At 38.8% G+C, this 144,179-nt stretch overlaps 4 protein-coding genes across 4 annotated transcripts; 1 reads left to right on the top strand and 3 right to left on the bottom strand.

Annotated features, from left to right (window-relative positions):
• Positions 1-52,432: 52,432 nt before the first annotated feature.
• On the bottom strand, positions 52,433-54,860 carry lg16h3orf38 (linkage group 16 C3orf38 homolog). Its single transcript, XM_085374867.1, has 4 exons — positions 54,725-54,860; positions 54,322-54,497; positions 52,984-53,186; positions 52,433-52,796 (listed from the first exon to the last, which is right to left on the bottom strand). The coding sequence occupies exons 1-4, from the start codon at positions 54,849-54,851 to the stop codon at positions 52,433-52,435; spliced, it is 870 nt and encodes a 289-aa protein (XP_085230993.1). The 5' UTR covers positions 54,852-54,860.
• A 579-nt stretch (positions 54,861-55,439) lies between these two features.
• LOC146616379 (uncharacterized) lies at positions 55,440-64,079 on the top strand. The gene is made up of 11 exons (XM_085374656.1): positions 55,440-55,566; positions 56,987-57,234; positions 57,368-57,485; positions 58,880-59,032; positions 59,154-59,342; positions 60,112-60,185; positions 60,496-60,693; positions 60,786-60,923; positions 61,006-61,095; positions 61,310-61,453; positions 61,581-64,079. The coding sequence occupies exons 2-11, from the start codon at positions 56,995-56,997 to the stop codon at positions 61,707-61,709; spliced, it is 1,473 nt and encodes a 490-aa protein (XP_085230782.1). The 5' UTR covers positions 55,440-55,566; positions 56,987-56,994; the 3' UTR covers positions 61,710-64,079.
• Positions 64,080-65,393: 1,314 nt separating this feature from the next.
• On the bottom strand, positions 65,394-79,812 carry LOC146616378 (zinc finger protein 654-like). Its single transcript, XM_085374217.1, has 11 exons — positions 79,669-79,812; positions 77,513-77,658; positions 76,902-76,983; positions 76,555-76,690; positions 75,631-75,833; positions 74,306-74,442; positions 73,293-73,434; positions 72,747-73,031; positions 71,266-72,603; positions 66,647-67,422; positions 65,394-66,483 (listed from the first exon to the last, which is right to left on the bottom strand). Exons 1-11 carry the CDS (start codon positions 79,792-79,794, stop codon positions 65,394-65,396), a joined length of 4,461 nt encoding a protein of 1,486 aa, XP_085230343.1. The 5' UTR covers positions 79,795-79,812.
• Positions 79,813-83,513: 3,701 nt separating this feature from the next.
• htr1fa (5-hydroxytryptamine (serotonin) receptor 1Fa) lies at positions 83,514-84,713 on the bottom strand. The gene has a single exon (XM_085374174.1). The coding sequence runs from the start codon at positions 84,711-84,713 to the stop codon at positions 83,514-83,516; it is 1,200 nt and encodes a 399-aa protein (XP_085230300.1).
• Positions 84,714-144,179: the final 59,466 nt, after the last annotated feature.

The raw sequence follows: 144,179 nt of genomic DNA, 5'->3' as shown, positions 1-144,179 counted from the left end.
CAACCCGCATCTGTCTACCACTTATCAGCACAACACTTTAGTGTTTTCACAGTTGCTCCTCAATGCCCAATAGGTCTCTTTTTAAATGTCTCTCTCTGTGTTTGCCAACATAAAGCAGACAAAGAAAAAAAAAGCATGTGGTAGAGCTTCCCTTGTGAGGTAATTTACTTTCCTTATATATCTCCTCAATTCAGTGAATGGCACTCCTCATGTGAGACACAGTAATGAATAGGGCTGCCAGCACAGATGTCTTCATAACCCGCAGCTACAGTCAGTCAAGATATCAAAGGAATACACACGTAAAATACCAGGGCTTGAATAGACTGAAGCATTTTGCAGCTGCTTGATTGCTGAGAAAATTGATATACAAATAAACATACTGGTTGAAAAGAAGTAGAGATATATTTCTATTAAGTGAAATATTCCAGAAGCTTCATATTCAAGTCCACCTGCATGAGAGCACCTTGAAAACTGACAGGATGACACGACAGTGAACTGTGTCACATCCTCTCACTGCTCATAATTGCTCTCCACTTGCCTTTAATTAAAAGACATAATCCCATTAACAAGCAGAAATAGGATTAATACTGCCTCAGACTCCAGCTGCTGCTCTGTAATGAGTGTGACCGTGTATGTGTGTGAGTGGAAGTGTCTGGTCCCCTGACTCAGAGATATCACCAATACCACATGGGTGATGTGGGTGAGAGGAAACGAGCGAGAAAGGGATGCTAAAGGATGTTCCAAGAAAAAGAAATGGAGATTGAAGATGGAGGGTCACATATATACAAAGAAATACAAAAGATTATTAAATGAAAACAAATATATGTGCACTATACAGTAGGTGTGTATCTTCTGCTATAAAATTCTATAATATCAGTTAGTGTTTAAAATTCTCAGTGATATGAGAGGAGTTTGGAGAGAAAAAAAGGATTGGAAGAAAAAGAATGAGAGAGAATGATTCAATGACAGAGGTCAGAGTCTTTTCCACTGAGACATCCTCCCTCGTCGCTGAGCTAAGGTGAGAAACAATGACCGTGAAAGGATGACATGCCACCACAACACCACTATTGTAGAAATAACAAAGGCTGCTGCTGAGCCACAAGGATAAGAGGACACGGTAACAGGGGAGCGTTCAATGTTTCTGAGTCGATTATGTTGTTGTTACCACACAGCAATGCCTCCCTGCATCTATGTCTTCTAATGTACCTTACACAAGCCGACACCATCCTTATTCCCCTGTCTGTTCTGTAATTGTTGCACTTTTTTTCATCTCTCTACAGCGGTCCCATTGTTGCTGCCAGTTGGAAATATTATATGACTCTTGCTGTGTCGTATTTTGCATTTTTCCTTCTAAACCGGTAGTTTGAAGATCATGTCCAATTTCATAAGCCTCATGTGGCCACATAAAAGCATGAAAAGTGAAGAAATCACAAATTGTGTTGCAAGAACTGTTGCTTAACTGAAGAAAAAGTATTTACTTGAGTGGTGAGCGATTGAGAATGAGCCAAATGTTTTATTTCTCGCCAAAGTGATATAGAGTTATGATGGAAATTATATGACAGCATGCAGCAGTTGATCATTGTGACACCTATGTTAATCAAGATCTGAAAAGAAATAAAAATGTTCTGGTTGTAAAAGCTTTCAGTGTCAAAAATATTTCTGAAAATAACAAATAAGTAAGTGACCTTGTATATCATTTTTTTCATGGACATCTACTGGTCGGTATTCCAGCAGCCAGCTCTGTTAGTTAAGTGTGTGAGTGTGTGTATGTGTGCTTGATGTGTCAGGGTTTGAACCAGCGAGTGGTAGAGTTCAGAGGGCTTGTCTGTGCTCTCTGTGGGCTTCTCTCTGACAAGACAGTGACGTGACAGCACCGAAGCACAGACACATTACTGACAACTAAGGTTAGACTGATAAATGAGGTCAAAAGTGGCCTTGTGCTTTAAAATTGGAAATACCTGTCACTGCCATTCTCCAATTATAACACGTATTGAATGAAGTTTCATCAGCTGTGTTGTATTATAGACTCTGTGAATGATACACCAGTCTTTTGGAAATTTAAGGCTTTATTTGCATTATGTAGCAACCACCATAGATAGATAGATAGGGAGAGAGAGAGAGAGAGCTATCGCCAGTTTCAGGGCAGGATTTTTTTGTATGAAACCTCAGGATTCAGGACATCAGTGAGCAAGCTGAACCCTGGACATCACAGGGTGATCAAACCTTGGTTACGTCTATCCCCATAGAGTCTTTAAGAAGAGAGATCAGCGGTAGCTGCACAAACTACATCTAATACCACCAAATACTTTATCTGAAGGTGCAGGTATATCAGAGCTGCTTGATGGATAAGTTGTATAACCTCTGAAACCTCCTATTTACAGATTTTTCCTGTGTCAGGTTTTTGGTGGAACATATCTAACTTTTTTTCAAACTTTCTTCAATTTCGATTGACATTTGCACCTACAGTACATCATGCAGTGAATGACCAGGTGTTTAGAGCTTCAAGCTTCTCTTTCTTCTCTCGCCCTCTTTTTTTTCTTATTTTGATGCTTCATGTACAGGACCATTCATATAACAGACACCTTTGTCTTTGCCTTACTTTATTTTTAAATACAAATTTGGTTACTTTCTTGGATGACTGCAAATGCAAGGTATGATTTTGCTAACTTCACATTGCCTTCTTAAACCCACTAAGACTTTCAAAATTCCACTTAGCTTTAAGTAGTTTTTACAATATTTAGAGAGTTTTCCCAGATTCTGAATGGTAAACACCTGTGTCAGTTAAGTCTCAGTACAGGTTGGATTGCCCTTCTTTCATACACTTAAGCTTACCTCTTTGCTGTGAGTGACATGATGGAATATATCAATGTGAATGTCAGTGCAAAGCCTGAAATAAGAAATAGGAAAAATGCCTGTGCTGTCGGAATAGAAATGCAGGCCAACTGTAAGGACTTGACATAGAGATTGCATAACACCTCATACATAAAACATTAAGCTTTGCATATGCAATGCACACACAGCTAGGCAGGCATATGGTGTAACCCCCATTCCCTTTATTTTTGTCCAGCCAAGGAAGCACGAGTTAATTGTGAAACCGCTTGTATGTACTGTTTATGGATTCTTGCCCTTATGTGGACATGTACATGTCTGACTTCTTAGAGAGCTGCTGCTGCTTAATTGTAAAGTTTCTCTCTCTTTCTCATTCCTTTGCTAAGTCTTTTTCCCTCCTCACACTTTCTCTCCTCACCTCATCCTCTCGTCAGACCAAAAGAGAAAACCCGCAGAGTCAGTTCAGCACATGTTCATCAAGCAGAGGTTTGCAGAAGACTCATAGGGGAGGGGATTAGGATTTAGCAGGCTACAGTCCGAAGGCGATGGCAGGCAGCTGAAGACGCAATCAGGATTGTGTTTGATTTTAGCACAGCACATGTGAGCTGATTAATAACGTAGGAGGGAAAGTAGGACATTAAAGACAGCTGCAGTTTCCTTCAAGTGTTTTTTTTTTTATAAGTCACTTTGGTATCTTTTTCACAGATAATGATGGCAGACAAAAAGGCCATGAGAGGAGTTTAAAACTTCAGGCCATTTCAGATGAAGTTTATGTTGGGAGGAAGTTGAAAAAGCTTGACAATCGTTAAAAGTGGGGGGAAAAAAGATCAAAGTGAAACTTTTAAAAAACTGAGTTAGTTTAATGGATAATTACGAAACTTAGAGCGCAAATTTGTCCCTTTTTTCCACGCACCTAAAACCCAGAGTATTTCTCCTCCGCCTCCCTGTCCTCGAGTTCACCTCGCTGCCTTGTTTTTCTCAAGCTGTCCTCCTCGTTACCTGGCTAATCCCAGCCACTGTCGAGATTTAAATGTTGCTTTCAACGTGAGTTATATTTTCAGCATTCAGCATTCAGCATCATTTCCCTGAGCCTGACAGACAAGGAGAGAGGAGAGGGAGGGGGACTGGAAAAAAGATAAAGAGACACACTCCGTGGATTACACACGCAAATACACACATAAATATGCGTATACACATGCAGGAACACATTGTATGACTCTGTTTAATTAGCCTGGCGGTTTATCAGGGTGATCAGGAGTTCAACGCAGTAAAGTTTCCTGCAGATAAAACAGTGTTTGGGGAAGTCGGGTCTAATGAATGCTGAGCAGCACAAAGGAGGAGGAGGAGGAGGGGAAAGAGGAAGTGAAGAAGATGAGAAAAGGATGACAAGAGGGCGCTTCAGTTTAATTACTTACCTGATACTTTCACTTCCTCTTTATCATCCTTTTCTCATCTACTACAACAGCTTCGAAAATCGCCTCTAACAGATGGAGCTGACACTCTTTTATTTGTTAGAAAAGAGCTGAAAGTTTATGGTGACGGTTTAACTATTACTGAAACTGACAGGCTTTTAAGGACTTTGTTTACTGTGGCGCAATCAACCAATTGTTGTGAACGGAGTAGGACTGTTGAAATGTAATATTAAACGTAATATCTTTAACTTGACCTTATCAGCTAAAAAGTTCCTTTTCACAGTCCAACTGGAGAACTTCACAGTATTTTCTCAAGTACTTACTTTCTGACTACATATATTAGTTGGTTTTCTTAACTGACCACTCCACTGTTGCTTTGTTTGCATATGGTGGAGCATATGTGGCAAATGACAAACAAATATAGTCCCTCTATCGAATGTCATATTCAGGAAGATGCACTAGGTGAGAAGAAAAGATAAAATGCAACTAACAAAGAGGATAGCCTATATTACAATTTGAGAATGGTCAAATTTTATCTTCTTTTCAATGTGTGTGTTTCATTCTAGCTCAAGGAAAGACCAAGACTCTCTATTATTGTTAAAACATGGACGAATAAATTGTGATGTTTTATAACCTTGATTTACAAAACAGGAGACGTTAGTGTGAGGCTGCAATCTAAAAAATGCGCTATTCAAAGGGGAACATTATGCCAAAGATTTAGTGATAATGCACTAATTTATGAACAATGCCTTGGCCGGTTCATTTTAATAATGACCAATGCATTTTTGGCACGAACGGCGTAAAATTACAGCACTGAAACATGATGAGGAAGTGAGTATTGTACTAATGAACTAACCAAAACAATTTCATGCAAGCGTAGGATTATATGTGTTTCCCTTGAAAAAAAGCATGGTAATCCAGATCAATGAGAGGGAACTGAAGAGAGTCGATATGTTATTGATATGAGGTTGATGTCTTGAAGGTGTTATGTATTGCTGTAAGAGGGCTGTAGGAGGTCTTGAAGGTCTTCAAGGTTGAGACAGCCATTTTTGGATAAATATGACAGGAAAGGTGAATCTGAAGACTTTCCAAGAGCAAAGCTGTTAATTACAAACTATCTTATAAATCTTAAGTCTGTGTGTTACAGCTGCCCTGGATGATGTGCTGAAAAAGAACATTATCTAAAAAAAAGTAAAAAAAAAAAATTCACCCAGCTACATGTTATTGAGCTTAGTGTTACAGTGTCAAAAGTACATAATGCAACAGAGGTTAACCTAGCACACCATATGTTTGTTTTGGACAGATAGTTTTATATGGCATATAAGCCATCCTTATACAGTATCTGGCTTGTGTTGGGTTTCCCAATCCCTTTGACGTTCAACATTAAGTTCAGTTGTGTTTTGTTTCATCACAATACCACTGGGGACTAGAAATATGTGAGACTTGGCTCTAAACACTTTGTGTGAGCAGTCACTGAGGAGCTACAGGACTCCTAGCTTTGAGCAATCCAGCCTTGCCAATTATGCAATTGTTCTAATAACACCTTCCACTGGATTTCTAAATAAATCAAAACTCCAGGTAGTAACTATCACAGCCACATCAGGCACAAAATGTTAAGTTAGCTTAAATATAGCACAGATTACCTCTCTCAAACCTGAGTAAATCACGTTTGTGTGATTATTTCAAATACGCTTCTCCCAAAGTTTTGTGCTTTAGAAGTTAAACTTGCGATGCAGCAAGGCCGGCTGCAAAAATAGCTGTGTTCATGCCTTTCAGTCACAACATTGATAATGCACTAAACTTGCTCAGACTAAATAAATTCAGCTGTTGGTCTGGCATCTTGGCTGTCACAATCATCTTTTTTAGAAGCCAGAATGATCATACTTGGTGCTAAATGATAACTTAACACACATCTGTCACTTAAATAGGCTATCCCCTTAATAATGCAGCTTGAACCCTCAATTCCTCAAAAGATTTCTATTAGAAGGTTACTGAGAACTTCAAAAGACTCTCCCATCTATGGACAGCTGGCAATGAGTTGGTATAAGCTATAAACGAAGCTATAATCAGGTAATGTTGGGTTCAAGTGTCCTAAAAATCACACTTTCCCTCTGATATAAAGATTACCTGCTCACATTGTATGAGAGTTTATTTGCTAATTTCCAGAAAAATGAAAACTTTAGTCTCACTGGCTAACACCAGCAAAAACAACAGAAGCTAGCTACAATAAAGGTCAAGATATCCTCAAAAACTCACCTCAGACACCAGACTCCTTACACAAAGGATTACAACCTCCTCAAGAGTATTTACATGTAGGTGCTTCACACTGGGCCTTTTGACAGCTGAGATGAACAGCAGTTTGACAACAAACTGGGCAGAGCTTTTGAGGTGACTTGGGGAAATGTAAAATGGTAAACTACTTAATTAACATATATTTTTTTTTCTTTATACTTGATTTACTGTCAAGTGTTGATATTATTCAAATATGTTAAAATATACTCCATCCATTCTCTTCTCTTCCTATTCCAGCTACCATATCAGGAGAGGCAGGGTACTCCCTGGACAGGTCGCCAGTCTGTCAAAAATATAGTATGTACAAAAAATGTTTTTACGAACATCCAGTAGTAGAAACTTGCCAGCCCATCTATAGCTATTATGGGAAGATGCAAAGCAAGCCATGACCTTTATGGCTCATACACTGTTAACAGACATTAAACAGAAGAGAAAAAATTTCCTCCTGTACAGTTTACGTTTTTTGCAATGCAAAGCAATGGCTTTGCTTTTTGTAGCCAGCCTCAAATGGCCATTGGCATGAGTGCAATTTTTAGCACTTAGTGTTGGCTTCATTTTTCATCCTTAGAAGTCACAGTTTACTCATCACCATAAGCTAAAGTCTAAGGTGAAGGTAAGAACAATCAAAATCTGGAAACAACTAATGCAATATGTGTTATAGAAATAAGCTAGTCTTAAAAAAAAACCAATCAGGTCTGACAATATTAGGCTTGACAATAGCTTATAGCTTTATTAGCTTATTTTACCTCTTAATGACTTTGTTATGCAGTTTTTCAGGAATTACTAATGACAACAGTCATTTTTACATTAATCTCAGAATACATGTTTGTTGTTTGTTGTTTTCATTGTTCTGTACAGGCCCGTATGAAAATGTTTGGAAAATATTAGATGATTTAAAAAAAAAAAAGTTGCATCTTGGACATTTGTAATGGTATCAGTCTTTTTAGTGTTTGACATTTTTCAAAACATTTTCGACAGTCTCTATTGTTATGGAGCCTGACAGGACAACACGCTGCAGTAACTGGTATTATTTTCACCTTGTGGGTCTGCCTGTCATTGCGTGTTTGATCATAGCAGAATGTGGTCCTGGACACTTGTACGATTGTGGGAAATACCACAAAGGTCACTTTGAGTGATACAGCAGGTGTTTGTATGTTCAGATGTCTGTAAAGACATATTGTTAAAGCAGTAGTGTCACAACTGTGCAAGTAAACATCAGAATATATGACAGGTTCAAAGATGGTCATGGTCCAAGTATTCACTGAGTACTTATGGGTCAGAATCACAACACGATGACATCCATTGTAGTCGGTGTACATTTACAAATATGAAGAAACAGCAAGTCTGCCTATAGGCTCAGAGAGGCAAATACTGTGTACGGAGGGATGCTTCTTCCTTTAAAGTACAGCTACGCTTTTTTTTTTTTTGTTATATTCTGTTTGTGAGCAATGAATTATCCCACCCACTGTCACAGTTGTGTCCAAACAATGATGTGATGCTCTTTGATGATACATGGATTCTCTGCCAACTTTCAGTCAAAGAAAATTAATTCAATAAGAGGTAATTTGTGGTAGAACAAGCACCCAGATTCACCCCTGCCAGTGAGTGGAATCATTCCCTCCCAGTTATATTGTAATCACATCCAATTAGCGGAATGACAAAGCAGTCTTCATTGTTGTGTCATCTTACCTTCTGTATGTTTTCTGGGGATAAGCTAGCTCCATCATCCCTATCGTCTTGCCAGTGTTTTCCTTTTCACCCCACCCCCTTTCCAAAATTTCTCTTTCCAGTTTTCCTCTGGCTGTCTGGCCAAATCTTCAGAGAGCAAAGCATGGGAGGAAAAACTCAACCATATTGACTACCCTCTCCTGGCAGGGATTGTGATCCAATAAAGGGTATACACAGTCATATTTTGGGGGATGGGGTGGTAGTAGAGGGTCTGCGGTTACGTCTTAATTTTTTTTATAGATTATGAATGTTACACAGTCACCAATGCACTGTATAAAAATATAGCCAACATTTATGTTTACTGGAATTTTGTCTTCCTTTATGAAACTATTTCTGGATTTTATGAGCTATAGCTTTTATGTTACAATTTCTAACCATCTTTAATGGGTCATGAAGATGACACCAATTTTTACAAGAAGGTTTTTAGCGTAACTGAAAGGTAATGTGCAGATTTTAAAAACACTGGATGATGGGAGAGTATAAACATCAGGCTAAATTCTGTATAAACAATTTAAATCAATATTTCTTAGAAAAACAATGGACAAATTTACATATAACAAAACAAAATGAGGAGAGAGAACCACAGAACCTCAACAAACCAAGGTCTCATCTATGGTAAAAATGGCATATTGACTTCAAAACCAGCAGCATATCATTTTCAGGGTCTTTGATGAGCAGTTCACACACAAAAAAAAGCCTTGAAAGCTTGAGATTCCTTTCAGAAGAAGAACTGGCGCACGGAGAACGGAGCGAGAGCCAGCCAATATGCACACCTACAATAACCCGCATACATGTCAGGCACACAAACTGAAAGGAATGTGGATATTTCACAAGTCCTACAGTATTACTGAACAGCTGTATTGAAATATATCGACTAGAACGCATACACACACTGCATTGGCCTGCTGTATTATTGATGTAAGTCATTGTTCTCCTCTCAGCACCGTTACTCCATAGACAACCCTGGCCAATAGGGGTGCTGTTGGTGAGACTTTAGTGACCCCATCTGGCAGAGGATTGGTTCAAACGTTCAACCAAAGAGAACAGAGTATAAAAACAGATAGACCACCCACCAACGACAACAGTTACGATTGGATAATCCACCCCTATGTCCAATTGTTAGTTATCTTCCTCACTCAAACAAGTTTGCCTTTGTTGTTGAAGGGTTTCTTGGTAGTGTGTGGGCTCAAGTGTGGAGCAAAGAGGAAATTGGAAACTGCTGATCTCTGTCTGGCAAATAAAGAGCAGCAGTCTACATCGGGCTGTCAGCTTGGTTATGCCACCCACTCTGATAGCACTGCCTCTTCAGTTAAGAGCAGACTTTCACTGAGACTGAATTTGAGGCTTTCGGCTGGATCAAATGTAAGATTTCTGAATGGTTTTTGTGTATACACGTGGTTGTGGATATTTATGAAGAAGACTGAAGTGTACACCATGTGCTTGTTTACATTCATATGCATATGGAAATGTGTGCTTATGTAAATTCATCATCTTCAGTGGTTCTTTGTTTAGGGTAGTGTCTTGATGACTTGCAAAATAAATTCAAATCAGAGCAACTCCAAATTAAGTAGTTGCCTTCCTGGAAAAGTTGGTAAAACTAATTTAAAACAATTCATACAAATCCTGCACTCCTTAAAGCCTACATAGTAACGTCTGAATTAGGACTCATCAAAATGTGACAAGATAAATGTTAAGATGAATAAAATAACAGGAAGGAAATGGAAAAATCTTTTTACTGCATTTCATGGTTAAAAAATAATACTGTATTCTGTTATTAAGATACAAATGAAATAGAATATAATATAGGCAAATGACTTGTACCAAAACAGAATTTTTCCATGAATATTGTCAAAGTACTTTTTAGTTTAAATACATACATTGGGGGGGGGGAATAGACTAATCTCTGTGTTTGCATGGCTATGTGCTGTTCCATGCATTTTTCTTCTTGTGTATTTAGGAATTACAAGTACATTTAAAGAATACGCCTACTTTTATGAATGCACATATATCTGAGGGTAAATGCTATGGACAATCCTGCCAGTGCAGTTAGCTGGCACTGTGACTCTGCTGTGGATCAGGAAAGGTTGTCTGAAGGTAGAGGAAGGATTAGAGCACTTCAAAGCAATGCTCACTTCTAAGCTGGCTGATGCAAAATCCGCTTTGTGCAAATGGACAGCCGGCACTCCAAAAAGAAAAAAAAAAATCCAAGCCCGAAGGAGTTGAGGACAACTCGGCTATATTCTCAATATAGCGTAATGCTGACGTTACTTGAAACAGATACTATTTGAAAACTTATGTGTGAGTATAAATTATTATTATTTTTTTTTTAATCATGAACTCAATAAGTTTTTTGGTTGGATAAAATTTTGTACTACTATTAAAATGTTTCTGCAATTAAGGTTTAAAATGACCAAAATAATTTTGCAAGAATTTTAAATATCCTTAAAAATCAAAGTTTTTGTGTTTTTTATTTGGCAGCATTGGAGCACCACGTAAGAGTAACCAGACATTGTGCAATACAGTTTCAGCAGGTGATAGAAAGATCCTGGTCAGAATACAGTGACCAGCAAGGCCGCTTCGGTAAGTCTTAAATCACTGGGAAACAAGACCGCCGCTCTGATGGATGTGCACAGCACACCCCGAATCAAAAAACCTCTTATCTGTCTCTAAGAAGAGATGCTTAAAAACAGACATGTGGGCTGAGTCATGCATACAAGAAGTGCACGTTTGCATGCATGCAAATAAACATTTGCACAAAACTACACAAAGAGTCACACGTGTAGTAAAAAGAGGAACAAAGCATAAGCAAAACAGTCCAGCAGATTTATGTGACTAAAGGTGCTGTGGTCAGGTGAATAAATTGGTTAGCTGGCAAAGTGGGTGGGTTCAGTAGCTTCAGTGGCCAAGACAAACCTTCTAATCATTCCAATAGACTGGCAGATTTATGCTGATAAATTATATCTGGGAATAAAATGCATGTGCAATAAGAGTCCTGCACAACTAGGCGAGATCAACAGTAAGGGTCCAAAGAAAAGCAGGAGGACGATGGTTCCAATGAAAGAAGCAGTTTACTCTTCTCCCAATAGAAATGCAATTAAAGCAAAGGTCTCTCAGCAAACTTTACCACATTCAGCAATTCCTGTTTTTCCCCTCTCTGTGTCTTTGTGAGTGCTAACAGAAATATTAATGTTGGGGACATAAAGATGAGAACGGTGGTGTTTAAGTTTTATGTTTTTTTGTATATTCACTGAATTTTTGTGGCTGTATCAGAAAATGCTTGGATACAAAATTAGATAATTGGTAATGATGTACAGAGGCTATAAAGTCAAATGTTGATTTACTCGTACACTTCAGCTGTAACACCCTGTATTAACCAAACCTTCAGTTCTGGTCCCAGTCAAATCCTGTAGGTAAATGGTATGTCACTAAAAACAAAATCAGTGACCAATTTACTTACGAGTTTTCCTTTTTCCCCACTATCCCCAAATCTGAGCACCTGCAATAACAAATAAGCAATATGTTAAACTATCTAGTGTTGGAGTACCTCATTCACATAACAGAATTACACTGTAAATGACTGAAAGTGAACTGTATCACAATAACTGTATTAAGTTTAAAGCGAAAATGTCAAAAAAAGAAGAAAAGTAATAGAAAAGTGCTAAAGTTCCATTTTTAAAAAAAAGAAAGAAAATATCAAAAACAAAAGGACTTTAAAACAAGCCAGGCCTGGGTTTTGTTTTTTGGTGTTTTTTTTCCAGGTGAAGATTTTTTTTCCTGTGCTTTTTTCCAGTGTGAACAAGCTGGATCCTTGCCAGGCCTTTACAGTGCTGTGGTATTTTGGACGAAGTCAATATGGAGTAGCGCTTATGCATGTTGTGTTTATCCAAACAGATCTGATTTCTGCCAGATTTTCCCTGCCAGCTCCTCTCTTTTTATTCTGTACTTTGTTTTTTCAGTCAGAATAAGTTAAAGCTTCTTTGTGGAGCAAACTATCCCATGCAGACCCAGGAAGCGTCTTATAATGAGCATAGAGCCACAACAAAAACCTTTTATTTAAAACAAATATTTCAGTCTGTTAATAATTATAGTAAACCTTTTAGTGTTTCTCCATAGTCCCAATTAAGTGTGTTTTATGATTAAAACATTCATGACTTTTCTGAAGTTGGATATTTATTATACTTTCAAACCCTTCCATGATTTGTTATTGTGGTGAACCCTGTGTATATTCCCTGTGGAACCATAATGGCTCGGTAACCCATTGATTAATTGTTAAAAAGGAGTATCTATAACACAATTTATTTATGTTTTTGTACTCACGTAAATCAAGCAGGGCAGAACCCAATAATTGGGTGAAATAATGTTGACGCTGCTGAGTTAACCCAAAACTCAGAAATAGCATCACATCAATAGAAATGGGCACACTAACTTACACAAACAGTAGACGTAGATTAAAAATGGTTCATGCATCGTTGTGATCTGCATGTTATATGTAATGGCACAGTTTAAATGAAAATTGACATTTTAGATATATATGCAAAACTATAACAGTAAAATTCTTCTGTATTCCATTAAGGCATATTTATTGACAGATCAATCTACAATCAAAGATGTAATAGCAACGAGTAAACCATTAAAGAGACAAATTATTTTATGCTGAAATATTTCATATAGGTTTTCACTCAGGATTCATAGACTTTGCATTAAAATACAACTGATTTTAGGTTCTTTAGTTTTCTTGAGTTTTTCTACTGATCAGTACCGAAAGAGTCTTAGATTAATTACATGTTAATTTTCCTCTGAACTCATGTGTGTATAGGAATACGATTTTTTTTTTCTCTGATTTGCTTTTCTAAAAATGTGCGTTGTGTTACAAAGCCTGACCAGTTTGAACTGTCTGAGACAGCTGGCCGCACCAAAGCAATCTCAGCGATCACTGGACATGTCGTCATCATTCTCCTTATGTCAGGCCCCAGAACGAAGAATCCGTGGGATTAGCGTGGTTTGTATTTGTTGACAGACCAACGACAGGCCAGATCAAGAGGCAGGGTTTTATACTCTTCCACACCCAACACTGCACTATATTTGGTCTTTGAAGGGTGAGTGATTCCATATTGAATGAATATACTATATTTTCTTGCCAAAAGTGAGTGGAAATCCCCAAATATTCTCAGTTACTGTGAGCTATTCATGGCCAGATGGGAACTACAGGCTGTTATGAGGAGTCAGTTGTTCATCCAACAAAGAAAAAAAAAGTTTTTTTTCAACTGTCCATCAATAAATTTTTTCTTTTTCATCCATTTCTTTTCTAAAATTATTATTTTTTGGCATTTTGGCCTTGACAAGGGATCATACTTATAGTTTGTGTCTTGTATTTTTTAGGGCACATAAATAGTGCTGCGACATGTAACAAAACCAGCATCCAGTTTAACCCTTAAGACTACAGAATATGACACGGAAAAATAAGTGGCTACACAATAAGCAGGGCTGTAAATATACAGTAACTACAGCACGCACTGCATTGTATGCAATAAAGACATATAACACACTTTCCCCGTGATTTATTTTGTCACTTTCAAAATCTTTAATGGAATTGGAACCACTTAAAATTTTTCAAATGCCACATGTCATGTTCATGACAACACATCAAAGAGCAATTATAGTAAATGTGATTTTAAACAGTTGCAGATGTCACTTTGTATGACACTGATCTATAGTCCTGCTCTGTGCTACCAGCAGGTAGGCAGCACCAACCTTTAACTGAGTTACCGTGTGCATGGCTGCATTGATTAGGTGTGACTACTCCGGTCAGGGGCCAATTTGGGGTCACCAGAGGGTCAAGCGTGTTGTCCAATATAACAGCGGGATCTCTGGACTGGAATGGGCCAGTATCCTGGCAACAGGCACCTCCTCCCCACCCCGAACCACGAGAGTACCCATCCCGTGGTGATTGAGAATGCAGGGCTCCATTCTCTTTTCATCAGCTTCAGTTCATCTGTTCCTATAACTTGGCCCAGATGAATTAACCTGAACAATGGAGGCAGAGGGTCAGTAAAGTGTTCGACATTGTCAAAGAGCGCAATTAAAGTGAATGTTCAGTTTGTACCGTTTTTGTGTGAAAACACGTTTAATGCTTTCCCTTTGTAGTTGTACTGTGCAGAACAATGAAACAAAATCAAACTGACATTCATTTTTTTAATCAATGACTGTCTCCAAAAAAATCCGTTGTACAGATGCCTTGTGCCTAAACTCTATACAAAATGTACAGAATACTTTGATGCCATGTTTTCTTATTCCACAAAGAAATATAAACCTGACCTAGAATAAATCGTTCCACCATACATGTGTGTTTTGTTTGTGTCTGCTTTGTAAATTGTAACTCAAATCTCAGCGAACCAAACAGCCACATTGCATCACAGGCCTGTGCACTTATAGACAATCGCTAAGTAAACTCAATGCAGTGCCATCAAAATGTCCCACTGATTTGTTTTCAAGCTACTCGAATAAGTCATTATATTAGAATAACATATGTCTTGCTATCTAATAATGTCAAGTGAATTACAAAGTGATTTGAAATGAAGAGGAGTCAGCAATTCCAGGATTACATGCTCAGTTGAATTCAATAAGCCAGTGTGTACTGTAATAGGAAACCACAGAAAAATCCATACTTACCACATCATCTGATAAAAATGTCTGCTTGCTGCTCTGCAGGCTTCTGTTAAAGCCATTAAATACCTTGGTTTTCCTGCTAATTCCAAAATAATATTCTGAATACAAAAGAGCATTAACAGACAACAGACGTAAATGATCTTGCAATAATCAAATATTTATTAAAAATGCAATTAACTACAGATCATTAACACTGTCTGCCTGGCTGGACAACAATATGAGAAACAGAAGGATAAAATGCATTCGTTTCAGTGATCTTTCCACGCAAAAGGCTGTAAAAGTCAGAGGGAGAGAAATATGGGACTTCAAGGAAAACTCTATATAACCAGTATAACACCTATGACTATTTTTAGCTTATTACTGTTAAACTAACAAAACTAAACCTTTTCCAAAGACGTGCATTCTCTAAATTTGTTCTGTGAGGCACAACTTTTAATTTGAAAGTCTCCAATTCCAAAGTGCATTGTTTGGCTAGTAGTTAGCAAGTATTTGCAGACAAATCCAATGGGCAATTACTTCCATCCACTTCCATCCAAACGATGGACAATTATGGCACCCAGAATTAACAACAAAAGGACTCACAAGGAGGTTTTTGGCACAGCACTTTGTTTGCGACCAATTTCAACTGGTCACTAGCAGCAACCTCCAGAACCTGCTTAGCAACATTTCAAAGAATACATGTTTTCTTTCCTAGAGAGGATGATAAGACATCCTTGTGATAGAGTAGAAACTCCCACAACACGTACATGGACCCCTAGTGAGGGACTACACCAAGCACAAAGCCTGACCTCTTGGAACACTTGACCAGGAACAACCAGTCCCTAGTTCATGATACTAATAAAGCTAATGTCTGTCAGCTGGTTTACACAACCATAAGTGCAACCTATCTAGGCAACCCCTTGTTTCCAAACGTCTTTACAGCTGTACGGCTCTTTCTTTGGCATCCCCTTGAAGTCTGTGTATGAGTGTGTGTGTGCGTGCGCAGATAGACGAGTTGCTACATCTGTATAAAGACTGTGATTTGCACTTCTTTATTCCAAATATTTGCTCTCCCTGTATCTGATAATAATGACTATTTTCTCCCAGTTCCCTCAGATTGAAATCGGGTGTGTTTGACCGAGTGTGTAACTTGAATATGTGCGAGTGTGTGTCCAAGTTAGTCTCAGTAATTGGGCCGGCTCTGCTCTCCCGGGGAGCTCCCGAAGGTAGAAAAACTCAACGTTCCATTACATCCTCCTGTTCGCTCCTTTCATTCAATTCGTCACACACCTCCTCTTCACCCTGCAAGTGTTTGCACCTGCGTGTATGTAGTGTTTGTGTACGTGTGCCTGGTTATTGAGTGTGTGTATGGTTATGAGTTTGCTGAGAGTGGTATGTCCTTGTTTGTGCGTGTTTTTTGGGGGTTGGGGTGTCTCATAATGAAGCCATATGGCCTGTCTGTTAGCATGCGAGCTGCCAGCACTCAGAGCTGAGATGCTGGCAAAAAGCACTAAGATCAGACGTGAGTGGCATACTCCTGTCTTCTTCTCTTTCCCATCCCTGCTCTTCTTCTTTACCCTCCCCTCCCTTCTTCTTCTCCTCTCTGTGCTCCTCCTCTTTCCTTCTGTTGTTTGCTACCCATCTTTCTGTCCCTATCTCGTCTCGTGCCTACTCCCATCATTCTTCTCATCATCTCATATGTACTTTATTCATTTGTGCATATCCCCAGTTTTTTCCCCCCTCTATTTCCATTTACTCGCATCTTCCCTTATCTTTTTTGTGCTAACACCCACTACTTAGTTCTCCTCTTCCCTCCTTTGTTCTTCACATTAGACCCTGTTGTTTTCGCGTCTCCCTCTCTTTCTCTTCCAATCAGATTAACTGGTGTGAAACGATCCATTTCCACATTTTCCTCTGAAGCCTGGAGAGGAGACTGTGGTCTGACCTAAATTTACATGTAAGGGAGGGAATCTAGATGACAGCACATGAAGGAGGGAGAGAGAGAAAGACCAAGAGATGAGGAGTGGGTGTCTCTGTCCGTCAGGGACTTTCTCTGGACAGTAAGAAAAGTTTTATACTTCTGTTGAATACCTTCAATCAAAATGTCAAAATAATGAGTCAAAATAATGAGTCCAACACCTGCCAGTTGTTCTATTTTAATATGAGCTCGTTAACTGAGCCTAATGAATGTATCACATTTTAATTGTAGTAGGAGAAGAAATATGATTAGAAATTATTTTAAAAATAGGGTAGTATTATTTTAACTTTTTATGTCTAACTATGTCTAACTAAATGAAAGCATTAATATACTGTAACCTAAGTTAGAATCATTTTTTATTATTATTAAAATATGTATTTAGTACGTTTGGGATCAAAGGTGAGAAACAGCTTACATTTATTTACCTTTTGTAAATAAGAATCAGAAAATAATAATCCATAAAAACCCTCAATAATATTTATCATTACTTATTGTTACTTGTTGTAGGGTTTTACCTTACAAGATAAATCCCGTAAAACGACCGATGTTCTGATTTGACACTAAAAAAAATTGAAATTAATTAAATTGAATTGAACGGAATAATTTTCAGCCTGCATTTTCACATAAGTGGTCGTATTTATTTGCACAGAGTAGTTGTTTTAACTTAAATTAGAACTTTCATTTGAATATTTTTTTTCTTTTGATTTGACACGTTTAAATTGTGGCATGGAGGTGAAAAAAGAGAGAAGCAATTAAAAGAAATGTTACATCAAACAAGAATGAGGACCCTTAAGTTTAATTTTGAAGGAGGGCAACCTCTTTACAACCAAAATTGTTTGTGCATAAAGAATTTAAAAGAACAGAAGATATCGATTTAGGTTTTATACTTTAATAATCTTTTACCTGTAAATATTTTACTTTTTCTTCTGGGGGATGTAGTTTAGATTAATTATTATTAATTATTATTATATTAAGTGGTATAACTGTTATCAGTGTACATTGTGACCAACACATAACATTAAAAAGTTTGCAGTTTATTACTATTAAGATATAACTTTATTGTTATAAAATTTATTTTGACTGTACGGGTTAAGCTTCACTTTTGAATCCAAATTGCAGAAGAGCAACTGAACAGTTTTAGAAATGTATACGATATTTTTTGGTGGAGAGAAAATTTAACTCGTATAGTTAATTTAATTGTTTGCTTGTTTTTTCTAAGTCTGTGCCAAACCTGTTGCAGTTGAACACTGCCTATAATTATGTTTAATATTAGTCAGGTAAATATCAGTTGATTGAATCACATAAATGTGAGTTGATCTGTTGAAAATATCTTTGAGTAAAGCTTTTAGTAAAAGAAAATACATATTTATGTATTTATTGGTGTAAGCTAGAATAACAGGATTTAATTCAATTCTTACTGACAGAAAAAATGTGAAAGTTAACCTAAACATCCATCCCATAAGACTGGAAAATATGTCCTGTCAATCCACAATGTATTTACAATAAAACACTTAAAATGTATGAGGTGTGATAAATGTATATGTTATGTACAGTGCAAGTTTTTTTGTGTTTGTGTGTTAGTGTGTGTTTTTAAGTGATGTACCTTGTGTGAAGTACTGTTGTACAAAGCAAGAGAGTTATTCAGAAGAAGAACTTTATCCAGGAACTATCTCTGTGTTTTCTTAATCTGTTCATCTCGGGCTCTCCCTCTTTCTCTATTTTTGTCTGCCATGTGTTCTCCACAGGGAGCAGGGGAGGTAGACTGCTTTCGCATGCATGGGTGTGAGAGGAAGATTCAACACCCCTTCACTTGCTGAGACACACATGGATGACTTAGTTTGTGTGAAAAACCCTCACGCAATGGAACGAGACAGTCTGTCCCAGAGTCAGAGGAGAGAGTGGGCCTTCCTCTCTGTACGTATGTTGACTATTTGTTAGCATAAGGCTGCTACTGTATGTATGCATGTATGCGCCTGTGTGTTTCCTTTTCAGCTTCCTGGCACGAGCAAGGCGTGCCAGTGTTCCTGTATGTGGGATGACTGCAGCTTGCGTGATCAGAACAAAGCAAGAGAGCATGACAGAAAATCCCTCAATACCCGGCCTTTAAAAAATGCAGGAGGCCAACGCACGCAGAAGCAAGTAAGGTAAATGTATAAATTATGGACCAAAAAAGTCTGCTTCAAAAAGAGGGAGAGATCCCCCACATGAGGCAACAAACTTTATTGCATGTGAAGACAGAGCACCGACAGCTGCGGAGTGCTTGCTAGAGTTCCTTCACTCCGTCTTGCTAAATAATGAGCCAGCACCTTTCTAATAAATGGACCGTGTAGAGCTCCTCTTGCATATTGTTGGCATTTAGCCAGTACAGTTCACATACACACTGGCCTGCGAGAAAAAGTTGAAATTTTGAATGTAGTTTCACTTTTGGCTATTTATCTGCAAACTTATAAAAATATGTTGTTTATAGTATTAATAAATATAACTTTACATACAGAAATGAATCTAAACGGAATATTTTTTAAAGCTTTGAACTAAAAGAAAAGTACATTAAAAATATATATAAACCGATTAGAAAAATCAAAGCAAACGTTATAAATATATATGTGGGGCTCGGATGTTTTTTAAGCAAAAAATAAAAAGGTTCCTATTTTAGTCTTTTAATATTGGAGTTTTTAACAATAGTATATAACATTATATTGTGGTGTGTCAAAGAAAAGTGCTTTTGAGTATTTTGCTGGTAATTTGCTGCCTTACCAGTTTTTTTAGGTAAGTATTTAAGTATTTTATTTTTTTAAATTCTGTTTTTTTAATCTTAAAAAAAAGAAATATAAAAAAAAACACTGTTAGACCTGAAGAGAAGGATTACTAAAAATCTACCGATAAGAAAATTGTTGTTAATGTTAATTTTCTTTTTAAGACATTATAAGAAAATAACATCTATTTCTGTATTTTAGAGTAGTTGTTAGTAGTTGTTTGACTTTTTAACTGTTTCTCGCAGTGATGGTCGACTTCTACATTGCAGAGTTTCATATTAGAAGAGAAGAGACTGGCTTGTTGAAATCAAATTAAAATTCATTTTGTTATAAAATATATTTCTAACTAAAATATCGTTTTCTGATGGTAAAAAGGTCCTTTGCTGTTACTGATCAATGTTCCTGTCTTTCCTTTAACAACTAATTATCCAAGAAATTATGATTGCTGTAAACCTTTTTTACTACATGCGCTGGACAATTTATTTTAGTAATTTTACCTTAGATGAAGAATTCTTAAATGTACATAAAACTGAAATGTGATCTTTAAAAAACGAACAATTTTGAAAAGCATTTTAGGGGAAGCCCTTAACTACATCACACACTATGTTGTAGCTTACACAGGGACTTACATTTACCCATTTCATTTGTACAGAAATGAATAAGGGGACTGCAGTATAATAAATGTATAACTATTATTATATTCGCTTTTATTAGCTTTTATTAAGAGCCCATAATTTTTCTTTTCTTTTGGGAGAAATTGTTTTTTGGGGCATTTCTTTTAAAAATTGTAAAATGACTATGTTTATGAATCAGTACACAAAAAACTGTTCTGAAATCACCTCATGAAAGCACATAACCAATGCTTCATGTCAGACTAGCAAATGATGCAGCCACTTTCCCTTTATGCTCTCAGAGTCTGTGTGTTATTTTGTGCAAACGTGCAGAAAATGTGGGTTTGTCCGTGTATGCGTAACGTGCACATGCGCATTGGACAGGCTTCCTGGAGTCCTCTTTAAACTGTGCATCAAAGCATGACTAACAAGTCAGCACACAAGTCGGTCCTTGCCTGCCATGACATTGTGGCGTCATCGCTGGGATTTAGATGTCACCTATCATCGTTCAGGCAGGGTCGGAAAATCTTCACCATACATTTGCATGGCAACATACTGTAGCAACTCACTTTACCATTATTACTTGTGGTAAAGAGATTCATCTCAAATAACATTCATCAACACAGTAAGTCAACCCAAATCTAACTGTATTTGTCTCATCCTCCATCACAACCTAACAAATAAAGAGCACCTGAAACAAGAGAAGAAGAAAAAACCTATATGTATTGTAGGGATATAACTGAATTAAATAGACATTATTAACATAAATGATTGTAATGTGTATGCAAACCATTTATTAGGATATTTAGGAAATTTAACAGTAAAAACAGGGTATTTACAGTAAAGTGTTGCTTGGAGCTGGACACAGGGGTAAGGTTATAAACAATAACAATAACGATTTCACTCCTATGGTACTTAACATTGTGCAGAAGTTCTCTACTCACCTTTCTGAAGGTGCAAGTTGCAAAAATATTTGTTTGATACGTAGGGCTGTGAATTATTCAGGAATTATTTAATAATGCAGAGAAGTGAGGAGGAGACTCAAAACCATGGCAGTAAAAACTGCTCAGGCTGGCTGCCTGTAAGCTCTTGCCACAGATACAAAATGTATTGCCCTATCTCTTTCTAATTGGCAGCAATACCTACTCTTTGCAGACATGCAATTTTCACTCACACTTCATTTTGCACTTAAATAGTCTCTTACACATGCTCCATTACTAAGCAAAGTAGAAAAAATGCAAATTTGCTCATTTGCTTTTCCCATAAACTGGATGTCCCCTGAATGCACCAGGAATAACACATAACTCAGTAGCACTAAGTGCACAAATTGCATTTAAGTGTGTGTGTGCACTTGTGCGTGCGCGCGTGTGGGCATCTGCATTAATCTGGGGATCCTGCAGATACCGCTTTGCCGACAAGCGCTATCATTATACAACAGCTGTACTTGTCACCAAACAGAAAAGGCCCAAGAAAAGTAAAGCTAAGATGATAAAACATCCCCTCCCACATATACACACACGCATCACACATATATACACACGTACACACACACACACACACACACAACTGGGTTGATCTGTTTAGGTGAGTCACCACTTCTTAAAGCAGCAGTAGGTGGTTATGGCAGCAGCTTTAAATAGACAGCATAAAGCCCTGAGTCAATTGGTAAAGTAACAGAGAGTGACAGAGAGAGGGAGAGGGAAAGAGAGAGAGAGAGAATTAGACAGTGAACACAGGAAAATGAGAGATTGGGAGTGTATTTGAGTTGTGCTGAGTGTGTCGTGCTGAGCTCGAGGGCTAGTAATCATCTCACATCCGTCATGGAGGCTGGTTGTAGGGTCAAACTCAGTACTGTGGCGAATGGCCCTGTTATCACACAGCTTTACATTCGCTGCGCTGCCTTTTCTCAAAGGCAGCAAAACAGGGCTGGAAGAAAACCAAAAATAGAGACGCCCAATTAGAACTGTTCCCAAAGCTTTGATGGAATTAGCAGTGAAAGGAGGCTTGCATAACCCACCCTCTCAAAATGTGCAGACAGCATATGCAACACTTGTCCTATTTACTGGAAATGAGTCCTGGGTCAATTTTATGGTTCTGTGAAAAAAAATTACATAAACAAAATGTGCAGCAGGTAATGCCACGTTGTTGTCGTTTAGTTTTGTGAGACATATTTTGTCTATTGTAGCATTACCTTTGGCCTCATAAAATGCTGACCAGAAACTGGTGTAGCTTACAAATATAAAGATGTGAATCCTGGTGTAGATCCTGCTCATCAGCAGCAGCTTGCCTGGTTGCCTCAGGCAATATAGCCTCAGACTGCTGAAGAAAGAGGCTCACAGATATTTCATCAGATTCATTTATATATATAGCACTTTTAGCCAAGGACTAACACAAGTCTAGGCCCAGGCAGCAACACTTTATTCTACAGGGAAAAGCAGGAATCAGATTTATTAATATAAAAATGAATACTGAAATAGCATATTTGAAATCTGTGCATAACACCTTATAAATAAGCTTTCGCACACCGAAAAAATCTTTCAATTGAATGAAAATTTGCAGAATTAAATTTGTGATTATAAGGCATTTTTGAATGCAACATAAGTTGATGAATATTGAATGGCTGTTTACATTTTACAAGGTTCAACAAAAGATGTTCATCCACAAAGTGACACATTGTGCACAAGCACACAGACACCAATGCAAAGACCTTAGGGATTTGATCATAACTCAGAGGGCAGCAGATTGTATGATATATATATATTCCAGTGGGAGTTGTAAAAGAAATACTTTTTCAATCTATAATAAATAAAACTGATGATAATGATCAGCTGGAAGATGAAGGTTTTTCCCATGATGTATCGTTTTTATAGATTTTCAGTGGCTTGTATAGTTAAAAAACATGTAAATGTACATTTTTCTTTTTTTACAAGTGTAAGAAGTAACATGTATGTATCATGAAATGTATTAGTAATCAATGGGTGACCGCTGACAGGAAAATAAACACGACCATTTACAGTTGTGGTCAACAGTTTATCAATATCTGTTGACCTTTGGGAGTTTTAATTATTTCTTTGAACTCTTATTTTTCTGTGGTGGAATGATTGTACAACATGTTTATCTTTTAAAAACAGAGAATTGGATGTGCAGGTTTGAATTTATTCAGGATTTTTATAAGCTCAGAGTTCAGGTAATGTAATCTTTTTTTTTTCTTTATTAAATGTTTCAGTTACTTGTATTTATTTTTTTATTTGAGACCATCCCCAACTTTCATGACAAGCTGGTAATAAAGGTAACGTGAAAGGGGCCAACTTGCTGGTGTAAAGATTGGACTTGATTAGCCCAGCAGAGGCCAAATATGGAGACATATAAAAATGGAAGGGTGAGGAAAAAATAGGGAAATATTACAGCAAATAACGGGTTAAGTTTGAAGGGGCAACTCCCCTCCTCTTCCCTACCCAAGCAGACAAAAAGAGCGTGAGGGAGCAAGAAAATGAAGATTTTTGGGGGGCATCCTCCTCCTTTTTCCAAGCAAGGAGTTGGATGTGGGTGGTGGAGGTGGAGCAAGTCAGGGGGTGGCGAAGAGCGCCGCCGAGCATGCCTAATCGGACAGGACAGTTCCTGCTTATTATAGAACCAAGCACAGATAATAAAATCTGAATCAAAGTGCTAGCTGAGAGCCGCGAGAGAACCGCCTCCTCTTCAATTTTTAAAGTTATGGCAGCGCTTGACACTGGGGTGGATCGTATAACACCAGTTTGCGTGCAAATACTTACTTAGCGAGCCAACACGGCCCAAATCTGCAAGGCCGACATGCAGGTGAGCGGCACTACAGCTCTCTAATTACACCACAGCCCCAACAGCTCTCTTCTTCGTAGTTTGTCCCATCACTCCCCTGCCTCACCAACTCACCAACAGTCACGATTTGAGTGTTGACAGTTTATTACCTTCTATTACTTTTAGTGAGAGTAGTGAATCTGAGGATGAATTCATGTTTCGGTTGCTGGGAACTGGTAGCACTCGAATAAACACTGAAGTGCCCAAATATACAAGCAGACAGGGCAGAGGAGAGCAAGTAAGAACAGAGGCACAAACAGTCAAGGGGAAGCTGGCAGCTCTGTGTGAGTTGCAAGCCAACCTTTATCTTTTTTAAATTATGCTCATATGCAGCTGATTTAAATTAGCAAAACACATTTTCCGAAAAAATGTAAAGACGCCCGGATGAAGTTGTTCATCTGCATATCAAACCCAGCTAAATCTGCACTGCCAAAGCTTTTGAATAGTTTTTTTTTGTATAAATTGGTTGTGGCAACTCTAGTACGTTAAAGATTAGTTTATACTGTAGGAAACCAGACACAAATTTGGATTGCTATGTAATGCAGACAAACAATTTGTACAGTCATCTACAGGCGCAATTTACACCCATCTCTTTTACTCCTTACTGCTTACGGGACAGTTAACATGCATATGCTCTGACTGTTATATATTGAAGAGTAAAAAAGCAACTGAATACATGAAGGGACGTTATAATTGGACTGTCCTGCAGAACTGATTTACTTCAGGGAATTTTATACATGACGAGTTAGGCATCATAACATCTTTAAGCTTAATAGTTCTGAAGTAATGTCTTATGTACATGAGTATGGGTTATGTAAATCCCTATAAATAGTAGTCTTTGCTAACCTGGACTAGATCCACTTTTTCCTTTGCTGTAGTGCTAAGTGTTATTACAGGTCTAATTTATGACATAACTCATCAGTGAAGCTCAGTGTATAGTTTAGAGGTATAGTAATTGTTTCCAGTTTGTGAATAGAATTTGCATAAAAATCAGACCTTTTATTTCAGTCTGTCCTTTATTCAAGGCAGTTAAGCCCAAACCTATGGAATATATTTTGTTTTTCTGTAAATGCACGTCTCATCAAAATCCTCATGCTGCAGCTCTCTTTGGTCTTCAGCTGGTGACTCATTCAAACTTCTCTTGCTTGTAGTGAATTAAATTTAAAAAGTAGATACCTTGTATTATTGTTCTGAGTGATGTTTAAGTGTTAACTTGAAATACAATAGAATGAAATAGAAAACGTGTCTATGAATTTATTATGAATCTTCTTTTTTTTTCATTCCCATTACAGCTGCTATCATCCATTGTATTCAACAACGGCCAACTTTTTGCTCTCCTGGTGGTGGGTGGGTGTACCAACTGTGGATCTGCCATCAGCTGCAGTGCTTAGCCAGTCCCAAACTATACATTTTGTTTTTCATCATCTCTCTTCTGCATATCCGACTGTGTGTCTGTTGGTATATTGTACATTTAATGCCAGTAATAACTGCCAGAATCCACAGAAACTTTTGTTTTTGGTGCCAGATCTGAAGATGTGCCCCCATGCAGGGCTGTATGCATCTGGTGGTATAATAAAAGTTAGCTACAGTGAGGGTCGGAAGAACATTCAGTGACTCTTAGTGTGGCATCATAAAGGATACTTTGGATGTTTATAATTAAAATAATGACAAACTCCCGCTCATTTTCTTGTGCCATAGAAAAATCAATATCTGGTACGCGCTTCAAAGCACTCAAGGGTGGGGATTTGCAAGGGGTGAAAACTGGCAAACAAACACGGCATTTAAACTGGGTTGTGAAGATTAATCATGTGTTCAGTATGTATTGCACTGAAGACAAAAACTCTATTCATGAGTTACTGAAGAGACGGAAATTTCGGAGAGTACTTATTTCATAGTGGCCCAACTGGAAGTGTTATTGCTGTAAATTAGGACAATGTAGTCGAATACATATGCAAATAAAAGCTGTTTATTTGTTTGTTTGTTTTTCTTTGCAAACATAATAAAAAAAATGATGTATACACGATAAAGACACAGCTGAAAAATTCTATGCTAATACGTTACATCGATAATTTGTTGGACAAACTTTTGCAGTTTTGTAGATTTCCTTCTGTACATCACCACAGCAGATTGCTGTCCCCCACAAAATTAATTGTATAATTGAGTGAAGGCCTGTTGCCTCAATATATTACTACTATATTACAGATATAACTTCTGGAGTTGATATCTGATGTCTTGAATTTGTATTTTATAGTTTTTTCCACTGTAATTTTTAAAAAGACACCCAAAGAGATGGCAGTGCAAGTGATTAGGCTAAAACAAAATAAACCTTACAGAGAGAGAGAGAAAACAATAATGAAAAACTGAATGCAGAAACACCCACAAATAAGCAGCCACTGAAGGTGGCTACAGTAAAGGTCTGGCAGTGCATTTGATGATAAATATCAATGGCTGCCTAACTAGGAATCATTGATTGCAATGATTCTCATCCAGGTATTAGAAACAATCCTTATATATACAATTATGTTAGTTTGAGTCTGAAAATATAAAAATTAAAGGTGAAAGCCTGCACTTCAGTTACACATTGATTGTCAGGTCTTAAAATCCATTGTGGTGGTATACAGAGGCAAAACTATAAACATCTGTCTTTGAGCAACAAATGGGCCCAACTTTCTGCAGACTTTGGAATTAATCAGCATTTACATAATACAGCTATTAGATTTAACAGAGCTTGAGATGAAATGCTACATATTCAAATTTAATTGAATCTGCTCTCAGCAGATTGCTACACAATGCACTACCATAACAATCCATGTAAGTCCCATGCATGCCAGTGCAATAATACACAAAAGCACCAAGGTATGTTATTTTACTTGCTCTATGATGAGATCAAATGGTCAAAATGTCAGGATAATGACAAGTATGAGCTGTACAAAACCCAGAGATGGATAAAAAAAAAGGAACTAAGATATAAGGAAATGAAAGAAATACACACTCCTTTTAGTGTCTTTTTCCATGTGCAAAGTGGCCAGGTTTTTGATTGCTATGATAAAAAAGTTACAATGACTTTTACAACAACATTGCATTGGGAACACTACTCTCACACTCTGGAAGACCTATAACACAAAATTCAGTTCACACAGATAAAAATGAGCATCCTCCGAGCTCGCAATTTTGAATTTCAAACTAAGTTTACATTTGCAAAATAAACATTTTTTAAAATGGTACTCTGAGCTGTTCTTTTTCACTGAAACTTACTCATCCGTGCAGATCCCAATCACTGCCACTTCCCAAACTAAATGAAGCACTTCACACTAATATAGCATTGCTGACAGATTACTTTGAAATGCCAAGAAAAGCCAGTGAGAGCAGAGGTGGCAAAAGCACAGTCATTTTTCACTTACATTAAGTAGAAGTACAGATCCTTGTTTTAGAAAAGCTCAAGTACTTATTTGACTTCTTTACATAAATAAAAGTCAAAGAGTACTACACTACACAAAACTTAAATTCTAATTCTGTTGAATGTACTCAACTTAAACATCTGTTATGTAGAACAAAAGCAAAGAAAAATAAAGTAAATTTTAAAAAATGCTCTATTTCTTGTTGCCTGCATTGTAACTGTTTAGGTGTCAGGGTTTACAGTTGGATTCAGCAGGTGTGGGAACCCTACATTTGGCTATAGTGGTGCAGCCTCTGGGTCACATTAATTTCTACTATGATCAGGTAAGCTGTGGATTTAGTCAGCTGGTTTAACAGATATTACAAGAGCATTACATGAGCTATCATGGCTGCTTTCTCTCCCCTAGACCATATAAATCTAATATAAATGTGAATGAATCTAATCAGAATCATTACCTTAAATTTAATTTGATGTCTGCTACCCTTCACGAACACCATATCTGATCGGCACCAGTCCAACATACCACATTATTGTAAACTTTACAACAGTACTGTAAACTAACCAGCATAACCTACATTGAACTTCCTGGTTTCATCCAGTCCTTGAATAGCACAGAGTTAATATACTTAAGTTTGTTTTGCAAGACACAAAAGAAAACATAGTTCAATAACACATCATGTATAGTTCCAGTACCTGTTCAAAATAACTCTAAAGTAATTGAGGGGATTATATGTAGGCTTTATCTAACTTCCAGTATTAAATGTCACCGAGCAGTCCTAAACTTTAACAATAATCTCTCTTCTTCTTCTCCTGTACTGACTTTCTTACATTTTTCTGTATCACTGAGTGAAGTTATCTCTTGCTTATTTCTCCCTGGGAAATTCAGCAGCAGTACCTTTAGCTTGCAGACTCACTCTGTGACAAAGTGCACAAAAAACCCCTGCTTGCTGATATTTTTTGAGTTGTTTGAAAGGCTGCGTTTGAAATTATCTGACACTTAAAGTACGTTATTCCCTTTATGCTTGCTCCCTTTTTGTACCACTAGCTATACCCAAGTACTGTGACCACAACTTATGGACATATGTAGGAAAAAAGCCATTCTGGAAATTCTTGTGTTTAGTGCAACGTGATGCATGAATCATATATTTTTGCCTATTTCATCTTGTTGTTTGTGATAAGCTCTGGTGTTGGATACATCAATAGGATTGTCTTTTATGTTATTGTCCTTCTATTTAGGTTCAAATATTTCAAGGTACACAGTGACAGGATAAAAGTCATATCAGATGTCTTAAATATAACACAACAAGCCTATTCTGAAAAAAAGGAGTAGCAAGTGTAGGTGTTTGTGTAAAGAGATTTTTTTTTTTAAAAAGTTGTCAGAAAAATAAGTGAGTATAAAAATCGTGATTCTCAGATTTCAGATAATCAAATCTCAATTCAGGTCATTAGTCCTGAAATGAATCAATAAGACAAAATAAATGTAAAACACAGGTTTATATAATAAGCACAAAGGAGTAGAAATTAAATGGGGATAATTAAAATGAGAAAGGAAATTTACTTGGCTTGGTTGGATAACGTGCCTAGAGTGTCTTACTATTTGCAAAATAAAACTAAATGAGGCAAAATGAGATGGGACAAAATTAAACACGGAGGCTGCAGCCCTGTTAAATTTTTTTTTTTTTTTAAAGCTCACCGACAACTTGTAATCACATATACAAAATTGAGGAGTCAAAAAAAGGAATGAAGTCAGAATTAGACTAGATGAGAGGCGACAAATCAAGAAGAGTCAGAACAAGATGAAATGAGATCAGATGAAAGAGCAAAAGAGGATGTAATCTCCTGCAGGCTCACTGATCCCTTAATAAGCGAGATGACAATAAATAAAACAAGATTAACCAAGGTGACATGAAAAGAGAGAGACACCAAAATGAGGACATGGCTCTGAGTGCCTTTGCAGTTACCTAATGACAGAAAACAGTCTCCAAGAAGCCAGCAGATCCTTATCAGTAAACTGCGTCCTGTCCCCCTAATCACCGCAGATGTGATAACTGAATTATCCGTCTCCTCTGATCTTTCCATCTGATAGAAAAACTACACTTCCTTCTCTCCGGGGCACAATTCAATTCAAGTGAACTGCCACCATTTCCCAGCCTCACATCTGCACCCCATCTCTGATCATATCTTCAGAGTTCAGCAGGAGGAAAAGAGAGATCACATAGAGTCAATTGCCTGTCATGATACATTGGTTAAGAGCCAGCTGTGAAGACCAATGGTTTAATGTATGTCATGGCTCATAAGCAGCACACATCTGAATCAGAGCGTCACAGTGGTAAGTGGTCAGAGGAGATCAAAGTAGTGAGCACGAAAGGCATAAATATGCCTCCAAGAAGAAACAGAAACAGATTTTACAAACGAGCTGAGGTTATCAGGTTAGCCAATAAGCACATTATTATCAAAAAATTCATCAGTGAGTAAATATATAATACATAGAATTAGAGGGCAGCACCTCTTCATTTTCTTAGGTTTTTATTGTACATAGACATCAGAGCAACTAGTGTTCATGTCTACTATTTTGACACCATGAGTGGTGTCAAACTTAATATCTGACCTCCATGATTGTCTGCTGGAGAAGCTACACAATCTTAGTGCATACAAGACTTCCAGGCCTCCAGATGTTGGAATCAGCTAATGCTGGAGGTCAGCAAATAGGACATCAGAATTGATGTTTAAGGGAATATAAATGCAATGAGCAGGTCAAGTTGGATTTACTGGATTTACTATTTCACTCACTGACTGTTTAAACTGTTTTTTTAAAGTAACAATTATGGATGCTTTCCCTTTAAAGCTCATTGAGCTGAGATTAAAACCAGATATAATCTATATAGCATTCTCTGTTGTCTAGTAGTGCTTTGCCTTTTAATCCAATTCACAGTCACAAGGTAACGCTGTCTGACACCCCCTAGTTGTCTAGGGCTTTTTGTGATTGAGAGTAAGCTATGCTCTGCGATGGATACATATTTGCCTAAATAAGCTCTAAGCCCTCATTTTTTGATCATCTTCACTTTTAAAACTAACAAAGGCTTCTTGAAAACACTATTAATAAGGCATTGATATTTGTTTGGCTTACTGTCAAAAAAATTTATTTTCTATCCCAGAAAACATCCAAGATTGTTGACAATAGGGCTGCCACAATTAGTCAACTAGTCACGATTACGTCGACTATCAAAATTATCGATGACTAATAGTCAACGCGTCATTTGAAGCTTTAAAAGAACCCAAAAGACGCAGGAATAAGTAGCAGGATTTAAGAGTGTAATAACGGACTGAAACAGAAGATGGCAGCACTGCATGTACAAGGATGCCAACTGCCATTAAACCCCGAAGAAGAAGAAGCAGTGTCGTAGCTGTGTCCAAATTCAGGAATCACATCCTCCTGTGCCCGCATCTGTAGCCCGATTACGTTACAGCAACACGACAAAGACTAACCAAATTCGAAGACTCCGATTTGAAGGATGGGTTGGGTGTATACTTCGGGGCCCAAACTATCCCAGAATTCATAGCGCAGCCCTGCTCAGTCGCCAACAATGGCGGCAGCTAGTTAGTTTTAATATTACTCTTATTATTCTTTCTGGGTCACAAAATAAACGTTTAACATATTTTCAGCTGTGTAAATTTCAAATATCTGCTCAGTTTATCAAAACACCACATATTTTCAAAAGTGCTCCGATGTTTTCAGAGACGTCTGTTACCCACCAGCTCGATAGCTAGCCGGGGTTCAAGGCTCAATAGAGCCAGTGAGAACACCGGACTCCCGGCACATCGTTTTCAAACCCACCGCCGTCTTTCGATACTCAGGTTAAATATGATATATAAGTCACTTAGATAACTTGAAAATGTTATTTTTGGCTTTTTTCAGTATTTTATTTGTTCCTGAGTAAATCGGTTTGGCTGAGATTAAAGTTATAGTTTTTACACCGCTGAAAAAACGTCGAGCAGACAACTGATTATCAGAAGTGTGAGATGCTCGAGAATATACTCCGGTGTCCTGTTATATTTTAGATAGCAAGGAGCAGACGGCTGAGTTTATTAAACTCCACTGAAACAATCTGCAAATTTCATTATCATCTTGTCTTTCTTTTTAGTTAGCACATACCGTAAACACTTCAAGCTGTTAGCTAATGATAGTTATATAAGAGCAGATACATGCTGGTACAATAAGCTGTACGTTTTATGTCCAATGGATGCATGATCTGATTAGTCGACTAATCGCAAAAATAATCGGTGACTAGTCGACTATCAAAATAATCGTTTGTGGCAGCCCTAGTTGACAATAAAGCACGATGAGGAATAGGGATGGTAAATGATAAGAATTTAGCAATTCCAATTGCATTATCTATATCAATTATTGATTTGATTCATAATCGATTCTCATTGGGTTTTTATTGGATCCGCTTTGAGAGTTACCATCATTGCTAAGCAGCATTTCAAAAACATTATATTCTGCAAATTAACTGCATGCTGTGTGGTCAACCATTTGTGCATGTTGGAGGTATTACCCCTCCTTGTTGTCATCAGTGTTGGGGTTGTTACTCAAAAAAAGTAATGTATTATAAATATTACACAGAACACTTTTCTTAAAAGCAATGCAGTAAGTTACTTAATTACTCCAAGCAGAAATTAATCTGTTAAACTACTGGTAACATTACTTTTTTCTGTACGCTTGACCTGAACGCTTTGTCTCACAATAACCATTTAACAGTATAAACCTATAGGCTACAGTCCCATACATCAATACATATTCCTATCCTAATGAGGACATATATATGATCTTTCCCTTAGTTTTAGGTATGAACATAAACCGAACAGCACAAAGCAAAGATGAAAACTAACAAACAGAGACTTCAAAGTAATTGCCACACTGATTCTATTTTAGAAACATAAACAGGTACAAAAGGAGGCGGCAAGCCTGACTGCTCATCAGTTTGTTACCTGTTGTTCAGGGTCTGGCTGCTGGGCTGTGGTCGACATTCACTCGGCTTTAACGTCACACTGGGTTCTTGGCTAACTTAGCGTTAGCATGGGTTAGCATGCCTGCAAAGAGTCAACATTGTTTCTGTTCTGGACGCAGTTTGTAGTTTACTATTGCGCTCTTGTCCTTTATGCAACATTAATAAACGTAATCTTCATATCCACGCTGTAGACTGTGCAACTATTTTCCTCCTGAAAACTAAAATCACGTGATTGTAACGCAAGTGCAAATGGAACTGAAAAGCTGAATCGACAGGCAAGGAGACTAACAATTCCAACTCCTGGGAACTGGTTCAAGAACCCACTCTCCATTCCCAGCCCTAGTGAGGACACAGAGGCAACAACTGCAGAGAAAACAAACTCTGTTGCAGTATGATGCTTTCCAGCTGCTAATTGAGCATCTAATCAGAAATTAGTTTACATTCACTGCAACTATGACTGTGGGGCCATTTCCAAATTATTTCTTTGTAAGTAACATCAGTAAAATGTGCTTATGTAATAAATTATATGTTATAATTAATTAGTGAGATACAGTAGTTACATGGCAAACTGTTCTGCATATTTAGTAGGTCACTTTCAAGAATTAAGACCACAAATATAACCTGCATAATTTTTACTTTTTGAATTTCTATTCATAATATATACATCATACCAACTAGCGTTATTAATTTTTACTACTCAAAATAATATCTGCAGATATTTCGGACTTCATTATGACTTGTCTGATTTGTTGTGTATGGTGGTCTTCTTGTGAAGCTTTCAATTGAATCTAAAGCAACGAGTCATTTGAACAGTGGTGTTATTAACAGAAGCAGCTGGGCCAAAGAAAGATCATTAGAAAATGCCATGAAATACAAAGAGCCTATTATTAAGGAATCTGTTGTGAGGGGGAACCTCATTCTGTTAAAAGCTTTTCCCCATTTGCTCCAGCTATGTCATTTTAATTCATCTAAACTCTAAATCATAATGTCTGTAATCACATTTAGACCAGGCAGGAGTACACTTAAACGGTAACACTCTATAACAGATAGCTTTGATTAGTCATAATTAAATCCAGGATATCTGTCTACATCACAATGACTTGTCAAAACTTAGCATGTGCTATCTAATTACTGCAGTGACAATATTACAAATTCACATCAGTTCAAGAGATCTTGAAGTAGAAGTGTGAGCAGTTAGAATTAAACTGAATGTAGCAAAACGACGAACTCCATGAACAGATATGGCAAAGGTGACGCCATTTCTCCTACAAAGGACGAAGCTCTGCGTGAAATCAGAGTGGTGGTTTCAATGACAATAATTAATCAGATCTAAAAATTCCACAATACATGTTTAAAAAGCTTCATAAACAGCTCAAGGATTGCTACGTTCTGACACGATATGGGCATTGTCACTAATGAAAACCTCCTTGGTTCAAGCGAAACATCACAATGATTTTTACTCTATAGTTTGAATTCTGTAATCAAAATCTAAAAACATGTTATTCAACTTGCTTATTTCTGAGCAACTTATTGCTAACAAACCTCAAAATCTTAATAGAAATAAAAAAAAATAATGACCATATAATTATTGACATCACTACCAATTATCTGCTTATGGATTTGCATCATAGCATAAAATAAATAAGTTAAAAGACCCAAAGATAGGGACCGTTGTCCGATCCTATCTTTGTCAACTTTACTTGCATGTGTAGAATGAACTGTGTTCCATCGAGCAGGCATAGCTAGTCCACCATCAAATATCACTGAATTATCTGCAACGTGCATGCCAGCAGAGCCAAGAAAAAACAGTTTCCCTCTCTGCTTGACAAGTTCCCTTATAGGGTTTGTCACAACATCTTCCTCCATCTTACCCAATCTCTGGCATCTTCTTCTGTCACAAAATTTTTCTGCATGTCCTCCTTCACTACATCCATGAATCATGGGAAAGAACTAAAGTAGATCTCTAAAGTGAAGCATGGCGTGAACTTTCTAGAAGCATTATTATTATTAAAGATCGTGTGTCTGTGAATGACAGGCATCCTTTAAAGTACTGGGACCCACTGACCTGCTTTGAAATCCAGAAGTTTGCCTTATTGAACCTCATTCTGCTTTGCTTGATAAAAATGCCACTGCTGTGGTACAGAAAATTGATTATTGCCACATAGCCCTCCACCTCTCTCATCCCCTTCAAAAGAAAGATGCAAAATGATAACAGATAGGCAGTTAATGAAGCATGAATGATTAAAGAGCCCCACAGGGAGAGGTTGTCAAACACTGCAGACAGTAAACCTTTTTTTTTTTTTTTTTTTTGAGTCATCCTCTGTTCACTTTCACTTTCAGCTGGGGGGCATCAGATACACAGAAAATACTAATACAAAAACAGAAAAGCAGGGTGCCACAGGGTGAACTTCAAGAATAGCAATCAAATTTGCAAAACAAGATGAATTAAAAGAATAAGAGGCAACATAAAATATTTTTTTCTCACTAGCAAGTGCCAAGTAGGAGGTTTAGACCAACTAAGTCCTTATTTATAGTGGTATACTCAAAAGGCCTTGGTAAATGACCTTTAATATGAGTTCAGAATGGCATGAAAAACCAAACCATTATAAGCTTTTCAGCTTAATGCGAGCCATTAGACCCCCACAATAAACTCCCCCACATGCGCTTACTCTATTAACCCTGCGGATCCTTAAACAGACACCTACAGTGACTCAGCTTTCCTAGTCTGCTACTTCCCCTTTATTTTACGTCTCTCCATGAGACCCTCGAACTCTCCCTCCTTCCTTTGATCAGGAAACCTTAGTAAACAGGGGCAGGATTTACATCAGTGGAGGCAAGCTGCTTTCATCACTTTGCACTTTGCTGCCAAAGCTTTTTCTATCAGCAAAGCATTTGAGGCACCCAACAAGGAGGAGAATTACATCAGCTCTTAGGGTGCAGCTTTTCTGTCAGCTAGACTATGACTGTTTCTCAGCGCTAGTAAATAACTGCTCCTTATTTGACCTCAGATTGATTATAATAAATAAATCACATTGCTGTCCACATGAGAATTGAAACATTATAATGCACAAAAGCAGTCTGTTGTAGCTTAGTAGGTGTGTTTATGCCAAGAAATCAAAACATATGATCAATGAAACATAAATATAAATCAAACATGGAAACAATGAACAATAAAACTGGCTTTGCGATTTTTTTTATTTATGTTTGCAGTCCCCAGTTATTAAACTAGGAGTTGTATTTCCCTTTTACACAGCATGTTATGTGGCCGTAATTTAAAGCCACTTTAATTTTCTTACCGTTCACTTAGGAAACTGTTTAACTATCAAGTTTTACAGGTCTGTTTTTTCTTTTTTGGAAAAAAAGCACTCCACATGACCTCGGGAAGTGTCTTGTCTTATCAAACAACAAAGATACTAGTGCAAGTCTGCATTTTCACTTCCAACTTGTCACATAATGACACATGAACAGTACCCCTTCTTGTCATGTTGCAACATTATGGATACTCATTTAGCTTCATTTCTGATGCACAGGTAGAGCTCTAGAATAGCATGTTGCTGAATGAAAAAGTGAATTAGGAGTCAGGGTTTGATTTAGGCACCAGAATTGTTTGGTTTAAGGAAAAGATTTGGAATTAAACGAAATTACACGCTTTCATAGCATTTGGTACATATTAAGGAAAACTTAATGTGCACTCAAAATGTACCATATCTTAATATCTGCAACACTGCCTTCTCGATGTTCTTTGTTAGTATGAAGAACCGTGACGGGGATAACATCAGCAAAGAACATTTCGCTACGGTTTCATGTAGACAGTTTCAGACATTGAGAGATTGTTAAAAAAATTATATTGAACATTCCAAGAAATGCTAAGTCATCCTACCCACACTACATGAGCTAAACGAAAGGTGATGCTCTACACCACCCCTGCTGGATGCCAGCTTGTTCCCACACTCACCCAGCTATCGACATAATGGAGAAGAAAATGCGATTCGTGAGACAAGCCCTTTTCTATTGCTTCCTCTCCAGTTCTGGCACTGGCATGCCCATTGTAGGCACATTCAGCAGCAAACAGGGCTCAGCATGGGCATCCTGACCAGTAAGCTGCTACACAGCTCAATACAAGCTATGATGCATTATGCGGTACTCTTTTTTTTGTCAAGATTAAAGTTTTTAACAGTTTGTGCTACGGTAACTCTTCTGTGGCACCACATGGGCAAGCTTTTCCGTTCACATGCACCATAAATCACTCTGTTTACTGATTATCCTGCGTTTGTTTCCTGCTTAAAATACACAACTTCAAGAACCTAATAAATTGCTGCGAAATTACCCAACCATATGAAAGGTGCCTTTACTATAGTATAATCTGTTTTTCTATATATTTTGCCTCTAAGGAGTTTTAAATCTCTGATCAGTGTATATGCACAGTATATGGGGAAATGCTGTAATTAAATTTATTAATTATTTCTAAAAGAGGACCTTTTGTTTATTTATCTATTTTTGGTTATTTAACATATTGGATGTCTCTTAATATAAGTACTGTATGTGCACTACATCTGTTCTATATTTTTAGCAGAGCAGATGGTTGCAATTCTGCTAGGGCTAACTAGCGCGGAGCGATTATGTGTGATGATAACTTGCTTCTCAGTTGAAAACCTATCATTAGGGCTTTAATTAAAGCAGTAGCCAGGGTGGGTGACACGTCTGCCGCAGATTCCTTGTACCCATGGGGGGAGAGGGGCGTCTCACAGTCACTCGTTTTCTGTCAGAGCCACGTGGTGCACATGTGTGCCACATGAATCTCTTTTTCCTTTTGTGTGAGTAGCTTGATATACACAGACTCAGTAGCACACAGACACACATACACAGATGGCAGTGTCTAAGACTAGGGGGCAGCCAGTGTCGCCTTGTGTGGTCGAATGTCTAGACGTAGTGCATGCCCTGTGGCATTTATGAAGGAGATGGCTGCACAAGGACAGCAAAAATTCCTATGAATTAATGCAGCTTTTTACTGTTGTTTTCACACAAGTATTGGGAACTAACTGTAAATGTGTTTGTGCAATACTGTGTTGAAAACTCATATTGATAGAATGTGCATCCATATGGCAGACACTCAGCATCACAGCGCCCATCTGAAGGCCTTACTTCACTTCCCTCTTGTTCCCCGGATAGACAGTTCTCAAATAAGGCCATTTAACGAAAGTAGAAAAGCAGACAAAATCATAAACATGTAATACTATCCGTACAAAGGACAAGAGAATAGTCTGAGCTTTGTGTAACTGGCCTAGTTTTGGGGAATGCAGATGGATTAATAAAACATAGCTGGGAATAGATGTCACACCCTAGACCTGATTGGAGAGTCAGAGGAGGACAGAGTTGCCTTTCAGGATTTTTAATATTTTTGGCTAAAGGGCTTTGATCCCACAAAACATCAAATGTAGAAAAGATTTACTGATCAGTAAACATCTTTATAATATGTACTTTTTTTTACCTGCTCAACACCAGACTGAAAGCAAAATTAAAGATGTGAAGACCTGTCAAAGTGTCTATTGGTTGTAGGCTTCAGCTGGGACTGTATTCACTGCAGATGTTGTGAAGAATCCATCATAAAAATTTCTTCCAATTATGTCAGCAATATAAATTCCATGGGATTTAGATAAAACCATTTCACAATACAAGTAGCAGGAAGGACTTTATTTTCCAAGGTAAAAATAATAAATGTGTCACTGTCCAAACCCTGTGTCCCCAGTGAAAAGACAGTAAATTGTTTTAGAAATATCACATCATTTATTTCTGACCTTCTTTGTGCCTCTTTCCCTTTCTCTGCATCCGACTGTTAAGATGAGAGCCCTTTAAAAGCATGAGCCATTTGCCAGTATCCACGATAAAAGAATATGCAGTTAACTATAAAGCCATCAATACCACTATATAAAGTGTCAGCATTCTTGAGAGGCAGGGCATCGACTGGTGCTGGGATAAAGTGATTTGAAACCTCTGTAGTATTCAGTTGTTGTAGAAGTTACTACACAGATACTCTAAGAATACTAAGAAAAGGCATGTGAAGGAAAAGCTATAATTACATTTTATAATGCGAAAGAATGTGATCACTAAAGCTTCAATCACAGTAAGTGATAAACACAGGTTAACCGGATCCCTTATTGAAACAAAGTTTGACTGATGGATGCCATTTCCAAGCTCTGAGCTGTGTTTTGACTTGAATGGAGCGTTGTTATCCAAACACCTCAATCTGTTTGAATTAATGCTGTACTGCACAACAACCACCATGAGAAAATGAAGACGGATGAGTCAGCTATGAAAAACATTTCATGGTCAAAGGCCACAGAACACCCAACAAGGAGTTTCCACCACCGCCAAGACGCAATCCATTCTGACAGGCGCAATACGAATATAATTCTATCTGCGTGGACTCTGTAGTGCCTTGTTACATTTAAAGGGTTTCAACCAGTAATACAAGACTGTAGAAAACAAAAAGGCAATGTCAAAGATGATGTCATGTGTTTGTGCAGTTGAGGTTTCTCTTTTAACCCAAGCCACTGTAAACTTTTCTGTATCTGTATCTTGTGGGAAGTAAACAAAAGACATCTAAAATGTTTCAAATCTAATTGCATGTAGAGTAATTCAGTCAAGGTCATCATCTCTGCTATTGCCGCTGCAGCTTTTGAAATGAAATTTCAGATTCATCTTGTCCTCCATTAGTTAAATTCTAGGAAAGGTCAAGGCAACATGTGTAAACTTGTTTTACTCTCCTTCTTGTCATGCAGAATGAAGAGATGCACCTTTGTCCAAGATGCTGGGAAGTTAAACGTTGCTAGGGACTGTGCATGGAAGTTACCTGCTACTTATTCGGATTCTGCCTCTTCACTTTCCTCATTTGTCTGTTTTGCTCTCTGTCTTCCTTCCTGACTAATCCCCAACTGCAGTGTAGACAATTGATGTCTCCAGTTTGATGATATGAGGCCCAGAAATGTTTGGTTTTCCAAATGGCCATGATATTACTGTGATTTTCAGCTATTAGCAAAGTGTTTCGTGTTTACACTGCACTTTAATGCCTAAAGTGCATAAATATTGTTCACTTCTGTATTAATGTTACCGCCGTGGGCTATTATTGCAAACCACAGTGGCTTGGATAGCATCACTTAACAGAACCGTTACTGAGCAGCAAGCACAGCCACCACATATTTGAAAGACACACTGGCTTCCCTATGTAAGCACATGGGCTGTATACTTGAAACCTCAAAGGTTTTCATGAACCTCATATTTTCTGTAGAAAAGGGGAGACTTTTAAAGTATTTCTTTATTGTATAGTCAAAGCCTCACATTTTTCCCTTGAAGCTCCACAAAGATAAAACTAAATAATTCATACACTACATTTATATCGAAGGTGTATAATCCTATGAAACAGTCGCTTTGCTCTCCAAACTGGCTATAATTATTTTGTCAGCACAGCCAGGTTTGGACAGAAAATGCTTAGGTCTGCTTGCAGAGCTCCACCCTCCTAAGAGTTCTCCCTCTTAAAGAAAACAAGCACTTCCTCGAGTGTCTGTACATCATTGCAAGTACCTCTCTCTCACAACAATTGGGAAACACATCATGGTGTGCTTGAGTTATGGCTTAAAGTGTGAATACAGAAAAGACTGTATCCCGCAATGGATATTCATTGGAAAAAAACAGTAATAAAATGGAGATTGTTTTGCTGACACATCTGCAGCGGGTTACTGTGCTGCCAACTGGCAGCTATGATGATGATGACATATTGACAGAGGCTCCACAGAGATACTCCCAGCTCTATCACTTTCTGGGCTTGGGGCAGGAGATTTCTTCTTTAGGGTTTCATCTGGGGAAATTTTCGACGGGTCTGATGACGCCTGCAGGTCTCTTGGATGAGAATGGATGAGGACACTTGGCTGTCAGTACATTGAGGAGACCTATCTGGCTCTGTCAAGGGTCCGCAAGGGAATGAGAATACTCCAGGGTTTGTGGTCTCAATAGGGTAATGTAACCATCCTCCCAAGCATTTCTCAGGGTGGAGTTTGTGGTATGTCTCACATACCGCATACCCAGAATGTTTATTTTTTCAGAGGAATTCATTTTTCTTTGTCGCAGATAGCTACTTCAGTGCAGTGGGTGCTAGCTTGAAATGTCTTTAACAAATCACACTTTTTTTCACTGGAGCTAGGTGCAAATAGATGTGCCAAGGGAGCCACTTCAGATGATTGGGAAGAACTTATAAGAGCCCTTGGTGAGAAAGCCATTGATTTCACTGTCTTTCTCTGCCTGTCTGTGTTGTTCAGGGCCTTCAGGCAGCTGTCTGGTATCCCACAACAAACACACCATGGGGGTTGAGCAAGCCACAGCTCAATCCACAGGGTGCTTTATCAATCAATATGACCTTCTAGAGCACTGATTCTTTTGCCTCACCCTTCAGCATCTTCATCCCCATAGCATACTCTTTCCACTGGGTAGTGTAGATTTTTCAGCACCCACAGAGCTGATGCAATCTGTGCTCATTATCTTGGTGCCCTTTAGAAAGATAGCAGCCCATTAACAATGATGTAAAGTACTCAGGCTTGTCTGCAGGATTCTGAAAAGTCAGTAGTACAGTATATTTGTCAGCCCACTGCCATGATATTGAGTTGTTGAGTCATTCCTTGGTGAACCATTACAGCCAGTCCTAGGAAATCTCAGGAAGCAGGTGAAACAAGAAATGTAATATTGTGGAGGTATGTAACAACGACAGGAGAGGTCTCAGTGTCTCACTCCAACAACTTTATTAACTGACAGAACTTCACATATAGTCAGCGCCAAAATCTCCACCCCCACACTTCCCATAAAGGGGCTTCAGCAGATGTGCCGCTCTGGGGAGAAAACGGTTGTAAAAATTCACCATCCCCAAAAATTCCTGCAGTGCCTTAACAGTCGTGGGACGCGGAAATTCCGAAACAGCTCGGACTTTGTCAGGCAACGGAACCGCGCCCTCGGCGGAAACACGGTGCCCAAGGAAATCGAGAACGGGCAACCCAAACTGGCATTTAGACGGATTAATAATCAGTCCATGCTCCGCCAAACGCTGAAAAACCTGACGCAGATGGAACATGTGCTGCTCCTTCGAGCTGCTGGCCACCAGTATATCATCAAGATATACAAAAACAAAGGGCAGCCCGCGCAAGACCGAGTCCATCAACCGCTGGAAGGTTTGGGCGGCACCTTTCAGGCCAAACGGCATGCGCAGAAACTCGAAAAGGCCGAAAGGTGTAATTACGGCGGTTTTGGGGACATCCTCCGCGCGCACGGGAACCTGGTGATATCCCCGTACCAAATCGATCTTAGAAAAAACCGAGGTCCCCGCAAGATGGGCGGAAAAATCTTGGATGTGGGGAATGGGATAACGATCGTTCTCCGTGACATTATTAAGACGGCGGAAATCCCCACAAGGTCGCCACCGACCATCAGATTTAGGCACCATGTGTAACGGAGAAGCCCAGGCACTGTTCGAACGCTGCACGATGCCCAGACGCTCCATGGTGGCAAATTCTTCCCTAGCGACAGCCAGTTTGGCGGGGTCGAGGCGGCGCGCGCGCGCGAACACCGGGGGCCCTACTGTAGTTATGTAATGCTCTACCCCATGCTTCGCCACCGTGCTCGAGAAAGTGGGGACAGTGAGTGAGGGAAACTCAGAAAGCAAACACTGAAAAACGTCACCCGAATCTACTGAGTTAGCATGCACCACGGGCTGAGCACCCCGAGTCAAACAGGGTAATGAGGAAAAGGACACAGCATCAATTAAACGTCTGTTAGCCACATCAACCAGTAGTCCGTGAGCACAAAGAAAATCAGCGCCTATTATAGGCACAGAGCTAGCAGCAACAACAAAGTTCCACTGAAAGTCACGGTCGTGAAAGCAAACAGTCACCAACCTTTCACCGAAGGTTTTGATGGGAGAGCCATTAGCCGCTGTTAGCAATGGCCCGCAACCCTCAGCTAGCCTGTCCGAGCCAGCCGGGGGAAGAAGGCTCTTCTGTGAGCCGGAGTCCACCAGGAAACGCCTCCCCGAGCGTGAGTCCTCTAAGAAAAGCAGCCTTTCCTTGTTGCCAGCGGTCGCGGCTGCTACAGAGCGCTGACATGCCCGTTTCCCTGGGTCTGGAAACTGCAAGGCGGGAGGCAGCGCCGTGCCTTCGCTCCAAAACGCTGGTGATAATAACAAAGCCCCTTTCCGCGGTGCCGCCGTGCAGCGATTCCGGCCACAGTGGACGAGTCGGAGGGCCCGTGGAGCATCGGTGAGGGGGAGGGGGAAAACGCTGGTGGGTCCTGAATAACCGTCTGGACGCCGAAAGTCCTGGTAGCCAGGAGGATGCGATCCGCCTCTTCCGCAAGGGAGCGGTAATCCTTCGTGGCCAATAGCGGGGAGTTGGCAAGGCCAGCGCGCACTGGAGCCGGCAGCTGTCGAAGAAAGAGGTGGGTGAAGAGAAATCCTCCGTCCTCCGCGCCCAGCAAGGACAGCATGCTCTCCATGAGCTCGAGGGCGGTGCCGTCGCCCAGGCCCGCGATGGAAAGGAGTTTCTCGGCCCGCTCAGCATCAGAGAGGGAATAACGCCGCAGCAGCAGCCCCTTGAGGGCGGCGTACTTGCCCTGGGCTGGGGGATCCCGGAGGAGAGTCATCACACGGCGGGTTGACAGCGGGTCAAGTGAGGCCACCACATGGTGGTATTTAGTGTCGTCGGCTGAAACTCCACGAAGAGCAAACTGAGCTTCTACGTGCATGAACCATGAAGGAGGATCGTGAAGCCAAAAATCCGGCAATTTAAGCGCCACAGCAAACGCAGCCATCGGCGGAGGTGAAGGTCCGGCGGCCGCCGATGCTTCCAGGCCAGAGCTGGCTTCGTCGTCGAGCCTTAGCATGTTCACTACAGGGGTCACCAATGTGGAGGTATGTAACAACGACAGGAGAGGTCTCAGTGTCTCACTCCAACAACTTTATTAACTGACAGAACTTCACATATAGTCAGCGCCAAAATCTCCACCCCCACACTTCCCTTCAACTTGTGTGTGAGTGGAGCCACCTGGTGGTCTGCCACAATATACCAATACAGCCATCTTGGGAATTTGAGTCCGGAATGTTTTCATTTTCTCCTACTGAGGACTGGTTCACTAATTGGGTTACGTGGGCTCAGCAAGGATGTTGTCAAGCTTCAGAGGTTTTTATTTGTGCCTGGACACCAAATCACAGCCCAGTGCAGCGACTCTAGTTATGATGCCCCCACGAGGCCCTTTAAGGTACAGCTGTCTGATGAGTCAGTCCAGAAGCCCCACTTTCCCAGAAAATCCCAAGTTCTGGGGTGATAGGGTGACAGAAGGCAAAAGGCCACACAGCTTGGTATTATGAGAGCTTTATTGCTCCTTACAGATTAGTGGCTGCTGAGGAGTGGCATGGCATGTTAGTTTCCTTTTACAGGGGAAAAAAAACAAGCTGAGTGCTGTAGATTAAATACAGTTTGAAGATAATGTACACAGAAGGAAGCACCTGAATGGAGCCACAATGATTTTGATAACATTTCATCCAGGAAATAGCTGTGTTCTGTTTTTTTTAGAATGGGAGATTTTCTGTGGTTATTAGCAAAACTGGTTTTTTTTATAGAATGTATTTAGATCATATTTTTAAAAGGTGCTGTAAACCTAATTATGCAATAGTTATGTAATGGAACCTGATTGTGTATGGCCTTGAAAATCCAATGGTACATTTTCATAGCTGTTCTGATCCACGTCTGTGCAACTTACAAGGCCACCATATGACTCCAGATGTTGGGTTTTACTGGCTGTGCTCCACCTGCTTGAATGTGGACTTCAGCATATAAACAGCAGCACAGTAACTTTCTTCGTGAGGGGATGTATAAAACAAAGCTACTAATGACATAAAAATGAGAAGGGTGATGCTTGCATCTGTCCATATGACCATTGTGCATATTTGTAGATGAAAGCAACAGCAGTAACCATATTTAGCTTTTACTAATGTGGGAACTGATCAACTGTGCTCTCAAGAGCTCACCTGTGGGAGCTTCTAGTGTAGCCAGCCAATATCTAGATATTCAGATAACTGATTTATGGACAAAGAGATCATCTTTTTTTTTTTAATACTACGTGCACTACAAATACCAGAAACCTTTAGCATCAACAATATTCCCTCATCTACGGGTTCTTCATGTTCTAATATCGGATCATCGGATTATGAAGATAACACTCCATTCATTTTCTTCCACTTATCCAAGTCAGGGTCATGACAGGGCTGGAGTATAGCTACCATGGGGTAAGTGGTGAGGTACACCCTGGACAGGTCACTGCACTTTTGCAGGGTGAATATAAAAAACAAATAACCAGTCAAATCTATGGCCAGTTTAGATGTGCATGTCTCAGGACAGTAGCTAGAAGCTGGAGTACCTGAACAGAGCCTGAACCCAGGACCTTTGTCCTGTAAGGCTACAATGCTAACCCAAACATCACTGTGCTCCCCAAGGATAGACGCTGGCAGACTTAAACCTACACGCGGCGCACATCTGATCTAAAAAACCCTTTTATCACTTTTAATTGTGGATGTTTGGAGCGCTCCATAATCACACTTCTCCTCCCACTCAACTACAGTCACAGTATGACGACCTTCCCCTTGTATTGCAGTATAATTGCAGCATTAGGTATGTGTGCAGAATGAGAACATGCAGGTCTTAAATACAAATTCACACTTAAAACATAAATTTGTGTCCATCAGAATATGCTGACTGTCCACATTGGCTGTCCATAACCATATATACAGAAATATGAAACAGTGTTGGCAGGCTTGCACTAGTTTGAATAGCAAGGGCAGGATAAACACTATGTGAGCTTTGAAATGAAGAACACAGAAGATGAAGAGATCAGATTGACAGGTTTATTGCAGCGCTGAGCAGTAAGGATGATGACGACTGTTAGTTCACTGTTTTCTCTAAACAAAGGGATAAAAACATATGGCAGTACAGTTCTAAGTATATTACACAGAGTGCTGAAAAGCCATTATCAGCCACATACACTTGCACAAATGTTTAAAACATTTAAGCATGGAACATTAACACAGAGAACAAAAGAGCTCATATTTACACACTGAAGCAATCGACATTGAAGCATCAAGCTGCTGGTGATCAGGGAAAAAGAGGCCACACGTGAATCCCTTTCATATGCTGCTCATCAGCCATGCCTCCGGGGCTTTTCAAAGCAGCCATTTTGGCATGTCATCCCAGGGTAAACACAAGGGTAACTGATAAAATAAATTACGGTCTCATTCTATTTAGTGTGTCACAGTCATTCCGATGAGAAAGCATGTACAAACCATGCCCTCGCCCATCTAAATGGAACAAGGCCATAATTAATGTCATTAATTACACCTGTGTTTACGCTGCACTGACACGTCTGCTTTGAAAATGGCCTATTCCAGTCTCCTCCTCGTCCCTTCATTTGCAGGTGAAAGATGACCCTTTCCTTGCCATGCTTCACAACAATACATGTAAGTGTGAATAAGTGCATAACTGTGTATGTGTGTGTGAGTCTGTCTGAAGGCAGCTACTGTAGTAGGGGCGTCCAGGGGAATTGAAATTAATGAGTGTAATCATAAGCAAACAGCGAGCCAGGCAAGGGCAATTAATACAAGCAAAGCGAGCAGGGCTGCTGGTTTGCTCGGCCAGGCATGGCTGGAGCTGAAGAGATGGAGGATTAAGATGCAACCACAGACAAACTCCACAGCTTTCCCACACACAGCAGATGTCTACAGAGAGAAGGCGCTGGGAGCCTGGCATCAACACGCATCCGCCAACAGGCCACTTGGTCAGCCTGGCCCAATACAAGCTGACAACCTCCTGGCAGCATTTAGATAACACCATCTTCTCTGTTTAGTTTGAGAGCCAAGGGAAGGAACTCATGGGGGCCCCTGCACTGCATACGAAAGGGACTCATTGCAAAGCAGCACATTGGAGCCACTATGTGTGAAAGAGAGAGATAGAGGAACACAAAAAGATAAAGTGAGAGAGAAGTGGGGAGGGCATTGTGTGCAAGCTCAGCTCAAGTACATCAAGTACAATCTGAGGGACATTTTTGTTGCCCCCACACTGCCTCCATGTTTTTCCGATTGAAACATCCTTGAATGCATGCATTCTTTCAAGTATGCATATTTGCTTAAGTATAAATAAACACATCAGATCCAGATGCCTTCAGGAACAGGTCTGCTTGTTGTTTCCTCTAATTGACGCTAAACGAGAGTGTCACGGCCCAGGATCTTTTCACTGAGCCCTCGCTTTGTTGCCTTGAATGACGTTCGTTCCCCCAGCGGTCTCTCATTTCCACTGTTTACATGAGATAATGATGCATGTGTAAGGATACACTGCCAGGCCAAGTGAGGGGTTTGTTATGAACTGTGACGGCCGCCTCGTCAGGTCCAAAGCAATTTGTGTTAAAACGGAGCAGTGATGTCAGTTCAAACATACCGTAATAAAGTCAGATCCTGCAGCGTTGTTCTATAATGCACGCAGAGAGCAATTAATCGCTCATGCACATTCCCAAGAAAGGCTAAAAGGCCACGAGGTCAAACATGACTCTACAGATGGGACGATGTTGTTGAACTTGTTCCTCGTTTGTGTAATGTACTTAAAATGTAAATGTTTCCAGGGGATTACAATTACACTGTAGCAAGAAGTAAGTGGATAAAATGGGATTTAATGACATTCTCATTAGCTTCATTTATTTGGATTTGCATTAGCCACAGCAGTTAGTTTGCTTGAAAATGAGCGAGGTGTACCTGCTTTCCTCTATAAGTTTAACTTCCACACCGAACCAATGCTGTCTGCTGTGGATTTCAGTGATGCTGCTGTTGTGTGGACAAGAAAACTAAACCTGACAGTTGTTATACCTTATTCTGCCTGAGTCTCTCTTAGGAGCGGCAGACCATATCGCTCAGCAATACTGCAGATGAGCTAATGGCATTCTTATAACAAAGGGAGCAAAACAATTAACATTGTTATACCTTTCGCAATTTTCTAAATGATGTTGTCAATATGCTCTGACCACGAAACCCAGTATGCAATTTCTATTCATTTGATCTTATTGACTTCTTTGTATTTTATATCACCAGATATACAGCTGCTGGCTAACCATAGTCCCCTCCCACCAATCACAGATTTTGATTTGAAGGTGTCCAAATCCTATTATTCATATTGACCCAGCATCCATCAATTCCTGCTTTAAGACGTTCGATGATTCAGTGCAGTTATCAGTGGGAGAAAACGTGCTGAATAATCAGCATAAATTGCACAGCTGTGTGTCAGCCCCGCAAAAAAAAAAAAAAAATGGAACCCTTCCACAGAACTGGATGAAATATGGCGTTGCAGAACGACAGAGTGAGACTTTAACACCAAACAATGTTGACCTCATTTCCTCAGCCTCAAGTTATGTAGCTGTTTCTGTGCAGTTTTAGTGTGTGCAGGTTTATGAAACACTGCTGGGTTGGAGGGCAAGTCCAACAAGATGATAAAATAACTGTCAACCTTTGATTGAATTCTCCTCTAATGTGTTTTGTCAGCAGGAGAAATGTCATTGGCCACTAGTTGATTTTTCTTTTTGCTTTCAATTCATAAATCCTGCTCTTTGTTGTCCAGAGAATGCAGACCGCAGAGAATATTGTGTCAAAGCTGTCTCTTAACACCTTCACCGGTCCAGATAAATTACTGCCTATGAAAGCCAACAGTTCTCTCTTTTAGAACCCCATTACTTTAATGGAGGACAATTCAAGCTTGAAATATTTACAGTTTTCCTCACGGATGCAGCCATATAGAAATTGCCCAGTAACATAAGCTCAGCTTAGATTGCTCTTATGAATTGATTGGTTTCCTCCGTGATCTTAAAAGTCCTATTTTTTTCCTCTGCTTTTTGTGACCTGTGGCTCAGCCTTGCCCTTTTTTTGTGGAGTTTGAGTGCCCCCTTCTGGCCTCATGTTGTCATGAGACTACAAGTGCACTGTAGTCTCTTCCAGTAAAGTAAAATATCAAGATCATTTTTATACATGTATAAAATGCCTGGAACCAATTCAAGGATTTGTTAAATGGTTTGAGAAGACACTGGGAGTCCGTGGGTTCAACTTTAAACATTACAGCTAAAGCCATTTAGGAAGGGAGGGGAAAACACCTGGGCATCAATAAATCTGTAAATCTATCAGCCTATCAGCATTCAGCAATAAATAAAGTCACCCCTAATGAGGTCTCTTCTAGGAGCACAACATATATCTCAACAGTTGTAAAAGAGAAAAAAAATGTAATTACAATTAAAGAAGCAGTTTCTATGGTTCACCACCAATAAGCTATTTCAAATAACTGTGGGTCTGAGTTTTAGCATGTTTCCTTATAAGAAACACACTTCTCTATTAGAGGAGGGTAAAGCGAAAAGTGTGGGGGGGGAAACTCTCTGGAGTCAAAACTCTAACCAGACGCCACTGCAGCGGTATTTTTGAACCCGTGCGTCAGAGCTGTGCCCGTGGCCAAACCGCTTATTAAAACGCAGAGAAGCCAAGTGCCATAAAGACAGAAGGCAAGCAGCTTGTTATTATTCTTTCTGAGAGGTGAACAGGCTGAGATCAATGGCTGCAGTGGTTTCGCCTCGCCACAACTATGGCCCTATAAAGCACAAAGACCCGTGTGGCTCCGACCCATACAGTCACAGATATTAAGTATTCCAGGGGCCTTTGAAAGAGGCTGCCAAGAATAATTTCCCACATGTAACATTTCCCACCAAAGCCACAGAGTCATACTGGCATATTCTGTGCCCCCACTAGACCCCACATGCCCTCGCTAGAGTGACGCAGGAGAATCGATGGAAAAACAGATCCACTTCATTAATAAGGAGTCACGTTTGTCTTTATTTTTTATATACAGATGGCTGAAAAAAAAACATTTATGAGAAAAAAAGCAAGAACTGGATGCTGCTCGGGTGTTGCTCAAATGTGACCCAGTTTTTGTACCATGAGTATTAACGAGCTTTGCCAAACTATTTTCAAAAGTCACACTAGAACAAGCTTCAGAGACAAATGCAAAGAAGCATTGATACAGGTCACATGTTTAGCATATAGCACATATACCTGATAACATGATATCAGCACAGGTGAGTTTGAACGTGTAAAATGATCTTAGGCACGTTGTGTGGAAAAGCGATCTGCTTTCTTCATCCCATCCAGCAAAATTTCAAATCCGCAGCTGTCTGAAGCGGGTCTAGATGAATTCATGTCATGTGCCATTTGGTCCAATAAAAAAAAAGGCAAGACCAATAGCACTGAGTTTTCTTTTTTTCCTGACCACAGGTAGTAAATGTATATTTTTATATGAAATGTCTGACCAACCAGTAAAGCCCTTCTAGGGTGGTGTGGCAGCTTGTGTGCAATCAAACCTACTCAAAGAGTATGAAAGTGGCTAAATATGTGGACATTAACCGCTGACACAACATCTCAGACATTAACCCTGTGGAGATTTGAGTTTTAAAAGTTACGAGTGAACAGCAGCAATGGCAGGCTATAATATACTCTATGATAGCCGGCTCTGGCTAGCTGGCAGAGCAAGCCTACATGATTGCACCAATTTTCAACTCATCTTTTTACTCCTGATGCATTCATATAGTACTACTGCATGTCATCAACTTTTGTGTACTCTTTCAAATGCTTTGTTTGGTCGGGGTCTCTCTACATTCTCCTACTCTCTCCGAAACAGATGACTGTCCCTCCCTAAGACCTGTGCCAGAGGTCTCTTCCTTTTAACAGGGTCTTCCTTTCTGCCACTGCCAAGTGCTTGCTCATAGATGATCATTGAGGTTATCTCTCTAATATTCAAGGGCATCACCTGTTTGACTGTCACTGCGGTGGTTTAACCTGAGCTAAATTTGTCTTAGATTCATCAGGCAAACGTTGTGCTGACAAACACAATTCCTAGACAAAAGGGAGCATGTTTTTATTTTGCCCACAGCTGCACTGTTTGGTCACAATTTAAAAATGCCACAAAGCCAGTTTTTCTAAACAAGTGCTGGGAATAGTAGGATGACGAGTTTGGTACCAAAAAACCAGTCAACCTGCAAGTGATTCAGCGGTATATGCATTACACTGAGAGGTGGCAGAGTTGAAGATTTTCATTGGGGCAAGATTAGAAATGAGTACATCAGAGGGAGAGCTCAGGTTAAGCGGATTGGAGACAAAGTTAGAGAAGCGAGATTGAGAGGGTTTGGACATGTGCAGAGGGGAGAGAGTGGATAAGCTGGACAAAGGACATTGAATATGGGGCTAAAGAAGATGACCACAGAGAAGATTAATAGATGTAGGGAAGCAGGACATGCAGAGGGTTGATGTGACAGACACGGAGGAGGGTAGGGACAGGGTGAGATAAAAGCAGATGAGCTACTCTGATTGCCCCTAAAGGAAGCAGCAGAAAAAAAAGTATAACTGTCTGTTCTGGGAGATCCTTAAAACAGCAAAATTAAAAAGCACCATTTAGACTTGTAATTCAGTTCATTAAGGAGAGTCAGTTTCACAGCAATGTTTTCCAATCTCCAACTTCCAGCCATTTAATTAAACTACTTAACACCTGGCACTGAACAGGAACAAATTAGCTGAAATTATAATATTTTTATATGCACATTTGTCTAAATATTAGACTTTTTCTGAACTATGTTACTCTGTTGGTATTTCTAACAGACTGTTTATCTGTAAACATTGTGGGATGAAAAGCCATGAAAGCACACTGCTTGACTTTGTAGTGTCACATAAAGACAGATATTTATTTGTTAATAAATGGCTACGTTACATCTCAAAAGTTTGTTACTCATAAAACTCCTTTAAAAAAAAAAAACATACATTCAAAATTAAATTTAATCCAACAGTAAATTATTGAGAAATGTTGTGAATGGCACCGATTAAAGGAATTGCGAACAACTTGAATAAAATGCCTACATATCACACAGGTGCCCATTTTCTACAACCATCTGTTGGGACATTGTGCTGCCTAATGCAAGTTTATGTTAAATCCTTTGCAGTTATGTTGGCACGGATAAAACTGCTGTGTTAGTTTGCTGTGTTCTGTGAGGGAAGATGCATTTTAACAACTGTCAGCATGAAAAAAGCATGAATTTGTTTAAACGAGAATAACCTGAAGAGTTTCAGAAGATATTTGGTTGCTTTTGTTCAGACAATAAAACATGCAAAGGCTGATACCTATTCTTGCTTACTGTTTTTTGAACAAGTATAACTGCTTTCAGTTGTGCCATCTCAGAAAAAAAAAAAGCCTATTAGCATTATAAACCTGCATTAGGCATCTCAATGTCCTGCTGTGACACTGAAATGCTGGCTGCTCTGCATGAACATAGTCAATTAAAAACCATAGTCACTTACAACTCTTTTCATTTTTACAGCTGAAATAAAATTTAATGTGCTTTTCTTTCCTAAAAAATACATTTCTAAGAGATCTTTTGAGTGACAGTATAACTGTTACTATACCACAAATGTATACATTGAACATATTTTACATAAGGCACAGGCTTCCAAAGCACTACATGCTTTGCAAAAAGGTACAGTATATTTAAAGCAGCCCATCCATTTACCTTCTAGGATAATCTTTGAGAATTCTGCTTTGCATGTTATGATGCAAATATTCAATTTAAATGCATCAGTTTGAGTCTACCTTTATATTATTGCATGACGGCCTATAAGTTAGAAGATAGGGTTGTATCAGATGAGTTATTAGATGCAATATGAGGTCCCAAATGCCCAGAAAATAAGTGTTCATGCAAATAAGATGAGTGTAGAGTAGAACCAAAAGGCCAAACCACCACTTTTGGATAAATAATGTGAAAGGAAATAAAACTAATAAATCTAAAACTAATCTATCTTGACTGTCAGCTACAGAGAAGCTGCAGTTCACTGGAATTGTAGGTCAAAGCAGGTGCTGGCACATCTGTCCCACTAAGAGCATCCTGCCCTCTGATTTTCAGGTTGACAAACTTTATCTTCCAGCTGTTGTTGTCCAGAGGAGAGCGGATAAGGCCAAATATTTGTTCAAAGATTCCCAGACAGACTGAATCTCTGTGAATAGTCCCAGCCACAGCCACCAACACCAAGCCATGACGAGAGGTCAAGGCTTTGAGGCCATGGGGATCCAAATTGGGACTAAAGAGGAGACGCTCATCCCTGGTCAGTGCCAAGAATCGACAACTAACCAGATCAGCACCCAGAAACTCCTCCATCTGCTCACTGCCAGCTCTGAGAAAGACATAACTCTGTTATTAGTGTTTTGGGGTTGTTTTACCTTCATCTCTATGCTTTGTAAGAAGAAAATCAGAAGGAATAATCTACCTGAAACAGAGGACTACTCTGAATAAGATTATAAACCAACAACATCAGTATTATTTAAATTCTCATTTGCTTTCACTACTAATGAGGTTCTTACTTGGAGAGGAGACGTAACTTCACATCAGGCCAGAAATGTTGTGGTCCCCAGTCTTGGGGCTGTTGGCCAAGTGAAAGGTTTTGACTGTTCAACAGCTGGAAGAACCACTGACAGAACTGCTGGCCGAGGACCAGTGGATCAAAGCCCATCCCACAGTTCACATCTGAGGAAGCCGCCTCTCCTTGAGGGTTTTCATCCACCACCTCCATAAAGAAATGAGAGGTTGTTGTTACATATGATCTTCAGTCTCTACAAGTCAGAGCACTACACCCATATTAGCTAGAAGGTCAGTTCTTTGATGGAATGGCAACAGGTTCTAAAATATAAAGTCTGAGTAAGGCTTGATTTTAGAGCTGGTGTTGACCCTGAATTTTGGGAAGTACAAATTCTAATATCAATATACAGTGCTGTAAAAAAAAAAAACAGCACTCTCTTCCTGATTTCTTATTTTTTTGCATATTTGTCACAGTTACATGCTTCAAATCATCAAACACATTTTAGTATTGGTCAAAGATAGCCAGAGTAAATACAAAAATGCTGTCTTTAAATGATGTTTGCATTTATTATGAGTAAAAAGCTATCCAACCCTACCTGGCCCTAAGTAAAAAACAAAAAACAGAAACATCTTTCTGATTGTCAAGACAATGGAAAATAGTCTGTGGACTGACAAAACAAAATATTAACTTTTTTGGAAAGTTTGCATCCTGTTACATCTGGTGTAGAACTACTACACAGCAGTTCATAAAAAACAAAACAAAAACAAAAAAAAACCCAGCAGCAGTCAAACACTGTGGTGGTAGTGTGATCATTTGGGACTGCTTTGGGATCTGGATGCCTTGCCCTGACTGATTGAACCATGAATTCTGCTCTCTACCAGAAAATCCAGAGAATGTCCAGCCATCAATTTGCACCCTGAAGCTCAAGAGCACTAGGGTTATGCACCAGTGCAGGGATCCAAAACACAACAGGAACTCCATCTCTAAATAGCTCAAAAAAATAAAATGAAGTTTTTGGAATGGCCTATTCAATATCAAAACTGCTTGATTGCAGTTCTTGTTGCCAAGGGTGGCACAGTCTGTTGTTCGGTGATTACTTTTTCAAAGCAATATATAAACTGTTATAAAGGTGTGTGAGGACACTGTGTGTGAATAACCCTAATTATGTCTTCTCTTTCCAGGCATACCAACATCAGTGCCATGTCTTCACTTCACTGAACTTCACTATTCAATAAACAATACTTTCCATCCTTTATAAAATAGATGGGTCGCCTTTGGCTTATCCCCAAATAAAACATTTACTGGCGGCAGTGGCTTCTGTTTCTCTCGTGTGTCAAGTTACCTTTACAGAGGACCACAGCTCCAGGGTCCTCTTTATAAGCATGTGTTTCTCGCTATTTGGGGGCATCGCCACACCTTCTGTAGCCAGGTACTTGAATATCAGGTCACGCTGAACCTTTTTCCTCCTCAGGAGCTCTTCGGCATTTTTAGTGAAGGCGAGAATGGTTTCTTTAGCTTCTGCAGTGGAAAAATGATCAGACAGAGTAGGATAAGCTAATCATTTATTTATCTATCCAGCAGAGGTGAGAAAACACTGAAATTGTTCATGCAATTTATTTGTTATTTCTTGGTAGGTATACAACAAATCTCTTGATTAAGGACATTATGTAACTCACTGGGCTCCAGTAAAGACTTAAGGTAAGCTGACTTCCTCTTTGCCATATGAAATTGAATAAAAGTCTTACCCGTAATGTTTTCCACGACTATCATCTTATTCGTGACCGTATCACTGAGTGACAGTAAGTCGCATTTTGTCATTAGGCTCAGTATCTTCGTAAATCCAGCACGCTCTGTTTCTGATAGTCCTGACATTTTTGGCAAAACGAAAACACTGGGGCGGTTTCGTCCATGCGAGTCCTGCAAGAAATCTCTCCGTACGGAAACAAGCAGTAGTGGGAACGGGATCCGTTCAAAACACTGGTTGCTATGTTACGTTGATGCGTTCGCAATATTTCGGAGGGCAGACAACTTAAGGTATTGTCAACACCGCAATTGTCACCGTAAGAGCTAGAAATTACGATAACAGAGTGAACACGAATGTAGTACAGAAGGGCTTTCGCTGCCTTTAGGTTTGTAAAAAATATGGGAATCTTGATATTTACTTACAGAAAGCAAAACAAACAAAAGACATTTTTTCCATTACTTTTTGCTCTCACTAATAAGTAGGAGCTAGAGAGTGCAGTGTCTTCTGCTGTATCATTCAGGGAAACTGGTGCTGTGTACTGACACGTTTTATGGTAATTATTACGTAAAAAAGGGGAAGTTTTCTCCATTTTTCTTTGAGTTATTAGAGGCTCATTAGAATAAATACCAAAATATCAATCGTTGAAATATGAAGTGTACGGTGAGCTCCTGAAGGCATCATAAACCAAGCTAGCAGCTAGCCTGCGCAGTAGCGATGCTCGGACGGGAGAGCTGGTCAGCCTGTTTAGCTGGCGTCACGCTATCATATTAACATGCTTTAACGAGGCTAAGAGGATCCGTTCTCCAGTTTAATATCGTACTGTGAAGCTAGTGAACCCGAAAGGTAATGTACTGTTATCATTTGCTAATTTACCCTCAGCTAGTTATCCATTCGTTTAGCTTAGCTGGTATGTTGTTAGTGCAGTGCCGCTTATTTACATGTCACTTAAACATTTAGGCATTCTTGTTAGTTTTTTCAGTTAAACTGCTGGTCCACTTACAGTAATGTTTTAGGGTATGTAATATTATTTTCCCTTCTGTCGGGATTCACATTCAACCACACGTTGGTATTTACTGTTTATCTTTGGTCTTATTGAATTGAACTATCTTACATCTTGCAGTTTGATACTTTTCTTGAAATCAGTGTATGATCGTGGTAACGCGATTAGATCTGGAGGTTTCTGTCGAGAGCAAATCAGGGGATTTGACATGTGTACGTTCAATGACACAGAAACGTACCTTAGACATTGACCTATTCCTGCTGGTTTTTATCCAGCATCTGGGTCGCATAGACAAATATTGATAGACTTCAAAGCTAAAGCTGTCAGAAGGAATGAGGAACTGTGTCATTGCAAAAAAAAAAAAATCATTTCGCAGGACATGCACATCACACTGGCCAGCTTTCAACACAAGGAAATATTAAGAAATGAGCAGGAGGAAGAAACTGCCAGTGTCTAGTGGTGGTAGTATCATGCTCTGGGGCTGGGAATAATGAACGAGGTTGCCTTCAAATTCTTCAACTTCACCTCAAATCAACAGCTAGATAGTTAAAACTTGAATATAACTGGATGTCCCAACACCACCATGGTCCCAAACAAACATCTACATTGTAGCTTGCCATCGCCAGTGTGTGAATGGGTGAATGACTGAATGTAGTGTGAAGCGCTTTGGGGTCCTTAGGGACTAGAAAAGCGCTATACAAATGCAGGCCATTTACCATTTACATTCAAACTAGTTTTGAAATGGATTAAGCATTAAACATTAAGCTTCTGGACTGACTTTCCTAAAGCCCTGACCTCAAACTTATTGAAAATGTGTGGACTACTTCTGCCAAGAATAGTGGTCTAATATCTAGGCACAGTTATGCCATAAGCATAATGGATATCAAAAGTGTCTTGTTGAGGTGCAACTTGCTAAGGGAAACTTAACTTAATATTAGCGGCGGTGTATCTATATATTTCAACCTGTGTATATATACTTTTCAATATATATACTTTTCTGTGTTGTTAGAGACAATCCATACATTTTCTTCTGGTTATCTGGGGCCGGGTCACAGGGGCAGGACATATAAACAGTATACACTAGATATATGTACACAAAGCCTAAAACTAGATAATTGTATTTCAAGGAGTTTATTACATTTTGTACAAATTGAGGAGGCCAAAAGTGTGCTTCATGTTGGGTATGTTTTCTGCTTAGGGATTATCTATTTTTGCATACATTCTTCAAATTGTATAAATCTTTCTCTCTTGATTTTCCATTAGTATTTCCGATGGGAGACTATGAGAGCAGTGCTCCTGGGCGAATAACTGTGTATTCAATCCAGGGTTGCCCACACTGCACGCAGGCCAAGACCACCCTTGCTGGCTTGGGAGTGCCTGTATGTGACATAGACCTCGGTAGTCATTCAGAGCTGAGAGCAAAGGTGAAGGAGCTGACAGGACGCAGCACAGTCCCTCAGATCTTCTTTAACAATATTCATGTTGGAGGTAACGACGACCTGCAGAAACTGGTGAGGAAAAGGAAAACATTTCTGACGATACCACTAGTTTACTGGTCCCTAATGACCAGTAAACTAAGAGGTCAAGCAATGTCCAAAAATGGGGGAGAAAAACTAATTTGAATTGATACTGTAATTTCTGTAGTCACCTGAAGAGCTTCAGAGGCTGGTAAGTCTGGTGAAGGAAGAGCCCCTTCCAGCAGATGCACCACCTCTGCCACAACAGAGTCAGTCAGAGCATACAGCTTCAGAGAACGAAGGAGGTAAGGAATTAATTCTTAAGAGTTTTTGCCTGCTTAAGATCATTACTTTCCTTTCCTTCCCTTTACAGTCAAAAATGCTCTTAAGGCACATTTTAATGCGGTTCTTAAATATATTTGTAAAATACCTTCTGATATTTTAGTATATTAACTGCCTATCTTTCAAGAAATAGACAAGCATGGTCTGAAGTCAGCGTGTCCGGTTATGCATAGTCATTGTTGGCTGAAGGTGAGCCAAGAGCAAAGAGTGGTTATGAAATAGCATTGGCTGATGTAGTGAAAAAGCCATTTTTAGGCAACATCAGGTGTGTGTGTGTGTGTGTGTGTGTGTGTGTGTGTGTGTGTGTGTGTGTGTGTGTGTGTGTGTGTGTGTGTGTGTGTGTGTGTGTGTGTGTGTGTGTGTGTGTGTGTGTGTGTGTGTCTTACATCCATGCTCCTCTACTCCTCCAAATGCCAACACGGACAGTTGATACAGGAAACCTGAAACTCTGGATAAGCCTAGTAGTGCTGGGCTGCCCCACAGCACCTCATATGTACAGTGTAAACAGTGTTTGTAGAAAAATATTGAAATTTAATGTTAGCTTTTGTGAAGTTTAATTAAAATCAACAGTACGTGGTACTACACATACATCTCTGGCACCTAACGATAATGCACTGAAGAGCAGAACAAGTCATCAGATTGTAGTCGGTGTAATATAGGTGAGCTGCTTCTGATAGAGCAGTTTTATTTAGTGTTTGCACAGATGTATAGACTATTGGAGTACTTACAGTTTTGCCTTTTTAACAATGACACCCTTTACATATACAGTCAGAACCATATTATACAATACGTTCCTTATACCAGATTCTAACCATCCAAATGTTGCAGAAGCATGCCTAAAAGACTTGTGTTGCTGCCATGAGATTCACTGATTCCATATTTGCATCAATGAGCAGTTGAACTGGTGTACCTAATTAAGTGGCAGGTAAGTGTACAATATAATGGGGGGGGAGAAGAAAGAATGAAATTGCCATTTGTGCGTGTAAATATTTCTTTGGAAACATGATTTGTCTCTGTGATCCCTGTCAGACTTTATATAATAGACAGGACTGAGGTCTGATGCTTAAAAAAAATCTTAGTAATGCTTGTGCCATATATACACAGTTACACATTTACTTAATTCCTCTTCAGTAGTGTATATTCCAAAAATCTCATTTACAAACCAAAGCAATGCTGCTGTGTTGAAATGAAAGAAGCCAGAAGTTTACCCAGCTCAGGCAATACCTTTTCTCACCAGCGAGACATTTTTTCACAGATGCAGAACTACATCGTTTATCAAATTCTTTCATACATGTGTGAACATGATTATATTTCTGTGTGTTTATACATGTGTGACCTGGAAATTCCACGCGTGTAGAATTTACGTGTGAGAGAGATGAGTTGGCAGACCTAGTGGAAGACCTCAAACATGCCAGCATGATTGGCAGTCATAGGAGGGGGCTGACTTTATACAAAAAGAGCTTCTCAGGAAGTCAGCTGGTTGACTGGCTGCAAAAAGAGAAGGGCATGGGTAAGTAAGGCTGTCAGTGATATGGGTAAAATCTCATGCAATTTTCCAAGCGCCCCTATCCTTACAAAACATAGTCAAATTCAGTTCTGTCAGCACTTGATTGTGGCTATGTGTACACTAGCCAGGGCTGCAGCCTGTAATACTGGACAGGCATTGTTGAAGAAGAAGTACATGATCAGAGTTCATGGCTGTGAGCAGCAGGATGGCAATTTTGGCGAAGGAAAAGACACCATGGATGCACTGTACAGGCTACTGGAGGATGATTCAGCTCTCAACGCAGGACAGACTTCAACCTGCAGTCCCATGCAGGGTACGTCAGGACCAGATAAGGCTTGGAGTGTGCACGTATCGCATTTCAGGTTCACTCTGAGCAGTGTCTTTCAGCACTCTACTAACCCATGTCCTTTCTTTGCTGCTAACTTAGCATATGATCCTTCTGGGTTTGTGGCTTTAAGAGCTGAAATATGGTGTATCCAATAAAAACATCATTCGCTCATTAGCTTGCAATGCCTGCGTGACTGAGCGCATTCTCTGTCTTGAAAATCTATGCAGTATTTTAAAAAAATACTTAAACTCACTGTCTTCATCAGTGAATTAACATAACTTAGCAAATTTAGACTAAATAAATAAACTATATTTGATCATAAATAATGCTTTATGATGATATTATGCATAAAGTGTATCAGGCTGCAAAGAACCTAGCTGGATTTCAATGTCAGCTGCTGGCTGTTTCACAACAGTTTCCTGCTTTGCTGTGGGCTTGGGTCAAATTAATACTTGGTTTTAATTTCCTGTCAGATATTCCTTTACTTCTGCAATGGTGGTGGTGAGTCATATTGGCTGGCTCTGTGTTGGCGTGTTTATACCTGAAAGCTGCACACTTGTAGAACCTGTAGAGTCACACCATGATACCAGCAGGATTTTACCCAGCTTCCTTTTTTTCTATAGCGCCTTATAAAAAGCACAATTTGTTTTTTGTTTTTTCTTTGTTTTGTTTTTTCCCAGCTCTTGTTTAATATTTTGACTCTGAACTATGTTGATTTTTATTTCATGTTTTTCTCTCTTTGTCTTCCTGCCAGCCACTGAGCTCTCTTTGCTTTTACGGGAGATGATTCTGAAATTGTTCTCGGAGCATCTCTCTGCCGATGGCAAGGTAATGTTGTCCCTGATGCTCACTGAGTGCATGTTGCTATTTTGTAAAAGCAACAGTGCATTTGGATCTGTGCCACACAGTGTGTACTGTTGCACTGGGCAAGCTGTGTGTTCATATGAAGTTTCACTTTGGCAAACAGAAAAAACTTGTCTGCAAACATTTCTACTGTATTTTTCACTGCAGGTCTTTTTGTGACCTACATTCAAGGTTGTTTGTCAAGATATTTTGACAGGATAATGCTTCTCTGTTACTTTATCCCTGTACAAACGGTTAAATTAAATGCATGTACTTTGTGTCCATGCTCCCACAGTCTGTGGACTATAAAGGCATGTCAGCAAATCCTGTTTTTGAGCGTTACTGTGAGCTAGCTATTCAGCTGCAGAGGGTGGAGTTGCTGTCGCTTAGCCGGGAGGAGAAGCTGGCCTTCTTCATCAATATCTACAATGCCTTAGTCATCCATGGGTACCTACGCCTAGGGGCTCCCACCAACATGTGGCAAAGATACAGAGTAGGACTACACAGCTACACTGTCTCCCCCAGAATTCCTTTGTAATATCAATAAGACTTATGTGCTGAAATTAGGAATGTTTTGAATTGTAGTTCTTCAATTATGTGAGCTACCTGATTGGAGGAGAGGTATTCACGCTGCAGGACATTGAGAATGGCATTCTTAGAGGGAACAGAAAAGGTGTCGCACAGCTTCGAAGACCCTTCTCCAAAACGGACCCACGACTTCAAGTATTCACATTTTGATAGCTGAATTTATGTGGTGACAGTTTTCTTTAGTTAACTAAAGGTCATGTCTCTTGTTGTCCACTAGGTGGCACTTCCAGATGCTGAGCCACTGATTCACTTTGCCTTGAACTGTGGTGCAAAGGGCTGTCCACCTATTAAAACATACACACCACAAGTAAGTGATTTCGCTTTAGTTTTTTTGATTCTGAGAAGGCTTAGCTAAAATAAATACACTTGGAAACTCCCTCTTCTGTCACAGTTTTTACAGTTGTGAAATTGTCCCATAGATTTCATATCAGGTTTCCCAAGTCTTGCCTCTTATAATGTCTCCCATAATCGCGGCACCCTGAATGGTCAGAAATTAATTCTTATGTGCTCGCCCCTCTCAGGACATTGACAGCCAGCTCCGCACAGCAGCCGAGGCCTTCCTGGAGAATGATTACGCCTGTGTGGTAGATTCTGTAAAAAAAGAAGTGCACCTAAGTCAGATATTTAAGTGGTACAAAGCTGATTTTGGAGGCACGGATGAGAAGGTATTTTTAAGTTTAATAGCTGTATGTGTGCACATGTATGGATCCTGAATTTTTCTTGTAGGAAAAATAGATGAATTGTTTTTTTTAATGTTTTTTTTTTTTTGTTGCATCCCCTTCTATCTCATAGCTGCTGGGATGGGTGCTGGATCACATGGGTGACTCACCAAAGAAGACCAGCCTGCAGGGCGTCGTTTCTGCTGGAAAGACCAAAGTCAGTTTTCTCCCTTATGACTGGAGCTCCAACAGCACCCACTGAGCTCACACACAAATGCATTCACACCTACCTGTATGTACGTCTACATGTTTTACGTCCATTGTCTTCTGATTGAATCTGTACAAAATGGAAAAACACTTATTCTTAACCATGCGTATGTTTTATACAGAACATAATGTATGTCCCTGTGACATGAGGAGCACATTCTGCTCTCATTGTAAGCTCCTACACCCCATCTTTTGATGCTGTGTAAATACTAGAGAATTTGGTAAGATCATCTCAGTATTTTCTACACATGAATGGTGTACTCCAGCAGCTTGATAGCATCAAATGCACACTAAACATATTTTATTATCTGTAACCATAGTTGTGGCTCTCCTTTCCATGTCAGCCACTCAGGACTCATAGATGATCCCATTCCTCTCTGTCCAGTTCAACACTGGTTGAGCTATTCATGTGGTGCGTATATTTATAGCAGATGGAAACGATAACTTGGCTTATCAAACATACTGCTTTTATAAGCCATAAGAAAACCTTTTGAACTTTAAAGAAAAACACTCATTCATGTGCAGCAGACTGCACCTTCTTCTCTCTGGTCCTTCATTTAAGCATTTTGCAACCTACATATTTAAATGGTTTGGTTTTCCATTCTGTGGGGAAAGGAAGGATTAGCTGCTGCTCCTTTTATCTTTTAAATGAAATCGAATATAGGTGTGGATATTATATAGTCACAACTCAGCTTGTGGCTGTAGAATCTGAAATGCAAGGTGAAGATTTTGTAAATAATGATCCTTTTTGAGTTTGTTTGCGGTTAACAACCTCTGAGCTTTTTTTTTTAAAGGGGACAAATGAAATCTGGTTGTGCTGCTCTTATTGTCCTAGTTGGTCAGCATAGGATGCACTCAATGAGTAGTTGATTTACGTCAGCAAAGGGAGCAGCTTCTGTGTGCACTGTGTAGAACACACAGACATATCCAGTGTCTGCTGCTTAGACTTTATTTAAATGTATGGATCAGTTTGTCTTCCTATCAACCATAGGTAAACTTATTCTTCCTCTATGCATGTTAGCCTATGTGGCTTTTCAACCCTCTTTTTAATCCAGGTATTCCACTGTAAATTGCAGAAGTGCTATTACTGTGTTTTGGGTTTTTTAGCACAGTTATTTGTTTTAAAAAGAAAATTATGAAACATTTATCAAAACCAAACCCGTTCGGGATGCACTCTGACACTTTGCATGTTTTTTTTGCCTACTTATGCTACTGAGACATATTTGTACTTTTTCACAAGGTCGCTGTTCTGTTTGTCTGTATGTGAATAATGTGCTGTTGATCCAGCTTTTTATTTCAGCATGTCTACAGAAACTGGACAAAAAAGTCTTTAGAAGTGTACATTACCAAAATGTACCAAATGTACACTTGGTCATTAATTCAATAGGATATTAGTGTATTTAGTTTCACCTTGAACAAGTTTACAGAAACTATTCTTATTTAGGAGTTGAGCTTTTCTTTAAACTTAGCCTTTCATGGGGTTTTTTTTTTTTATTAATTTTTAGTATGGTGCTTCATTGTACATTGCATAGCAGTGCAATAACGTTCCATTAAGTTTCTATAATGTGTCACATCGTCTTAATTAAGATTTTCTTATCTCAGGTCAAAGCAAAATCTGACACCAGGTTGTTTGATGTCATCAGTGCATCGTATGCTGCATGTTGTTTTCTAGTCTTAGCATTTCTGTATAGTTTGTATTTGTTTGCAAAATCATTTTCAGCATTTGATTCCTGCACACTGCTGTGTTTTTGTTAAGGCTACAAGCAGCACCAAAGCAAATGGTTAAATTAGTCTCAGAGCTGGAACACATTTGCTGCATGAGTTAGAGGAATACCCTTCAGTCTTGAATAGTAACTTTAACAGGACTGCCTCTGCTGGCTAGTGGTTTTTTTTTTTTCTTTCTTCCCCCAGCCTGTGTGCTTGGCTATAAGAACTGCTTGGACCTAAAATGTCAGATATCGAAGTACACAAAGTAAAAAACCACATCTGATAAAAGTCAGGCATACACTGATTACTGCGTATAGACTTGAGGACACCAGTCTATTTAACAGACTGTAGTTTTTCTTTGAATGCAGCCTTCAGCAACAAAGTGCACCTTTGGCTTTACTATATTAGTGTTAAGAGTGGGAGACACTTTGTGGACTAAATTAAACAACACAAGATTTTTGTTTATAGATGTTCCCCGTTTTTTTTTTTTTTTTTTGTTGTTGTTGTTTTTTTCCCCCCCAAAAGATAATAAACATACCTCATGTATCAGGAAGATGTGATGCAAAAAACTTTTTTAAACAATTCTAATATCACTGTTCCTCTTTCCTAGGATTGACAACAAAAAAATTTACATCCCTAAATAAATAAATATGCAATGTTGACCTATATGCGTATACTGAGTTTGTGTTTTCCTTTACTATACTACCTCACAGCACGCAACCTAAGCTTTAAAGCAGATCACACTAGAGGGCAGAGGTTTAGTTTGTTTATTCAAACAAATTTCATCACTTTTTTTCTTTAAGAAAAATAGATGGGGAATCAATACCTTTACAAATCCAATCTATTGACATTTGTACATATAAATAAGCAGGTTTAAGTGCATCGTCTTATATAAACATTACATCAAAAAGGTATTAAACAGATCAACCACCTGAAAGGTTCATATATGATAAATGTGAAATACTCTACATAAAGAAATGCACAATCATTGTTTAAAGCAAGCTGGTACTGTATTAGTTACATGGTTTTTATCATCCTACAGTGTGAACACTGATTCAGTCTTGGCACTAACAGAATTGTGAGTAATGCATACGCTGTACAGAAAGTTTGACAAAATGAAGGCAGATTTACATTGTTTCAAATGTTTTGGCCACGGCCCTAATACATAATTGTATCGCAACTAGAGAAATTTAATAAAGGCAACCCCAGTCCCACCCAACTGCTACCCACATGATTTTCTTAGTTTAAAATGTGCATTTGTGACAGGGGTTTTAAGGACTTATTTAGAAAATAGATTTTACAGTGTACAAAAGTTACGATGATGCAGCCATCTGATATCCACCTTTACAGTCATGTCTAGTAAGTTCTCAAGTGCTCTACGATACAAACTAAGTGGTCTATGCCTCATTTGGAAGACCACAGAACATACATGTTGTTTGCACACTGCAATTCACACCTCCAATGATGAACTGTGTGTAGAATTCATTCTCTTATCCAGTCTCCAAAGACTCGTGAACACCACAGCAGAGGGAATGGGTCCATTATTCAGATTCCCGTTACCTGACAATTAGTGTATTTCCCAAATTTACATGGACTTGACAAAGTCAGCAGGTCAAATTAGCTTTAAAAAAAAAAAATAAATTAAAAAAAAAAAAAAATGGGTGAATAAATATTGTGTGTAGTTTCAACCCAAATTTGGTTTTTAGGTACTTTAGGTACTAGGTATTTTCTGGTTTACATCTCCTTTGCCTTAAGCACTATGACTGATCATTAAGAAAGGATTTTAGTGTTTAGTTGTCATGAAGGACCTTCCTGAGCCAAGTAACAGAAATAGCCATTCCAATTGCAGCAACTCTTCACACTCCTGCAAATATTAACCTAAAAAACAGCAAGGGGAAAAACAGTTACTGGTTGTTCAAGGTAATAAAAAAAAAAAAAAAAAAAAAAAAAAAAACAGGGTCAGAAAATGGAGTTAAGCAAACTTACTTTCATCATCTGAATCAAAGCCAAAGAGGGAAGAGCACGTGTTGAGGGCTTTGTGTTTCTGCAACTCCTCCAGACTGCTGTAAGAGGAAAGGCATTTATCACAGCGATGTCTGATCTTATGCTCGGGGGCCACATCCTCCACCTGCTGCTCCTTTTCTGGATCAGGGTCCTTCTTTTTCTTATGACTCCAATAAATGATTTTCTTGGGAGCATCATCAGTGGACCTCCTTTTGCGCATTGAAAGCACAGATTCATCCAGGTAGGTGGATGGAGGTGGCCGGATGAAAGGGGCCTTAACAAAAGTTGCGTAGGAGGGATCTTCGGGCTTGAAGGTTTTGTGCTCAGGAATGTGTGGCTCTGCTATATTCTGTTGGACTCCCTCGGCCAAAGTAGAAATATCTTCAAGATCTCTGACGTTTAAAGGGTCTACCTCGACAGTAGTTGGTCTTTTTCGACATCTTTTGGTGGGAGTCGCTGAAGCAGCGTTAGTGTGAGAAGTGGACATGAACCCCTCTGAAACATTTCTTTTCACATCTTCATATCCATTGATGGTAGGTTTGGTATCATCTGTGTGCTGATCTGCAACAGTTTTCTCTGAATAGTTATCAGACTTAAGAAGATTATTGTTTTGCGCATTTATTCCACCAGTCTCACCATCAGTTTTGTTTATTAGTGTGAGATCCTCAACACGAGAGGCCTCACCATCAGGAATGGGACTCTCCTGCTGCCCCTTTTTACTCTGTAGCCATATCTCCTCGACCTTCACTCTCTGTTTCCATGGAGCTTCAGCGCTTTCCTTTATCAGTTTGCTGGGTCCCAATTCTAGCTCGTCTTTCTGCGGGACTGGGACATAGTGCCTCCATTCATGGTCATATAGACCCAGATAACTTGAGAAAAGTTTCTCACAGCCACTGAAAGGACACTGAGGTCGGAAGGGCTGGTGGGTATTTACGTGATCCTTTAATTCCTGCTGTGTCACAAAGCGCTGCTTACACTCTAGATGGTAGCAGAAGTGTGGAAGAGGACTACTGTGGCTCTTCATGTGGTCCTTATAATGCTGAAGAAACTGAATCTGCCTGTTGAGAGAGAAAAAAAACCATGCGCAACATGCTGAATCAACTTCCCAAATTCAAACCCTTTAACTGTACATGTATGGAGTCTTTTAGTGTTTTACAATCAGTTAAGAGACCTTTTTTTTTTTTTTTTTTAAATATCTGCAGTTATTTAAAGTTCTCTTACCTGAGGCAGAGGGTGCACTTGTGTTTGGCCCAAACAAAAGTCTTCTCTAGCACCTTGTCTTCAGTAATATGGCATTTGATAGCATGCTTTGTTAGTGTGTTGGTCATCCTCAAGAATACTCTATCGCAGGAGTCAGACGGGCACAAGTGGTATGTGATGTCTGCACCACAAGCATTTTCTCCCACAGGCGTCTCCTGCCCCTCTTCTTCAATCACAGATGGATTACTTACAATTACCAGGCCTTCTTTAATGATTACCTGCTCATCCTTAAAGTCGATCTGTTCGAATATATTTGTGTTAGGTTTTTTGCATTTTTTGTGAAGCACAGATGTCTTCTTGATGAGGGTACGGAGGTTCCTGATGATTCGTTCTTCCCTCTTGAGATGTGACACTTTAGCTTTGCTTCCGGGTCTCTGGCCAAAAGTTTCGCCCTCAGAAATAGTCTGTTTTTTATCCCAAGGCTTACACTTATTTCCTGCATTGTCTATTACTCCATTAGCAGCTTGAGCATTTTCAATGGATGGCTCCTTATTAGAAGATTTTTGTTTGCACATTGTATCAATGTGCTCAAGAATGTGCTTTTTGGCAAAAGGAAGCTGTTTGAAGCGTTTTCCGCAGAGAATGCATTTTAGTTTCCTACTTTTGAGGTGCGAGAGAGCATGTCTCATAACATTCAAGCCTTTGTAGTCTTTGCCACAGAATGTGCAGTAGTGGGACAAATGAGAATATTGTTGAGTACGGAGAGCCCTGTCCTTCCATGTTCTCTTAACTTTTACCTGAAAAAGAGAAAAGTCAAATCAGAGCTGGAAGCAGCAGAGCATCAATTCACATTTCACTGCATGCAAAACTGTACTTCTCCTGAAGTGTATATGTGCAATCAAATGCAACCTAATATGAAGAAAAGAGAACATACTTCAAATATCTCCCTGTAATAATTGACTTTCATAACAACATTTCTTAAATTACAGTACTGTGCAAAAGTCTGTGGTCCCCAGCAGTGATGGGATTAACGGCGTTACAAGCAACGGCGTTTCTAATGGTCATTAGAAAAGCCTACCAGATCGTCTACCAGAAAGTGATTGGTGCCCGCGGGAGCGCGCGCAGCTGCTTAAGATTACAAAGCAACAAGGTGATATGTACCAGTTTTTAAATTGTGTTGATAGGCCACGCAAAAGTCTGAGTCATGATAAAGAATATATATGCATGTTTTTTCCTCAATAGTTTCGTCACGTTAACGTCTAAGGACAGCGCTAGCAAGCACTCTCTGCTTAAGACCAAAAAAACAAAAAAAACAAACAAACAAAACAGCCCGTTCGTGTTGGTGGAAAAATGCACCATGTCGACCAATCAAAAATGATATGGCAAAATGACATTTGGTTTAGGAAGATGGAAGTTTTAGGAGTGTGTTGGGATGAAATATTATTTTACATTCATAATCTAGGTTACTAGTAGAGCTGGGCGATAGAACGATAACGATATGTATCGCGATATAACTTTTACTCGATAGAGAAATTAAGCTATCGCGATAGACCTCGCCGCTCTTGTCCTCTTAAAAAAAAAAAAAAAAAAAAAAAGGTCAGCCAATCCAAATTAAGTAGCACAGAGCCGAACCAATCACAGCCGCAGCGTCACGTCGCGTGACTTGTTACTTACAGCACAAGTGCCAAGCCGCACATGTGTTTGTTTGGGAAGCAGCCAGCGGGTAATGGAGAGAGCGCGTAATGGAGGAAATGAGTGTGCCGACTAGAAAAATCAACCGAGCGTGACCGAAGAGAAAACAGATGATGGTTCCAATGCCGGAGAGATTGTCGAACGGAAGAGCCATAGAAGTTCCGTAGTGTGAAGGTATTTCGGCTATTTCAAGTCTGACAAAAAACAGAGTAGCGTGCACTGTAAATTGTGCCGAAAGCAAGTCTGGAAATACAATAAACTGGTGCATGCGTCACACTGTGCGCCACGTTATTGTTTCGGTGAAATGAATTTCTACAATACTGTTAATTCTACTCTCTGCAGTGTTTAAATGCTTACATATACACACAGTTACTGTCCGTCCACACATACGACTCGGTTCTGCTTCTATGCCCCAGCTTTGTTTACTTTTTCCCACCGAGGCTTCTAGACTTCTGATTGGCCAACATTTCTGCACGGTTAGGAATCTAGCACCACCTGCTGCTTTGGCATGTTCATAGCAGCGTTTTCCTTCATTTCTGCCTTTATGTGTGGACGGGATTATTTTTTAAAACCAAAACGGAAAATCTCCGTTTTCAAAAATACCCGTGTACGTGTGGACGTAGCCTCAGTCTCTGACTGGAAGCGCTAATTCGTCATTCGGCTTTTGTCAGACTAAAGTAACTGTTAAAACTGTTTGAAAAGCTCAGCTATACAACAAGGAGAGATTGAGAATTTCCTTTTAGTTCTCAGTTTATTTGATATTGACAAAAGTTAGTCAGTTTTGTCTGTTCTTCTGTAAAACAAACTAAGATTTATTTTTAGAATTAATATTTTGTTTCTAAGTGGAATTGACAATTTAGTAGTCTGTTTCGTTTGTTCTATTTTGAAACTTAAACGCTTTAGTGGCTGCCTTTTGTGTAGTTTGCAATATTTGCCTTTATTTATCTGAAAAAGTCTCATGTTCCTTAAGTACATCTACCCTGTTGAACTTATTATGGGAAATAAATATTTAAATAAAAACAAGCTGCTGATTATTTCACATTTTACTTGTGAGCAACGGCACATTTAAATCTTACAAATTTAGTTATTTGGCTTATATCGTGATAGATATCGTTATCGCCTGAAATGAAAAAAAACATATCGTGATATGAAAAAATCTCATATCGCCCAGCTCTAGTTACTAGTCATAATCCTTATTATTACTGTTGCATCATTTATGATTTATCATTATTATCATTTCATTGACACATTTAGTATAACTACATTATATTAATAAATAATAACACCTGAAATACCGACTTTAATATAACTACATTATATTAATAAATAATAACACCTGAAATACCGACTTTAATATAACTACATTATATTAATAAATAATAAATGTGTCAATGAAATGATAATAATGATAAATCATAAGTGATGCAACAGTAATAATAAGGATTATGACTAGTAACCTAGATTATGAATGTAAAATAATATTTCATCCCGACAAGTGACGGCGAGAGAGACGGAGGGAGAGACAGACAGACAGCAGAAAAAGAGAGAGAGCGAGTTTTGAGATTTCTGACATTTAGCATGTTTGGAGTGTGTAGTTAATGTGTTGTCTTGTGTAGTTAGTGTGTAGTGTTGCGGATAGTTTTGTGTTGTGTGTCAGAACAACGAGGTGACTGCTATCTCCAGGTAGAAAACAGGAGTGATACACCTGCTGCTGTCAGACCTGCAGGTATCAGGCTGTATGTTCTCCTTTATAATGGACAGAAATTATTTTTTTGGAGTGGCACAAATAATTTGTGTGGCATCGTATTGAATGCAGAACAGCTGATTGTTCTGTCAATAGTTTGAAATGGTTATTTTAAAAAAAGAGAGTAAAAGGTAAAAAGCTGCAAATAACTTGTTTGCAAAACTTGTGCATAGGCTTTTAAAACTGACAATTTATATTTGCATTTAAAGTTATGAAATATGATTCAATAAACATGTTTGTGGTTGTTACAATAAAAAATATAACTTTTTCTACTCAGATTTTATGTTTTATGTCTGATTTTAGATCAATTGTGTTAATATAGTATCTCAAAATGAAAGCATAACTGTAAATTCAGACACGTGAGGTTGTGCTGGAAAGAATGATACAAAACAAGGCAAATAAATAGTTTTTAAAGGTGAAATGTAGAGGGAAAATCAAAAGTGGTTAAAATGGCTAATTATACCCTGGACCCCAGAGGATTAAACTTTTTTTTTCTAAAGTAGCAATAGTTACTTTTCAAGTAATTAATTACTTTTAGAATCTTGTAGCTCAGTTACTTTTTTGAAGTAACTAGTAACTATAATTAATTACTTTTTAAAGTAACTTGCCCAACACTGGTCTCCAGTGATACTGGGTTAACTGTCAAAACTGATCCTATTATAAATGCAGAAAAGTCTGGTCATAGTTTGAGTCATCATACAATACCATGCAGAAAGTATCTGATTGGCAGTGGCTTAATTTTCAGCATGACAATGACCCCAAACACTCTGTCAGTGCAGAAAAGTGTACCTGACTAGAAAAAACACTCAGTGGAACACTATCAATCATGGATTGCCTTCTCCAGAACCTGGACCTCAACATTATTGAATGAAGTGTAGATCATCTTGACAAAGAATAGAACAAAAGGCAACCACCATCCAAAGAGGAGCTTTGAATGTCCTGGGAGAACTATTCCTGAAGACTACTTAAAGAAACCACAGGAAAACTTGCCTAAGAGAGTTCAAGAATAGAGGTGTTCATACCAAATATTGACTTTAATTGACTTGCTAGAATTGTACAAACTTTGTTTCTGCCTGTATTTCCATGGGTGTGCATGTTTAAATAAATCACTGCATCCCTTTCCTCTTTCGCATCCCAGCAAAAAACAAAATAAGGGAGGCTTGAGACACTTGCACAGTAATGTAAATATGGAGAAATAACTAACCTCAATGTTTGTTGTTTCTGTTTCAACTGACGGATGGGGTTCCTCTTCATTGCTGCCATTAAGGTCCTCAGATGCTGTAGATTCTGGCGGTTGAGGATTTTCACTGTCAGGTGATTTGGATTTAAAGGAGTAACTGTGAAAGAGTTCTACTGGACAATCCAATAACTCCAATAGTGGACCATCAAGGTCCACAGGATCAGCTTCAGCAATACCGATAGCAGCTTGATTCTCAATGGGTGGACCTTCACAAAGTTTGGATTCCACCTGTGTTTGAGATTCCTCTTGGGATGGTTCACTTAAAGTGTTATGACAATCAAGGCCATTATGTTCTCCATTTTCTTTCTTAGGGCCCATCATCTTCTCGAGTTGATACGCTCTCTGTTCGCTTTTGATTTCAAAGGCCAAATCAGGATGTTCTCCATTCTCCTTAAAGTCTGTCATCTGCTCAAATTCATTGTCTTTCAGGTCTTTCATCTGCCTATCATTCTTAATTTCATAAAACAAATCATTATGTTCTCCATTTTCTCTGTTCAAGTGCCCAAGTTGGTTCTCTTTCTGGTCACTCATTTCAAGCTCACAGTTCAGTTGAGGCATATTCTGCTCTTTGTCTTCTGTGTCCATTTTTTTCTCAAATCCATACTCCTCCTTGTTAAGGTATATTTCATTATCGGGATATGAGAGTTCCAGTTTTGATAATGGCTTCCTTCCCCGTTTTCTCCCTCTAACTTTGACCTTTTTCTCTGTCACTGCCTGTACCAGCTCCAGTCTTGGAAGACCTTGCAACCATCTTTTCTTTTGACCTTTTCTTTTCAAAATTTTGCTCTTAACACATCTAGACAAGTATTCCCTATTGCGGTTCAGAGGGAGACTTACAGAAGAATTTTCCTTGTTAGTGTGATTGCGCCTTAGTGAGTACACAGAGTTATTACCTAAAGAGGTTGATTTGACATTGTATTTGATCTCTGGATCATCACCTATTTCAAACTCATCATCAGACCGAGGCCGTTTTCTCCGTCGTAGCCTTTTTCTCCATTTCCTCCTCTTCAGAGAATCATTATCCGACAGTGCAACACGTTTTCCAGCCTCTCCATCTACAGTTTGCTCTTCTGGAAGGTTCACAAATCCAGCTTCAGTGCAGTTGCAAGAGATGGAGTCTTGAGTGCATGACTCATTTACACAGTTACTTTTTAGTAGTTCTTCACTATATGCCTTCTCCTCTTCCATCTCGTCGAGAACAGCAGCAGTCACAACCTTATCATTCATTAACTCTAAACAATGTGTCCTAAGGGTCAGGAAGTTCCAAAATTCAGGGTCAAAACATAGGCGCTCCTTTAGCATCTGGGAAAAGAAAAAAGAAAAAAAAAAAAAAAAAAAAAAAACAATCATGCAAAACACAGTTGTAAACAAATCACACAGTTATAATATCGAAATATAGCCCATATCAGATAAAGTTCAACATATATCGCATCACCCCCTCTAACCTGAAGAATATGAAAGCGAACACAGGTCCGGACAGGGTTGTTGTGGGGATGCGGCTCCTGATCAGGATGCATGTAAAGCAGGGAGACAGTTCGGTATGCCTCCAAGCTTCGTTCCTGGCAAAACACAAGAAGGGCACACGCTCGACAGACCTCCAGGTCATGGGGCAGCAGGAAGGCAATTGTCTTGCAAACGAGTGACCGGGTTACAGTGTCAGCCTGCATGTCACACAGCTGCAGGGCCCTGGCGCAAAGCTCCACGCAAACTTGAATTCCATCACCACCCAGCTATTCAAAAGGAAATAAACACAGATGAATAAATCTGATTAAAACAGATATAAGAATCAAATCAAAAGGAAAAAAATATTCAATTGCCAATTGTAAATGTCTGCAGTACTTACATTTTTAACAGTTTAACCAAAGCATTTAACTAATATTTAACAGTATTAAAAACACAACTTTAAACTGTTTCTGTACACTATAGACAGTGTACAGAAACTGTTACGATTTAACAGGGCGACAAAAGATGATGCTGCAATGACATCTCACCTCTGTAGTGACCAATTTTATGAAGGGGAAGATGGTTCTGACATTGGTAGCAGAGGAGGCCAGCTGCAAGCACTCAGCTAAGAAGCCTTGTCTGGAGGGATGGGCCCTAAGATACAGTCTGCTCCAGATAAACACCAGGTCCCTGCATAAAGACATATACATCTAGTTCAGGTATGATTTTAATCAGGCAACAACTATGATATTAAGTCAACAAACAGAGAGATGCTAAAGCATTTAAAATAATTAAATAAAGTCATGCACTGTAATGGGGTTATCACTTCAACAACTCACATTACTGCCATATTCAAAGATATGCCCTATACCCAACCCTGCATAATCTGGCTGAAGAAACTGACAGGAGAGAGACACACCATTGTAGTAAAATTGCTATTTCTTTCACTCTATAGTCAATAACCTCCTGCCCAAAAAGTAAAAATATGTTTAAAATATTTCTACTTTTTGCTGTGGCACACCAAAATGTATAATCAAATCCCTTACATTTACTAAAAAAAAAAAAAGTTCTGTCAAAGGAACTCTCTTAAGAACTCTAAGACTTCTATAACGGAGATGTTGAGAGGGACAGTCAATAAAACGTTTTTAATAAATGTAAAGCTTTAAGATTTTCCCCCTCACAAGCGCTCCAGAGCTTTTTAGTGCCAGATACAAGGAGACTGGTCAAAAATAAGGAAAGAATAAACAAAGCTAAATTCAGAAAGGGGGCTGGAAAAAAAGACCTGCACAAGAGACCTTAAGCATGCAGTCAAGACAACAGTGCAAGCTTTACTTTCAGTACAAGTTTGATTGTCCTTGAGTGTAACAGAAACCTGAGACATGGTCCCATAGAACATATGTTAAAAGACCCAAAGATGGCAGTTTACAGATGGTACCCATCCAATCTGACAGATCATGGAAGGATCTGCAAAAAGGAATGGGATAAACTACTGAAATCTGGCCTGATAAGCCTATAGAGGGTCTGAATATTTGCTGAATCCTTTATATGAGGTCACACTTACCAGATGTAATACATGTCTCCATTGTGTAGCTGCTGTGTAAGAAAAGCTTTACACAGTGATAACAACAGCTCATCTTTTTCAACACTCTCTGTATTGCAGATTATCTCCACTGCATCACGACCATCTATCTCTGCCATCTAAGGAAGAAGTTAAGAAAATACACATATACATTTATTTATTATAAAACATGTATTATAGTTAATGTATGGCATTCACAAAGCTTTTCATTTGCAAAATGGTCACCTATTATATGTGATACAGTTACATCATATTTACTAATATACTATCCGGTTGTTCAGTCTGACGTCACTAGCCGTGTCTGGACCTAAACTCCGCTGCAGGTCCATATATCAAACGATCACTATGGCATTACTGAGAGTAGAAAAACTGTCTAAAGTCTTTCATCTTTAATAAAATGATCAGCGTTCTGCTCTACCAGGTGTAACAATTGAGTTTAACATCCAGGCATCCATGAAAACGGAATTTATGACATTTAACGGAGTTAGAAGTTAGCAGGGAGTTAGCTCGCTAGCTTCTATCTAAATACAATATAGCATGTCCTGACTGCGGGGTTTTGGAAACAAATTAAAACGTACAGCTCTGTTATCACTTCCAACATCAATGAAGACAGAAAACTAAACAGCAGTGACGTTTGTAGGGTTACTGAAGTTGGGCTAGCTGGTATATAATGATGTGCTACGTGACCGCTAGCGACACAGCTATGTTAGCATAATATAAACAAGCTAACTTTTTTTTCCACTCGATAAAAGTTAACGTGAGTGTTCTCGGTGGTCAGGAACAAATGTAATTGCATGGCAGGATGCTGTAAAAGGACCAACCTTCAGCCAGGAGAACAACTGAGATAATCCATCCACAATACGAGGTTAGTCATTCATATACTGCTGCATGGGCTGGGCTGTAGTTACATCCTAAGGTTTTAAAAACTGAGCTTAAATAAATGATTAGCGGTAATAAAAGCCGAGAGAGGTCAACAGTGATCACTGACTGTTTTAGGAGCTTTTTGAGATCAAATAGAAGAAAATACATAACATTAAACATGTTAACAACACAAAAGCCATATTAAACGCAGACTACTTTAGACCCGGAAGTAGGATCCGTCGCGTCATCACTGAACAACCGGATAGCCTTAACTATTTTCCTGTTTTGGGTTGATTTGAACATAGACTTTAAATACATAGTAGATCAACAAATAAATAAGACTAAATAATGCATTTTTCCCCCCTTTCTTATTCATCCATGTCCATTTTTAGAAACGCCTATCACTAATTCTTTCAAGGTTACTTGTTCTGCTCTTCAATTCTCACCTCCTTGTAAAGGTTTTCATGCAGCGAGGCTTTGTAGAGGCAGGTCAAGTAGGCCTGATGGAAGTATAGATGCTTTCCAGCCTCACGATTTTCCAGGCAGCTTTTAGCAAGAGCCATTGCCTCCTGCATTCGTTCACAGGCCTGCAGATATCGCACTCGCAGCTCCAAGAACACTGGCAATTCTGAGCTCACGTAGTCCTCAACTGCATAGAAGGTAATTACATGTGTTAATGTAAATCTCATGGGATGGGTATTAATATGAACTACCTGCTGAAAATAAAGTCATTGCCTATATTTATATATAAGCAATGACAGTGCAATGTATTATTAAAAACGTGATGATAGATATAATGGTGTATTGAGAACGAAATGTGGTTGCTTGGGGGTGGGGGGGGGGGGGGGGGGGGGGATGATCATGACAGAAGATGACTGAAACATTTGGTAGATTAGTAACAAAATTTGTTTAATAATGAGTGTATCAGGGTAAGAAGGGGTTGAAATGGGGTTTCTTCAAGAGGCCAGGTCAAGTTTCAGTGATATTACATGCCATTTTCTTATCGTATTCCAAGATGACATACCAAGATTCATCCCACTTAATTTCTTAAGAAGTGATTGCATGAAAAATGACTCCATGCATGAAAAATGATTTTTATACATGGAGTGGTCATCACAGAGCCAGAGAATAACCCTGATGTAATCTTTGGAAGATTTTATGCAGTGGTCCTTTACCATCAATACAAGATCTGGGCAAAAAACTTAATGCAACTCTGTAAATGTGGTGACATTGCCCAAGCTTATTTGAAACTTTATCACAACTTATGTGTGCCTCATCAAATCTAAAGGCAATGCAATGAAATATAAGCATGTATGACTTCTTATTTTGGACAGGCATTGTATTATTTCCTATATGTCACATATGCCTACCGTCGTTTGGTGGCAAATCATCCTCCTTCAGGATTCCCTGTAACACAGGATTTTCCCATGGGCCTCCTACTTTAATAATCTGCTTTACATGCTGAAGGTAGATGTTCCTGTGCCTCATGAGGCGAGTGTGGCAAATCTGCAGAGAAGACGTTCATTCAAAATCTTAATGTTATAGAAGGAAGCTGAGTTAGTCACTATTTTCAATCATAAAACATTGGTGCAAGAAGAAACTGGCAGCAGTTTTGAGACAAGTATTGTTACCTTTAGTTTAAAACTCAGCACCTGTAAAAACACCTGGCTTTTACAAAATTGTACTGTGAATTGACAGTAGGTCAGTTTTTAATCACCTGAAAAGAGTCAAGGATGTCTTTTAAAGGCTCTTCCACAAATTCTTCCTTGCTGAAAAACAGCATGAGTTCAAAGAAGCTCCTGCAAGACAATGACAGAGACATTAGAAAAATATCTCACACCAAGGTGACAACCACCAGAACATGAATGCCTTACAAGTGCTAGTTTTAAAGGAGAGGTGATCAACTCAAAATTGTGCTGCTCATTACCAAATGATTCAAGTTAAAACAATATGTGTCTTTTTCTATTTCAAAGACAGGCAGCAAATACAACTCTGCTATTCCTTTTGGACACGGAGCTCCAGCTCTTCCCAACAGATAAAAAAGGGTTCCATGAATTTATGGTTCACCTCTATTTAAGCTACAGCCTTTAAATTTTATCTGAAAGCATCAACAAACACTGATTTACAGAAAATGTTCTGTACTATTTTCAACACTGATTTTTCACAGTAACTGTCTCACAGTTTTGTTTTAGAAATAACATTTTATGTCGTGTCTCTGCTAGGCAATTAAGAATTTTCGAACCAAATACGTGGGTTCAGCTATTCAAATAAATTTATTTACAATCAATACAGCACATTAAAACAGCTTCCAGTGAACATTGCACTTACAAGGCCAAACTGCTGAGAACATACTGGATGTGCTGACAGTCATCTGTAAAGGCAGTGGTGGCTTTGGTAAAATTGTAGAGTGCGGTCCGCAGCACCTTCAGTTGCGGGAGAGGAACTTGCCATTGCCCTGTGTACTCCTCAACAAGCTGTCCAGGAATGAAACAGAAATGTGAAAGACTTAAATGAATCCTATGCATGACAGCTAAAAGCTGTATGTTTTTCATCCCACATCTAACACAGTTTACAACAGAAAGGTTTACGCTGCCAAAAGTTAAAAACAAGTAATATATAGAAAATAGTGATTTGATATGAAATGGTGGAACTCATTATCCGTCCACACTGCACATCAGAGTACTAATGTTTTAACAATACACTACGATCAAAACCAAGAAGAATTCTAACTGAAATTGTTTGGATAATAAAGACAGCTGGTGGATGTGCTGTGTGAATATGAACACAAATTGGATCTTAGAACCAAAGTATAAGAACGTAAATAAGACACACTGTAACACAATCAAATAGAAATGTTCATTAGAATGCACATTTCTATTTGACATCTCCATTAGACATTTATTGTATGGATGTCTAACACATTTGTTAGACCATCACCCAATCTAAGGTTTGTGCCACAGCTCTCATAACTTAACAGTATTCATAATTATCAAAAAAAATTAATGTTTCTGTAATGGTTAATCCACAAGTATGGCCAAACTCTTTAATTGAAATGATATTTTGTAATGATAAAATATAACTACTGTTATCCTTGAATTTTCAAATTTAGCTTGTTGGTCCAGTGAACCACTAGTGCACCTGAATCAAACAGGCTCTCCTCCACACAGTGCTCATTTATAAAGCACAAGCCCAAACAGGTGGATTTTCCTGGTTCAGTGCAGCTAGCCAACAACAAAGAACCACTAAGTGGGAAATGGAGAGTGAAAATGAACAGTATATCCATGTTTTGTTTTTAAAATAAAAGTCATTGCTACAGTCATAGGCAACAGTGACCCTCATACACTGCTTTATAGTTTGTACAAGGTTATTAATTCTGTCTCTAGTTAGCTAACATATAGGCACAAGTGGTTCTACAGATGATCTAAAAACTGAAACTTTAAACACTTATTTCCTAAATCCGCTTTCAAAATAGTGTTAAATCTATGACCATTTGTAGAGTGAGATTCCATGGTGTAAATTAGCCTTAATACGTTTAGTGTTTCATGTCCACTTTAAAACAAAGTTTTAGATTACTCATTTCGCAGACACTATAAACTTGTATTCCGTATTTTTTTTCTTTGTTTTAACCATGTGTATTAATTTCAGTTATACATCATACACCTTTGAGTATAGGCACCATGTGGTAGTTACAGTGTGCCATTTTATTGAGGGATGTTTCTTTTATCCTAAATGTGAAGCATTTTCGCAACTGCGTGTTTGTAAGTATAAGTGCTATAATAGTAAAGTTAATCAACTTTATTAAATTGTAAACTTTAAGTACAGCTACTGGTGGAACTTATGGATTAATTTACGCAATTAAAGCTCCATGCTCTAGGATAGTTAAAAGCCAATTCATCCGACTAGCTATCCAAACGTTTGGCTCCCAGATAAACGCATTCCAAGTGTGTATATGTAAAACAGAGTACTGTTATTCTGGATAGTGAAACAATTCAGTTGCGATTTGGCAGTCAGCTATGGTATTTTTTTCACTTCGAGGGCACCTTGCATTGTGAAAGGAAACCACGCTCCTGCTTTTCCCTAAAAATAACTTACCATTTGTCAGTACGTACGTCTTTTTGCATTTTTATCAACTGATGTCAACTCTAGGCAGCAAGGGTAGAAACTGCTCCATTTCCCTCGTTCATCAAACCTTGTTAAGCCCACAACGTTAATTAGCTTAGCTTTACTATCTAGCTATAAAGCTAACGTCAAACAAAAAAAACAAACACTAATACAAAAATAAGACACCCAAAAGTCCAGTTCGTACCTGTAAACTCTGACTAACTAATTCTGCTCTGTCTCTGATGTGCTATGCCTCCGCCTTAAACACATAACTGCATTAAAAGAGCTGCTCAGGGGCTAGCATTAGCTCTCAAAGCTAGCATCGTTAGCGATAAACAAACGCCGACTCCGTAAATCACAGGATATAAATTCACCCGACATACCTCACAAAACTCAGAGCAATACTCTTTGCTCTTCAGTGACGATTCGCCGCTGCAGTGTTTAGCACACAACGTGTCCAGAGCTAATTCAAGCCCGTCTGTTTCCAAATCACTTTCGTTGTCCGCCATACTGTCTGCCGTATCCAGCGCATACTCAAAGTTGCCAGGTTGGTAAGAAAGCGTCCTCCGATTCCTCACGACAGGATACTAACTACTTGGCAACCGCGCAATTATCCTTGTCACTAACCCTTGTACGTTCCTTGTACGGCTGTTGCCAATAGGAAATCCGGTATGAAAGATGGTACCCACTATGACTTAAAATAGTATTAAATAGCTATTCACTTGTAATAGGGGACTTTGCATAAATCAGTATTTCTTATATAATATATATTACATGTCAGACTCATCCAAAAAAAAAAATTGTAAAACGTGGCTTAAATAATAACAATTACCCACATTTATGACAATAATCTTTCTTTCTTTTTTTAGAATTCCTAATCTAATCCTTAGCATGCTGCATCATCAGACAATACATTTTTACAGCTTATTAAGTGAATCTTTAATCACAAAGAGGAATTCGGTTAGAAATTCATAATTAAAAGAGAAGTGAGAAATGTCATTAATTAAAATAATACCTGTTATTTCAATAGGAAGAATGCAGAATGGGACTTAGTCCTACTGCACAGGTGTTATTCACATATAGGTAAATATTACTTCTTCTTTTTGCGGCTGTTCCCTTTAGGGGTCGCCACAGGGCATCATCTGCCTTCACTTCACCCTTTTCCATACCACCTTTCTCCGTCCAGTATATCCAGTATCCCTCTTCTGCACATGTCCAAATCATTGCAGCCTTGCCTCTCAAACTTTTCCTCCAAACCACTTCACCTGAGCTGCCCCTCTGATATACTCATTTCAAATTCTGTCCATCACAATCAACCCCATTGAAAATCTTAACATATTTAGCTGTGCCACCTCCAGCTTGTCCTCCTGTCTTTTTGTCAGTGTAACAGTCTTCAAACTATACCTCACATGGTGCAGCTGCTTGGGAAGCACAAGTCAGTGTACTCCTTGCTCCTGTCCCAAGCCCAGATGAATTATCCAGATGGAGATTGCATGAGAAAGGGCATCTGGCATAAAATATGCACAGTACCAAAATACTAGAAGTAAAGTAACTAAACTTAATTCAGCCTTTATGGTGTATACTCGTGCTTTTTGTACTACAACATGCCAAATTTACTTGTACTTTTGAAATTAAAAGAACTCTCAAAAAAGATATTTTATGTAGTATAAGATAAATGGTCCCTACTTAACACCTTTTAACAACTTAGTGTTCCATAAAGCCCTATCAATGTTGCTCTCACACACACAGACAGGCGGGCAATGTTTCTTGTATTGCTGTTCAATAAAATACTGCTAATAACATTAACATCAGAAAAGCCCATAGAGGGTCAGGCGCAGTATGTTGATATCCTTATTAGTGGGCAAATTCACTAATCCAAAGCCCCTGATAATAGTTCTTTTTTTGCTTAGGTATAGGATATGAAAGTAGAGTATATTATACCTTGTCTCTGCCTTATTCCTGCACTGGTATTCCCTATTTAATGAAGCAGCTGTTATGCTGCAGCTATAGTTAGAAGAAGCTCTGTTCATAACCAACAGATGTGGCCTTTGTCTTTTTGTGAAAAGCACTTCAAATGCCTTTGTCTGTATGGACATGGGGTATGTTATTGCAGCCTACAAGTCTACAAGTTTAATGTGGAAACTGTTGAAATAAATTGGGCAAACCTGCGACAGGTTCTGTTTGAGGAAAATGCTATAGTGCTTGTAAGTGAATACAACTGGCGGGACTGACAATTGGAATGCCCTGATGTTCTACTGGGACACCCACTTGCAGTGTAACGTAGTCCATCTGGCAGGAATTCTAGCTTTATCAGCTCTCCCAGTGAGACAGTGCAACTCCTCACTGACTGACACACACACACACACACACACACACACACACACACACACACACACACACACACACCGGAACATAAATGCATGTAATTTTGAAGAAACAAGTGCGAAAAGATGCCATTTAAACATGTTCTTTCCTATGCTTAGGCAACATTTAAACATGGTCTTCATCATGACATGAACAGTGTTTATGATGTAAGTAAAAACATTATCCACAAACATTTGACACAGAGAGAACTTGCACAGCAATGCTTATTTCTAATTACTTTTATTTGTTTGACCGATGAGAGTAAGTGAGCAGTATTTTCAGATTCATGAATCTTGTTGCTGTAGCATTGAAAGACAGTACTAACCAATCAGAGTGTCTTTCTTCTTGCCACAAGGGGGCACCATCAAATCAAAATATGGAAAATATCCACTCTATTCACATTAAACAGTAAGCAGACTGATGTAATATAGCATAATAACATTAATTTACACATACAGCTTATCATTGGTATTCCTGCTACCATTTTCTCCATACATACAGGGAATATGGTGATACTCTCTCCTTAAACAATTACTTAACTCGGAGAAGAACAGGAACAAATATTTCAGCTGTGGACCATTTATTATTGATTATTTAGGCAGTGAAAAACAAAGGAAGAAACAGCAGACTGGTCATACTGTCAGAGATCTATATACGTTTATGGAATGCCTTATATTATCTCATTGGTATACAGTACACCCTCACACTTGACTCATCCACATCCATCAACATATCATGTGCCCTCTTGAAACCAATAAAGAAATAGTAGTTCTATTCCAAGTACTTGAGTGGGAGTAGTGTAATGAGGATTTCTCCACCAGTGACTCTCACCTTCAATTAATCTAATGCTAGCTATGGTGTGGGAGTGAAGCTAGATGGGGTGTTGGTTCCACTAGATAAATAATATATAAATACCATAGGAAATAATCAAATGATGTTGAAAAAAAATCAATAAAAGTGGCAGTGCTTTGTATAACTTGTAACAGTAGACCTTTTCAAAAGTCTTAGGGTCAAGTTTATGTTGGTACCCCAGTATTTTGTTGTTATTTATGGTATGACTTAGCCCTAGATGTTAAAATTTTTTTCTTTATATTAATTACATTTTACGCTGTTAATTGTAAACATTTAAAATATTATTTGTTAAGTTCAGGCATTGACATCTTATGAAAGTTAGACCATATCTTCCCATGTCTTTTTAGACTGTCAAGTAAATGAAGCCAGTACCTGTACCATTAACTTACAAGAAGGTCAAACCATCAATCAATGGAGGTTTAATATTTTTGGAATGTTTTGCAGGGCTAAATATATACTAGTTCTGCTAACAATCATTGCAACAGTCAGAAAACAAGTCACCTTTCATAACATCACAGCCACAAAAAGCAACAACTTGGTATACTGTGGTATTTTACACATGTCCAATATTTAAGCCAGCAGCGTGGACTCGGCAGAAGGGAGGTCATTAGATGAAACAGACATAATGGTCAGCTATTTCAAGACGTATAAATGGGGCTGATCACTAATGCTCAGAACTCAGGCCTCAAAAAAGGTCAGTGATGGCACATTTTCTCAGTGTCCCTTTACATACTCCAATTAACATCAATGAGGTCTCAGGCTCTTCTATAAATAGCAGGACTTGATTTTCAATTGGGAACTCGCACCATCTCATTGCTGAGTCGGTGCCATTTAGGCTGCTGAAGTGGCTGATGAAGTTTCTTTTCCAGTATCAATCCTTTTGCTCTTTTAAATTATTCTTTTTCAGACATAATAACTCAGTTATTCAGTCAGTATTTTTGACCTGAAGCCATTAATTTTGTTTCCTCTCATATATAGATGGTGTACAGGTTTGATCATGCATAAATAATCATCAGAGGTAATGACTGCACCTCACAAGTTTTTGGAAGGCTTTTTTGAAGTCTTCATTGAAGATGGTGTAGATCAGAGGGTTGATCAGAGAATTAAGGTAGCCCAACCATGTCAGGAAGTCAGCCATTTCCCCTGAAGTACTGCAAGAACCGCAGGTGTTGACAATCAATTCCTTGACAAAAAACGGCAACCAACAGACGACAAAGGCCCCTATTATCAACCCCAGCGTGGATGCCGCTTTGCGCTCTCGTGAGCCCGAGATTCGAGGTCCTTGGTATAACTGACTACGACGTGATTCACTGCGTGACTCGTGCCGTCGTGACTTGCACTTAAAGGCCTTTACAGACACACGGACCCGTTCACGTGGAGTTTCCTCTGTTGAGGGTTCAGAGAAAGACTTTTCCGGTGGGCTTACAGGCTCAGGACTTCGAGGCCCGCCATCGGCATCACCATCTCCAGCAGGATAGGTAGAGGGGATCATGCTGCCATTGGTCATGCATGAGTGACGGCTAGCCCGGCTAGCCTCCCTCCGCATATATAGGGTCTGAGCGGCCAGGTAGATTTTATAGTAGAGGATGAGGATGAGCAGCAGTGGAATATAAAATGCTCCGAGTGTTGAATAAAGGGTGAAGGCCATGTGAGGATGGATGATGATGCACTCATTTTCATGGTCATTATTGCCACTGTAGTGTTGCCACAGTAGAGGAGGGAGTGAGATGAGGATGGACAGGAGCCACACCACTGCCACCATTGCACCAGCTCTGGCTCCTGTACGTTTGCGAGAGTACTCCACTGCGTCTGTGATAGCCCGGTAACGGTCAATGGCGATTGCAGCAAGATGCAGAATGGAGCATGTGCAGCAGGTGACATCCACACTTAACCAGAAGGTACACACCACCTGACCCATGACCCAGCTCTTCTTTTGGATGTAGATGATACTGAAGGGCATGACCAGCACAGCCACCAGTAAGTCGGTCACTGCTAATGAGCAGATGAGGTAGTTGGCTGGGTGGTGCAACTTGCGAGTGACTGCAATAGCTGTTATCACCAGGCAGTTGAAAAATGTGGTGAGGATGGCCAGCACAGACAGAGTTATAGTAAGCAGGATTTCACTAGGGGGAAGTTCAGTGGTCTCCAGTGAGTCATTCCTGCTAACGTTGCTTGTGGCAAACACCCCTTCAGTGTAATTGGGGAAATCCATTCTGCAAGCAAAGAGAAAATGAAGAGAGTGAGACATCAAAGGGGCTTAGGGGAAATTGTATTTTACTAAATTCCTTTTCAAGAAAGGCTGCGCAAGTCTAAATTTATTTTTTGCCTGCATGTATTAATTGTTATTAAGCGATAGGGCTACAATCTCTGACGGAGTTTAAAGACTTGCACTATTATTTTTCTTTTGAACTATCAGTCAATTTTCTCGCTTTTTGGACTTCATAAATTAAAGATGTCAAAATGAATTAAGTCAGTTTTCTTTTAATTAAAAATATGCTTTTAAAGTCTGCTAGGGTCTTGAAACATTACTTGGCTGAGAAAGCTTGGAGAAACAGCTGCCTTGCCCACAAAAGTCTGGCCAAATCTTTCATTACATATATATTACTCCAGTCCTACCTGTCTATGCTGTAACGTGTTGCATCCAGGTGGTTCACTGTGCAGCAGACAGTCTGCTCTGATCTGTCTAACCTGGCAGACCTGCTATCACATCACTTCTGTCAGTCATCAACTCATCAACACCTGGGACACAAAGAGAGGGAGATGGAAATGTGAAAAAGGTGAATATTGAGAGAGAGAGAGAGAAAAAGACCCCAAAACAGTAGAGATGCATTTCAAGACACTGCACTTTTTTGCACTTTTTAAAAGTACAGTGAATTACACTTTAATATAATCATGTACAAAATATCTGTAGGTTCTCAGTCACCCAGGATACAGTAGTTCTCAGTACCTAACAATCAATTCCTAAGCATTTCAACCCCCCATTTACATCTTTCCTATCTTAATAGCTCACATGATGGTGGACTGGAACAATAATGATGATGGGAATGACCCAAATTTTTTTTCACACCTTAGCTCATGTGGCAATTCACGCGATTAATACTAGGTCAGAAACTCTCAGGACCCCCTCTAGGGGAACACCCCCGACTAGGGTTTAAATACCTGCGACTCTAGGCTATTTGTTTTAAAACTGAACAAGCCTCATGGATAATAAGCGAACCTTCACAAACCTAAAAAAATTAAGTTGCCTTCTTATCAAGCACTCATAATCATGTACAAACATGCAACAACAGTACCACCAATGATTACTACAGTAATATGGTTCAGTTCATTGGTTGTTAATATGATTAATTTATGTTTCATGTTATGATTTGTTAGTGTATATGTTGTTATCAAGGCTTTTTAAAATTAATGTGATTAAAAAGTTTTATAAAACATAAAAAAGCACCAGCAGCATGATCAGAGAGTTGTAACCACGATCAGCAACTTCAGTCCAAATGGAGGCCTATTTGCAGGTATGACCATTACACCCAATGTGTAATGGTCTGCCATTAATTTAGCAACAGCCACTGTGATTAAATTAAAAAGCATAGATTTGGCTGCCATTGCAGCTCTCCTCCACCAATTGCTCAGTATCCCAAAGACGAGAGTGGAAACTGTTGCTATAGAAACACAAGAAGTACAGTACTTTCACTTAATGTGGTAATCAGCAGAGGCAGCCAAACTCTGACTGTCAGGTCTCTATTGAGACTGTTCGATTCCCAGGCGGTATGTCCGGGGCTCTGTGGGTGGGTGAGTGGGGTGGCAAGACTATATAATGAGTAAATGAGATAAGAGATTTCAGTTCACAATACCTCAGTCTTACTGACTTAGCACAAAATATTTTCAAATGTGTCTTTACCTTGTCCATAGTTAGCTCTTACTGGTGCCATACTGTAATGTAATCTAGGTGAAATCCCCATAAAGATATAATATGTAGGTGAAATTCACTAAGAACAGTGCAGAGGCAGGCTTGTGCGATGAGTATTCTTCAACTGCAGCATCCTCCAAGGTGTGGGCACTGGCCATCCCTTAGTCAGACTGTGCCACTGCTGCTTAGTGTTATTGTTTTACTGCATAAGATAAGTACAGATTTCTATTGATAAAGCACACTGACACAAACCCCTTGTGAACTATAGTTATTTTATGACAAATTGTGTACACCTCATTTTTGGTGGAACAGAGTTTGAGAAAACAAATTTTGCCACACTGACTGAAAGTAAATCCTGATTAACTATGGACAGATTTTGTCCAACGAAACTGTCACAACTGTGTAAGACACAGTCATGAAACTTTACAGGTGTGTAGCTGATATCAAAAATGATGGGTGGGCGATTTGACTCCTTAATATAGAGTAGCTAATACCCCCAGGCACTAGTACGAACCTTAATTCATCCTCTGTCCTCTTGATACTTTTCCTATAAACTAGATTTGTCTAGTAAATCAACATACAGTGATGAGAAAAACAACATTTTCGCAGGAATCTATGCAGTCAAGAGGTTATACCATACCATAACGTGAAGTAGTCTTTTAATCAATCATTGTGGAAGAATTTTGGCTCACTCCCCTTTGCTAATTAATTAATTAATCATTTGATTGTCAGTCTGGCTGCTACTTCTCTTCTTAATTCCTATGGAAGCATTAAGAGTATTCTTAATTTTTCACAGGACTGCGTAGGGTCTTGTGGAAACATTCTTATTCACATGACTGTATATTTTTTTTAATGGTGGTCTAAAAACTCACTTGCATCGCAGCTGGTATAATCCCATTACAAGATGGTCTCTACTTCCTTCACACCTTTGATATCAGTCTTTAATGGCAATGAAATTTCCTTCCTCTGCTTAATGATGCAATTGTACACTCCTTCCCATTTACCCACGGATGAGTTTGCAAGAAACCCTAACAGTACTTAATATGCAGATTACTCAGTTAGATAAATGATAATTACCGCTGCACTTCTGTCGCACTCTGTGTTACAGCACTGCCATATTTTCAGCTGTGCATCTGAAAATAGTTTATTTTTTTCAGTGTCTTTGCAAAAATGTATATTTAGACATAGAGTATGGGCATTTCTGTGTGCATGCACAATGGTTGACGTATGCAAAAACAGTGTCAGCCAGTTATTATATGCAACAAAGAAAACATCTGCTTTTGCCTTGAAATGTTCTATAAGACAGGCTTTCAGTCCGAGGTCATCTGAAGATAAGCTCCAGTGAGCCAGCATGAATCTAGTCTGATCTGCTTTGTTAAAAAAAAAAAAATACCAGTCCCTTTGCTTGAATTTGGCAAACTGTAGAAATAGCAAACTGCAGAAAGAACTTACTGTATCACAGCCACATTGTTTCAAAATTACATAGTAACTTTTTAATCCATTGTTTGCCCTGTTGCTCCATTATTTTCGTTATTTACTTTCAGTCTATATATTATGAATAAGTTGCGATAAGATATAAGAGACCCAAACACTGCAAAGTTACTTTTAATGATCTTTACATTTGCTAATATTGGACGATTTACACAGCACCCAATTATTATATAAAACTGTGCTCCAAGATTATTGTACTCTTGCAGTCTACTACATTCAGGATGTAGATTGCTTTGTCACCTCGAGGCTGACAAAGCAGAAACGCGCTAAAATCGTTCTCCAACTTTCACAGATGATGTCATAGAGATCAGTATAATCCAATCTTAACCAGAGTCTTTCAGTAATACTTAAAGACATACGGTAAAAGCATTTACAAACCAAAACAGTCAGTGCAGTATACTATATGTATACACACAAACATCAACTTTTAAGGATGGCAATCAGTGAAAAAGGTGTCATTCCCCTGACATTCAATCCTTCTCTTCTCACTCTCTCTGTGTTTTCTTCTTACAGCTTTATGGAAGCTGCATTTACCATGTGGATTACAATCTCTAAAACACAGTTTGGCCCAGGCTGGACATCAAGCTGCCAAGTGTTGTTGTGAAGGATGAGAGTTGTGAAAAACCAGATTGTGTGACTGACAGCTCAGGAAAGATGCTAAATAAATCACTATGAGGGCAGAGCAGTATCTGTCTGTTTATTTATTTTCTTGTTCTGTATCTGTTTAATTTTGGGGTTGAGGTAAATGACAGAGTTAGCCAGAAGTAACGCTGCAAAGGAAACTGTTTAAGGAGGTTAATTACTGCTTTTATTGCTGTTTGTTTATTTGTTTCTAAGTTGAATAAAAGTACAATTAAAAGATTAATTCTGCATTCTGGGACAGAAAAATACTTTCCACTACAATATTATAATGATAAAGTAACTTACTAAGGTGTGGGACGGGGCTATCCCGGCAGACTTTGGACAGCATTGCTGGGCACAGCCTGTATAGCTTAGGGCATTGAACTAAACTAAACAGCTCTAGCCTTATTTTTAATCAAGTGACGAGACTTTTTTATTTAGATAAAGAATACCAGTAAAAAAAGTGTAACATTCAGGATAACAGTGACAAAGACTAAAGCACATTTTGTGCCAGCTACTAATGTGATCTAATTCATTGATTTTATTTTATTTATTTTTTTGAGTACACTAAATTACTGTCATCTCTATTTTACAGCAGTGTTCTCGCTCACTGACCTGTGTCCTCCACGTGTCTCGTGGGTTTCTGTACACAAGCGGATACACACCATGTCACCGGCAGCTCTCCCTACCTGCTTCATGGAGATAGATGTATTACCTGGCAAGATGCCCACTGAGGACTTAATTTGATGGAACTGGTTCAGCACTCACCAGAGGCAAATATAGCTGCTGTAGTGCATTTGTTGCTGTTGTTTTCATTTCATTTGGCAGGTAATGCAGTATTGGTTATTTGGTGTTCACTGTTACAGATCACCTCCACACATTTTTTTTTAGAAACACAAACAAAATACACCGATAGGTACAATAATTTGTGATATTACCATCTTAAAGTACCTCATATATCTACTCCTTCTCCTTCATTGGACAATTCATGAACATATGACCTTGCAAATATAATTCACACACTCACGTCTAAGTGTATGTGTGAATATATATGTGATATGTGAAATATATTATGTGATCAGGTTCAACTTCTGAAGTGTTGGCTTGGAAGTTAAAGTGTATATTATGGACTTCCTTTTATATATACATTTTAGAATAACCCTGAAATACTTTGTTGAGCATCCATATCAAGTAAACATGGCAGCTTGGGGCCCATGTGGGGCCACTCGGTCTGCACACAGATGGTTAAATGTACTGCACATTCTAGCCCTACAATGGGGGGCACAGGCATGCTCCAAATTTCACAATTTGTTACCTACAGACTTTCCTTATAGGAACCCAAACAGGCAAAACTAGTTGTAGACTAGCCCCTACTTAAGCCATATACACTCTCTGCCCTAAAGGGCAAGATTGCTACCTAATCATAGGAACCTGAAGAAGTATTTGTAGCAATAAATGCCAACATTGTCTGCACTTAGTTAAAAATGAATGGGTCATTTCTACCTGTATCTGTCAGTTACAGTTTATTGTGAATGAAGGTAATCCATTTCAGGAGATTCAGTCCCTTTGAAGAACACATGGCTAGTAGCACGTTTTATTGGGGGTGACGAAAGTGCACAACAAATGTTTAAAATGTTTCTAGTATCTTCCGCTCACAAAGATACTACAAAACAACTACACAAACATCTGAGTGTGGGGGAGCGACACAAGGCCTCATGACAATTTACAGCATTTTCCTGTCAGCATCACTGAACATCCTGGCAACACAACCTTGTCTGCCCAACCCTCCTCTTTGGTGTCCTTATCCGAATTAGAACGCTACTGAAGGAGACAATTAGGTGAGTCTGTCACTGTTATTAGTTTATGAGGTAAAGCAAATACAGTGTATGACATACCTAAATTGAGCACTTCATTAATACAATGACAGGAAGTAAACAGGAGAGCAAGTGGGGGATAATACTTCTTTTCCTAGATTTAATGTCAGAAACTGAAGACTGACACTAGTATTTACTTCAGAGAAATCTAAACTTAATGGCGGCTTTGTTAGGTACGCCTGTTCAACTGCTCATTGATCAACTAATCATATGGCATCAACATTTTGGTATGTAGATATGCTCAAGACGACCTGCAGAAGGTCAAATTGAGAATCAAAATGAGGAAGAATGGGGATTTTGAACATGGCATGGTTGTTGGTGTTAGTGCCAGTAGCGCTGCTCTGAGCATTTCAGAAAGTGCTAATCCACTAGGATTTTTTCCACACAACCATCTCTACAGTTCGCAGAGAATGGTGCAAAAAAAAGAGATAATGTCCTGTGAGCTGCAGGCCAAAATGCCTTATTGACACCAGAGGTCGGAGAAGAATGGCCAGTCTGCTCCAAGATGACAGGAAGGCAACTGTAGCTCATTGTTAAAACCAAAATATGCAGAACATACAACACATCCACCCTCAAAGCAGATTTAATTCAGACGACACTGGGTGGCACGCATTACTATTGAGAACACAAAGCCTGAGGCTAAAATTTACATAGATTTACTAAAAATTTACAATGTAAGACAGAAAAAATGTTGTCTGTTCTAATGTATCATGTGAAATTTGAATCTTAGAGTCAGAATTTAAGACACAAGCATGGATCCATCCTTCCTTGAATCAGTGGTTTAGGTTTGTGGTGGTGGAACGATGTGGGGAACATTTTCTTGCCACACTTCCTTCATACCAGCTGAGTATCAGTTAAATGCTACAGTCTACAGTTTTGTTGCTGACTGACGATATGCATGCCTTATTCTCCACATCATACCCATCTTCCAATGGCTGCTCTCAGCAGGAAAACTTGTGCAATTTCACAAAACTTGAATAAACTCAAAAGTTTTTTTTGGCCCACCATCAACAGATCAGAAAAGAGCAACTTTGGGATGTGGCAGAACAGATTTGCATCGTGGATGTGGAGCCAATAAATCTGCAGCAACCGTGTGATGCTATGATGTCAATATGGACCAAAATCTTTGAGGAAAGTTTCCAGCACCTTGTTGAATATGTGCCCCAAAGGATTAATGCATTTCTGAAGACAAACAGGCATCCAGCACAGTGCTGGTGAGGTTCTAATGAAGTGGCCAGTGAGTGGATTTGCCTACAGCTACTGCCAGGAAACAAGAGTGCTTATCTCTCATCAATTTACAGCTGAAGAGCCAAATGCTATTTGAGCTGATGAGAGCATTGATTGAAAAAGTAAACATTACTGGTGAGTAGTTACGACAAAAAAGGAAAAAAGTTATTCTTATTTCACTTATCACGCTGTGGAGAAAAGCAAGATTAGAAAACTCTCAAAGAATATGCAAGCAGTTAAACATTTTTTTTTCTGGTTTAATTGCATTTAGAGTGGAAAGTACAGCACTGTGATTGTTAATGTTTAACTGATAACTGTGTGATAACTTTCGTCTCACCAGCTCTTGATCCTAAACATGATATGTGCTGATTATATTTACAAACTGCAGAAGACTTAGTACTACTTGGCTTCTTTGTACATTTAAAAAATACATATTATTATGATATTTTATTGCAGTACACAATTTTAAAATTTATGTGACTTAAATGACTTTTTTTTTTAGTTATTTAAGCCTTGAAAAAAATATTTTAAATGAAAGGCCAGATAAATTTAAAGTTAGTCAGCATGGTTAATAGGGCTGTTTGATATAACGATATATATCGGATGACGATATAAAAACATCTATCATTTCATATTACGCTACCGTTTGTTTCGTGGTGTTGCAAAATAAACTGTTTACGGGAATATTTTTTCATCGTTTTGATGGTCACTGTAGAATTTCTTGAAGTTCTCTCTTTTTCTTATATTTAATATAACCACACTACGGACGGACAAGCGACTGTTTTTATGCGTTGTCGTTAGCAACAATGACAGTAAATCCATTGCGTGGCTCCGCCGTCCGCATCTTTATTTTCCACATAAACCTTTCACAATAGATTCTGTTGAGATTTTTCAAAATAAACTTAATCACGTGAAATAGTATGCAGAGTGTTTACGGATGAGAAGCTAAAAAGAGCCATCAGGTGCTAACCCCCGTAGAACAGGCTTTTTTCCGCAGCACGCCGTGAAATAAATACTCACAAAGAAAATTTTTGCTGTTTCAATGTATGTAACACTAAACTCCAGGTACAAGACGCCCAGCTGAAAACACTTCACGCAAGTCAAGTTGCCCAAGATTCACCGAATTTACAGAAAATGTGGGTTTTTTTTGTCATTATATATCGTTGTCGGGACGATCAATGTTGCGCAGTCCTAATGGTTAAAGAGGTTAAACACATTTTGTTTGTGTTTAAGTTTACAGCCACAGTTAATCAGTCTACAATTTCACCACCTCAGTTCCTGCCTATACCCTTGAGTAAAACACCATGTAAGGCTTTTATTTTGAATCCTGGTGGGGGTGAGCCTTTTCTAAGATCTCTCATGCCATTTTCTGCACTGCACAGCTAATTTGGTGAGAAATTCAGCATAGAGCTTTTAAAGAGTGCTTATGAATTTGTGAACACTTTGCCACATATGCATACTGAATCTATAACTATATTTAGATAATTAATAAGTAGCTGTAATACTGCATAATCAGCCAAATGAAATGAATCCAAGTGCATTCATAGTTCCTCAAACCAGCAGGAGCTAATATCCTCCGCCGGTGTTCATTAATTCTGCAAGAGTTACCTTCTAACACGACACAGTTTAAATGGACCGGGTGGGAGATTGGAAGCAAATGGCTAAAGTGATGGGAAGTCTTTGAGAAAAAAGTGTTCATGTGGAAGTAAGTTATTTAAAGATATGTTGTCCTTTTTCTAACAATGGCAGTCTTGACTTGTTTCATACTGATTATTTAATTTTTTTTTTAAATTTAAGGCATTGACTTTTTAATTTCAAATGTACATTAATACAACAGCACAACTAAAAATATGGAAACCACATTTTTGACAACATGAGAATTGGTTTGAAAACTGACCAATCATTTCAATAAGATTATTGTTTTTCCTATAGATCATGAATTAACTCCTAATTAAAGAGATCTATTACAATCTATTACTGAAGTACCAGAAGTGGATAAATCAATGTAAAATTATTTGTACACTTTATACATGACTATTATAGACACATTTCTTGAGAGATTGATGTGTGTATTAGTAATATACTGTCAGAAACACATGAAATTACTGAAACTTCCATCCTGCTGACTCAAACTGCATGTTCTTCACTGTTGAAAACAGACAAGTGATTTGAGACTGCAAGGTGAAAAAAAGCTTTGAATTCTTTTGTATGCAGCTTTAAAATCTGAATACAGTATCAAAAGGCTGACATAACTGTAGGGGGTTCAAAAATTACTATGATTAATAATATAACTCTAAGGTGTTAAGCTTTCAAAACAAATTTTCAAGCAAGTCAGGGAAAAAAACTACAATATTTAATCACATATTCTTGCCGTCTCCAGAGTTTTGAGTGGTGAATTACTAGGGTTAATTTCTGCTGAGTACTAAGTAAATTGGGTGTAATTTGAGGAGACTTTTGCTCATTTTTAATTTGATTACTTTTGGAGTTTTAAGTATTGCTTTTGCTGGAAATGGCACTTGTATAAAAAACAGTGTTAAATTTGTAATATGGGAAATCAATTGTGGATATGTACTTGTGTAAAATATACAATGAAATTTAAATGTATTGTATAATGGCTCTTCTATTTACATACATTAGTAAAAACCTCAACAAATGAATATTTATTGTGACCCCGCTTTGCCTTTAAAATCGCAATAGTTTCTCTCAATACTTGACAACACAATTAACACAGTTCTTCTGTGGATTTATCCTGCCTCAGTTTCTTTTAATTTAATGCCATACTGACTAGGTAATGTGGAGATCAGGGCCCTGTGGGAGTCACACCATCTGGTACAGGACTCCTCACTCTTCCTCTGCTTGTTCTCCGTGGCTCTGGCTGTATTTTTGTCATGCTGCAAAGTGAATCTGTGAAAATACTCCATATATGGCTCTGTGTAAATGTATTTGACCCTTTTCTTATCACTCTCTTTCTTTTTGCAGTTTTTGAAAAATATTTTTACACATGACACACTTATGTTTCTGATGATCAAACAAGTTTCAATATTATACAGAGATAACACAGGCAAATACAAAATGCAGTTTCTAAATGTTGATTTAATTAAATCTATCCAAACTTAAATCGCCCTATGTGGGGGGGAAAAAGGGTTTGCCCCCTAAACCTAACAACTGGTTCTTCCCACCTTGGCAGCAAAAACGTAAAATCAGGCGTTTGCAGTAGTTGGCAATGAGTGTTTTATATCTCTGTGGAGGAATTTTTGCCCACTCTCCTTTTGCAGAATTGTTTTAATTCAGCCATACTTCAGGGTTTTCAAACATGAATGGCCTGTTTAAGTTATGCCAAAGAATCTCAAAGGCATTTATGCCACTTTTGACTAGGCCACTCCAAAACCTCTATTTTGTTTGGTGGACTGGTGTACTCTGGATCATTGTCTTGCTGCATAACTGGGGGATTTTCTTTTTGGAATTTCAGAATTTCCCCATACCATCACACTACCTCCATGTTTGACCATTGGTATGATGCTGTTTTTATAAAATGATGTGTTAGTTTAATGTCAGATGTAATGGGACTCACAAAGTTTTGTCCCATGGAATATTTTCACAAAAGTTTTGGGAATAATCAAGATGTTTTTTGGCAAGTGTGAGATAAGCCTTTCTGCTCTTTTTGGTTAAACAGTGCCTTTTCCCTTTGAGCTCTCCTATGGGTTTTTGCCAAGTCTCTTTTTTATTGGTGAAATAAACAGACCGTAACTTAGAGAAGTGAGTCCTTAATTTCTGTAGTTCTTTTGTGACCTTGATAAGTTGTTGATTTGCTCTTGGAGTAATCTTGGTCTAGCCAATCTTGGGAAGGTTAATCACTGTTTCAAGTTTTCTCCACTTGTGGAAAATGGCTCTCACAGTTAGAAACCCTTTGTAACCCTTTTCAGACTGATAGCCAATAACCTTGTTTTCTCAGTTGTTTCTTTAGAGTGTTGATTGTTCCTATTTGAGATCTTTTAGTCTATTTCACTTTGTCAGAACAACTTGTTTTTAAGTGATTTCGTTATCCACATGTCTAGCAGTAATCAGGCCTGGGTGTAGCTAGTGAAACTGAACCCAGCTTTCCAAAGAATGTGTCTCATCATAGCTGATTCATGAATTAACAAGGGCAGAGATTTACTTTCCCCCCCAAATACTGACAAAGTTCTATTGCGAGACTATCACTGTGCTCTAAACTGCTTTAGTGGGAGGAGGCTTTCCTGCAGACTGAAGGGTGTCATATCAAATGTAGGAACGTAATAAGATTAAGTAACAATATTTCTAAGAGTGCAATAGAATCTTTTTATTTGTCTTGTTTTCAACTAAATGCTAAAATATTTAAAAGAATGTGATGAATCTCACGTCTACTCACAGCAGCAAGCAATTGGTTTATAGACACACATGCACTTCCTGCTGTATTTAATCAGTTCATGATGCGTAGGCAAACTTTGAAGTTACAGAAAACAAAGCTTATCAGAATACATTTTATATCCCTGTCTTTTATTACTTCTTTTACTGCTTATTAAAGTCTACTTTGGATTTACCAGAGAGCACATCACTGGTAATTGTTTCTGGGCTTCTACATTCAAAGCTACACAGAAATAAGAAGTTTACACCAGTACTACAGTACACTGTGCTTCACGCCACACTCAGACGTAATATAAAAAACAATTCTGGATGCAACTTAAACTTTTGTGACACAAGATTAGATTACTTTTGCCTTTAATGATTTTCACCAGTGTAATGATGGATACGGATATTAAAAAAGATGAAGATTCAAATACAGAGATTAGTCAGTCCCTTGTAAAGCCTAAAGCCTACATCCCAGAGTGATCTAAATGCCCTTTTTATTTTACTTTATTTTGATCTGTGATCACACCCACCTGTTATTCAAACAATTTTCTAACAAAACAACCAGTTAGAAGAACACTGGCTTGAAGGGAGGGTGGCCTTAAACACATAGCAGCTAAAATAGCTTCTTTAATACAGTGGGTGAACTGAGGGGGCCGTACAGAGGCCCAGAATGAGATAAATCAGGACTTCTTGAACAGCTATACTCTAGTAGACACCAGGAACAAACATAAGATATTGGCTACGTTTCTATTTTAAACTCATACTAACGCCAAAAGTCAACACAAGTTTTACATCTACAGTATTTTATCCAGTGCAATGCAAACTGAATTTAAAGATTTCTGTTCTCAGTGAAAATGACTAATTTGATAGTTGCTGTTAGTAAAAACAAAATGTTTGGGGTCAGGAAAAAAAGGAAGCTTTAATAAGGTCAGAAAGTCATTTTATTATATCAGTTTTCAGTAATATCAGTTTTGAATAACTGTGACCTGCAGTTCAACATTAATGGCTCAGTGTCACTGCTTCTTTTTTGTTTCTAATTATCTCTGATCTTCCAATCAAAAATGAAAAAAGGACTACACTCCTGTTCTGCACCTCAGATGTCACATGATTATGCCATATTGAAAATCAGTTTGTTTTTCCATCCGTACATTTCCACAAATTTCCCTGCTCTGACCAGCCCTTTAGAGGCATTGCAACCAAGCGAACACTTGCATCAGTGGACATGCAGAGAAGAGTTACACCAACTTGTATACACCAGAACCTGAAGATCTAGTTCAAACATTTTCTTTCAGGGCGAGCTGGAGCCCTTTTCCAGTTTTCATGGGGCAAGACGAAGGGTACATTGGGCAAGTCACAAATTTGTCATAGGGCTAACACAGAGACGCAGACAACCATTCATGCAGCCAAATGAGAATAGCCAATTACCTAAAATGCTTCTCTTTAAACTGCAGGAGGAAGTCAGAATACCCAGAGAGAACCCATGCAGAGCCATCTCATCTACAACACCTCTGTGGTAAAACCTTTTAATGTGTGTGTGGACTGAAACCTTTGATGGAAACATCCCTACAGACAAATATGGTAATTTTAGATGCAGTTACAATTTTGTTACCTTATTTGGAAAAAGTGACTTAACAGACATTTATGTAAATTAAACTTTTTGAGATTGCCACATCGGTCACTGTGGGCTGCAGAATTTGCAGTAGAGAGTTGCAAAAACAGAAATATCATGTATTTTAAAAAAGTGTCTTGCCATTACAGTCCTACCAATACATTATGTTTAAGCTTTCATGTCATAACAAATGAATTGCCGAGATAAATTCTCTGACCAATTTTGACATCAGGATGCTCGAGTACATCGGTACAGAGCAATCAAAATAAAAGCTTAGCAAATCTTGGTATGCATGTTTTGAGCCTGAGACGCACCGACAGCACACAAATCCATTGTGCTTTTTGATCCTTACTCTGAAGTATGCACATTTCACAAGCAACAATACTCACAGTTACAGTGTAACTCACAAACACCTAAACACACAAATAATAATGCAACATTATTTTACTTTCCTGCATCTACAACCCTCCCACACATACAAAGTTAACAGCTCTGGAAGTTGCTAGAACGAATCGATGAGGTCACTGCCAATTCTCACTGGAAGAGTAAAGGACAAAAGCTGCACAATCGGATCACAATCAAAATCATTTCAAACACCCTTGCATCAGTGATCTGTCCAGGGTGTACCCCTCCTCGCCACATAACAACTGGGATATGCTCCAGAGGCTCTGTAACCATGTAAACTGAACGAGCAGTTAAGGGATTGGATGGATGAATTTAGTTTGAAAACAATCTCACCAATGTGACTCAGCTGGATACTAATTTAAGCCACATTGTTTTGGTAACATCACAGAAAACACTCCTGTTTTTCTTTTTTAATAAATCAAAACTTCGTGATTTATTTAACAGGTTTGTCCTCAATGAAGAAATCCTGAACTGACACACAACTTGTGTTCCCAGTGGTGAAAATGAGCTGAAATTGAACTACAAGCAGAGGGAATTATTTGACCTTTTAAGTGGAGGATGTTTCAACCTGAACTGAAGAAAACCGCTAGGGAAAAGCCAATTAGAAATTTGTATTCAGACTGCTGGTGCCTGGATGAACAGCACTGAAAATCCCTTTAAGCTGCATAACTTGCAGTACATACCATTCAAGGCTCTACTAAAATGCTGTACCCCTTTACTCCTGTCTGGGTCCCCAATTCACAAAGCAATAAACTTTTAATGAAGATTGTTCAATTCTGCAGGACAGTGTGGCTAAAACCACTAAAAACCAGGACTAAATGTCTTTGCAATGTTTTTCTTCCGAGGACGGATGCTGTCGGCTGTCTTAGACAGAAGCGTTTCTGACCCGAGCACTTACAGTTATTGAATGCATCATAAAAGAAATCTAAAGATTGAATTTGATGCTATCAATAACATTGTTTCATCACCCCACTCTTCTCTACAATGCTTCTCTGTCCATGGCGATAATAAGTTTTTTACTCTTTTCTTGATAAGGTTATGGTTATGAGGAGCAGTATTCGTCGTGTGACGTATCAGCTTCATCTCTGACTGTTCAGAACTTATTTCAACTTATCAGCTTTCAAGCTCTGATGCCATTGATTAGCAAAATGAAGTCATCTTCTACTAATACTGTCCTCTGTTAAAAGTTTTGTCAGTGTTGGCCCTGCTAGAGTAGCAGTAATTAAGCCCTCATTGTCAGGATTTACCTACCCCTATTTTACTTAAGTAGTAGCCTTGCTTAGACCCTGCTGTGTCCTTGAACTATAGCCAGCTACAGACAGGCACAATATTTATGATGATATTCAGCCTGGCTTTTGGAAAAAAGGTACTTTTCCTCATGAGAGATCTGTAGCTGCTCTTCTGAGAATTTAAATGATCATTTAATATCCTCTTATCCGCGTGATTGTTCTGTGTTAATGCTACCTGACCTCTGCATTTCACTCCTGATTATGAAGTTTGCAACTGGTTAGCATGTCAGGCAAAGGTATATACTGGTTTATTTCTTATCTTAAAAATCTGGGGTTTGCTATGCATTTTTTAAACTTCACACCTCCTAATTATCTCATAATCAGAATCAGAATCAGAATCAGAATACTTTATTGATCCCTGGGGGAAATTATTTTTTGTTACAGTGCTCCATTTTAAACCAACATTAAGACAAGACAGACAATACACTAACTAAGAATAGTACAATATATACATATATATACATACATACATACATAAGTCACTCATAAATAAATAGTTGGAAAAGAAACATGTGTAGCTGTAGCAGCAAACAGTGTGTTAAGTGGATGCGTTGTACAGGGAGATGGCCACAGGCAGGAATGATTTCCTGTGTCGTTCAGTGGTGCTTTTCAGTAATCTCAGTCTCTCACTGAACGTGCTCCTGTGACTGACCAGCATGTCATGGAGTGGGTGGGAGGTGTTATCCAACATTGTCTTTATCTTGGACAGCATCCGCCTCTCCGACACCACCTTGAGGGAGTCCAGCTCCATCCCCACAACATTGCTGGCCTTACGGATTAGTTTATTAAGTGCAGTATTTGCACATAATGTCTAGCAGAGCTCAGTTATTGTCTTTATGTTTGCTGGCCTTGAGACATGTTGTAGAGAGTTTTACAATATGATACCACTTTGATTATATTTACCTTTTCCTTAAGGGGAAAACCTTATAAAGCTTAGAGTTCATAAAGGCTCAAGTTCTTTAATGCTGTCAATAAACAGGTGCCACACAATTTCTTAGAGCTCGCAACAGATAATACAGAGGTTTGCCAGTTTAAAATTCTCATCCTTATGTGCAAATACTGCATCAGCTCCTGTGTATGTGGTCACACAGTTTGCCTAAGGACCCTGGGTAATCAAGCTTTTGAGGCTGTGGGATCTGAACAGTGGAATGCGCTGCCTGCATCTCCAAGGTTTACAGTTCATAAATACATAAAACCAGAACTGGTACACAAACATTACCCAAATGCCTGTTTGAGCAGACATGTATTTAGGAAGGATGTTTACGTTTTAGCTTTTGATTTACTTTCATCACTAGTTTTATTCATTCTTTGAATAGCTTTTAATCTTGGGTTAGATTTTTTTTTAATTTCTCTACTGTTTTTTAATTTCAGTATTGTGTAATGGCTCTTATTGGATCTCTCTGACTTTTATCTGTCTTCCTAGATTTTTACATTATTGTGTAATTTTAACTATGTAAAAATTGTAAGCTCATGGACCGTGAAATCATCACAATTATTTGACCTTAGCTATAAAGAGTCATAAAAGTCTCTGTATTTTGGGTCCTTAAACATGTTTGCATTATATGCTTTTCAAAATAACATGCTTGTGTGTTGGTGTTGCATCTTCTCCCTCCCTGTGTGTGTCAGTGTGGCACAAACACAAGAGCGGAGTAGACACATGGAATGGATGCCTTGAGAGACAGGTAAAGTAAAGATAACGCTGCTGAATCTGACTCTTTACATTTGAGTAAAAGCAATAAAGGCTTTCAGTATTTGTTAAGCTGGTTATGACAGTTCTGTTTAGGTTCAACAGCTACCATCTAGGGATGTTCCTGGAGACTAATTTATTGAAGTTAAACAAGAAAATAAATAGACTAGTCGACTAGCCTAAAAGACAGAAAAAACGACAGAAAACATTTAAAACTGAGCCCAGTCTAATCACTCGAGTTAAACAATGGTTTCTTAGTTATATTCTTACACAGACTATATGCAGCCACATAAAAGTACTACAGAAGCATGCCAGTTGGCAACTTGAATTTCTGGTGTCAAACAGCAACATTTTAATGTAGAGTTAATTAGTCGCACTCATCCCTACTATATCTAGGTGTTATCCAAAAAACCTGTGGCACTGTCGGTGCTTTGACGCTTCCCATGATTTCTTTTCTCACTTGACCCACTAGAACAACACCCTCACTGTGTACCGGAACTCCCGATTTCCAAAGAAAGATACTTGGCCAAGCATTGTGTCTTTTCATCCTGTTAGTGAAGTGCTCAACATGGTTGTGTGTTGGTACTATGCAGAGCTTAGCACAGCATTGTCTACATGCTGTAGCTGTGTACTGTCCGTCCATCCATCCGTCCATCCATCCATCCATCCATCCATCCATCCATCCATCCATCCATCCATCTGTCATCCATCCATCCATCCATCCGTCCATCCATCCATCCATCCATCCATCCGTCCATCCATCCATCCATCCGTCCATCCATCCATCCATCCATCCGTCAATCCATCCATCCGTCTGTCATCCATCCGTCTGTCATCCATCCGTCCATCCGTCCATCCATCCGTCTGTCCATCCATCCATCCGTCCGTCCGTCCATCCGTCCATCCGTCCATCCATCCATCCATCCGTCCATCCATCCATCCGTCCATCCATCCGTCTGTCATCCATCCGTCCGTCCGTCCGTCTGTCCGTCCGTCCATCCATCCATGTCTAGCTCACAAAGGCAGTAGTCTAAGCAGAGAACCCCAAACCTCCTTCTGCCAGGCCATGTCCTCATCCCATCTCAGAGGATACTGACGCAAGCCTGCTAAGAATTATTAAATTCTCTCTTAGAAAACCTCCCCCAGCTTCCCAAATGACCAAACTCCTTATCCTATTGATAAGGGACAGCTCATCCACTCTTAGGAGGAAACTCATTTCTGCCACTCAAATCTGTGATCGAATTCTTTCCATCAGTACCTAGAGTTCATGGCCATAGATGAAGGTGGGACCATAGACTGACCATAAACCTTAACACTCAGCTCCTCTTCACCTTAACAGACTACTACAGCATCCACATCACTACAGACGGCACCAATCCATCTATCAATCTCCCACTTCACTCTCCCCTCACTACTGAGTAAGATCCTGATGTATTTAAACTCCTCCACTTGGGCAGAAACTTGTCCCTGACCCAGATTCAAAGTAATATTTTTTCAGAGTTTCTTCCTCTTCACTTTTAATTTTGCTGTCATTACCTTACCCGTACATGACAACTTTTCAACAGTACAGCATTCTACCTACATAAAGCATCAACGCTGTGGGCTTACATGTTGTATTTGAGTTGGAAGACTACATGCAAGAACATCTGTATTTACATAGACAAACACCTTTGCAAACGTATACTAAGGTGTAAAGCCTGCGGGAGGCTTATAGATAGGGAATGTTTTCACAGATAGCTGTCAGAGTCAAATTTAAGCAATTTTAGGCTTTGAAAGGCATCAGCAGTTATCTACAGGCCACTTTGCCCTTTGTTTCTAATGGTGATCCACTTTTAATAAACCTATTAGAGCAGATGAAAAGGGAACAGCAGAATGCAAATGCAGCGTGAATTTCTTTATTATATGGTACTTCCAACAAACAATCACCCCCACTTCAATAAAAACATGTCTACCACCATCACTGTTTCATAGTGTATCATCAAATGTGTTTAAGAAAATGAACCAAATAGTGCTGTTTGCTTGCCTTCACCTTTTTCATAGCATGTCCACATCATAAATCTGTTTTTTTAACATTATCAATAATATTATTGACAGGAATGTTATATAATTTATATAAATGATACAAAAATAACTGCACCTTTTGGAAGGATAAGTTAGTGACGCTTTGAGTTTTCAAAGGGAAGAACTGGCAGAAAAAGGGGGAACTGTGCTACACTATTCCCTTTGGGATGAATGCAAGGATTCTGTGAGACTTTCAGGTCTCCAAAAGACTTTTTGGGCTGTCTCTTTGATGCAGCCCCCAGAAGATATGCAGGCATAGAAAGAGACATAGAATAGAATTGAATACATGGATGGACATATGAGATCCTGTGGTCTTTACTGCATTGCTCTCAGAAAACAAACCTAACCAAGTGATATTGTTACATAAGCTTTCAAGATGAGCATATAAGTATGATGAGTTGTTTATTCCTTAAAACACTCTGCGTAATGGACATTACAGCCTCTAGGTGCCGCTAATGGGTCTTTATGGGTCCTCCCCCCCTGTTCCATTAGGAGTCAATTTCATATAAGATGCCATAGGGGAGACCATCTTTCAAGGTCCAGGGCAGAGTCCACTCAGTTAGATATGACCAGATGATGGACTCTTCAGGGCTAATAACAAACCCCTGTTTTTCTTTTCATTTTGTATTTTTCTTTTAGAGTGTGCATTCATCACCCTTGCAAAGTCATTTAATGTCTAATGGCTTCAATTAATTTTTAAGAATAAAACAAGTAAATAGGTGGCTATTTTATTGTTTCTGCACACTTATCTATCTCTCTCTCACACACAAAAATGAGAGTGTGCAATATTGCTATGTTTGTTCTCTGCTGTCATGGTTTTGAGCATCGCCTTCAAAAATCCATGAAAAAAACAATAAGAGCTGTCAAGATTTCGGTTTCTTTTGGCGGTTAATGTAGGCATAAGAACCCTTAATTTGAATTTTCATCTGCCATGTACTGGTGACAATTAATTAAACATTGATTCGGGGAGGCCTTGGACTTTTTAAGGTAGCTGGAAAGCAGTAATGCACATCTTTTTAGGACAGGCAGAGCTATGAGACAGAGAATTCAACAAGATATATTTTCATTGTCTGGTAGCAATTGGTCAGATGTGTCTAGACAGGTTTTGATTGAGGCTCTTGATTCTGTGACATGTGTCAGTGAAAAGATGTACATCAGCTATGTGGCTGGGCTTTGTTAAGAGCCAGAGGGAAATGGAAAGAAGACAAGATAATGCTTGTCCCAGAAGTCTTTCTTTAAAACGATTTAAGCCATTACATTTATGAAAAATGTGCCAGCCCTCATCTGATTTACTTGGATCAGCTGAAAGAGAAATCTTAAAAGCTTCATTTCTCTAATAAAATTATGTTTTGAGGTAAAAGACTGGCCACAGGTAAAGGATAACATGTGTATTTAAGAGTAAAGACAGCAAACAAATACCCCTTCAGGACAAACAATATAAGATGTTCTATTTTGCTGATATACTGTCTTTTGCACTGCTGATACTATCAAATAATTCAAAGTGTAAACAGAAACAGCAGGTCTTGTCTGCATACCAATCACAAAACTACAGATATTACATACTTTTAAATATTTAAAGAGTCTTATGTTAGATGAAGAACTCTCAGCTAAGCACTGAAATCCACTGTGATGCAAAGAAAACAAGTTTATCGGAGCATGACATAAACAGAAGGGGAACACAAGGTAAATATCATTTTTGTAGTGAGCAAACACATCCGCTACACCTTTTGGTTTAGTTCATCTACTCAGTGCTGTTTGCTAGTTTCCTTTGAGGGGCTGCAAAAACTCAAACTGTAAAATATTCAGAGCACAATGCATCAACGCACAGGTTATTCAGTATTGCCATAGAGCTTTGCTCTTTACTGCTCATCCCTTATGGAGTAATTATAATAATAATCCTGCAGCCCAAGCTTACAGCCTAAAGTTTACCAACATTGCCTCTCAGAACTTCTCAGAGGCATATTTTTCAGCTACCTTTCAGCGTAAGGGAAATATTAATGTTACATTCACATTTACATAAAGTTGCAGGGATGCTTTTATCATTTCTTACACAGAATACCGTGATGCACTCTGGGTGAATTAGCAGAATGTGTGACATGGGTGTCTGTTTTATTGTTGAACCCTTGTCATTTTGTGTTTTGTTTGCTTTTTCTGTTGCTAAATGTTTATATATATATATTCTGCTCATTTTCCATGTTTTGTTTGCTTTTAATGTTTCTCTTTTTATTGAAGTCTTTGTAAGTCTCTCCAACCCCACCCACCTCCTTCCCCGAAGGTCCCTAAACCCTCGTTAAGAAACACAGAAGTAGTGTAGTACCATTGCTATTAAAACTGTGACTATTAAAATGGGATCTCATAAATTTCCTATCTGTAAATTTGACCTTTGACCAAAATCAAATGTGTCAGCTAAAGATGTATGAAGCTTTAATAATTTAATGAGGTAAATATGTTCTTGCAGAATCAAGCATGATCACAAGTAAGGATGAGGTAGGACAAACTGTCAATAAAAACTAGCCTCAGGCAAAATTGATTCTATTGCTGTACTACTGCTCTTATTGATATTTAAAAAATAAAATCCTACTCTGTCTTGCAGTATATGTTGCAACATAAATTTTAGAATGGATTTTGCAATGACTTGGATCTTTTTGTTAAGCATGAAATGGATAAAGCATCACTCTGGTATGTGATATTGTATCTATGGGAATCAGTTAGCATGAGCTACACTAAATACTTGCTACTCCGGGGCCCTCAGACCATCACGAGCCACGACGTGTCCTTGGTCTGACTCTGCTACTCATCACTGAGGTCCACTCTTTTTCTTTCCAAGATAACTTCGCAGCTGTAATTAAGTTCCATAAGTAAATGTGTCACCTTGACCAGAAAAAGAGCCCAGCGTGGAGACCTTCTCAAATATTTCATGTCATTTAAATGAAAGAGTCCTTAATACTGTCCTCAAGCTTCTGAAGGATGGTGTGGCACTTTGCTGTGCGTGCACATGGACCACTCTAGTATCCTGGGAGTTATATCCATATGTACATCTTATCTCAATATTAATGTCAGTGGAGCAAGATGTATATCCTTTATAACGAGGCAGGAAGTCAGGGGTGGATGAACATTTACTGTGTCCAACTGACATGTAGCCAGGACAAGCCCTGCGATTAGCATTGATATTTCCATATCCTGAAAACACAGACTTTCACCATTAGCCAAGTCATTGTATAACCTTACTATAAACTAACCTTGCCATATTTTCCATAAAAAGACTCAGCCATGTGCACACATCAGGGAAGAAATACTCTTTTTTTCAAATGTTGTTAGTAGATATAAATGTTGCCATTTAAGTTAATGATGCATTTTTCCAAATTGGCCCATTAGGGTATTGACATTCACATCTGCAGATGTGCATGAACATGCATGCAGTCAGATATGTGACCATGCTTGGTTCTCACAACTATATGAAAAAGCAAAGCCTCTCCTTTGATGCCATCACTGTTTCTCACTCTCTCTTTATCATACCAGCACATAATCCTACACATATGCTGTAATACGCACACAAACACATCCACACTCCCTTCACATACAAGGCTCTGCCTGTCTCTACCACACATCATCCTCCTCCTTGAGCACACTTGATGTAATGCTGTAGGTTTGATCTTCCATGGGTTGGTCCAGGAACACCAGTGAACCTGCTGATGCTGCTGGTCAAAGAACTATTTCATTGCAGCAAAAAAGCCTTGTAGCTGAATTCCACCAGGTATTTGGAAACCTGATTGCCTGCTATAAAATGTCCTTCTGATGTGAAGCACATTATGAGCAGCCAGAGAATATGGCTGTATTATATATTCACAAACACACATGTAGCAACTCGAAAGCCTTTGCTTTCAGAAGAACATTTCAAGACAAGATGGTTTTTTTTCCTCATCCTTTTTCACTCTTGATAAGCCATGAAGATCCAAACAATACTCAGTCAATGCAAAAACAGCCTGTACCAGGAGCAGGTACATTAATTTGTTGCTGTCTCTTATATAATTAAAACCGCACGCTCATTATGAAGTCACTGTGTTAGATCTGAGAGGAGGGTAAACTGAATAAAAGAAAAGAAAACGAAGGACTGTAACTTTATCAAAAAATAGAAAGGTACAAGTGTAAAGATGGTGCATCGTTCCTGAGTCTTTTTGAACATCCAGTTCAGACTTTATCGAATTATAAGCGTGGAAATAGTTGTGCTTTGCACAAAGGTGGAGGCAAAGTGGGAGCTCTGCTTTGATTTATACATGTACAAAGACAACGTTGCAATATCTGAGTGACATTTCAAAAAACAATTAGGGTACCAAGACTATATTGATGCCACATTAATTAAGCTTAATATGCACTTGGCACATAGAGATCTGTCTCTGTCTAGAAAGTCCTTCCTAATTTCGGTCCATGAATTCAAAAGCTGAACACAGTCTGTCTCTCAATAAATGCACAACCTGCAGAAAATAAACTTACCCACTCTTCCGCTGCAGCGATTAAATAACAGACGAAACCAGTCACTGAGAGAAGTGTATTACATTCCCCATTAATGTCCATTCACAGCTCAACGACGCTCACGCCGACACCCGTCCGTGTGCCGACGGAAGGGGACGCGCAAGCGAGAGCGCGCCTCTTGGCCAGCATAGACAGAGCTCTGAGAGATGCGTCAGTAAGGAGGAGGTGTGAAGACAAGATAAGAGTAATAACAGCCCTCCAGTAATGAAGAAAACGAGTATTATTGTGGCATTTTGTATATAACTTTGCCAGATGCGCAAGAACGTCGCCTAGCCTGCTACTGGTTCGCTATGACCTTAGTGTAATGCAGCGTAATTGGGTATCTTATACGATGGAAACGGGGTAGTGGATACAAAACAAGGATGTTTGACTGCTTAAATGTGTTGGAGCCACACGCAAGTTGTGAACATGCATGCATCAGGTGGAGTACAGAATGGTTATAACTTCTGTAACTTGAGTTTTGCACCAACATTTGTGCTGAACATAAATAGTTAACATTAACATGGGGAATTTGTAGCAGCAGTACACAGTGCCTAGAATATGCATCATTGGTCACATTAGCAAGAAAACTCGCTGTATTGCAGAAACACACTTATTTTACAGAGAAAGTGTGAAATCTGTGCAGGTTTCATGAGGAGGCGATGAAAGCCTTCATTAAAGAATGCAAACAAGTATGAAGCCACTAGAAAAAAATAATGGAAAAAGTAGATGTCATTTTGGTTGTGTTGGTGGTTGAGATGTTGGTCATTACTAGGGAATTGGAAAACACTGATTATAAAATGAGCTGGCTTGTGATCTAGAGCTGGAGGTGTGTAGTCACTATGTTTCCTGTAAGAAACCATTGGTTGATGTTTAGTCTCTTATGATTGACTGGTGGATGTAGATTGGCTTTATAGCTGTTATGGCAGGGTGTGGAAATAAAATATGGCCACTTTGTGATGTGTTGCGTAGGCTGATCATGCACTGTGGACTTGCATTTGCTTCATTTGATTTAATAAGAAAACATAAGACTGGAAAATGAAAATAAATTGGTCTTAAATTTTCTGCACTGCAGTCTACTCGGCTTGGCCACAGTGATAAAGAATTATCATTGCTGCTGCCTACAACAACACCTGTGAGAAGCTGAAGCTCCTGTTAGTCACTGAGAATAAAGTATTGGTTGCCAAATGATACAAAACCTTTACTGAATCACATATAGACAGAGTGAAAAATTTGGTTCTTGTAAGTGTTGACTTTTGGATAAATGTTCCATTTCCTTAGAGATAAATCTGTGGACAGCCTTAATCTCTACAATATCTACATCAGGTGATTCTATGCTCCTCAAAACAAACACTGGCCACATGTAACAAACCTCCTTTATCTATTTAAAAAAGCTCATTTGTGAAACTGACATTTTATTTGATATGCTGGCTCTTGGGTTTCTCCAGTGGGGCGATCGTGGCTCAAGAGTTTGCACTTCGTCTTGTAATCGGAAGGTTGCCTGTTCGAGCCCCGACTCCAGCAGTCTCAGTCGTTGTGTGCTTGGGCAAGATACTTCACCCATTGCCTGCTGGTGGTGGTCAGAGGGACTAGTGGCACCAGTGTCTGGCAGCCTCGCCTCTGTCAGTGCGCCCCAGGGCAGCTGTGGCTACAATGTAGCTTGCCATCAACGGTGTGTGAATGGGTGGATGACTGAATGTAGTGTGAAGCGCTTTGGGGTCCATAGGGACTAAGTAAAGCGCTATACAAATACAGGCCATCTAGTCTATGCATAACAAGTGGCCTTGTTCTGTGGGAAAGGAGAAATACAATTAAGTAATTCTGGGAAACCACAAGCCTATTAAAGTGGAAATGTCCCTTCTTTTAATAAACCCTCCGGAAAGTAAACCAATTTGATCAAAGTGTTGAACCTTTGGGGGAAGCCATCTATGTTGTTATGTTTAGGTAGTACAACCTGCAATGAATCTGCAGTGAATTAAGGCAATTCAGAGGCCAAAAGAGGGTCCAACACTCATACTGGTAAGGTGTACCACTAAAATACAATTGAGTGTATATTATGCTGTTTTAATGCTAAAACAATTAATGGATCTATGAGAATGCAACCTTAAGTGGATATAATTTATTGGAATTTATTGGCCTGGGAGCTGCTGCCATTCCCCTTTGAGACATTCTACAAACCGCAGCCTCAATTCATGCTCAAGACATCTGCCATTATCTACTAGAAATGGTGTCAAACCTAAAATGAGGATCTCATCCCAGGTAGTGAACTAAAAACAAAAACAAAACCTTAACTTAGCGATCCATTTCAAAGTGTTCAGCTTAGATGTTCAAAATGCAGGGTCAATTCCCTAATTTGTGCACTCAAATATTCTTAAAACAAGTGCGTACACAAAATTATCAATCGGCGAAACGTGTTTATGAGCCAAATCAATTTCAGTTATTCAGTGTAGTGAATTAGAATGATTCTAAATCAAGAGCAACATGCTCACTCTTTGCAATCAAAGGCTCGGGCTGCAATAATTAAGGTGTTGAATGTTGTGTCCCCTAAGGCAAGAACTGTCGCCGAGGAAGGAAGCAGGTGGAGGACAAGAACCGCCTGATCTGTCAAACCAAGATCAGAGACTCAGTGCAATAATTTGACAAACCTCCATAACCTAGGTCTTACAAAGAAATGAGAGTGAAAGTGATGAAATCCAAGGATGGAAACTGAATAAATTTTATGGTTATTTAACACATTTGAAAGCTGATACAAGCAGTAAGGGAACTAATGGTATTAAATGTTGTTTTCAGTCAAATCCCTTTCAGTCATTGTTTTAATATGCTTTATATACATTCATTTAAAATATATGTTTTACTATTTGGGGATTCGGTATTTGTCCATATTACACAATGTGAAAAATTTCACACAAGAAAATATTGAGTAATCCCGGATAGTAAACCACAGATTTGTGCGTACACAGGTTTGTAAAAAAAAAAAAAAAAAAAAAAGATATGGGCAACATTTTCTTTACCATTACATCTACATGCACATATGTGTCCATTTCATTAGGGTTTAATGATATAAGCTGGTAATTCTGTGCTTTCATATGCAAGCAGAGTGCATGAACGATTTACATTTGAGCAGGCTGCTCTTAAGGGTAAACACCAATAAACTGCTTTCTAATTAAATCAATTTCTAGGGAAAAATGTAGGAGTCCAGTTTCAGGTACCTGCAAGCGGAGGCTCGGGAAGTCTATATTTTACGTCTATTGCTGTTGTCTATCTATCGAAACCTAATCTTCCATCATCTTTTTTTATCTGCTTTAAATAACTAAAGCTTCATATTTAAACCAGCTCAGGCTCCTATTTTTATTCCGCATTATAGAGAGACTTTATAAGGAGCTCTCAGTAGAGAAATTACAATCACAGTTGTTGTTTTTAATTAGCAGTGACTTTTTTGCCATCTTATCAGTGTGAAGATTAAACTGAAAATTTAATGAACCTTCATCATGCTTTAGTCATGTGTGTCTGCTTATTGCTGTCTTCGACTGCAAAATCTGCCACTTTTAATGTTGTCTTGCTTGTTAACAATCATACACAGCAAGTTAAACAGAATAACGTTTCTGAACAATTAATATTTTAAGTCTTCACTGAATTTAATATAGTATCTGCTGCATTGTCTAATCTTTTATCTTTCTTTTATAAAAAGCAGATATCCATTTAAAAAAAAATAACACTGGCAATTATTACAAGCTTGCCACACTTTAAAAACACCACAACATCCCAGTGTGCTTGCTTGTCTACGCCTACTACTGTACAACCTATTTTACTCATTCTTTTATGTCGTCATGAATGTTATGTAACAAGGTCAACAGATTTGACACACAAATTCGGCAGGTATTCTGAAGGACTATAGAACTGGTATGTTGTCTGCCATTTATTTAGTCACGATGGGATATCTAGAAAGCTCAGAATAAGCGGAGGTTACATCAGTATGGCCTTCTCACTGGGAAAACTTGTGTTTTATTCAGTGTTGTTTTTGTGGCCATACAATGTATTTGTATATTGTTACACATATTTAAAGCAAGAAGGTAGGAAAAACTGAAAAACTGTCTCAAATGGCACATGTAGCACATTTTTGGTAATTGGGTATCACAAAAAATAAGTTGTGCGTAAGATTTTTTTTTAAATCCAAATGGCCACATTTACTGTATTCTTGTACTCCTGCAATCTTATCTGCTCACATTTGTAGTAAAATTACTAAAATGGGGAAAAAAGTTTGCATTTAAAATTCAGCCTTGTTTGAAGGGGGGGGGGGGGGGGGGGGGGGGGAGCCAAATTAGAGCACATGTGTTGGATAGTGTGTTTATTCTCTCTTTTTTAGAAAAAGACGCAACCTGTTCTTCAAATGCACGACTCATCTCTGGCTTTGCTTAACACCTGTTCCAATTTTCTGAATTATAATCACTCCAACTGACTTCCATGTCTTCAAATTAAGGAAAAAAGGCTTACAGTAAGAACATAATGTTTGCAGAGTAGGGACAAAGGTTTGAAATTTGCACTGTTCTAACAGATATACACTCCCCCAAATTTTTTTTTTTGTTGTTGTTTTCTCTTTTTTTGGTTTACTTAAAAAAGTTATGCCAAGCGGTTTCATACAGCTGTGTTAAGTAGCTCCCAAAAAACATTTATTTTAGTAATTTTCATTATTTCAATATAATACAGTGTTTTGGCAGTATCTCAATGGCTTTTTTATTGAGTCAGTTCAACATATTTGAATAAAACATAACCAGTTTATTAAGAGTTATGTAACACAGTCGCCTGAAACCTCTTGACATAACTTTTTAAAATAATTCAAAAAATAAATACTTTATTCATGGAATCCAACTAAAGATGATTCTTTAAAATCACCAGTCGTGAGGTTACTTTTTGTGTTTTGAGCGTAACCGAGTCAAATTTTTAGTGGCTTTGCAAAAGCTTACATTATTGTTGTTTGCTGTCTCTTTCAGTTTAGTGTTGATATCACACTCGCTCCTTGGGTTTCAGAGATACTTCAGGCAAAGATCAGTAGAAGATACTCCAGATTTGATGGCACCCCTGCAGAGATATAAACCTTTGCTGTGTCACAACATAGATCCACTGGTGATTGCAGCTCATTGGAATCATCAGAGTGTGTCGCGTATTCTATCTAACATATCTTTTAATTTAAAAAAGAGAGAAAAAAAAACAGACAGAGGAACATCTGTTCTCTGAACTTAAAGTTATTTTTTTCTTTTTCTTTGTGCACACTTGAATACTCCCACTGCCTGCTTTCGACGAGATGCAGTGCTCTTCCACTACAAGAGCAATAAATTGGAGGTTTAAGGATGAAGGAGCACTTGGTAAAAGAGCGTTCAAATATAATTTTTCCTGCTTTACTGAACTGCAGTCCATTATTTCCAAAACAAATCAGCTATTTCACCACCCACACAATTGAATATCAAGAGCAACACAAATAATTTGAACCAAATGTTCTGTGCACAGCGTGGGAACTGTAGTGAAGGTAGACAGTGCGAAACAACCCCGGGTCACACTTGTATAACATGCCAATACTCTATTCTCCACCATCGGCTATTAGTCATTTAAGAGAGACAGATGGATGGCACGGCTTCTTTAATGTCATCACGACACAAGCATTACCTAATGATTTCCTGCCCTCGAGTTTACAGTAAACAGGCACAATTAGGGCTGGCAGGGGCAGCGATAAGTGAGAGCAACCTGGAACAGTCGTATTATATTATTGCCTGAGAATATTATGGGAATGATTTTGACACTCATGTTTCAAGATTCTTAAACAATAACAAGCACGGTGTTATTCTAAACCACCTTTTAATTTTCCATTCACAACAAATGTTCTCATATTTTCCATCTTCCTTCCGAATCACCAAGCCCTCTAATCACTGTGGAGAGGATGCAACAAATAGCCTAACAAAGTTGTTTCAGTCTTACATCTGGCATCCTGCATGCTCTGACAGAACAGCATTGTAGCACAATTCAAAGGAAATGTAAACTAGTTGTGGGAGTAAACTGTCACAACACAAAGTATATTGTACCCTGCTGTGCATGAGGCTGCGTAGCCACAGATCAGTCAGAGTACCCATGTCAATAAACGTCTACTGTGCCTTCACAGGGCATTTCTACCTTGGAGCCAAACAAGCTGTTTTTGACAGCTGGGTATGTTTACACAAAATAAGCCCAGCTACAGCCAAGTGTTTGCCAATGGGGAATACAAAATTTTCTCTAGTGACCACTGGTTACCAGGGGTCTCTGTGGCAGTATCGCTGGTGCCTTGCCTCAACAGGAAGTAGACAAGTGTCACGACAAGTTGATGTAGAAACAGATGGAAATGTTCCTGTATCAGTTGACCCTTAAACATGTTGTCCTATTTAGCACAGTAATGCTGAAGACGTTTAAGATTATTTTTTCTCAAATGGCAGATGCTGCTTTGAAGTAATTGTAAAACTGAATTAAAGGGATTGAAATTTAAGAGATGTATCTACAAGCATTTCCCTGGTACATGTTTTATACAAACATTTGTGGTGAACATAAGTTACAAGCTAGCAACCTTTTCTGTTTCATAAGTTTCTGCTTTCTGTTGCTACAGCTGCTTAAAAAGACCTTAAATTATAAGCATAAAAAAATATAAAACTGCAGTTCAGTTATGTTTGTTAAATTGCACTCTTTGTTGGAAAATGGAGGTTTTCACTGCTTAGTCACCTTGGTTGGTTCCTGCATTGTGTTAGTGCTTTCAGATACAAGTTTATTAACCTTCTTTTTTATTAGCGATACTTAAGCTGTGGGAATATTGACATAAACATACACACACATAGAGAGAATCTGATACAAGCATATTCTTTTTTAAATTTTTAATGACAACAATCTTCCCAAATATACTGACACTTTTGCCTCAAGATCCAACAGAATTTGTAAAGAAGAAGTGGAGGCAGGTTCTAGCCAAAAGTGCCGCCGCTGAAAGAGCTTTTAGTCATTATCACAAATATGTGTGTGTCTCAAGGATTTTAGCTATGAATATAATGTGTAATGTTCAGGAGATTTCTTTTCTCTAGCAGCCTTCATTCTCAGGAACACCTTACACATCAACACCACCACCACAAGCTTTGAAAATGACCAGCAAGCTGAATCACCATCACTCTGGCACAATCTCAAGTGACAATAAAAGATTCAAGAAGCAGAAAAAAATTGGTTTGACAGCATTTGATTTTGGTGATATCACGTGTTTGTGTTTAGATATTTGGTACAGTATTTGGCTGATGAGAGTATTTTAATTGTTTTTAATGTGTTTGGTGAAATGACCATTATTTGCATTCTTTTGCTCAGACTTGTAACCATTGTTTGGTGAGCGTTTTAAATCATATCCATGGACTAAGCATTTTTTTTAAGTCACCAGGCAGTAAACTAATCCATAAATACCCCAGTTTAAACAAGAAGTGGAAGTTGTTCAAACACTGTAACAGCAGGGTTGTCAACGCTATCAGCTGTTGTGCTTTGAAGCATGCTAAAACCCTCCCATTACACCACCAAAATAACAATTGTAAGTGCTAAATTGTACATTTAGGAAAACGTACATTCCTTTTATTGTTGACGGTATTAATTGATGCTTTAAAAGATTAGATTTATGGCTGGTGGATTATATAAGTTTTTACAAGTATGCCTTAATGCTACCAACCTAACATACACCTACCATTATGATCAATGAAACAGGACATCTCAAACTATTATATTCTAAATCTGAAGAGGAATATGTCAGAGGCTAGTCTTAGCAATCAATTTGACTTAAATGCCATCTTATTTTAATGAAATTAGTGGAAAATATTCCAGCTACTCCATATATGGAACACGAGCTGGTAAATAAATAACATCAGCTGGCACTGAATTAATAAACTACGTACTCGGGCAAACCTGGCAGACATCTGGGATCCATCAAAGAGGGTCTGCAGGTCGGAGTGGTTGGCTGAGGAGGAAAACTTTAGTCCTTCAGTATGTCACCAGTAACAAGGTAGCATCTGCTACATCTTTCAGCTTTCTGAGACATTTTAATGTCATTATTTCTTACATCATGTTCACACAACATGCACTGCCAACACTAACGTGGTCGAGATATTTCAGTCTGGACTAAAGTAGTCGACCAACTGTCACTGCCATCCGTCATCCCTAGAGGCATGCTGCTTTAGCTGAATAAACATTAACATAGTAAACATAGTAATAAACATAAATAGTGGAAATTCTCCAAGCTAAGCCAGTTTCTCATTGCCAGTTGTGAGAAAGGTTGTTCTGAACATTTTATCCCACAATAGTACCAAAGCTCACTCTGGATGTATGGAACTGTGTGTGCAGCCTCTGGGTCACACTGGTCTTTGAATGCAACTTAACCACTGCAAACAAAAGTTTTTCACAATGTGAAATTTTTCACATTGTGTAATATGGACAAATACCGAATCCCCAAATAGTAAACAAAATCTGTCTTTTACTGGCATGTCTAAGTGTCCTGTGATGCTCCAAAAGCTGTTTCACATCTTGGCCATGAATCCTTGTATTTTTGGAGTATAAAAAGTAAAATCCAAGTTTATTGTCTGTCAGTGCAAAAATTCTGGCAGTCGCAATCTAAAAATTGACATGGGTATCAGACATCTGAAAGCACTTATCAGTCAAACCCTGTAAAGGTCTGTGCCAGTCTACACATTACCGCAGATTGAAGTGGGTTTGGCCTCCGCCCAGTGTTCCCTTGGTCCAGCTGAACAGCGTAAGTGATGGAAAGTGCCATCTGAGGGCGAGCTCACAAACAGGATAATGGAGGATCCTGGCACACGCTAAAAAGATCATACACATGTAAACACGTGCGCACAAGCCCACTTGAACACAAGCAAAAATATGTGTCTGGTTCAACTAATATAGCCAAGGGAAGATGTGTCACTCTCAGAAAAGCAGTCACTCTCACATCTTAGCGACAACTGAGGCGGCGCTAAAAAAGACAAGCAGATACAGATAATACCAGTCCTATCTGATAAACAGCAATGACAATGCACGCTGCTATTAAACACACTCGCATAGGCTAACTCACTGAATGGGAAAATGAGGGCATCTTTGCTGATACGTTATAATGGGCAGAGGAACACACAGTACTGATATGAGACAATAGATCCTGAGAGAGATGGTTGGGGTTTTTTTCTGCTCTGCAGGAGAAATAATTATTGTATAAGCCCAAGTCAAAACCTGGCACTCTTTGTTTCTAAATCTGGTCATTGGCTCAAGTGACTTCTACCTCTCAAGCTTGATGTCCTTGAGGTCTTAGCCAAACTGTCCATCTTGTCATTGAATTAATAGAAGTGAGGTTTCTTTTATTATTTTTTTTTTAATTTTGTTTTTACAGTGCCTACATAATTTAGAGCCTGTTTGGCTTTTAGTTCACTGCTTGTCTATGCAACCTCTATGCAATGTTATCTTGAATTAATGCTCTTAAAGAAAGAGGGTCACAGCATTGTGGCATGATTGTTTGCATTTAAAATAGCACATCGCACTAAGTGTACAGCAGTGATTTCTTTTAAAACAATGTGTTATTTCAAGGTGGAATAATATAAAAGAACAAAAAAGTGTGGTGAACTTGCAGTTTCTGGATTGTTTTTCCAGTCTGTGTCTCGCAGCCAAAACTGGTCAGTAAGTTCCCTGATTGGGATTTGTTGTGCCAACAAGCATCAGTTCTGTTTGTGGCAGCTTGGGCAGATTAATCCCCAAACTTGCCAGCAACTCTGTGTTCTCTTATTTTCCTCCAGAAATTCACTTTCCCAGCCTAATCTCTGTTCATTCATAGAGTCTTACAACAGCAGAGCTCTAGTGGAAATTGAAATATTTTGGATGTTCACGGTGTTGTTAATGTCTCTTTTTCAGAGCTTTTCAGATTTATTGGTGGGTTTAGATGAATTGCTCCCTAGGCTTGGTTTCAACAGCAGCATTTAGGTCTTATTCATGAAAAAAAAAGCTTTAAAAATCAGCTGTATGCTGCCTGCTCATAGACAAAAATCAGACAAAGATAGCAGCCAGCTGTGGTGACCATAAGGGTCCAATTAATAGCCAGATATTTTTCTCAGAGTTGGTGGAGATCAACAAATAATAAGAGCCACGCTGGACTAAGCCAGTCATGTCCTTAGATGCTGAATGATTGCCCAAAAGGTTTAAAAAAAAAAAAAAGTGATTGCGGGTGTAAAAGAGATTTGGGGATATTTAAAAAAGACATACAGGGAGTGCAGAATTATTAGGCAAATAAGTATTTTGTCCACATCATCCTCTTCATGCATGTTGTCTTACTCCAAGCTGTATAGGCTCGAAAGCCTACTACCAATTAAGCATATTAGGTGATGTGCATCTCTGTATTGAGAAGGGGTGTGGTCTAATGACATCAACACCCTATATCAGGTGTGCATAATTATTAGGCAACTTCCTTTCCTTTGGCAAAATGGGTCAAAAGAAGGACTTGGCAGGCTCAGAAAAGTCAAAAATAGTGAGATATCTTGCAGAGGGATGCAGCAGTCTCAAAATTGCAAAGCTTCTGAAGCGTGATCATCGAACAATCAAGCGTTTCATTCAAAATAGTCAACAGGGTCGCAAGAAGCGTGTGGAAAAACCAAGGCGCAAAATAACTGCCCATGAACTGAGAAAAGTCAAGCGTGCAGCTGCCAAGATGCCACTTGCCACCAGTTTGGCCATATTTCAGAGCTGCAACATCACTGGAGTGCCCAAAAGCACAAGGTGTGCAATACTCAGAGACATGGCCAAGGTAAGAAAGGCTGAAAGACGACCACCACTGAACAAGACACACAAGCTGAAACGTCAAGACTGGGCCAAGAAATATCTCAAGACTGGTTTTTCTAAGGTTTTATGGACTGATGAAATGAGAGTGAGTCTTGATGGGCCAGATGGATGGGCCCGTGGCTGGATTGGTAAAGGGCAGAGAGCTCCAGTCCGACTCAGACGCCAGCAAGGTGGAGTACTGGTTTGGGCTGGTATCATCAAAGATGAGCTTGTGGGGCCTTTTCGGGTTGAGGATGGAGTCAAGCTCAACTCCCAGTCCTACTGCCAGTTTCTGGAAGACACCTTCTTCCTGTACCACTGCTTGAAGAAGTCTGCATCCTTCAAGAACTGAACCCCATTGAGAACCTGTGGTCAATCATCAAATGTGAGATTTACAAGGAGGGAAAACAGTACACCTCTCTGAACAGTGTCTGGGAGGCTGTGGTTGCTGCTGCACGCAATGTTGATGGTGAACAGATCAAAACACTGACAGAATCCATGGATGGCAGGCTTTTGAGTGTCCTTGCAAAGAAAGGTGGCTATATTGGTCGCTGATTTGTTTTTGTTTTGTTTTTGAATGTCAGAAATGTATATTTGTGAATGTGGAGATGTTATATTGGTTTCACTGGTGAAAATAAATAATTGAAATGGGTATATATTTGTTTTTTGTTAAGTTGCCTAATAATTATGCACAGTAATAGTCACCTGCACACACAGATATCCCCCTAAAATAGCTAAAACTAAAAACAAACTAAAAACTACTTCCAAAAACATTCAGCTTTGATATTAATGAGTTTTTTGGGTTCATTGAGAACATGGTTGTTGTTCAATAATAAAATTATTCCTCAAAAATACAACTTGCCTAATAATTCTGCACTCCCTGTATTATTAGTTATTATCAATCTCTGGTTCTCTTCTACACAATGTCTTTGTGCATCCTTCCTCTGCTCATCCTTAACTTGTTGCTGCAGATGGCTGCCCCTCTCTGAGCCTGGTTCTGCTGGAGGTTTCCTCCTGTTAAAAGGGAGTTTTTCCTTCCCACAGTCGCCAATGCACTTGCTCACAGGGAGTCATATAATTGCTGGGAATTTCTGTTTTCTCTGTATTATTGTAGGGTCTTTACCTTACAATATAAAGTGCCTTGAGGCAATCTGATTGAATTGAATTGAACTGATTGTTAGATTCTATATTAAAAGAAAACCCCTCAGTATAACATAACAATGTGTAGTTTTAAATCTATCTGTCACCTACCTGTTGTAAATGTACTGCTTGTCCCCGAGAGGTTGCCAGGCTATTCTATCAAACTAACATATGAGGGTGAGCTAATGCTTTAAGGTTCAGCTGAATAAAGAAGGAAAAACAACATTTTGTTTGCTTTTTCACAGTCGTGTCACTCATTAAATGCTCAGTTTACAGATGGGATCAAATGCCATTGTCCCACCATGGTTTTAATTCTCTAAACAGGCCTCTGCTTATCTTGTACCCTTGCCTACCTTCTGCCTGCACAGATCTGTAAACAAATATTGGGTCATGCAAGAAGAAAAAAAACTGCACCAAAATAATTTTCTCTGTCCAGTTTCATTTAGCTCATATGCTATGAAATAATGGAGGCACAGATAATGCCTGGTGAAGAGCAGACAGGATTCTGGCAGGTAATTTGTTTGCTTTGTTCATCTGACACTGCCTTCCTTTTGTCTGATGCAGGGTAAATAATCATTTTCAACTGTAGCAGAAATCTGTATGAAAAATACAAAGACTACTGTATATGGCACGTTTTTCACGTCACTGACCCCGTGTAAGATTTAACCTACTCGATACCCCGGAGAAACGCTTTGCCACCCATTCAAGTGTTCTCTTTTGGTTTCTACCATGTGGACACTGAATAGCATGGCTCTAATTCCCCTGATCAGGCCAAATCAGGAGTAGCAGCTGCAGTAGGCTTTTATCACAGGCATAATTATTGAGGGATTGCTGCTAGGTTTGTGAAATAATTGGTTTTTGAAGAACACAACAACCTAAGGCCAAGGGAGAGAGTGACTCAAGTTTGGAATGTGAAAGTGTGAAAACCTTTTTGAAACCTGGTGAGCTGCCAATGTGTTTTTTACCATCAACCACTTTTTTTTGTCTCAGCAACATTGAATGAATGTTAGGTGAGTGTCAGTAATGGTAATGCCTCAGTTACTGTTACGAGACAGAGAAGTAACAAAGGCAGGATTCAGGTATGATTTGCAGAATATTGAAACTGGAGAAATTTTACCAATCCAATTTTGCAGTTTTGTGTTACTTTTAAATTTGTATAAGGAAACTGACAACACAAAGACTAAGATGTTGCATGAGACAGACATGTAAATACACTAACAGATATGGTACTATTAGCATTATTTCTTAATGCAAATGTTTATGTGACCACTAAGGGCAAACATGACCAGACAGAATAACTGCGGCTTCTCATGGTTTTCAAATCTATCGCCCAATTTATGTTCCGCAGAAACAAGATTGAGACGCTTTACTGAGTCCTGTAACACTTATTCAAGGATGTGCATTGTACAGCTGCTGAGTGCGTGGTCAAGGCTTCCTGTATTATTCATTACAAACCCACTGCAGTTCAGAAAATTGCAGGAATATTGTAACTCATTTTGTTCGAGCACAAGTAAGTCTGATTGAGGCTTCAGTATACATGTAGGTGTATGCGTTTGGGCTGTTCATCCCTTAAACGAATGCTATTGTATAACATGTCCTGTTGTCAAAACCCCCCCCACAAAACCCTAACTTTAATTACCAACAGATGCAAACATGTCAGACTGAAATGTAATACTTGTTTTACGGTTAATTGAGAATGAAAAATTTAAAATAAGTCCCCATTATTCTTCTCAGCGACATGAAAAAGAACTCCAGCAAGTATTCACAGTTTTAGTTTCTTACTTTGCTGCCTAGAGCTGTACTTTTGAGAGCAAATAATACCTTTGTAACAATGAGCCATTAAACAATGATGTTCTTGAACCTGTCCCAATTCGATGTGACAGACCTGAAAGCAACCCATCCACTCATCCATCCATCAATTCATCCATGAGGAACATATAGATATATATATGTGAGTGAGCTCCTATGAGATGCCCAGAAGGCATCCTAGTTACATGCCTCGTCAGTGAAAATTTTCCATGGTGCCAGATTCAGCCACCATGTACCGCCATCTAACACTAGCATTAGAGAAAGACGAACCCTTAATCCTTAAACTTTGACCAAGCAAAGTACTGAGAACCTTATTACTTCTAAAAGACTCCATTCTTATAGCAAATCACTGTCAGCTCTGTGAACGACTTACATGGTATCCCAACTTTTCAGAAATAGGCAGTCATGCTAGCTTAACCAGTATTATAATCTCCTTGCAAGCATATGTTCATTGCTAAGACAGAAGAAGAGTAATTCTGCAAGTCAGATTGAATAGTTTTGAATAAAATTTAATTTAGACCTATCAAACAGATAAATCACTTTACTGGTTTTCAGAGGTGGGAAGTAACAAAGTACAAATACTTCAGAAAAACTGTGTACTATAGTCAGGGGTTAAGGTGATGTGAAACAAGTGAAACATGCTGCTAAACAAACTGAGGTAGACTTACTGTGTTATTTAAAGGTTGCATGAGCATAGTTTGCTGTACTGTGACAGATATAAAGTAAATAACAGTGTGTGGCTGTGGTTTCATGGTCAGAGTTTGGTCACAGAGCCTCATAGCAGAGATTCATGTGCATTTTAACCGATGATGCTTAGCTCCATTGACTGAACTCAGCTTTATGCCATCTAGAAAAAAGATAGCTAAACAGAGTACTGTCAGTGTGGAGGATGGAAATCAGCCAGGACAACTCGTGAAACATCTGCTGACATCTGCTTGAATTCGGTTGTGTAAATCCACAGAGAGTAGCACGTCAGCTGATCACAGCCTGTACACGAAGAACATCTACTGAAGCACTCAGTGGTGACTGTGAGTCACACTGAGCCATTACAGCTGATTTTAGGGGTCCCCTACCTGCTGAATTGAAGACCTGCTATTAGCACAAGGTTCACTTTTACTTTTTCACCTTGAGTACATTTCAGAGCCTGTACTTTTTTACTTTTACTTGAGTAAAGAAGTTGATTTAGAACTTCAACTTTTCCTCGAGTATTTTTTAACAATAGTATTTGTACTTCTACTTACGTATAGAATGCCTGTACTTTTGTCAACTCTGCTGGTGTTGAAATGCTTAAATAAAAATCAAAGCAAGTACTGTCAGAATAAGATGTTGCTTCCAGTGTACTGATTAAAAAAAAAACTCACAAAAATCCATCCAAGTTGAAATATTTCAATTTGAACGCCAAATGTCAAAAATGCGGTTGCACATGATGGAAAGTCAAGGCATCTCCAAATACTCTAGAGCATTAGTGTACGGGCATCTGTAATTCGAAGGTTCCATTTTTCATTATCTTTAAAGGGAAAGTGTCTACTGGAGTTTTGAGTGAGCAGCTGCACATGAAAGAGGTGTCTTGCCAGAAAAATGAGTCTGTAGATCCTGTTAAATCAGCCAAGGGTGTGAAAGAGTACCTGAAGATGTGATAAAAAAAAATGTCCCACATTCTCCCACAAAACATGTCACCAAGTGACAGCATGAACAAGTGAAATTATCCATTGTGGATAAATTAGTCATTAAGATGATAATGATGGCATACAGAAGAGAAAAACATATATTCTTCCAGATTTAGGTCCAATTAAAGTTGTTCGCCGAGGTCTCTGTCTGACACTAGTTCGGTGGTGAGGATCTTAAATATTCTTTGTTATTTCTACTGTAATTCACTTAACTGATCTCTCACTCTGTGTGAATTGTAGCAATTTTCCTTGTATTTGATTTATTCTTTTCTCATCCATGATTAATTCATCAAGCACTCGGGTTGTTGTCCATGCAGGGTTGTGTGGATCTGTCAGAATTTATGGCCACGTTGGACAGTGTCTGTCCTTCCTCAGAGGACTATGACTGTGAGCCAAAAACATACTGCCAGATTAACCTCCTCAAAAGAAACAGAAAAGACAGCCTCTTTATGGAAGAGCAGACAAATGCTTTTGTAGAGGAGCTTACAGTGGAAAAGCAACAAATACACACAGGTGAAACGCTAGGATAAAAGAAAACTTGCTGCCTTGGATATTGACATAACACTCTTTTATTGTTGGAGGGTTAGGCAACCAAAATGGGCAGGTGATGAAAACAATGATCATCCTATACTATAAGATGTCTGGGGATATAGCGAGCCCTGATTATCAGCACACAGAGTGTGTATTTTGTCATTTCCACCAGTGCAGGATTATGTCTGCTTGGGTGACTTTCTGCTCCAGTCTCATTCCAAAAGAACCTGTATTAATTTCCACAGTGCCTATTACCCAGAGAAAGGGAATGACACAACCTAGCAATTACAGAAAAAAATCTTCAAAGCCCAGAGGAGTAACTTTCTGAAACTGAACATTTCTTTTAAATTTAATTTATCCATGGCAATCCAGCCCTGGATCATTACTGTTTTTCATCACAAGTGGTTACAGCCTTTCCCTGTGCATTTTTAGTTTTTACAGTGCAACGTTCTGCCCAAAATATTGCCCTATTACCTCAGTACTGATAGTAGTAGTTGTTACAAGGCACTGCTTTTCGCAGAAAGCTAGATGTTGAGAAAGAGCTGAGAAAAAGTGTGTGTGTTTTTGTTTGCTTGTTTGTATGTGAGTCTGTGGGCCAGAGGGAGTTATTAGAGTCAGGCCATCCTTTTTACAATCAGATGCTATCAGCTCTCCAACAACAAAAGCAGACTCACATGTACACTTTCCCACCTTCAGTTGGTCTAAATGTCAACTAAGGGCGCAGACGTAGAATGGTATTTCATGATGTCAGGAAGAGGCTGGAAGGAAATGAGGTGCACATACAAATGTCCATTGCTGGATTAGTCAAGCTACTTTTCCATGCACAGTACGGAAAAATAAACCCCCACCAAACGGTTTATTGCATTATGGCTATGAAAATTGCATTATCTTTAAGTATCTTTAATGTTCAATAATAGGGCAAACTGAAAATATTTGTCTCTCGCTCCCTGTTTTGTCTCAGAGCAGCAACAAGAAACAAAAAGCAGAACGCATTTCATTTCTACACAGAAAACACTCTAATTGGCCGAACATGCTGTGTGTTGTAACATAACAGTGAGCATGAGCTAGAGCTGTGGTAACTCGTTGTTAGTTGCACTGGTCTGCTGTGCTCATTAGAAAGCCCACAGTGAAGAATATGCCTCACGGCTGAACATGTCCAGATTCAGTCACCCAAAACCGGCTTCTTTAATCTAAACCTGGCAACAAAAGCAACTTCATGAACTGCAACTAAAAGTATTTGATTTTTAATTGGTAAAATTTAAATAAAGCAAACTTCAATGCATGAACTGACAAACTGCCTGTAGCAGATTCCTGCTTGTAGTTAAAAAGTCTAAATTCCTGTTGTGCACTGCCTGCTCAGCACCATGCAATGGGCAGGCGGTCTCCAGGGGACAATCTTGTGAACATAGCGGAACATTTAACAGCTTAATAGCTAGAGTGAACACAGACAGGTGCTTTAAGGAGCAGAATAAATTCATCGCATCTCCTTCTGTTTGAATTTACTTAAAAAGAAGTTTGTGATGGACACAAAGTCTTTGTAAGTGAGTCCTGACTTCCAGTGGATGACAACATCTCTTGGAAGTCACTGTCGTCTTCACAGAATCAAACGAGGCTTAGCCATCTTATTTAACTTTAAAAGTAGCCCTTTCCTCACTGATGCTTAATTGATTGATCTCAATATTAAACCTTGTGTCTTGATCATTTAATAAATATGTTCATCCACAGAAATATTTGAAACATTTCAGTCTGGTTTACAATCATTGAAGGTATACAACAATCTCCTCCGTGTTGATTCATGGTCTGGTGGCGTTTTAGTCATGCCCCATGTTAGCACAAAGTTTGATAGTGTTGACAATATTTTGTGACTCTGCTTTGTTGGTTGGCAGAGACCAATTTCACACTGGTTTCCTTCCTGTCAGAGATAGAAGCATCTCTGTCAGAATACAAAACTGTTCTCCATCCCCTGCTTTCATTAAAGGTGGCATCCCTCACGCTTTAATTTTAGCCCCTCTTATTTCCTTTATACATTTTTCCTCTTTGATTCTTTCAGAAACAATGTTCACTGTTGCAGAAGATGCTTAACTTAATCTACTCAATTCACCTAAAGTCTGGACTTACAGTGCTTAACAAATTCATTAGACAACTCGTCATAAAAACAAGAAAACAGAAATATTTAGAAATCTGACAAATATAGATTTAATGCAAATATAAGATTTTCTGTTGGAAATGCCAGTTTCTAAATGTAAAATGTGCTTTATTTTGTCTGTTTTCTGTAAAACTTCATGAATAACCACAATAATTAGTTTTTAGCATTAAATATTTGATCAAAGGGTTAGCACATGCTGGTGTATTAACCTTTACAGAAATATAAAAATGGATTTTGGTAATATCCAGTACTGTTAATTTAGTGCAGCTGTGGCATAAACCTGAGATTAGGTGCTAGTCAGATGTAGATGTTAAGTACTGTATTTCAACAAAATGAAAACAAAACTTAACCAAATTACTCCGCCTCCATTCTGTCATTAAGCTAAAAAACTGGTCCTCGGTCCCCTGTCCACATATCCACAAATACAGTCATTAAAAATCTTGGAGTTTGCCTGACATTCAATGAGAAAAAGCTATGTTTTTAAAGAGCAGCTTTTCACCAACCTGTAAAAAGGAGACAAATTATAGATATTTTCATCTAATAAGTACTCAGAGACAGTTTCCCATATGTTTATCACCTCTCAGCTGGACTCCCACAGTTTCCTCACTGAAAGGTTACTCGATTCTACACTTTCTAGAGCCTGGTTCACAATGTAGCCATCAGATTTTTAATCACTCCATGCTTTAGAGCCTGCTGATCTGAGTCAAGGTGTTATTTGCTATAGAAACAGCATGTTCCCAGCAAGTTTTATAATCATAGCACATTGACTAAAGAATCATTACACTACTATGACAAAAACAGATGTGGCATTATTAAGCATCATTTCTGCTGCATCAAACCTGGTGCAGTTTAGAACTTAGCCAACACCGAAGTGAGTTAAATTTTTTTAGACCTTTTAAAAGGTCTTAAAGTGTACAAAAAAGAGCACCACTCAGTCTTACTTAGTCATAATTCAAAGGCAGAACTGACTTAAAAATGTTCCCATGCTTTAGCTGCCAGGTCACTTAGGTCATCCTGTTACCTGGGTTAATAAGTTTCTGTTTACTATTGTAACACTTACATGATTTTTTTTAAGGGGGTGGTCTGGTCATAATCACCTCTGAACTCTGGAGCAAACAAGCCTAATGAAACTGCTGAAATTTGTCAAAATAAACAAAAAAATATAAAATTACAAAATTAAAACTTAAGAATGGATGCTTAAAAAAAGAAATATAAAGCATGGGAAAAAATACTTACCCCTTGCAGTAGAACAACACTCTTGTGCATCCTTTTTACATCCCACTCAGTCTATACTCTGAATTACCTTCACCCAGGTCACCACTAGGATTCCCCTCTGCATACAAGAAAAACAACTGACTGAAACAAACTGTACTAGCAGGTGTAAAAATGTAAATGCAGTATATCTCAAATGCCTGCTTCATTCACAGCCCAGTACACTGGAATCATTGAGGAATAACAGCTAGAGGGAATGTCAGCGTCAATCACCTTCAGCTGCCTACTTCCTCCACCCATTAACCTCAAGGTGAAATAGCCTTTAAGGTGAGACACCTCACCAAACTCATCTCAGTCTTCCACTCTTGCCTTCAAGCCAGAGACTCCAGACTCCATATTATCTGAGTCTCCCCTTGTCCTTGGTCATGTCATCCTTCATCCCTCATAGTTGTGTGTCCTCTTGCCAAATGTTTTCCAGACTTCTGTTAGTAAAATAATCAATTCTCTGCAGTGAGAAGTCCCACCATAAATACAACCTGGTGTTAACACTAAATCCAATTAAACATTGAATGTTGCTCAAATCCAACAACAAAACAAAAATCTGCCATTACTTTTGCTTTAGTTTCTTATTTTTTCACAACTGTTGGAGAAGTGTTCAGCAGAGAGCGTCACCGGCACTCTCGCTAGCACTCTGACCTGATGTGGCGTTCTGATCCAATACTCAGTGAACTGATTACTATTTCTAACTGCACCAAGGGAAGATGCAGTAGATGACATCTGGACAAAAGAAGCACTAAGCAAGCAGTTGTGAACCCCGTGGAAGCTTGTTGCCATGGATTTGTAGCCTCACGCACCATCAGTTTACTCTGTGAGTTTTAGGATTGCAACTTCTAAAGCACCCAGTAAAACTCTGGATTTAAAGAAAAGACACACAGGTTGGAAAACTTGCAAATACACCTAATGGTAAAAAAAATCCTAAAGTCAGACATTGTGAAACACAAGGGGGAAGTTATCCTATTTACTGTGTATACACAACTGTGCTTTTCACAACTCAAGTTACCACCTGCCATCTGTTGCAGACTCTGTGAAAGTGTCAAATAAACAGAGTCTCCCAGTAGATGAGTGAAGACTCTATTTTAATACTTGGGTAGTTTCCCAACCTTTCCAGGCTCATGACCTATTTTGTGTTCCCCAAATTCTCTTTGCCCCAGCAATGAGAGTTTCCAAGCTGTCATGTGAACTAAAAGTATGACCAAAATAGATCAAGAGCAGATTGCATGGATACATTTCATCTGATTTATTCATTTTATAATAAACATAAATCTATTAAATGTCTGTGATAGAACAGATACCATGTGGGCCCTGACTCTGAGTAAGAATATATAAATATATGCATCGCATATGACAAACACAAATCCCAATGCAATAAATACATTTGATGGTCCATATGTTATAAGAGTATGTGTTAAAGACAGACCAGATGCCAGTTATTGCATTTTATATATAAATAATATTTAACTCAAGTGAAAAATTGGCTGTATAATATTTACAATACAACCCCAATAGGAACAAAATATCAGACATTATCCGACTTAAATCACTAATCACACTTTATTAGCAACATTAACTTGATACGGCAAAAGCAGGTAATCATTTTAAAAACATGATTCATTTTTTTTCCCATAGCTGTTGTGGGAGGTTTCTGTTTAGGTGGACCAAAAAAACCCCTTGCTCTAACACTGGTTAAATAAGGCACCACAATAGGACAGTCACCAGGCAGATGGTTATGTAATTAGCTTTAAAAGTGTGTGTGTGATGTTCATTTTCTAAAAAAAACGAAAGCCCTCACTGTCACATAAAAGGGGTCTTTTTAAAAGGTTCATAAAGCAAGTATTAAAAAGAAATATTGTTAGTGTTACAACAAGAAGATTAAGCTTATGTCTGAGATGCTGTCACGTAGTTTGAAAAGATTAGGTTTTTTTCCAAGTTAAAATAAAGTTGAGACATATTAGATTGAACTCTGTGGGGCAGAGTATGTGCTTTGTTACCCCTGTGTGATTGAGATATATTGCCTTTCTTACATAGACAGATTCATGCTGATGGTGGAAGCTTTCAGTCATGTGAAATAATGAGAAACGGTTGCACGAAACGATCCCACAAGGAGCTGCATTTGAAATTTGTCAGTCATGGTGGAGGAGAGTATAGACGTACTGGAGCGTTCCCATGCTCATTTTCACATTGTGTTTTCTGACAAAGCAGCAAACACCACAGTAACTGTGTGTTTGTGCATGTGTGAGTGACTGTGCATCATCCAGCTGAGCTGGGAATGGAGGCGATTTGCCTAACAGTGTACCTGCACTGTTGGAGCTCAGCCCCAATTGACTTTATTTCTAACACTGACTGTGATCATTTTCTGTGTGTGCCACTTGCAGGAGGTTGAACAACCAGGAAAAGAGATTTTGCTTCTTTCTTTTTTTCAGTTTCATCCCAATTACCTAATTTGTGGAATTAAAAGTTCCCTGCTGAGTTTTTTTGACCACTAGTAGCACAAATGAGCAAAACTTTCTAATTTTGTTTGAATTAAAGATATAAACGGAAACTCCTGCTGCTATTTCACTGCTTTTTTCAAATTGACAGTTGTCTGATGTGACAACAGTGTTAAAGAAGAAGACTTCAAGCTAAAAAGCACAGGAAAAGAGGAACAAACTTTATAAATACTTGTGGGTAAATTATCAAGAACCAGTAATTGGCCCTAAGTATGCTCTTCTGTTGCTATAGCACATCTGCTTCAGTGTTTGATGTGTTGTGCATTCAGATATGTTCTTCTGCACACCTTGGCTGTAATAAGGGGTTATTTGAATAACTGTTGCATTCCTATTGGCTAAAAGTAGTCAACAATCATCAACACAGCATTTTCACTCAGAGAACTACCACTGGCTGAATGTTATCTCTTTTTCAGATCATTTTCTGTCTGAGAGTTTGTTTTAATGTCACTATTAGGCTGTAGACAAGGGTTTCTTTGAGCTTACTGCTAAAGTCTGACATCAGCATAATAATCTTTAGCAGGTACCAGCTATGGCCAGCATATATTTAATGTGTAAGCACCCTATTTCTTAACAGTGAACTATTTGAAGTAAATGTTTATCTGCCAGTGGTGTCAGTTAAACAGGGGGAAATAACTTGTTTCAACAAAATAAACAAGATCAGTTTATCAGTTAAATGGATTCATCAGTTTGTGATTTCCTCTCAAGTCCCACAAACCCAGTGAGAACTCTGGAAATTTGAACAGAAAAGGACAAAGGAAATGCATTGTGCATCGGTCTGAGTCTGTTCACAAAGCGCAAGGTATGAAATCAAGCCGGATGAAATAATGCGTAAGAAATTCTCAGGGAGGAGTGTTTGGTATTGCCACAGGAAAAGGAAAGAAGAACATCTTTCAGTATATTTCTGTTTTTAACTGAAGGCATTTTGCTCCACCACCAGATAAAGGAAAGTGTTGATTCATCTCAATCCCTGTCAGTCCACCCCCATGCGTCCTTTTTACTTCTTTTTCACCATTGTACCAGGAACACCCCAGGAAATATAACAGTTGTCATGCACATTACTGCAGAGGCTGCTGTGGTGTGAGTCCTAAAGTACTTGATGATTCTCAAGCTTTGCTTTATTTAAATGTTTTCTTCGAGCTGTTAAATTTACTTTCTTGAGGCAGTTATAATGGCTTTTTTTTGTGTGTTTTTTTCTGTTTGTTTTACAAAGCTACTTCCAGCATGTTACCTACAGTACCATGCATTACAATATTTCAGTAAGTATATTAAAGTTACAGGTAATACATTAAATGATTCCCATTACCTCAACATGAATGCAAGTTGTCCTTTCACACATGTATGCTTCCAATCCAGAAACATTTAGTTTTACTAGGATTCTCTTTTGGTTTAGTTGATGGTGTCTCCTGGGTCGAGCATACTCTCTGACTACAGATCACCTTGACAATTACCGCCTCTATCCTTACATGCCAGCAACTGGGCATCATACAGACTTGGTACAAGAAACTTGGGAGCAGCTGGTGGAGACCAAGGACACTGATAATAAGGTGAAAATTAGACTTACATTCACCACACCACCACTATATTACCAGAAGTATTCAGTCCACTCCAAATCACTGCATTCAGGTGTTCCAATTACTTCCATGGCTACAGGTGTATATAATCAAGCACCCTAGGCATGAAGACTGCTTCAAACATTCGCGAAAGAATGTGTTGTTCTCAGGAGCTCTGTGAATTCCAGCGCGGTACCTGTGCAACAACTCCAGCTGTGAAATGTCCTCTCCGCTAAATATCCATCAGTCCATCCATCGATTCTTTCACGGGGGCAGCAGCCTAAGCAGAGGAGCCCAGACCTCCCTCTTCTCAGCCAACTCCTCTACCTTTTCTGGGATGCTAACAAAGGCATTATTTCACAGTTATTGGGATTATAACAAAATGGAAGTGATTGGCTCCCATTTTTGTGGAACACTTTGATGATGGCCCCTTCCAGGGCACATCAGTTCCCAAAGCAAGGTCCATAGTGACAAGGATGAGTAAATTTGGGGTAGAAGCACTAGACTGGCCTGCACAGAGTCCTAATGTCAACCTGATAAAACACCTTCGGGATGAATTAGTGTGAAGACTGCAAGCCAGGCTTTCTTGCCCAAGATCAGTCTTATCTCAGAAATGTGCTTTTGGAAGAATGATCAAAAATTCCCATGAGCACACTCCTAAACTGTGTGGAAAGCCTTCCCCCATATCAAACCCTGTGGATTAAGAATGGGATGTCACTCAAGTTTAAATGTTCAAAAGTTCAAAAAGTTGTAAATGAGACATTGAGTCTCAATGGGACTGGCTGTATAAATAAAGGTTAAATAAAAATAAAATATGGGTTTGAAGACAGACGAGCAAATACTTTTGGCAATAGCGTGTCTAGAAACCAAATTACAATTAGCATTAAGGGGATAACATCATATGTCTACAGCTATGGTAATATGCAGGCATTTCCTTTATTTCTTTATTTATTTGCAAATGGATTCATTACAATTAAATATCTTGGGGGAATTGTTTATATAGGAATTGATTTAACAAGGCCCGAATTTATATGCACCGAGGCACTTAGAGGGTGTGACATGCAAAATATTGATGAAAATGTTGTGCATTCATCTTTGTCAGAAGCTATCTCTTTGGTGCATTTTTGATCAGCTCTCTGACGAGGGATGTCTATCATCTGTTCAACACAGTGTTTGCTGTTATTTTCTTTCTCTAGTTTCTTCCAGTTTTTATTAAAAATACAATCGTCACAAAAGAACAGTTCAGCTTGGAAGTTGCCACGTATAGAATAATTAGAAGCATACATGCTTATATGTTCATGTAATGATGCAGGCCATTTGCTGGAAGGACACAGGCAGAAAGTAATCTTGTTAAATACTTTACATTGCTATATTTTCCTTCCGATTGGTTTATAAAAGGTTTTAGTATCGATCAGTTCAGGTCTGTTCCAATCATGATGTTTACACTGTGTGAAGCATTTTTATCTTTTGGTGCTTTTTAACTGATTACACTGCGAATGCAAACATTTGTTCTGCTCACTCTGTGGGAAAAATATCTGTTATCGATTGTGTAAGTAAAAGAAAGTAAATGCATGCTATAAAAACATTAATTGCCAGACATTTCGGTCTATTTGACCTTGACTTGTAATAGAGAAACTCTCCGATGTACAGCAGCTTAGAGAGAGAAACACAGAGAAGGAGAGAGAGAGAGAGATTATTTAGGGGGAAAATGCCTTTTTTATAATTGCATATTACCGTGAAAGATAGAAATGCAGCTGAATGAAAGGGAAGCTTTGCAGCTGGCACAGAAACACAATTAAGTTATATTATTGTAAACATGGAGAGGGAACAATCCAGATTTATTAAATACAGCTGTTTGGTCTACACTGAGTCTGAATGTGCCATGTTCACCACCTCCATTAGGCTGCAACTGCAGTGGCAACTGCTTAGTCGCATTAGTCGCAGTCACCAGACATTCAGAGTTCTCTCAGGCTTGTTAGATTGTGGGTCTCTGACAGGCAGCTGACAAATAATGATGAACCAAGTGAAGTGGGACTTAGGCAGTTGCTGAAGCACACACGCGCGCACAAAAAACATTGAGCCTCTGAAGCAGGTGGCCTTGAAAAGATTCTTGAATGCTGTCAAATGATCGAGGGAAACTTCGTTCTGCCCAGACTCTATACATTGAGGAAAATAAGAGACTTGCTGACCTCAAATGCAGAAAAAAAGTTGTACACCAAAAGGAATACTTTGAGGATGTCCTGAAATCCAGTGACAGTCTGTCTGTAGATGAAGCAGTGTATGGGAACGAAAGGGGCGACTGGATAAAAACTCCAGAGTTCTTTTATTTGTCATTCTGTGTTTCACTGGGTGCTTCATTACAGTTCTTTTTCCTGCCACTAAAATATTCTGAAGTATAAGAAAGTTCCTTTTTCTTTCATCCAAAATATATCAACATCAGTTGCAGTCTTCCTGTGACATTTCTTCTTCCACTTTCATCAGTGCATTGTTCTCATTATCTGCTCCTAGATTTGTTTTCTGGCTCACTTCCTCTCGCCGTTACATTTCCAATTTTCCTTCCAACTTCAGAATATGTCTTCCGCTCCTCTCCTATTCCTCTCACAGTCCTCTTTTACACTTCAAAGTCTCCTGTGCTCTTAACTATTCTCATTTTGTAAATCAAGTGCTCTAACAATTTCCTTCGTTGTCATAGCTGCAGATTTGCGAGAAACAATGATGCCTTGACAGGGACCCGTGTCACTTCACATGAATGGACAGGCTAATCAAAGAGACATTTTCTTTGACTTGCGCTCAACGTGTTTATATGCTTAGGATGCAAAATCATTTTATGCAAATTACAGCAAGACCATTCTTTTGTTAGCGGGCAATTCTAATTCTGCTGACACCGATCTCAGAAGAACTGCGGGTGTGAAAACTGTTGCAAGAAAAATGCGAAGATTTTGAAATTATACACAATATATGGTGTTTAAACACAGGCGCAGGTTCGTAATGGAAACGATTTAACAAAAACTTGTAGTTGCAAGAATATCATCAGGATATGTGATTCTATTGATCAAATGCAGAGAGAACAAAACTGCAGGGCCTTTCTTGGTTTTCTCTTAAGAGTTTTATTTTAATGCAAATTGTTTTCCTTGTTGCACTTCCTTAGATGTTTGGCGATCTTACTCCCTCTCTGTTCTTTTTCCTCAAAGATTCTCTTCTAATTTATTCCATTATCTTCCTGAGCTGAATCACCCATATAATTTAAGTACTCAGTAGAAGCAGATACAGATACTTTTACACAAAACTGTTTTTTTTTAATCTTTTAATATTTTTTCTAACATGTAAAAATTATGTTCGTGAGTGGAAAACAATCAAAATTACATTTATAGATTGGACAGCCCTATTTTGACAACTTGTAGGCTCTTTCACCACAAAGATGCAGCTTGCTAAGAGAGCAAAGTTGCATGTGGAGGATCATTGATGAGAGCTGCATTTCTGGCTACAACTGAACAGTTCTCAGCAGTTTCCAGTGGAAAAGCCCATATTTTGCAAGCCTGAAGGAAGCAGATGGGGTTCTGTGCTGTGAAATGGTCCCCCAGGGTGAGACTGTCAACGTGGAGCTCTGCTGTAACATTGTGGGGTGTCTGAGGGAGAACATTGAAAGGATACAATCAGAACTGTGGCGCGCGCCAGCTCAGAGAGCATTGAGAATGCAGGAGGTTTGTGGCCAGACAAACAGTATTCCCTTACTTCTTCATTCACAAAATATGTCTCCCTGCAATTTCATCCACTTCCTGAAAGTTAAAGAAAAGTAGAGCGATTGCTGCTGAGAGATTGATAGCTGGAAGAGATATTGCTAAAGCACAACTGACATAAGAGGACTTTCACTGAGATCTAAACGCAGCAGCCATTCTGAACACAGTCCAGGGACCAAAGAGACGGTCAACATTTAAATCAGGCCAGTTGTTTTCAGAGCTTTTTGATCATTTTTATCATGACATCCACCCATCCATATATCATCTTGATCTCTTATCAAACCAGATTCTCAATGGAATGGAGGCAACTCATAGCTGACATTGGATGAGGAGAAGGATAAGCCATGCAAGAGTCAATTACAGGGTTAACAGAGAGAGATACACAACCATTTACATCCATAATCACACCTACACTCAATTTAGGACCTCAAATTATCACTACAACCACTAAGGCAAAGGCACTCTAGAAAAGCCAGCCAGCCACATAAAGTATGCAAACAACAAAGAGAGAGGTCAACACTCAAAGGCAGATTTGACCTGAAACCTTCTTATGAGGGATTTATGGTACCACATTTGTGTCTGTTTGCTCAGGTATTTGCCTACGCAGCTCAAAGGATTATGGGCATGCAACCTACACAGATGGGCTCGCACACAGTCCTTTAAAAGACCAACTGAACTGTGAACTGTCTAATGCTGGCTGGTTGAAAACTGTTGACGAAAAAACATTTAAAAAAAACCATCAAAGAGCAAAAAAAGTGCACAAAAAGTACAGACAGTGTGGCCGCAGTGCACAGCTTTAACTGGTTTAACATTAGATTTCACTTCAGCTCTTTGTAATTAATTAGAGCACTAGCTGGTTGCTTGTGACACTGCCCCCTGGTGACAGTAAATGGCTACATGTACATGTGAGTCTGCATAGGTGTGGCAGTCTCTGTGTGGGACCAACACACAGCCATTTTTAAGCCTTTACTGTGAAGTGGCAGAACTAACAGAACTCGCCTCTGTCAGTGCGCCCCAGGGCAGCTGTAGCTACAATGTAGCTTGCCATCGCCAGTGTGTGAATGTGTGTGTGAATGGGTGAATGACTGAATGTAGTGTGAAGCGCTTTGGGGTCCTTAGGGACTAGAAAAGCGCTATACAAATGCAGGCCATTTTACTTTTGTTCTCTGGAAAAAAAGAAAAATGTTGAAATTTCCCACAAAAATGGCTCAAATAGTGGATTAGTGGTTCCCATTTTGGGGCGGATTTAGCCGATATGCAGTAACTTACATTCTCACATGAAAAAACAAGAAAATATGACTTCTGCATATGTAAAGTGAAACAGTAATTCAGTCGGCAGTCTTATCAAGCTACCAGGACCATTAGGATTTCTGCATTTCTTAAAGAGAAGAATTACTATTGGCAACATTTTGCAATGTCAACAATTCCATCTATTTATTGAATTTATTTCCCACAATGTTTTCCAGCTCTTTGATGGAATAGTTTAATACAATTTACCTACTTATTGATTACATCAATAGATAGCTAAAAAATGGGTTATCTGTGGAATATTAACTCGTAACCCATCCAAATACTAAGAAGCAATATTAATCTACTTTGAAAACAAATGTTTTATTATGTTTGTTTGTTTGTTTGTTTTTAAAAATTGCCTGTTGCTTACAGTTCTTGTTTCCAGAGGACCTGCTGTATTATGCTAGACTGTTCTCTGTCCCCACGCCAGCAGAGTGCAGCTCACACCACACACTGATCTTTGCAGTCCTGGGTCAGGTCTTGACTGCACTGTAACATGACACACTTCCTAAGCCCATTGCTTCAATATTCAACAGGCCTTGGTCAAAGGTGTGGGAGCATTAAAAGCACTGTGAACTGATAGTAAGGTCCTAACCATGTTTCTCATTCATCTTGTCCCTTTTTGCAATTTTTATCATACACACTCTTACAGCTTTCTCCTAGATCGATAAGCTCTTTCTTCATGAGATGGTTTGATTGACAAGCGTTCTGCTACTGCGCTATCTGCTGTTGCCATGGTGACGCTAGCATAGTCCATCGAATCTGTGGTTTTGGTTGCTTCCTTATTTCTCAAGGCCAGCAAGTCGTATTTCACCCTCTTAAATTATTTCATTTGTAAATCAGGAGATGTTATGAAACTTCATGGGCGCGTGCACAGAGGTGATAGCACAACAGCAGCTGCAACCCCATAGCAACTGGTCAAACTCACATTTTAAACATGGTTTAGCCACGAATACCACGCAGTGTTTCACACACAGTGCAGGTGACTGCTATTCATAAACAAAGCTAAAGATTGCCCTGACCAGAAAATCTATAAAAGTGTTATTGCTCAAAGGCTTAAAACAGCTTATGGTTATGTTTCCCTGACTACTGACCTTTCACTGGAAAACCTTTTAAAGAAGGGGTCTAGATGAATGAGTGTTGAGAGTGTGACCATGTCATGTGGCACTGCTTGCTTCTCTCCTCCTACACACATTTTCTCATTGGTTTCTTTTAAACATGATCACGACCTCTAAATCGATGGTTTCAGTTTTCTAACATCTCACATTTGAGCACTTATTGCAGATCAGAACATAACTGTATTCATAATAGTGGCATAATATCAACTTAAAAAAAATGATGCTATGTATTCGAAAATGGATTTCCACTTCCAGCCTCCAAAGAGCAAACAACTGCAAAACAAGCATTTAACATAGTCAAACTGCATTTAATTAATAGTATATTTAGAATAAATAATAACATAAAGAAGAATAAAATAAATAATGTTTATTTTATATAAAAAAATGTTTTTATATAGTCCTGTGCAAAAAAATATTTAGCCTCATCTCATGTATTTATATTTTGTCTCCAAGAAAGTTATTATATTTTTTAAGTGATCTTGAGAAATAGTTCTTCAGGCTTTGGATGATTTTTTTTTAAGTTTTTCTTTGGCTACTTTTTCTTTACCAAGAACATAAATTGTACTTTTTAAGGGCTTTAATGCTAGCAGCCTTGTCACAGAAACACATAATTCGTTCCAGTTGATTTAGCTGAATCAATGAAAAAAAAGGCCAAAGATAACACAGGTTAAAAGCTTAAAATATTATTTTTGCACTGTAAGAAGTTTCCCAAGAGCCATTAACCAAAAACCTAACATATCTCAGAAACAGGACCTGAAAGATGCATCTCCCCCCACAGTCGATCAATTTAAGCATCAGAAATGGTCTCAGTGGAAGGGAAACAGGGAGAAGAGCAAGAGGTATGCCAAATTACATAAAAAATGGACTGAAAATCATTGGCCACAGGTCTCATGGAGTGATAAATACAAATGTAAAATTTATGGTTCAGATCAACACCGACATGTACAGAAATATCAGGAGAAAGGTACTACAGTGAGTGTTTGAAACCGTCTGCAAAACACGGTGACGGCTCTGTCATGGTTTTGGGCTGCATTCCAACCAGTGGTGTGGAGATCTTGTCAAAACTGACGGAAGTATGAATGTAGAAAATCTACAATGCAGTACCATCTGGAATGTGTCTGACAGGCTTCATTTTTCAGCATGACAGTGATCCTAGACACACTGTCAATACAGTGAACGCATACCTGAATAGAAAAACACACAATAGAACAGTATCAATCATGGATTGGCCACTCCACAGCCTGGACCATGTTATAAAGCATTATTATTGAAGCAAGGTGGGATCATCTCGAAAGAGAAAGCAATGAAAGGCAGCCAACATCCAAAGAAGAGCTTTGAAATTCTTCCAGGAAGCCTGGAGAACTATTCCTGCTGAAGACTACTGAAAGAAGAAAGCTTCCCCTAGAGAGTTCAGGTTGTGTTGGCCTTACTAACAATTGACTTTCAAGCTCATTGGAATTGTACAACCCTCTTTCTTCTTTATATACTGTTCCATGTATGTTTGTAAATGTTTCAATAAATTGCTGCATTTATTTCCTATTTTGTATTAACGAAAAAAGACAAAACCATCACTAACATTCTTGTGAAAACAACTTCATTGAAAACGTTTTTTTAAAACAATAAACAAACTGCCCCTTTCGCCGTCAGTACAAAGCAATTCAACTGTGAAAACAACCAAAAAACTTCTTATGTTTGTAAAATACCACAACTGGAAAATACAATGGGATTTGTTTGAAAATAAATATGCAAATTATTTCCATATTTCTTTTGTGCCTGCAAAAACAAAGAAAAAGAAAAAAATCCTGAACAATTCTGTATTTACTGGTATGCAGTGCACAAATGTGCGTAGGAGGAGCCGTGTTTGCTGTTAGCTGCTGTGACAAAAAGAAAAAAAAAGCAGTTAGTAGGTTCTAAATTCATCATTTTATATATTTCTTTCACATGCTGGTTAAAACATACTACAGCAGATGGGTGTAGTCTGTGCTGCATTCATTCTCTGAACTCACACTGATGCAAGAGCTCAGAGTGATTCTCTGTCTGTCTTCTTCACAAATCACAACCAAATACTGGACGTCTGGAAATATTCTTCCAAGCACATGATGCTTGACCAAATCTATCAGTGCCTGTGCAGTAACATTGCAGTCGTATTCTAAAGTTCTCGGGTTATCCAACACTTTGCAGTCAACAGCTTTAGTGCATTCCAGCCATTCAAATCAGTTACTTTGAAACACAGTTTTGCAGAGGCGGCCTTCAAGCTGACAGCAGCAATGAAAAGTAACTGAACTGGAATATGTAAGTCTGTGACTAATATGAAAATATCTTCAAAGGCAAAGATGCAGTTTATTGTCCAGGCCCTTCTGTGGAGCACCCCGATTATCTGTGTACAATCACACAATCTGACCAATGATCTCGAGTTCACGTTGCCACTCTTTGAAGCTTTTTAGGTACGGTCTAGATCATCAGCGCAAATTAGCCTTTATTTGTTCCTTCTCTCTGATCTTGGTGGCTCGTCCTTTCCTCTCCGTGTCAGCCCTCAGAGACCTGCTCTTTTCATCACTACGACTGTTTGATCTGCGCTGCTGAGATCTGGTCTTTACAATACAGAAAGAGAGGGGGGGGGGAGGATGAGAAAGAGCATAGTCTTTTTTTACTATGCTGCCCATTTATCTACAGATATTTGTGTTGTCATGGGCACAATTATCACACCTTTCAATTTACTTGTTGTGCTGCTTTAATCATATCAGCTCTTTGAATTGTGGTGAGAGTACAAACAAAGCATAATACTTTGTTATTCATTCCTGTTCCCTTTGTCACTACAGGCAAGAGCAGGCCTGGATAGCAAACCCAGAAATGTCCTACTACTCTGTCTTGTCTGGTGCTTATCAGCGTACCAGTGACAGACCCAGTGCTTGTCAGTGTCGTCCTTTCGTATTTGATCTGCTCCCTTGGCACCATCAAAGACAGCCAGGAGCATAAATGGCCTATAGGCCCACTGGCTTAATTAATGTTGGTTTCCCTTAAATCCTCTGCTGGTTCTTTTATTGATGCTGTCAGTTAAAAGAAAAAAAATACTTTATTTTTAGAAAGGTCAGCTCTTCAGGTTTTAACAAATTTTCTTGGGTTGTTCTGCTTAGTGAGGATTAACTTCTGAATTGGAGAATCTGAAGGGATTTAAAAAGATTAAAAAGGTTTCTGTAAGGGCCTAGACATTATTAAGGTGTTTTAGAGACCTTAATAATATCATTTAATTTATAAATAAACTGGAAAAGAATTAGGTTCAAAATGCCAGCTCCCCTTGATGTACTAAAATCATCCCCACTTGGTAGGAAGATGATTGAATAAAGATTTATAAATGTTTTGACCACTCCTGAGTCGGGGTTTCTCTGTGCTATCACGGGGATCAAAGAATCGGGTTTATTACCATCTTGGTAATGCCTCTGGGTACTTATTTAAGGAGTCCCTATCCTAATGAATAAGGACTCTTGTTAAATTCCAGAGGGAGACACAAATCCAGCATCAGGTGTCACAAGCTAGTGTACTCTCAGTGTTGATCCCAAGACAAATGTGTAAAAATCTGTGCCAAATCAAATATGCAGATCCAGTCACTGGGGGAGAAATATACGTGCAAATAAATGCATCTGCCTATTTAAAAGCATAAGGAGAGAGCCATAGCTTTCCTTTTAGCAGTCACTGGGACAAAAATAACACCCACCTAATCACCATGAAATACTCATAAAATGCAACTTAAAAACATTTGTATTATTACCACAAAATATGGTTCAAAATACTTTTTACCTACAAGCTGTACTTCTTCTTAGCATGTGTAAAGGTACAGCTTCATTAACAATCTATCTAATCTCAATCTAAAGTACTGACACAGTCTTTTCTAGCATATCCCACTAGAGGACACGCCCATGCTAATTTACACTATGGACACAGTAACCAATACTCTTTTATGAAATTATTATGGTTAGCATTTGACATGCAGTCGCCATGATCTGCTTTTTCCCATTGCCTTCCCTCACAAATTGCTTGTGGTACATTTATTTTGAAGCACTTTTTATAAGTGCATTAATAGTTTTCCATTAATACAAAGTTTGTAGTGGGATAATTTAGTGGTTAGTTTTCAAAAAAAGTTAGAAAATAAGTTGACGGCTCAGCTGGTGTATAAAGAAAAGGAGCCTTCCCATTTTCTGCCTGCGGTCTATTCACTCCAAAGCCAAAAATGTTCAAACAGCTCATAATAATTGAGATGTTGGAGGGGGGGGGGTTGTTTTTTTAAAGGTGCTGAAAATGCAGGGTAGCACTTTTAGCACTGCTGAACTGTTTTTTTCCACACATGCACTTGTTTCTTTGTAGCTCAGCAGAATGACAGCAGGTAAGACAGGTAATCAGCTCTTACAGCTTTGTCAGACTGTGTTGTGGGAGTCTAACAGGGATGGATAGGCATGGCTGGGAAACTGTTAAGCCTTGTTTTATGCTTAACTTTAATGCTCCTACCTGTACCTATTGCATTGTCTTTTATTGCATGTGAACAGCTGCCAGGTAAGTTACAAGCCTGAGTGAATCCACATAAATAAATAACCCAATATGACGCTAACCAGCTTATCTGCCAGACTGTCAGGAGCCTGTCATCAGCTGAAATGAATTCAGCTTCAGCCTGGCAACAATGAATGCCTTGATCCCATGTAACGATTTCCCCCCCAACACCAGCTTTAATTTATCTGTGTAATGCAGATGAGGCTGCACTCAAGAGGGGAAGAGTGTCTCTGCTAAATTTGCAGCTGGGGCTGTGAACATATTGAACAGAACATGGCGTAAAGGACTCTGGGGCTAGACCTGCATGTGGGGTGGGGTCAGAGCATCTCTCTCAGTGTTGTGATTGCCCCTGTGCTTGTTGTGGCCTCCTGGTGGTCAGGTAAAGCAAAATCACAAGGAAGCAGACGGTGATATGCAATTTTAAGTCTTGCTGCAGATGCTTCATCTGATGGGTTGTAAGTAGACCTTAGGTTTAAGTAGATAATATGTCTAAAAAAAGATATACATAAAGTCAAATAAACTTCAATGTCTGCAAGATTTAATTTGGCCTACAAGCAGTGATCCATACATTAAGAAGACAGACAGGTAACAGTACAGCAGATGTGGCAACCCTTAGAGTCCATAGATCGTCGTATTGAAGTTATCCTCTCAGTTTGTCAATCTATAGAAATTAGTGTCAAAGTGGTACAACTTATGGCAGTGGAGACATTTATTCCACCTCATAGGTTTACTAATAACAGTAACTGAGCATGACATGCAGAAAAAATGGGTTTCTCTCCCTAGCAGCTTTCATTTGGGGCACAGCCTTTTTCAGCAAATGAAGAAATAAATGGAAACTCATAAAGCCTGTAGACTTACGGGGCAGAAGAGTAAACTGCCCTGCCTCGGTGCCTGTTGCCTAGCTACTGCCTATCCATCCTGTGTAAAAAGAAATTTCTAGTTTGTTTCTTTTTCTCATTTTTCCTTCCACGTGCAGAGCCTTGGCTTGAATAAGGCTGATTGCGCTGCAAGCAAGTGTACACGTACGCCTCAGGTACTGCACATCTCCTTATGTTATTTTTCCTTCTTCCTCTTTTGTTCCCCTCTTAATGCTCCCATTTACTACAGATCTATAAGAAGGTTTTTAGATCACGGCCTCAAGACAAGATAACACGAGGCATCAGAGACAGGCTAAGTTTTAAAGTACTGCTGATGCAGAGCACATAAAGGCAAATGTTGACCTTTATGTGATGAGACAGTTTTTATTTTTCACGCTGTAAAACAAGGCGAGCACACTGCAGCCTGATACAACAGATTTCATAGGCATTAAAATGACGCCTCACCACTAGATGAGTGTTACTTTCACATATTTCTTGAATGTAAAGCAGTGTCAACCCCACATACAGCTGTCAGTTTTATTATTATTCTACAATCTGCTCTGTCAAACTCTGCTTCTGTTCTCTCTTCTTTATTCCTGTCTGTGGTTTTCAACAGAGTTATCGCTCTGTTAGTTTTACTTATCCCTCTGCGGCATTCAGTTGATTTGTCCTTCAAACTGTGAGCACTGCAAAGAGCAGAGGAGAAGAATGACAAGAACAGAGCCACAAAGAGCAGTGTGCAGCAGCAGCAGCACTGTTAGTCGTGTTTACTATGTAAAGACTGAGGGCGAAACTCGTCCGGTGCCACAATTGTATATGGATTGTAAAATAAAAGTCTCTTTAAACATTCAGCATGCTGTGCAATAAATATATTTAGCAAGTCCAATAATGTTTGTGTATTTTTCAGAAGGAATACAGGGACAGTGTGTGCTCACAGCAGAGGCTCAGCAGCTGAAATGTGGCTTTTGGGTTCAAGGGATGTGGACAGCTGGAGTTTCACAGGAGGTTTGTGCCATAATCTTGCTTCTTTCTTTACAGTATTGCAGTGCCTACCGAGTCTTTGCAGAGCATTATTGTTACCAAATGCCAGTAAGCACTCGTATGGTGCTGTTTTCAAGGACAATTTTTAAACTTCTGATTAATTCTGTTACAGCATATGGAGCCTTTCATTTACTGAGGAGATAAGACTTGAAGAACTTAATGTGACTTAAAGGTTAACTGCCAATTTAAAATGCTTGCCATTTTGCTTATTTTAATCAGGCTAAAGTTTAGGTTAATGAGGATGCGGTACGGCTGAAAGCTCTTCATACTTCTTCCTGGATTGCATTAACAAATAAACTCATTTGCAGAAGGCTTTAAAAACGTCCTCTGCTCTACTCAATTTTCTTTTTAACAGAGCTGTCATTTCACTTTGTATTCATCCACCTGGTTTTAAATAGGAAACAAAATCAGACACATGCAGAGAAAAACAGTCTGAAGATGATGAGAGAAACCACAGTGAAGTGATCCTTTTTTTTTTACTAAAGCAGAGAGCTGTAAAAAGAAGTTGGGAGTACTGTCGTTGAACTAGCACATTTTTGAAGCTGACATTTACTTAATGAAGAGAGATAGTAATCTGGGAGAGACTAGGAGAGCAGATTCAGGACCCGCTCTAGTTTCCTCAAATA

This window comes from Diplotaxodon limnothrissa, linkage group LG16 (genome assembly GCF_057381915.1).
Source record: "Diplotaxodon limnothrissa isolate DT_005_m linkage group LG16, D_limnothrissa_male_GT1.1, whole genome shotgun sequence".
NCBI lineage: Eukaryota > Metazoa > Chordata > Actinopteri > Cichliformes > Cichlidae > Diplotaxodon > Diplotaxodon limnothrissa.
The sequence above is the reverse complement of the archived record's forward strand: the minus strand, read 5'-3'. Positions and strand labels throughout refer to the sequence as shown.

What these genes read in the sequence shown, in the direction of transcription:
- lg16h3orf38 (XM_085374867.1), bottom strand. Translation starts at nt 54,851, where the DNA reads ATGTCAGGACTATCAGAAACAGAGCGTGCTGGATTTACGAAGATACTG. An exon ending in AGTCGTGGAAAACATTACGG is followed by an intron (nt 54,498 to 54,724) that starts GTAAGACTTTTA and finishes TTTCCACTGCAG; the next exon opens with AAGCTAAAGAAACCATTCTC. An exon ending in AGCTGTGGTCCTCTGTAAAG is followed by an intron (nt 53,187 to 54,321) that starts GTAACTTGACAC and finishes TTCTTTATGGAG; the next exon opens with GTGGTGGATGAAAACCCTCA.
- LOC146616379 (XM_085374656.1), top strand. Translation starts at nt 56,995, where the DNA reads ATGGGAGACTATGAGAGCAGTGCTCCTGGGCGAATAACTGTGTATTCA. An exon ending in AACCTGCAGTCCCATGCAGG is followed by an intron (nt 59,343 to 60,111) that starts GTACGTCAGGAC and finishes TCTTCCTGCCAG; the next exon opens with CCACTGAGCTCTCTTTGCTT. An exon ending in TTAAAACATACACACCACAA is followed by an intron (nt 61,096 to 61,309) that starts GTAAGTGATTTC and finishes CGCCCCTCTCAG; the next exon opens with GACATTGACAGCCAGCTCCG.
- LOC146616378 (XM_085374217.1), bottom strand. Translation starts at nt 79,794, where the DNA reads ATGGCGGACAACGAAAGTGATTTGGAAACAGACGGGCTTGAATTAGCT. An exon ending in ATGAAAACCTTTACAAGGAG is followed by an intron (nt 74,443 to 75,630) that starts GTGAGAATTGAA and finishes CTTCTTCCTTAG; the next exon opens with ATGGCAGAGATAGATGGTCG. An exon ending in GGAGACATGTATTACATCTG is followed by an intron (nt 73,435 to 74,305) that starts GTAAGTGTGACC and finishes GTCTTTATGCAG; the next exon opens with GGACCTGGTGTTTATCTGGA.
- htr1fa (XM_085374174.1), bottom strand. Translation starts at nt 84,713, where the DNA reads ATGGATTTCCCCAATTACACTGAAGGGGTGTTTGCCACAAGCAACGTT.